Below are 142,933 nucleotides of genomic sequence, written 5' to 3' on the forward strand. Positions count from 1 at the left end.
ATGATTTTTTCAAAGGCGTTAACAATCGTGGCCTGCAAAGGGCTGACCCACCTGGCCCGAGTGGCAGCTCTTCTTTCTGCTGGGTTGTAGCGGAAATAAAGGAAACCCTCCTGAGGTTGGAAAAGAAGCAAAGGCCAGGGCTCTGTTAACCCAAGGCAATCTCCATTTGGTCAACTATATAGTTTTTAATTTAATGTAAAACTTTACAGCTGGAAGCTACTTGGAGACCATCTAGTTCAGCTCCTTACTCGGGATCATAGGAAAGTTTATCAGTGAGGAAACTGAGGTCATAGAACCAGGTCTCCTTTTTCAAAAGCTAATTGGGGTTGGGACCAGTATTCTCATAATCCCACACAATCTGGCGAGCTCCAGCCATGTGGTGTAATGGCCAGAGGCTACCACTAGAGGTCAGGAGACCCTTTTAGTTGACATGCTAAAGGGTGTGTCTAGCTCCGAAAGCCTGTGGGGTGTGGAGGGGCGGGGCACTCATCACAGAAGGTTTAGTGACAGAGGGAGGAACTGAGCTGGGTCTTGAAGGACTGGGAAGGCTGACAGAGATTGCCAAGATGGAGGGATTCTAGGATGGGGAGCAAACACCCAGAAGGGCACTTCGAGTATGTGGTGCTTTCTCTGTCTCTTTGACTGTCTCGTGTCTGAGCAGTCTGAGAACCCCCTCCTCATGGTTCTTTCCTGGGCTCCCTCCTCTTAATGCAGGTGACTCCCAAAACTGTGACTGCAGCCCCAGAGGTTTGCCCAGGCTCTGGGCATGCACTTCTGGCTACTACTCACACAATGTCTCCCATTGGCTCACCCACCTGTAACCTGAACTCCCATCATTCAGAACCAAATTCATTGTCTCTGCCTCCTGAAAAAGCAGTTGGCTGGTGGCTGGGCCAGGAAGACCCATCTTCCTGAGTTCAAATCTGGCTTCAGTCACTTACTAGCTATGTGACCCCAGGCAAGTCACTTCACCCTGTTTGTCTCAGTTTCCTCATCTGTAAAAGGAAAGAAAGAAATGGCAAACCACTCCAGTATTTTTGCCAAGAAAGCCCCAAATGGGGTCACGAAGTGTCAGACACCCCTGAAAATAAGAACTTCCTGAAAAGTGACCTGGCTCCATTTTTTAAAAACCATATCTCTTAATGATTAACAATTATTGTTCGGATTAGTTCTCTCTAGCTACCTACAGGCTTGGCCTGGCTTCAGGAAGACCCCCTAAGTTCAAATGTAACACTTTACTAAGCTGTGTAACCCTGAACAAGTCACCTCTTTGCTGTCTGTATTTGTTTCCTCAGCTGTAAGATGGGGATCATCATAGCACTTACCTTCCAGGGTTTTGAGGATCAAAGAAGATGTTATTTGTAAAAGGCCTAGCCCAATGTCTGGAACATGGTAGGTTCTTAATTAATGCTGACCCCACCCCCTTCCTTCCTGGTGCACACATCCTTCAGGTATCTACTCCATCTTCCTCCCCCACCATGTATCAGGCCTGCCCTGTACACATGAAGCAAATAACTTACCCACCAGCACACAACTAGTCAGTGTTTATGGCAGGATTCGCACCCAGATGTTCCTGACCCCGAGCTCAGCATTCGCCTCACTGCCTCTCTAAGGTCCACAGTCACTGAAACTGAAATCCTACTGCAGAAAGGAATGACAGGAGTGTCATCATCCAGTCCAAAGTTGAGGCCCCCCCCCCAGCCTGAGGGCGTCACCATCCATCCTTCAGGGTCACCCTGGTCAGTAACCTAACACTTCCACCACACAGTCATCCTCCTCCCCCATACCCAATGAGTGCTCAAGTCCTGGTGATTTCCCTCCAATACTTCTCCCTTCTCACATTTGTCTTCTCAGGGCTACAATCACTCTGGAGATTGCTTCCTAGTTGCTTTTCTCACCTCCAGTCTCCCCTCTCCAATCCACTTTTGGCAGTTGCCAAAAGATTCTGCCCATTTCACTCCTTTGCTCAAAGATTTGCAATGGCTCCGTATTGTCCAAAATCCTTGGCCTAGCCTTTCAAGCCCTCTACTCCCTGGCTCCCACCTGCCCTTCTAGCCTTCTTTCATCATCACAAACCAACTGCATTACTAGGTGTTCCCAACCACTGCTCCAGCATGGCATGTACTCAACCCTCCTCCACCTGGGAGTAGTCTGAATGGTCTTCTCTGAAGCCTCCACCTTGTGGCACCCCTAGATCACAGGCTCTTCTTCTTCCACTTATCCTCTAGCATTTCTGCTCTTGCCTCCCTCACCTGATCACGTTTGTCTGCCCCTCTGTCATTTCCCTTTGGCAGGCTACAAGCTCCTTGAGTGCAGGAATTGTTTTCGGGCATCCTCAGGATCTAACATAGTACCCTCACAAATAGCAGGCCAGGTTAATAAATGGGTTTTGGATTTAAATAGAACCCAGAAAGAAAATAGAAATTTTCCATGAGAATATATGGTCAAAATTATGCTATACCCAGCTCTGGAATTTTAAAGACTGGGTTTACAAATAATCTAGACCACATTAAATCTGTTCTTTCCACACAGACTCACCTATCATTTCTCAAGCAGTCTCTGAACCTGTGTGACTTGTCATAACTAGGGCAGGGCAGCTGGGACTCTGCCCTAGAATGCCCAAATTTAGAGGGCACTGAAGGCACCATCCCAGCATATGCTTCCTCACCAACAGTGGCTGCACGCCAGTTGAATTTCATGTCCCAGGTACAGAAACTACAAGTTAAAACTCTGCATGACTGTATCCTTCATCAAGATAGGCTGCCTATATGGAATACAAAGTTGTCCAGACAACCTAGGATAATTTAAAGTGATCACAGTAAATCATGCTTTACCTGGGCAGGCTTATGTTTTCTAAGTGCAGAAAGACTTAGGAAATTGCCACCTTCCAAACCTTGCCTACTTCCAAGATCAAGGGAAGATACTACTGGACTTCCCTAGCCTTTTAGGCTCATGGAATCAGACCATGGAGGGGTGTGACTAGCAAAACACCAAAAAAGAAAGCTACTACAAACAGGGTCCCCCCTTCTTACCTAGCCTTTGAACTTGCTTATACCTCAAACTCTGGCTTCACTGGATCATATTGGTTTTTTCAGTCCATAACTTGGAATATGCTCTTTTTACCTAGGTCTACCTTGACAAGAGCCTTCAATCACCAGCATGGCTTGGCACCCTCTCCCTGGAAGCAGAACTGTCTTCTGCCCTAAACCCTTCCCAAGGGCCCACTGGTTTCTTCCACCAGCAACTGGTAAATCATGTTTCTCTCCTCCATCCACCACTTGAGAGAGCTGCATCATTCCTTTTTCTCCAAGTTTTTCAACTATACATACACACACACACATACACACACATATATGACTTTAGATCAAAGAGCTGCTTAAAGGGCATCATACAGTGTGCCACAGAGTGAAGGTCTAAAACAATTTTTCAGGGTGCAGCCATCTACATTTCTGGAAAGTTCCATTCTCCCCCCCCCCCCAGGTGTTTTACTTGTGGCTTTATCCTCAAAAATACATTGCATTTTTCTCTCTGGATTTTCTATTGTCCTATACAGCATTGGCCATCAAGTACCTGAGATTCAATCAATTCTATCTTGAGATCTGACCAGGCAAATCTCCCTTCTCAAATTCTCTTTTTTCAGTCCCTGCCGATATTCTTTCCCTTCTCATCCATTTGAATTTTCTTGTGACATTAGTGGATTCTGTGAAAAAATCTAGCAGCATCAAATTAAATCTTGAAAATCATTTGGAAAGTATTGGCAATCGTGTAGACAGTCTCCTTCCATCTACTCAGTACGTAGAAGTTCCTTGAGGGGTAGGGACGGTAGGGACTGTGTTGTTCTCATTGTTTCCCCAGTGGAGGGCACAGAACCTGGCCCACATTAGGCCCATTCAATTAAATTCATTTCATTTCTTAAGTGCCTGCTATTAGGTATCTGAGAAGTTCTCACCTGGCAAATTGAATGGATTTATTCCTTCAGAATTGAAGGCTGACCCAAGCTGTCCATAACAATGTCTTGGGGGCCCAACATCTGACGACTTTTGTGGTCATTGTAGCTGCCATTTCTCTATCACTTCCTCTGACATATAGTGGCATATAGAAATGGAGATGATTCTGTACATTTCGCTTCTATTTTTTCACATACATAAAGCATCTAGTACTTCAGTGACTATTATTGTTCCCGTGCCAGGTTCTCTAGCAATAAAGCCCTATCGTCTGCTACAGAAAGCGCTATTTTCATTTCTTTGTGATCATTTCACAGTTTTCATGTCTCATCAAATAAAAGCACAGAGATGACTTGGAGGTACTGGAGAGTACTGGGTTTGGAGTGGGAAAGACCTTGACTCCATCCGCTACTCTGGAGAGTCACCATCTCGCCGATCCTCAAGCAGCTCCTCAGACTTACCAAATATGTCATAAAAGAGTTAAGATCTGCGGTAGGGGAGGGCATTCTTACACTAACAGGTAGAGGTGGACAGTCTTGAGTGAGGAGCAACAAGTAGGTCAGTTTACCTGGATTACAGGGTACCCAGAGGAGGGTAATACAGGAGAAGACTGGAGAGGGCAGAAAGGTTTTATGCCAAACACGGTGTTCCATCCTACAAGGAACAGAGAGCCACCAGATTTTATTGAGCAAAGGAGTGACCATGGTTAGGCCTGCACTGTAGGAAACCTCACTCTGGCAGCCATGTGGAGTATGACTTAGAGAAGGAAGAGACTAGAGGCAGGAAACTACCTCCCGGAGAGGTGTTGATGGCATGAATCAGGATGGGGAGCAAAGAGGAAGGGAGATTGTGGAGACAGAAATGACGAAACTCAGCAAGTGATTGGCTATGTGGTGAGTGTGCTCACAAAAGAGTGGAGGATAACTCTGCTATGGCAGACACAGGGAACTGGAAGGAGGGTGGTGCCTCCTACAGAAACAAGGAAGTTTGGAAGATGGGCTAGTTTGGGGCGGAGGGGGAGGAAGATAATAAGTTCTGTTTTGGACACATGAAGTTTGAGATTTGAAATGGCATAGGGGATTAGTGATGTGGAACTGAAGCTCAACAGAGCTCAAGAGAGAGATTGCAATTGGATAGATAGATCTGGGATCTCTATAGATACATATACATAGTTAGTGGGTTTGACATAAAGCCCAAGAAAAGAAAGAAACCATCCAGACCCATAGGGAGAAAACCAGGAGACAGCCATGTCATGAAAACCTAGAGAGGAGAGAGTGATCAACAGTGTCCAAGGCTGCTGAGAGGTCAAGAAGGATGAAGACTGAGAAAAGCCCATTCAATTTGGCAATGAAGATATCCTTGGTAACTTTGAAGAGAGCAGTTTTGGTGGAACAATGAGGTTGGAAGTCAGACCGCAGAGTTAAGAAGAGAGAGACGAAAAGAAGTGGAGACATCACTTGTGGATGGTTTTAGCAGAAAGGGGGAGGAGAGATAGGGGATAGCAGGTAGTAGGCATGGCCAGCTCAAGTGAGGGGTTTTTTTTTCAAGATATGGGAGATGTGACCATATTTGTAGGCTGGGACTTGGCAAGGGGTGAGCTGGGGTAACTATCACTAGGAGAGCATTGCATAGATTTAGAACTGCAAGAGCCCTCCGAGGCCATCGATCCAACCTTTGGCTGTCCCTTCTATCCCAGTGAGGAAGAGGAGTAGGTGACACGGAACATTGAAAGTTTGCCCCTGACGCCTGCTAGCTGGAGCACCCCGTTGATTTGGGCCTTTATTTACCACATCCACATTGTTATCCTTGCTATAACTTGAACCCATTTTTAGAACACGCTGATTTTGCTTTGCACTCAGACCTTCTTTAATGAGTTGGTTTTAACTTCCACACTGATAAACACCATTTCCTCAGGCCATCATTGTTTGCCATTCATTTTATCCCACTGAGGTCTGCCCATTCCTGCTTTTGGACATCCATCTTTGTGATGACCCGCAAGTGATCCATGTTTCCATGTGTACTTGAAAAAATGCACCCAATGCAAACTGGTCTCTGTCCTAGCAGGAAAGGTCAAGGGGCTGGAGGAACATGGCCAGCTTCCCAGCTTATCAGGCTGAATTGAGTGTTCCTTGCAATATGAAAAAAAAGACATAGAAGGACATAAGGAGTCAGATGGGCATGCTGACCTGCACCAGGATCCTGGAGGCTGGAACAATGTGACACGCAGGGGAAAGAGGAGAACAAGGAAGCTGGAGCAGCAAATAGAGGAAAGCTGCAAAAGACACTTTAACCCTTGGCACCATGATCAGGAAGGAATTGTCCTTTCTTCTTGGGAATGCTTCCTCCCAAGATCTTCCCCAGTCTGAACTTGTCCGGCCCATTGGAAGGGGCTTACCCTGGGCTGTCCTTCTCCAGCGTTCTCTGATAATGAGCTTCCTTCTCCTGTGTGGCCATATCTGTTGTCGGACTGTTCTGTGATACTTTCCTCAGCTGCCCTCTCCAATTAGATCTGCCTCAGTCTTTTAGCTGTTTCTGCTTCTGGATGTCAGGCCCTCCTCGCTAGGACAATGTCAGCTTCTAGGGGACAGAGACTGCCTTATGTTTATTTACGTCCAGCATCTAGTACTGGTCCTGGCACAGAGGAGGCACTTAAGAAATGCTTGGTGTCTGAGTTGTCTATTGGCAAAGAGGGGCAGCTAGGTGGCACAGTGGATAGAGCAGATAGAGCACTGAGCCTGGGCCTGAAGACTCATCTTCCTGAGTACAAATCTGGCCTCAGACACTTGCTAGCTGTGTGACCCTGGGCAAATCATTTCACCTTGTTTGCCTCAGTTTCCTTATCTGTAAAATGAGCTGGAGAAGGAAATGGTAAACCACTCCAGTATACCTGCCAAGAAAACCCCAAAAGGGATCACCAAGCATCAGATACGACTGAAAAATGACTGAACAGTAACAATTGGCAAAGAGGAGGGGACTCCTCTTGGAGGAGGAGGAGGAGGAAGCAGTGGCAGGTGCTTGTCCTCCCAGAAATGAGGGTGCCAGGACACAGCTGGTATGGTGACATCTATTTATTGACCTGACAACAACAGAAAGATCCACTGTTTTCCTGAGGCCCGTGTCAGGGCCATGAGAGAAAACCTTCCCAGACCTGTCAAACCAGATGATACTACCCACTTCTGGTGATTCCCAAGGGCAACAAGGACACAGCCAGAACAAATCTCAAAAGTGTTGCCGAAGTGGAGTTGTGAACTGATCCAACCATTCTGGAGAACAATTTGGAGCTCTCTCCAAAGGGCAATCCAACTGTCCATACCCTTTGATTCAGCAATACCACTACCAGGTCTATATCCCAAAGAGAGCATCAAAAAGAAGGAAATGACCCATATGTATACAAATATTTCTAGCAGTTTTTTTTGTGGTGGCCAAGAATTGGAAATCGAGAGGATGCCCATCCACTGGGGAATGACTGAACGAGTTGTGGTAGATGAATGTAACAGAACACAATTGTGCTATAAGAAATGGTGAGCAGGTGGACTTCAGAAAAACCTGGAAAGGCATGAATGGATGCAAAGTTAAGTCAGCAGAACCAGAAGAACATGGCACACAATGACAGCGAGGCTGTGTGATGATCAACACAAATGACTTAGCTCTTCTCAGCAGTACAATGATCCCAGACAACTCGGAAGGACTCGTGATAGAATATGCTCTCTGCATCCAGAGAAAGAACTGCTGAGCTGGAATGCAGATCAGAGCACGCTATTTTCACTTTCTTTACCTTTTTCAGGTTTTTCTCTTTTTGTTTTGTTTCTTCTTTCACAACATGAGTGATATGGAAGTATGTTTTACACGATTGCCCATGTACAGCCTATTTAAAATCCTTATCTTTTCAGGAAGGGTAGAGGGAAGGGAAGGAGGGAAAAAATTTGAAACTAAAAAATTTTTTAAATGAATGTTAAAAAATTGTCTTTACATATAATTGGAAAAAACAAAATACTATTTTTAAAAAAGGGGAAAAAAGTGTTGCCAAAGCTTATGAGGCCTTGGACAAGAACATGAAGCCCTCATGAAGCCCACAGATGGGCTTTTCATCATTGATACCCATTCAAGGCAAGGATTTCAGAAATATGAAATTTCCTCCAAAGGGAGGAGCAATGCATGTGGAGTCCAATGAATTGGGTGCAGATCCTAGTCCAACTACTTGCTGTGCCCTTGGGCAAGTTATCATCCCTCTCTGGGCCTCAGTTTCTTCATTTCCAAAATGAAGACTAGCCCCTTATGCCAGTGAAATCACAGGTCTGTACCAAAAAACTTCAAATACTCATGTGAGAAAGTCAGGAACCAAATGGGGGAAGCATGATAAAGGGAATTTGAACAAAGATCATTGGAGGCAGAAATAGAAGTGATATTGTCATGAGAGTATACCATAGACCACCTGGTCAGAAAGATGAAATAGATCCTAAACCTGGCATGATATAGTGATGATGGGGGATATCAATCATCAGGACATTTGCTGGAGTGCTGTCTCTTTCTCTCTCCCTCTCTCCCTCTCTGTCTCTCTCTGTCTCTATTTCTCCCTCTCTCTCAAAATCAGAGCAATTGACAATTTCTTGAGTTGCCTTAATGACAGGTTCATTCTTTAAAGTGTGGAAGAATGAATGGGAGGACTGACTATTCTGGATCTAATTACATCAACAAGAGAGAACTGAGTCCTTGGGGCAGGCTTCATGGCAGCCTTGGAAGGAAGCACCTATAGTGTAGAACTTGTAATAAGGCAGCTCTTAACTGTACATAGTCTGACAAGTAAGCTAGATTACAGGAACAGATTTCAAAGGCTTCCAAGAAAGGAGAAGTGGAATCCCATGGCCTAAAATTCACCAGGGGAAGTCAGCCTAGGAGGAATGGGAAGTTCTCAGGAAGGAAACTCTGAAGAACAAAGGGAAACAATTCCAACCCACAGCTAAAGGGAGTAGGGCGGCCAGCTAGAGACCCAGGTTACTTACTTTGCCTGCTGGCTAGCGGTGGGAGCGCTTCCTGTCTTACCCTGGAATCCCCTTTCCAGGCCCCGTAAAATAGAGGTAGTGCAGGCCCACCCCCCAAGGGACACATCCCCATATGTGTCTCTGCTTTTAATCATCAGTACCCTGGGAAGGCACACTACCATTTGAGCTGGCTTCTGTTTCCCAGACAGTAGGACCCTTGGGTCCTACACTAGCTGAGGGAGCCGTTGGGAGAGGCTCCCGGCAACATTCCATTCCTCGTGGAATGTCAAGGCTGGAGGAGCTCCCCAAGCCCAACTCTAGGCCAACAGTTCAGTTCCTAACACACGCACCTGCTTCACATTTCTTAATTCTCTCCCAAGACCCCCTTTGCACTCAGCAACCTCAGTCCAGGGGGTAGGAAGCTGGGCAGTGAACGCCTGGCAAACTGGTAAGATTTTGCCACAGATCAACAGTTGGGAAGTCCTGGTCTGTGTGTTCCGATCAGCAGGGGAAGGAAGTGAGGGGGTAAAGGCTTTGGTTTCATGTGATGGTGGCACCCCTGGTCCTGCTGGCTTTCCTGTCACTCGTGTGCTCGTTTGGAGAAATGCTCTTAGCCCAGCTGGATGTGCAGTAAGTTTACTCACCGTCGGGAGTTCCAGCCGATCCTTACTTAGCCAGTAGAGTCGGAAGTCCCTTCTTCAGGTCTTTCACCATCTTGATTGCTTTCCCCTGGCCTCTCTCCGGGTAATAATAATAGTAAGTAATAACAATAACTAACCTGTACATAGCCCTTCCTATGTGCCAGGCACTTGCTAAGTGCTTTATCGATATTATCCCATTTGATCTTTACAACAGCCCTAGGAGGTAGGTGCTATCATTATCACCATCTTACAGTTAAGGAAACTGAGGCACGCAGAGGTGAAATGACTTGCCCAGAGTCACACAGCCAGCAAGAATTGGAGGCTGGTTTTGATTCAGGTCTTCCTGACTCCAGGCCCAGCCACCTCTTTGCCTCAATGTCCATGTCAGAGCTGAGTACCGCACCCCACGTGTGATCTGACCGGGGCAGAGGACAGTGGACCTGCTCAGCAACAAGGAAGACCACGCCCCTCCCCTGCATTTGTAACAGTTGTCTTTTTAAAAGACACTTTTACTGAAATCTTTTGCATCTCTTTCCCCCCTCCCATTCTTTAAAACAAACTTTTTTTTTAAATAAAAAGAGGAAGAAGTGAAAAAAATTCAGCACAATTGGACATTAGGTACCTCCTGCCCTGCAAAGGAGGGGGCTGAGGGATTGATTCTGATCTCTACTCTGGGGTCACAGCTGTTCTTTGTAATTTTGTATCATTCACTTTTCATTGTTTGCGGTCAGTGTTTCCAGCGATGTTATTGTAGTCAGTAGCCGTTGTGTAGATTGTTTCACTTTGTATCAGTTCCCAGAAATCTTCGAAGGCTTCTCTGTATTAATCACATTTGTAGTTTTTCATAGCACAGTCAAATTCCATGTCCAGTATTCCTGTACCATCATTTCTTTGGGCACGCCCCCATTTGATGGGGATCCACTTTGTTTCTACTTTGTTATCACAAAAAGTGCAACAGATAAAGCATATGGAACCTTTTTTTTTTTTTTTTTAAATTAATGACCTCCTTAGGGGTGTGCCTAGCAGAAGTCTCTGGCTCCAAAGGTTGGGACATTTTAACCACTTTCTTGGCATAATTTCAAATGGCTTTGCAGAATGATTATACTAATTTATAGTTCCCTCAACAAATGCCTTAGTACAAGCATTCTTGTCTTGGTCAGACTAGAAAAAATGCATATTGGTTCTTTCTTCAATCTTTAATGACTGACAAGAAAAAATCTATAAAATCTGCAGAACTCTTGGCATGCAATCTAACTAGGCTCAGTCACCCAAAGAGCAATTCTAGATGAAACATAAGGAATGTGACAAACAAACACAAAAGAGCAATGGATCTGGCGGCATTTTTGATTTTGATGACGGAGAAACCTTTCTGTTTGGACTATAAAACCAAAATCGCCAACAGGCATAGCAGAGGCTATGGCACTAGGGAAGGTGAAGCCAGAATTGACTATATTATTGTGTGTTACCCACAGAAGAGGACAGTTAGGCGGTGCTGAAGTAAAGTCATCAAGGTGAGTTCAAATGCAGCCTCAGACCCTTACTAGCTGAGTGACCGTGGGCAATTCACATTACCCTGTCTGCCTCAGTTTCCTCATCTGTAAAGTGAGCTGGAGCAGGAAATGGCAAACCCTTCTAGTATCTTCGCAAGAAAACCCCAAATGGGGTCAAACATGACTGAAATGGCTCACTACCACCACCACCAACACACACACACACACACACACACACACACACAGAACAAATCTATGTTAGCAGTGATGCTATTTTGTCTACATGAGAGATGTTTTCAAGATATCTGTAAGGGAGGGAGATATGAAAGGACTGGACAAAAAAAAATCCCAGTATAATTCTCCAAAAGGCACTCCAGACATCATTGACCTTTGCCCCCCTGTACCTGTCATATCTCTGAGATCTAAGAATGTTCTACAGTGACATGGAAGGAATGTTTGGTGCCAGTGTGAGAAGAAAACAGGTAGGTTTGAGAAATGATTTTGTACAGCAGAGGACAGAAGATTTAGCATCAGCTTTTATGGGGGAGGAGGAGGGGCCTTTGACCAGAGTCTGTCCTCTTGACTTTCGGATGACAGTCATCTTTGAGAACAGACCCTAGTGGCTGGGGACCACTCAGAAGTTATTTTGGGGTCATCCTGGTGAGGTAGGTCCATGTCCCTTGGCACAGTGCCTGAGAGTATGACCAGTTTTGTGCAAGAGGCCTCAGTTTGACAAACCTGGGGGTGTCCTGATCACAGCTGCCACATGAGACACATAGAAAGAAACTTGGGCGGAGAACTAAAAAGTGAGAGGTGGTCTGGAGAGGTCTTGTAGGGGGCACCTGAACTGAGCTTTGGAGGGGGCAGAGGTGAGGAGGGAGAGCATCCTTGGCATCATGGGCAGTACATGGGAAATGGCCTGTTCACAGAGGTAAGAGACAAAAGGCTAAGTTCCAGAAAATACTAGACTACTTTGACTGGAACGCAGAGTCTAGGAAGGCGAGCGATGTGGACACAGATGTGTTGAGATGGTATTTTATGCAGAGGCACTAGGGAGCCACCAACTCCGTTTGAGTAGGGCAGAACAGCTCGTTTAGCTGGCTTCTGATTTCCCTATGGAATTCGGTGCTACTGAAGTGGGCATGCCACGCATCCACCCAAGCGGCGGCCAGGAAATTAGCATCCTCGGATTCAACTGGGGCCCAGGGTCAGAGGCTCCCGCCTGCTGCCTCCAGAGGGGAGCGGAGCGGAGGGGAGGGGAGGAGGGTCTTGCCTCAGGAGCTCCTCCTAGCGGCCGCCTAAGTAGGGGAAGCTTAGGCCCCGCCCAGTCCGCCTGCAAAATGGCCGCGGCGGGTGCGCGCGCGCGCGCACACGCCCGGAGCCGCTCGGGCCTCGCGGGGGCGCGCGCGGGGGGGGCGGGAGGCCGCGGTGGCGAGCTCGCCTCCCTGGCAGGCAGCGGCAGCGCCTGTCACATGAGGCGGCGGGCGGGCGGCCGGCGGCCCTGGAGCCCGAGGGAGCCGCGAGCCCCCTCCCCCCTCCCCTCCCCCTTCTCCCCCCGCCCCCTCCCCTCCCCCTCCCCCTCCCTCCTCCTCCGGGGAGGCCCGGGGTGGATGGAGTGCCGCCGCTGCCGGGGCCGCTGCCGGGGCCCGGGGTTGTCGCCACCACGGCTCCGGGTCGGGCGGGCGAGCTGAAGCCGCCGCCGCCGCGCTCAAGGTAACTCCCGGCGGAGTCCGATCGTCCGGCCGCCGGCGTTGTCGGCGTCGCCTCCCTCCGAGAGCAGCAGCTGCAGTGGCCGTCCCCGGGGGCGCCGGGCGGGGGGCGGAGGTGCGGGGCTGCTGTTGTTGCCCGGCCTGGCCGGGGGCGCGGAGGGGGGGGTGAGGCTCCCCACTTTGCTCCGGGCGGGCCCCCCGCTTCTCCTCTCCTTCCCGGCCGGGGGGCGGGCGCCTCCTGTAAATTCCCAGGCCGCTGCCGTTGGATTCGTTCTCCCGGGAAGAGTCCCAGACACCATTCTTGTTAATTTCCTTCCCTGGAAGCTGTGACTAATTAGGGGCAGCCGAGGGGGGCGGGGGGAGATGTTGGGGGGGAAGTGAAAAGCCAGCGCTCCGAGTGGACCGACCGCCTAGTCCTCTTAGCGAGTTTCCATGTTTGAATGATTCCAGAAGCATTACATTGCGTTTCCCCATGGGCAAAGCCTGCTTGACTACGGCCTCATTGGGAAAAACTGAACGACGCAGAGACACAGACACGCAGAGACAGCCAGAAGTTGTCAGAAATCAGCACTCAGCTCTGGGTTTGCTTTTGCTCAACCCGGGGAATGTCTCTCTTGTCTCCTGTCTCTCCGTCTTGCTCTCTCGGTCTCTGTCTCCTGTCTCTCGGTCTGTGTGTCTCTGTCTCGGTCTTTCTTTCTCTTTGTCTCTCTCTGTCTTTCTCCTCTGCTCTTTTTTGTTGGTTTCTGCCTTTCTCTCTGCCTCTCTGTCTCTTTCTCCTTTTTTCTTCTGTCTGTCTTTCTTTTTGTCTCTTTCTCCTTTCTTCTCTCTGTCTCTATCTCTCTTTGTCTCTTCTTTTTTCTTCTCTGTCTCTCCCTCTCTTCCTCTCCACCCCTCCCTTTCTTTTTTCTTTTTAAAAGATAGGTTTCCAAGAGAGCTTCAGCATGGTACTCTGAGGCTTAGCTGTGCCCTTTAGGGGGAGAGATAATGTCTAAGCTCCAGACATGCCAACCCCCAGTTTGGCGCCCAGACTCCAGAGAGTGAGTTTTCCCTTGCTAAAAGCACCACTGGTGCTGGTGGAGGGCAAAACCCAGCTTGTTCCCCTGTTGGCTTGCCCTCAATGCCCCAGAGCCCGGCTGTTAACAACTCAATTCTTAGAATCGTGGAAACCAGACTAACCCAGCCTTCATCGTTTTCTCTAGAGCAGCATCACCCTTGGTGCAGTAGTTAAGAGTAGTTCCAGAAGAAGCAGGGAACTCCCAAGCCAGAGACAGGAATAAGTCAGGACCAGGAGCTGAGATCTGCACCAGCCAAAGGGAGTGCCCACCTCCATAGAAAGTCTCTATAGAGCAGAACGCATTGTCTCAACAAACACTTTGACAGCCTTATTGGACTGGGGGGTTCTTTAGCTCGTATTCAATCACTTGCAATTACTGAACCACACACAACTTGAACAGAAATGAACAAGCCAAAGTCAAAATTGCCAGCCACCCATTTGCAGGCACGCTTTCCCTCCCTCGTTCTTCTTGTTCCTGGAGGGCACACGGGGAGCCCCCCATCACCCTCAAGAACCACTGAAAACGAGACTTGCCTCCCCACTAAAGAGTGAGCAGAGTGACTGGAGATCCTAGCGAAATCCCTGGGACCCCTATTCGCACTCACACACTTCTCACTTGGCTTAAGCAGCAAGGTGAGACTTGGAGTATTTATGAGAAAAGATAGTTAGAGAGATGATTTGCAAGTGTTGAAAATAGCGGATTTACCTTTTTTTGAGTTTCTTACTTGGAAGTTTCAGCAGTTTTTCCACATCTGTCTTCCAGGGAAGAGGGACCAGACAGCTGCTCTCACACCAGCCAGTGCACATATCCAAGCTTTCCCCAAGACTAGAGGTGCATTTTTTTGGAGGGGGAGGGGAGCCAAAGAACTGTAACCCCCAGCCCAGGGAAGGTAGGAGGGAGGATCTAGAGCTGGGGGGAGGGGAGGGGGAGGGAGGGGACCATAAGAGGAGTGACTGCTGACTAGCTCTCCTTCCCCCCCCCCCCCCCCCCCCCCAGCCAGTGACAGGCAGCCAGCTGCTTCTTAAACTTAACCCTTTGACCATCTGGCAAGGACAAAGTATATTCCACGTAGAGAAGCCTCTTCTGGCCTTGATCTTGTGGTGTTTCACAACAGGAACCAAAATTCCACTTGGGGAATGAAATAGGGAAAACGATTTTCTTGATTTTTTCCTTCTCAAAATCTGTGCGTGTGAAAATGTGAGTAATATGCCTTTTTTTCTTTTCCTTTGTTTTGAAGCGTTCATTGAAATTTCTAGCAACATGAGCTGTAAACTCTGAATAGGGTTTTGAATTCATTTCAGCTCCTTTCCATCACTCCCCGCTTCGGTAATTCTGTGTTGCCGAGTCTCCTTGTCCCTCTCTCTCGTCTTCTCCACAGAACTCTGCCCAGAATGCAGAAAGATTTTTCCCATTAACTTTGAGCTCATCAGACTCAGCTTTGCTAATGCTCGAGCTCAACAGAGGAAGGCTGCTCTGTACAACTTCCCGCCCTAGCCTGAGTAGAATGATGCATGTGGTCTGCATTCTGGTTAACCCAGCTACCGGACAACACGGGCGGATGGGGCTTACCTAGCCATTGAGATTGGGATGTGGGGGCTTTTCACCTTTGGCCAGAGTTAGTGCTCACATTCGAACCCTAATTTTGGTGTTTTCAGCTTCATGTGCTTCCCACTCCTGTCATTCCGTAAAGCCTCTGAAAAGGCTGTGCCAGGCATGGGGGTATCAGTGGGTGGCAGGAAACACTTCAGGTACTACCACTTGCACAGAGCCTTTCCCAACCTGCCAGTGGTGAAGCCTGTCAGTATTCCCCTCTCCCTTTTCCAGTGGCTCTGGGGTTACTTTGCTGCGGACACGTCCCATCCCCACGGTGGAACACAGACGAAAGGGCTTTCCTTTTCCTTTTCCTTTTTTTTGCACTCCCTAGCGCCTTGCCCAGAGGAGGCAGTGAATGTTGCTGAAGTTCAGTGATGTCCTTTATCTTACTCTTTTCCAGTGTGGGGATACTTGGGCAGTGAAAGGAGATGAGTTCGGGTTCTTTTGTCGTATGAGCCCGTCTGGCCGAATCCCAAGATGTTGGGTGGTTGAATTAGCAATGTAATTGTAACACTACTGTTATGGTGTGCTTTGACCCATGTAGTGGGAGTTCTTCAGGATGGCTTTCACTAAAATTGCTTGAACTGGAAGGCACAAAGGCACCTGAGATTTTAGTTCTCTGTCTAGAGGGGCTGCTCTTTGCCTTCTCTTGCTCTGTTTACCCAAGCTTCGCATTCATAGCCAGTGAGTTCTGCTTTCAAATTCTCTTCATTTAGAACCAGAAGGGTACTTCCAAGTCATTTCGTCCGTCCCCTTTATCTCACAGGTGAGGCCCCTGAGGCCCAGAGGTTTCCTAGGTCCACCCCATGACCTCTTTCAATTTGTACCTTCTAATCTTCTAGAAACTAGATAACCAAGTAACAGAATCTGGATTAGAACCCAGATCCTGACTTTAAATCCCCAGTTCTTTCCACTGGGTGTAACTTTAGGGCTCGGGTTAGATGAAATGAAGTCCTTTCTTCCTATTTGGAGGGCACTTGGGCAGCAGGAAGAGGAGAGCTCAGGTTCTGTTGTTGAATGAATCCCCGCTATTCCTTTGCATGCCCATTTGGCTGCCGCATGATCATTTGTTGGTGGAGTGGGCCATGAGGGCATCCCCTTTGTCCCTGTCTTCCTACCACCCCCGTCCGGCATCATTGGGAAAGGGGCTGTTCCCAGGAAGAACTTTCCACATAATTGAAGCTTATTCTTTCAAGATACCATGCACCTCCCTCCCTGCCTTCTTAAGCACAGTCGACACTCTTCAGTGACCATCATTGACCCACATTCATGATGATTCCTGGTTGTTGGGGCACACCACCCCCCTCACTGGCTCCTGCTTTTACACTTTATTTTGCAGCATCATCGTCATCAGCCACCTCTTTTGTCCTGTCTGTTCATGTGTGTCCCTGCTGCCCCCCCCCCTTACTCCTCTTTCAAGAGTTAGGAAGGGTGGCCCAGATTATTCTGCTGAGGGTGGGTGGGGGGCTCTACCACATCTGTCTGAAGGCCTCAGGACTTTCTTCTCTCCTCTGGACTGCTCAAGGCCCTTTCCCCTTTCCTCCAGCTTGGTCCAGCGTTCCACAGAGCTGAGCTTTCTGTGTCTGACTTCTAGATAAGGAATGTCACTGGACTTGAGATGATGTTAATCCCTTTTGACTGGACTCACATTCTTTCCCTAGATTTGCTCTTGCTGCCTTCCTGAGAGGTGGCAGGTGCCCTTCTCCTGAAGGCCAAGTGAAACCTTGTTCTGCCTTTCTGCCTGGGCCATCACTTGGTTCTCATGGTCTTTTCTAGATGGACTCTCCCTTTTTTCTTCTCCTCAGGCATGGCATCTGCTCAGAATGATGGGGGTGGACCACTTTCTGTGGATGTCACTCTGTTTGCTAGGGAGGGCCAGGAGCAGGAGTCCTTGGTCTCCCCAGTCATGTTATTATCTCCTGACCATAACCTTTAGCAAACTCCTCATTCTTCCTCCTCAGAGCTGCTGGAGCCACCAGGCAGCCCACTGGAAGGAATAATGAATGGACTGGGGGGGGGGGGGGAGGAGGGGAGGAATCACACACTTCCTTAAAGTGGGAAGTGGAGCTGTGTGTGTGTCTGTCGGGGCCGGGGGGGGGGGGGGGAGATGCAGAAACAAGCCTGTCAGAATTGTAAGGGAGCCAGATGTTAGAGAGAAAAATCACTCCGTTACAAGCGTCCAACGTCTAGGCATTGGGTGTTTAGAATTGGCAGATGTTTTTTCACACATCATGATGCCTGTTGACAAAAGGAATGCTGATCTTGCTGAGCTCGTGGTACTGGAGGAGAGCAGGGACCCCAAGGAAGAGGCACAAAGCAGGCGCTATGCTGGGGTGCTGTCTGTGGGTGGTCAGTGGGTCCCCTTGTGGGCTGCCCTCGAAGAAATCAAGCACTCTGGGAGCTCTGCCTGTTGGCACTCAGGCTGTGTGTGTCTGGCAAAACAAGAATTTAGCTAAGAGTCTGCCCCCCCCCAAAAAGTGTGTGTATGTATGTACATATGTATATACACAGTACATATGTGTATGTATGTGCGCATGTGTATGTGTGTATATTTTTTTTCTCAGTAGGATTAGATTCTGATGGATGAGAAGCCTTTTGGCAAAGAAATCTTTCATGTGGTTGTTCTTTTAGAAGCAAGTACCCTTTCCCAAGTCCATGTGATGGATTGTATTGGGGTTTGTGGCACTAGCAGAGAAAATAAAATCAGGCATGTTGTTAACTGGAGGATGAGATCATAGCACTGGATTTGGAAGCTGGAAGGGGTCCTAGACATCTAGTCTAACCCTGTCATGCTGCAGATAAGGAAACTGAGGCCTGGAAGCTAGGATGCCTCAAGGCAAGGAGCAGGGTTGCCTCTCCACATCTGGAACCTTCCTCCTGTGCCTCACAGCTGCTTCCTTTGGACCCGTGGCCCCTGACAAGGACCGGCTACAGCCTCTCTGTCGGCGCTGTGTTGCTGTACCGTGAGGGAGGCTCTCATTACTCCCAAAGCAAGCTTTAGCTGTTTTTCTAAAGAAAGTCTCCACTGAGGTTTCTAGGTTCTTTTTTTGACTTGTTCCTGAGTATTTTACCATTAAAAAAATAAGCTATGGGATCTCAGGTTTTAACCAGAATTATGATTCAAAACTTCCGGCTTCTATTTTTTCTCCATCAGCAGTGCATGAAAATTTCCCAGTGGGTGGCAGAGCTGTCAGATTTCTCCTTGTTCTTCCTATCGGGTCTAACACACTCCAGAGTGTGTTAGTACTGTGGTCACGGGGCAGTAGTTGTTCATGGAGGTAAGGACAGGAGGTAACTTCCTTGGAAATCTCACGAGTCCCCCAGCCATGAAAACAGCAAAGAGTGTTTCTCTTTTGACTTCCTTAGTATCTCTCTCCTTCCAAAAGGATTTGAGGCCAGTGACCAGCTGAAATGAGCTGAAGTGGGGTAGCTTTACTGAGAGACCTAGATGTTAGCCATCACGGAAGAAATGGAACCTAGCAAAAGCCATGAAAAGGGAACCGGCCCTGAGAGTTCCCAGGCACCTGAGAGGAGCTGATTGGGTACCCAGTCTGGCCTCAGGTTTCCTGGCCACTGCAAGCCAAAAACGGAAAGACACTGGATTATAGAACGTTAGCTTTCTGATCAAAGAAAGCATACATACTTGCTGGCAGACACTAGCTTTTTCCTGGAACTTAGCTCAAGGAGAAATTCATCATATGGCTGGTTCCTTGTATAACTTGGTGGATAATCGCTTCAGCTGAGGTTTTGCAAAAGACTCAGAAATGTTGTTAGACCAGATTCTTGGATCAAGCCCCTCCAACGTCAGAGGGTATAACATTAAATCCTAATTTAGTGAAGACATTTTTGTGGGGTCCTGGGGCCATTTGGTCCAGAGATTTTGCTTTCTGATGTTTTCACTTAGTGCCTAGGTGGAGAAACTAGAAGAATGGGTGATCAACATGTCCATTAGAGGGTCGTGCTTAAATATTAGGTGTCTGAAAGAAGCCAGGGCAAATCCTGGATTGCTCTGGATTATTGACCGAGCTCTAGGAGTACCTGAGCTTTGGGACCTGGGAAAGTCTACTCTGTGTTGTTGATCCAAGTGAAAGTCACAGCTTTAGATGTTAACCACGTTAACTCATGTTAACCATGAGCAGGGCAAGGTCTTGCAAAACCATGAGTGAACCCTGCATTCTCTCCTAGACAAAAAGATGAGCCCTCCTTGACATGGGCCCAAGGGATACCTACAGGTGGCGTCCTGGTGGGATCTTTTCCCCCTGCCAAGAAAACGAACTTTGGATTTTCTCAAGTGTTTATATAAGTATTTGGTTGAGACCTCAGAGTTCTGAGCCATACAGTGTGGAAGAGATGACTTTAGCGTGAAAATGTGTAGCGTAGGTGTTGCTGGCCTCATCTATAGCCAACTGAACCTCAGTCTGGCCCCACAGAAAGTGTCTGGTTTTCCATAGAGTTGCATGCTGATGGTTCCACTGGGGTGAGTTAGTTACAAAAGATCTTCCTGAAGAGCTGATTAGCTTGCCTCATTGGATTGGGTGATTTCGCATGGCGTCTCAAGATACTGGTGATGGAGGCCTAGTATATCCCAGTGGGGTTTGTGGCAGGGATGCTGGGCAGCTCTGGTTAGCACTCGCTGACAGGCTGGGCCTGCTGCTTTTCTGACAACTGTGCAGGTTAAGGGTCAGCAAAAAGACTCTCCTCTCAAGTCACTGACCTGTTGTTCCCGAGGTCTCTCCATGGTACCAGAATGGCAGTCTTATGGCTTGTCAGAAAGAACACTGCCACATACTCTGGAAGGAATATCCAATAAACTAACAGGTTTACCCTCCCCTTTCGTTGACTGATGTTTCCTTTTCCCCCATGAAAATAAAGTGGAGAAAACCAGATCTAAATCTAATGATACTGCTGGAGCATGTGAATATATATGTATATATATTATGTTATGAACTCTTATAAGAACCTATCAAATCGATCATCTTAGGAAGCTGGCTCTAATGGGCGCAATGTGTTCTTATTCGTGGGTATCTCAGAGGCTAACCCTCTAAATGCTGACTAAGTCAGAGTGGCTAGCCCACCCTTGAGTTGACATGGCCACCCAAGCAAAGAAACTTTTTCTGGGCTGCTGGTATGGGGAGGCTTGGGGAGGGGAAGTACGGAAACCTCATATATGAGGGAATTAAATGTCTAATAACCAAGTCTCAGGTATGAATGGAAAAGCATTTAAGTGTATACTCTGTTCCATATATTGTGCTAAGCACTTCAGACAATTCTTGCCTCATGCATCCCTGGCCTGCTGCAGCTCACTTTCTCAATGGGAGGAGACAGTCTTTTTTAACGGGAATCAGCATCAGGGCAGATGGGAAGGCGCAGAGGTGCTTGGGGCTCAGCATCCGGGTGAATGGCAAGACCAAACAAGGTTGGAAGATTGATTCGTTCACCAAACATTCATTCATTAATTCCCAGTCCCCGACACAATGGTTTGCAAAGACAAAACAAAAGGACAGTTTCTGCCCTAAAGGAGCTTATGTTCAATTGGGAAGGGATATGCCATTTAAACAGATAAATAGAACTCACTAAGACCGAAGGTGCTAGGAAAGGCTTCCCATGGAGCTACCATTTTATCTCAGTCTTGGAGGAAGCCAAGGTTTTGGAGAGGCACAGGCAAGGAGAAAGTACATTTCAGGCATGGAAGAGAGTCTGGGCAAAGGCTCTGACAGAGATGGATGATAGAATACTGAATTGGAAGAAGATGTAGGAGACTAGTTTGGTTGGAATGGAGAATGTGTGAAAGGGAAGAATGAGAAATGAGTCTGGAAAGTTAGCTTGGAACGATACCATGAAATATTGTCCATGCCAGTTTGCATTGGCTTCCCCATCGTGTTGCATTATGGGACAGCCTGCTTAGCCATTGTATGATATGATTGAAAGAAGATACATCCAGTTGCCTCGTATACTTGTGATCACATGATTCTCCAGTGAGTGGTTGTGACCAAGGCAGTTGAGCCCAGTTCATGTTGGCCAGAGTGTAGGATGGCAGTGCAACTCCTTGTGGGGGATCTGGGTCAGGGTGAGGGCTGGAGTCATTCCCTCCAAGAAGGAGTCAACCTGAGCCAAAGATTGCTTCTCGCCTTTGGCTAGGGAGACTGAAATGAAAGAAGAACCAACCTGAGGAGCAGAATTACAGACAGGACCAGGATGCCTTGGGTTATTAGATGGCAGAAAGAATATAATTAGCTTATAGGCACAGATAGGGCTAAATTGCCAATGGGTTAGGTGGTCAGGAGGGACTGGTTGGGTAGAAGCTTTGGCAAGACTATGGTGTAAAGAGAACCCAGGTAAGACTTGGGCCTTGTACCGCACCGCGCCTGGGGTTTCCATTAGGCCTCTCACCAGGCTCTTATCTGCACCCCAAAGCCAAGGTTCTTCTCCCTGTTCTCTACCTCATTTTGTTCTTTTTTAGCTCACAAGGATATGCATGAACATGTTTGTATGTGTGTGGGTCCTCCCTCACATGATAGTTTTGAAGAGCCAGTTACTTCTCCTTATTGGATTCCAGACTAAAGGGCCGACAAGTCAATGGAAGTCTCTGGAAAGGGCTACCTTCTTGCCCAAGAAATGTACTTAGTGGTGGTCCCAATGGTAAGGTAAAAGGCTTCTGTGTCCTCAGTCCTTGGAGACCAGCTTCTGTTCGCAGGGTTTGGCACCACCCAGGGTAGTACTGTAGCTTCCAGACGCTTCCTGGGGAGGTGTTGCTCCCCAGGGACCCTCTGCCTCTGAGAGGAGGCTGAGGCCTCTTGACTACAAATACTGGCCTGTTGTAGACTCACACCTTGGGAAGGGGGAGGCTTCCACCTTGCTTCATTCCTCTGCCCTCAGAGGCCAGGCCTCCATCTGGCCCAAGGCTTCTTTACCTTGTCTATACCATGGACCCTTTGGGAATTCTGGGTAAGCTTGGCGATCCCTTCTCAGAATAAAGTAAATGCTTCCTATAGGATACAGATGATTACAAAGGAAGCCAGTTCTATTGAAATACTTATCAAAAAATTAATATCCCAGCCCTCCACACCCCAACTTTATAGAGCCCAAGTTAAGAACCCCTGCTTTAGGGAGTTATCTACTTTGGTGCTTTTTGAGGAATGCGGGGAGGCTGGTCTGACCCATGTTCTCCAGCCCTACCCCCTTCCCCTCTTTGGAGCCTGCAATTCTCATCTTTGGTTGCTCTGTACTTTTTATCTAGAGGCTCATTAATACCAGCCTGAGAGCAGGGTTGGAGAGAGTAGATACATGACAGGTCAGTTTGGCTAGGCAAAGAGGAGAGTGTGAGGCTCTACTGGGGACAAGGGGTGATCCAAGGTACTGGAGAACACTGGGTGATCAGGAGGGGGTGGTATAAGGCCAATGGGAAGCCCTGCAGGGGGCTCCAGAAGGAGGGGTGGTGAAGGCAGGGCAACTGCAGACAGTTGGCAGTGCTATGAAAGGCAGGATTGGTTATGGAGGAGAGAAGCATTTCTTCTGCCTTTGCTTCCAAGATGATGCTGAAGGCTTGTTGGACCACAGCAAAAGCCTGACTTGGGGTACTCACAATTATTAGGGCATAAGGTTTTGTCTAACCTTTACGTTGAACCATTGAGGGACCTGAGGGGAAGTCACATACCTACTAAAGTTCTGTTCCCTTGGTTTTCAAATAGAAGCGAAATAATAACTTAGGGTTGCTACTTGTGTCCTCTAGGAAGCATTTATTAAGTGTCTACTGTGTGCCAGACACTATGCTAAGCATTGGGGCTGCAAAGAAAGGCAAAACTTTCTCACTGGGATGCCAGGAGCCTGTTCCTTAAAAAATACAGGAAGGTGATACAGTATAGCTGCAGCCCTGCTTTTTTCTATATTGATCTTTTTTTAAAATAATTTTTAGTTTTCAGCTTTCACTTTTATAACATTATGAGTTCCAAACCCCTTTTCTGCCCTCCTCCCCAAGATGGCATGCAGTCTGATGTAGGCCATACATGTACAATCAAATTAAACATATTTCCACATTAGTCATGTTGTGAAAGAAGAATCAGAACAAAAGGGGAAAACCAGAAGAAAGAAAAAAAAGGGAGAAAACAGTCTGCTTTGATCTGTGTTCAGACTCCATAGTTCTTTCTCCTGATGTGGACAGCATTTTCCATCATGAGTCTTTTGGGACTGTCTTAGATCTTTGCATTGCTGAGAAGAGCCAAGTCTATCAAAGTTAGTCGTTGAGCAATGTTGCTGTTCCTGTGTACGATGTTCTCCTGGTTCTGCTCACTTCACTCAGCATCAGTTCATGCAAATCTTTCCAGGTTTTTCTGAAATCCACCTGCTCACCATTTCTTATGGCAGGGCTGGATGGGAGCAGAACAGGATTTGAGGCAGAAAACAATGGGGAGCCTGAGGCAGTAGGCAAGGAGCAGGATGAAGGTGCTGGATAGGGAAAGGAAAGAGACAACAGGGATTTGGAAAGAAAAATCAGCAGGGCCCAGTGACCAAGCACGTGCCATGATTTCGCTCATATCTAAAAACCAAAGGAACAAGACCCTTAGAGGCTAACAGAGGAAGCCAGAGCAAGCAAGCTGGGAACTGGAGAGTCCATGGCTTAGCAGAGCTGCGCACTCATCAGAACTACTTGGTACTGGCTAAGAAGTAGTGATGGATCAATGGGATATAGGTTAGATACACAAGACACTATAGTCAGTGACTGTAGCAATGTACTGTTGGATAAACCCAAAGACCACAGCTTCTGGGATAAGAACTCACTATTTGACAAAAACTGCTGGGAAAACTGGAAAATAGTATGGCAGAAATTAGGCATGGACCAGGATCTCACACTTGCACACTGAATGTTCCCTAAGGTCCCTCCCAGCTCCCAATTTGTGATCCAGTTAATGTGATAGGGGCAGCTGGGCCCAAAGTCAGAATAATCCAAGTTCAAATGTGGCCTCAGACACTTACTGGCTGTGTGATCCAGGGCAAGTCCCTTCACCCTGCTTACCTCAGTTTCCTCATCTGTAAAATGAGCTGGAGATGGAAAGGCCAAACTGCTTTAGGATGTCTGCCAAGAAAATCTGAAGTGAGGCCAGGAAGAGCTGGACACAACTGAATGACAACACGACAGGGCTGTTGTGTGCAGGAGCATCCTGAGTGAGAGGTTGAGGAAAGGTCTTTGGATTCACAAGGTTGACAACTTCCTTTTTCACTTTCTTACCACCTCCACTAGGAAACTGCCTAAGTTCCCCTGCCACTGCTCAAGGCTCTGCAGTGGGCACATCCATGGAGCCAGAGGGAGCTTAGTGCAGTGTGTGTGAGGAGGTATGACCAGGGAATTGGTGGCCCTGGTGTTCTGGCCAGTGCCCTGCCACCGACTTCTTGGATGGCCATCAGTCCGATGCTGGCCCTTCTGGCCTTGATTTTCCTCCCCCCACGTAGGTGGTGGGGAGGGTGGGTTGGGCTGTGATCACCCAAAGACTTCCTCCTCTGCTCTCCTTTCAAGGGGTCAAGGGATAAAGCAATGGCTCTTTGGTTGGGTGTGGGCCATTTCATTTGCTAGATCACTGCCCAGGACCCTGTTATCCTCTTCTCATGATACCGAACTTCCAGGATGGGGACAGAGTTGTGACCACTGTAAGTCCTCCTTGGGTTGGGGTTTGGCCTATTTGTCTGTCAACAGGCAAATGTACTTCTGACAAGAGTGGCAAGAGCTCCAGAGGGCTGAGAGCACTGGAAATGGGGTCTGTCCAAGAGCCACTCCCCTGGCGCAGCAGACATACCCAAGGATGCTTTTTCCCTTTTCTTTGAGAAGGAGGCTCTGGGCAAGGGCCCCATGTGAATGGACTTCACTGATGGAAAGCTTTGGCTCACTCACCATCCAGTGGAATTTTCAGCTAATTAAAACAATTTTTTATTATTAGAAACTTAGCCACCAACAAAGACAAGCAATCAAATAAACATACAAAATATGGAATAGTGTCGACCCAAGTGGCCCCACAGACAAACGCCCGCTGTGTGTGCAGCCCGGCCGCTACCTTTTGGCAGCCGTCCCGACTTTGCCGGGCCGGCCGTGCGCGCCTGGGCCCAGGCTCTGCCCCTCCTCCCTGGGCGTCGCTCCCTAGCGCTCTTTCCATATTTCTTGGCTTCTGATTTGTTGTCTTTGCACCACCATAATATTCCATCCCATAATTTATTCAGCCATTCTCCAGTGGTTGCACGTAGAGGTTTTCAGGTTTTTGCTCTGCTGGGAACATTCTTGAACAGAGAGATTCTTTTGCCCTTTTCCTGATTTTTTAGGATGAAGTCCTAGCAGTAGACTTTCTGGGTCACAGTTTGTTTCTGACCCAGGTCAGTCTAGCAACACTGCCGATTGTGTGTAATGTCCCTCTCCCCTCCTCTCCACTCTTCTCATCTCTTTCCCTCCCTCACCTTGTTTCTCCCCAGTCTACAGCACTACCGACAGTGTAGACAGTACAGAATGCTTTATTTGTACGTTTCCCTATATCCCCACCAGTGTTGAAGCACATCTTCTTTTGGGTGCTATTTTTACTTGTCTAGTGGGTGCTAGGTGGTGTTTTTGACATCACTGATTACTAGGAAGCAAATGGAAGCATTGGAGGTTACTAGAGCCTTCTTCCTGGGGGCATGGCCCAGAGGCGGTGAGGAAGTAGACCATAGATGGTCCCCAGGTGGAGCAGCGAGGGGTGCTGGCTCCTGACCCTCTGATTAGCCAATGGGGGAGGCCCTGACTCTCTCCTTTTGTCACTGGACCTCAGGCTGTTTCTTTGATGGTCAGTGTGATTCCATGCTATGTTCAATGAACTCTTAGACCAGCTATCCTTAGGGAATGAATCTGACCCTATAGGAGCATGATGGGGAATGGAGAAGAGACCAATGTTTGCTCTGGAGCAGGCAGGTTTTTATCATGGGGCAATTCCCCTTCCCTCCCCTTTGGTGGTCTGTGGCCCCAGGGCTGCTCCATTACCTTGTGGCCTACATGTATAATAACTTGTTTCTTTTGGGGGGGAGGGATGATCTTCAGCCACATGGGGACCCAAAGAGGTGCCACAGGCCCAGAGACAAGCCAGCGTGCCTGTGCGGATTTTCAAAAAAGCAGGAAGCAACCTCTTCAAGCCAGGTCAGGAAGTTGGTTTACTTAGAGAAAGATATGATCACTGTGAGCCAGCACAGGTTCAGGACGAGGAAGGCATACTGAGCCTTTCTGGGCCAGGGCCAGGCTGGATTTGAGGTGGGTGGGCTTTCCCAGCAGTGACAGCTGGTAACAGAGTGGTGAAGCAGGTGTGAAACCATCTGAGGGATCTGACTCAGAGGGATTTTATGAGTGATGGGGAAGGGGTGATTGCCCAGGACATTGAAATCAGGTGGCACACGGACTAAACCTGAGAGTGACACAGAAGTGCACTGGTGGAAAGGCCATTGTCTCTGGGGTCAGGAGCTGGGTGTTTGAATGCTGACTTGACCATTTTCCTGTATAACTTGGGAAAAGTTGTCCAGTGCCTCTGATCCTCACTTTCCCCTTCTATAAAAGGTCTGAGGATCATGTGGAATGGTGTATGTTGATCACTTTGTAAACCCTAAAGGGCCAGCACCACAGGAAGCTGTTATTGACACATTGGAAAGTTGGGATGACTAATAAGGACAAATGTGCAGCTATTGTTCTAAATTTGGGATCAGACAAATCTGCTGACCAAGTACTGCCCAAGGAGCTGGCCCATCCATCATGGAGGACTGGCTGCAAGCTCGCTCAATCACCAGCAGAGTTCATGCAGTCCTAGTCTCCAGAAACAGCTGTAGTGGATCCAGAATGAGGACACTGACTGGCCTGCTGTCCCCTGTCCTGCTCAAGCCACATCTGGGGTATTAGGTCAAGTTTTAGGCTCCCCATTTTAAGGTGGAATTGGACGGGCTGGAGCGTGTCCAGAGAATAGTAACAAGGAATGTGAGGGGCCTTGAAGCCATGCTTTGTAGGGCAGATGGAAGGCACCAGGGGATGTGGAGTTTGAAGCAAACTGGGAGGGGCTGGGAGGGGAGGGGGTCATGATGATAGTCGTAAAATATTTGAATATTTGAAGGGTTGTCATGTGAAAGAGAGATGAGAATTATGTTGCTTGGCCCCTGGGGCCCATCCATGGATGGAAGTTAGAGGCAGATTTTGGCTCAATATAAGGAAAATGTTCCTAACAATTAGAGCTGTCTAGCGATGGAATGGGCTGCCTGGGGAGGGAGAGTTCCGTCCCTGGAAGTCTTCAAGAGCTGAGATGGCTGGTTGGCGGAGTGCTTGTTGGGGCTTCAGGCATGGCTTGGCAGAGAGCCCTGGGTTAGAGAAAGGGCTCTGTAAGCAGGTGTGGGTGACGCTTTCCTGATCACCAGGCTGATGAATGCAGTAGGGGACAGACCTAATCCAGCCCACTTTGTCCAATTCACACAAGCTTGGGATGGGAACACACCAGATCGTGTGTGTGTGTGTGTGTGTGTGTGTGTGTGTGTGTGTGTGTGTTAGAGAGAGAGAAAGAAGGATAGAGGGAGGGAGAGAAGGAGATACAGAGAGAGAGAGAGTGAGAGAGAGAGGTGGCTGAGATTCTCAGAGAAATACAGTGATCATAAACAGAGGTAGTAACTTGAGGGGAATTTTTAGCCATGTCTCCAAGTTTTTGCTGAGAGAATTAGGGGTGGAGGAGTGAATCTGTTTTAATTTGTTAAATGTTTAAAAAACATCCTTTCTCTTTAACTAATCAGGTTTTCCCCCTCTCCTCAGCTCTTTGCTTCCATCTCAGTTGGCTCAGACTCACTTTGTATTGGGCCTTCTTATGGAAAGTTATATTTGTGTGTTTGAGATGCTCGGGAGGAACAGTAACTAAGTAGGGTGATCCCTGCAGGCGGGAAAGATGTTTCTAGAGAGTGAAACAATTGGACCAACAGAGCTGAATTGCTAGAAATTGGCTTGTGTTTTCCCATCCCTCCTATTTCCTTGGGGACAGTGGGGCTGGGATGTTTGCTTTGGGGTCACGTTCTCCCAAGCTGTGTTCTGCATGACCTTCCTAGAATGCTAGAGCAAAGAGGAAGCTTTCAGTGCTAATCAGAATGCCACAGTTTATATTTGAGGGGAAAATAGGTACTATCAAATCCTTCTTAAGTCCAGCTATGAGAAATGGCTTTTTTCTCTTTCTTTCCACAAGTTGTCTGCCCTTCTCCTCTCCCTGCCTTTATCCTGTGGTACTTCATGTATCCCCTAGACTAGGGTAGGGAACCTGTGGCCCAGAGGCCACATGTGGTCTTCTAGATCCTCGAGTGTGGCCTTTTGACTGAGTCCAAGTTTTACAGAACAAATTTGTTCTGTAAAACTTGGACTCAGTCAGTCACCAGGGCACACTTGAGGACCTAGAGGGCCACCTGTGGCCTCAAGGCTGCAGGTTCCCCACCCCTTGCCTAGAACTTTGCAGGTCAGCCAAGTGATGGTAGTCTCAATACACTGCAAGTCTAAACTAGCTTGGGAACCCTGTTAGCAGCCTGGGACAGGCCTGTGGTCAGGAGATTGAACAGCTGAAGCATTTGCCCTTTTGATACTGACACGTTCCCAAGCTATAGTGTCTAAAATCTTGTCATGTCGGCTGGGAGTCGAACACATTCTCCAAACAAGTGCTTGCTATGGGGAAGCTGGGCTGGCCTCCTGGAAACTTGGTGTACTCAAATGAACTGAGGCTCCAAGGGTGGAAAAACCTGCTGGGAGCCCACTCAGATGTGGACATTTCCAGTCCTTCTTGGCAGCCACATTTTCATTAGGAAAATGAAGCAGGCAATTAATAATGGTGATTCATGGCTTTTACTTGGAAATGGGAAAGAAAAACAGGATTTTGTTTTAATCTTTATTGCATATGTTAAGAAGCAGTCGTTCAGCATAGCTGTCTGTAATCTAGCATTCACCAGTTGGCCTGGCCTGTCTAGGGAGTGGGCCAGAACAAGGGGAAGAAGGCTCAGGCCTCCTCAATTTTCTGATGGTGCCTTTGTCCAAGCACCAGCAAATGGGGGCTGCTCGCATCTGAAGGGAGATGGGATGCTGGTTGGGGAGCCAGGAGCTAGGAAGCTCTGACTTGGAGCCTTACCTCTGATACGTACTGACTGTGTCACCCTGGGCAAGTCACCTAACTTTTCTGTGCCCTCAACAGCTCTCTTAACATTAACAGCTACTGAGATGGTGCTGACCTGCCTTGGTAGAAAGACTTTCTACTCCTGGGAGTTTCCTTTACCAGTGAAATCCCATCTAAACAGAGCCTTTGACTGACGTTGGACATAAGGTTCCCTCCACAGTGAGGAGTAGGTAGAATGGCTTGGGGGGAGGGGGTTGGCAGAAGTCCCAGAGGTCTAATAGGTGGCCCCTCCCATCCTTTGAGGGACAATGGCTTCTAAGGCTTTCTTACTCTCTTTTGTAAGGGGCAGCTAGGTGGTGCAGTGGATAGAGCATCAGTGCAGGAGTCAAGAGGACCTGAGTTCAAATCTCACCTCAGACACTTGACACTCGATAGCTGTGTGACCTTGGGCAAGTCACTTAACCTCCATTGCCTCATCCTGGGTCATCTCCAGTCATCCTGATGAATATCTGGTCACTGGATTCAGATGGCTCAGGAGGAGAAGTGAGGCTGGTGACCTGCCCAGCCCTCCCTCACTCCAAACAAAGTCAAGTGCAAGTCATGTCATCATTTCTCTGATTGCGTGGTCTTCTTTGGCAACGAAGGACGAACACACATATCCCTGGCTGGCATAAACCCCTCTTTTGTATGTAGCATGATCCCCTTTGCCAGTTGGTCTGGTGAGACCTCTGGGTCCCTGCTTAGAATCATAATATATAAATAATTTCAGTTAGAAGTGAGTGAAAATAACAATGTCATTTTCCCCATCCAAGTTCCCAGACAGCCTGAAATGTGTCCACAGGTGACAAACCGCTGCTCAAAATCTTGCTCCCCCCTTAGCTTCAGGCTGCAGTTGCTTTGAGAGTCATGAGACTGAGCATCAGTTCCTTGTCGTCGCTTTGCCCACTCTATAGGCAAAGATGCTCAGGTTCTTGGGTTCCCTTAAGAGTACAGGCATGTGTTCTTGGGCCACCTAAGGTGAGGGACTTGGTGGCTGCATGGTGCCTCTCCGAGACAAGATGATGAGGCAGCAGACCATCATGGTTAGGACCAAGCAGGCCTAGGCCTGAACCTCACCCCACCCCCTGAGTCTCAGTTTCTCTATCTGGAGATAGTAAGACCCATAGCACTTAGAGCTGAAATCAGAGACTGTATGTAAAGTACTGTGCAAGGTCTACAGTTCGGGGCCAACGCCCCTCTCTTATCACTCTTCTCTATCCCCCTCTCCCCAGATGGCTCCCACAGGCCTCAGCCCTGGTCTGACCCTGGTGTACGCTGCCTGTTTCCTGCTGGGCATAAACCGTCTTCCACAGGTCCCCAGCCATGATTCCCTCTTCCCACAGTCACTGTTTCTGCTGAGGCTACCAACATCTTCCAAGTCACCTAGGACTTCCTTCTCTCACACTCGCCTCAGGCTGGTCAGTTGCCAGGGCCAAGGGCTCAATGGGGCTTTTGTCCTAGGGCAGCCTTTCCTGGCCTCTCATCCAGATGATGGCGATAGCTTCCTAACTGGTCTCTTTCCTTCCTTTTATCCTCTTTATCTCCCCTCTTTATCTTCCTCCAAGCTGATAAAATAAGCTAATAGGATAAATAGAGTAGCTGGTGCATAGAATGGATCAGACTTGGAGTCTGGAAGACCTAGATTCAAATTCTTAGACTGATTAGCTTTGGAACCTTGGACAAGTCACTTAACTGTTCTATAAGCCATTTTCCTCCTCTATAAAATGCGGGCCTTCAAGGTTTCTTCCAGCTGAGATTTCTTGTTCTAGGCACAGGCCTGACCACTATCACACATGCACCTTGAGCCTTACTCAGTTCCCTGCGCGCTGGGATCTGTCTAATCTGACTTCCAATTATTTGCCTCCTTCTGCCACTGAAGTCATATCCTCAGGCCTATTTCTGCCAGGGCTGGACCTGAGTTCAAATCTGGCCCCAGATACTTAATAGCTCTGTGACTCTGGGTAAGTCACTAAACCTCTCTTCCTCATCTCTTATCCATCTAGATTCCCTCCTTCCTTCCCTCCCTCCTTCCCTCTCCTTCCTTCCTCCCTCCCTCCCTCCCTCCTTCCCTCTCCTTCCTTCCTTCCTTCCTTCCTTCCTTCCTTCCTTCCTTCCTTCCTTCCTTCCTTCCTTCCTCCCTCCCTCCCTCCCTCCCTTCCTTTCTTCCTTCCTTCCTCCCTCCCTCCCTCCCTCCCTTCCTCCCTCCCTCCCTCCCTCTCTCCTTCCTTCCTTCCTTCCTTCCTTCCTTCCTTCCTTCCTTCCTTCCTTCCTTCCTCCCTCCCTCCCTCCCTCCCTCTCTCCTTCCTTCCTTCCTTCCCCCTCCCAGCTTTATTGTTTTGTTGTGTTTGTTTTCTTTTTCATTAAAGGGGCCAACCCTTAACTCACTTCTTAAAGAGGAGAGGCCTATTCTCTGAATGGACATTACCTCACTTTAAGTGAGTACCTGAAAAGGCCTTAGCCCAACAGGGCCAGGGTCTCCCGTTGCATCCTGGGCCATCTCCAGTCATCCTGATGAATATCTGGGCACTAGACCCAGATGGCTCAGGAGAAGAAGTGAGGCTGGTGACCTGCACAGCCTTCCCTCACTCAAAACAAAGTCAAGGGCAAGTCATATCATCATCTCCCTGATGTCATGGTCCTCTTCAAAAATAAAGGACGAACACCTTGAGGCTCACATGAGATAATCTTGTAAATGTTTTGCAATTTTCGAAAGAAAGAAAGAAATATAAGATCTAATATATGTGTGCATATGTATATATATGTTAGCTACCAGCACCATCATCACCACTGTTATTATGACTGTCGTCCTGTGAGCTGTTTGACTGCTCACATGGTTTGGATGAGGTGGGGTCACCCATTCCATTCCTAAAGCCCACCAGGCATTAGCACTGGCCCCACCTGGCTATACCCTCAGACCCCCTGGGGCTTGCCTTGTATCCTTAGGACTTGCAGGGTTGGCCATTTTTATGTCTTTTCTTCCTCCATTGAATCATGAGCTCCTTGAGAGGAGGAGCAATCTTGGTTTTTCTCTTTCTGTGTCTGATGCTTACTTAGCACAATGCTTGACACATAGGAAGGGTTTCATGAACGCATTTTCATTCGTTATTGAGAAAATGTTGAGGAAAAGGCGCAGGCTGCCCCTGCCTCAGCATCACTTTCTTTTTTGGGCCCCATGAGAGAATGGTGCCTTGGGCCTTAGCAGCACCCCCACCCTGGTGCCCACCTGGCCCATCTGGCCTGGAGTTCATTGGGTGATTCTGTAATCTCCAGTTCACTCTCAGCCTATGGAGGAGCTTCTTGATTTCATGGCCAGTTTGGGCCTGTTCTGTCCACATTCCGAGCTAATCCCTCACCAGCTGCCCCCCCCAACCCCTTGACAAAGGGAAAGACAAGGAGACCCAGTGTTCCCAGTACCCCAGAGCCCACCCTAGCATACCCCCAGCTCAGCCTCTGACTTGACCAGTTAACCCTTTCCTTGCCGTGCCTCTTGGAGTGGGCCCCCAGTCTTTCTCCCTAGGTCTTGCTATAAGCACACACAAAGCTTTGAAAGTCCTTTTTGTCTGCCTTCGAAGGTTTTCCAAGCCTTAGGTCATGTGCCTCTCGAGGCTGCTACTTGTTCTGGGTCCTTGCCATTCTCTTTTTGTATTCCTTGCTGGCTAAGTACTCCCCTTTCCACCTTTTGGGAGTATGTGTCCTATTAGAAGCTCAGCCCCCTGGGCAGCAGCATCCCCTGTCCTGGGTAGTGGAGACTGGGGCTTCTTTTTGTCATGTGGTGATGGGGTGTAGTTGGATTCTTAGAGTTTCCTTGTTAGAAGCTCTTATTTTGCTCGGGCCAACTCTCACTTTCAGAGTCTCAGGCTAAGGGATTGGACCTTGATATTCAGTACTTTCCCTGAGCTCTAACAAACTTCTTTTTCCTAAAGTCTAGAGTTTCTGGTGAAAGTGAGAGAGAGAGCCAAAGTCCTGAATTCAGATCCTGGCTCTGCTCCTTACTGCCCCGTGTGACTGTGAGTTAGTTCCTTAACCTCTTGGGGGCCTTGGCGGAGTTGAATGAAATCAGGGGTTCTTAATCTGGCCTCCATGAACTTTTTTCTCCTATTTTGATTTCTAGTTTAATAGAATATGTTTCCTTTGTAATTCTGTTTTCTGTATTGATGTATTTTATGCCTTTAAAGACTACCTTCCTTATTTTCACTGTCCTTTAACTCAAATTCAGCATTTCTTTACATTGTGAATATAGGTGGCTAACTTTGATTAGAAGAAGGGATATAAAGATTACCCAAAACAAAACAAGCTGAGGGAGCCAAGGCCTAGGAGGCCTCCAAGCCCCCTTCAGTCTCTCAGTCCATGAGCCTTTGAAGCCTGGGATGGTGAGGTCCCTCCCCTATTCCCCAGGCCCCTCTCACTTTAGATTAGAATCAAGGAAGGTCATAAAAAGCTGAGGAGAGAGTGCTGAATGAGGACACCCAGGGCCTTGGTTTGAATTCTGCCTCTGTCACTTGCTACCTATTGGATATTGGGCAAGTCAGTTCACATCTGTAGGCCTCATTTTTCACATGTCTGATATGCATGGGTTAGACTAGGCTTCTAGCATCCCTTTTCCCTCCAGATCTGCGATCCTTTGTGCCTAGGTAAAGAGTGGCAGTTCCCCTTGTTGCTTCCTGTGCTTCTGCCAAGTTGAAATTACTACCAAGAGAAGTCTGGAATTTCTCAGGCGCTCTGGTGCTAGTGCAATGAACCTCTAACACACGTCAGGTTAGAGTTCCCTTATGCTGCTCTCCTTCCCTTCTGCACCAGTGTTGTGCTGTCTTGGGAAAGCAGCATCCCAATCCTTCATCTGGCTGGCCTGTCTGTAGCATATTCTTGTAACTGTGGTTTTGGCTTCTCTTTCCTCCTTAGTGTTAACCCGCCATGACTCCATGTACTACTTCAAGGATTGTGTATGGGCACCTACTTTCTTGACAGTATTATCTCTCTGACCTTTCGAGTTGGGCTTTTTCTTTTGAACAGAGTATGTCCTAGTTTTGTATTCTGGCCATGTGTCCGATCCGACCAAGTCCGGGAGACACTGGTGGAGAAGCTGTCACCATGCTTTATTTGCTTCTGTTCTGTAGGTCATTGTGACATCTGACACCAGAAGGCTTCTTTCTGCTTGAATGACTGACTGGGTGACCCTTCACTTGTTGCACTTTCTATCTACAGTATCTCATTTGACAGATTTTTGCAGACATTCTTCTCTCCTCCAATTTCACCTTCAATCCCTCAATTAGCTCAATCTTCTGTGACCTACCAAATTAAGTCTTTGTAGCCTCAGGCTGCCAGAAGCCCCTTCCTCTTCCCTTCTGTCAGTGAGGGATGGGGGTTTGCTGATCTGTCTCCTAGGCTCTTTTGGCTTCCTGACCTTGAAGAGAATCCCCTTGCTTTCCTCCAGGTGGTGCACACCTGGGTGAGGCACACGACATGGCTCCTCCCCTAGGAGACCTGACATTCTCTACTTGTGTACATATAAATAACCGCACAATAGATGCAGAGAAGGTGGGGATGGGGCAGAACCTGGGATTTCATTGGTCCTGGAAACTCCTGGATGAGAAAACTCTCCCTGCTACTACAGCTCCGCACTCTGGGAACTTGTCAAGGATCACCCAAACCAGCATATGCCAGAGGCAGAATCATAATCCAGGTCCTCTGACTCCAAAGCCAACTCTTTTCACTATTTCACGTTTCCTGTATATAATGTGTGTCCACTCTACCATGCTAGAGTTCCAGAGGGAGGGAGGTGCTAGGAACTGAAGGATTCCGAAACAGCCTTACGCAGGGAGGAGTGGTACTTACTGAGCTGTAAGAAGTCTAGAAAGATAGGTTGGGACCACATTGTGAAAGGCTTGAAATGCTCTTGAATGCTAAAGATTTCCTACTGGAAACCACTGGTCTAGAGTGGACTGAGCAGGGGAGTGACTTGGTCACATGTGTGCCTTACAACCATCTCTTTGGTAGCTACCTGGAGGATAGATTAGGGGCCACTAAAGAGGAAGCTATTGCCTTAGTCCAGGTGAGAGTCGATGTGTGCCTGCACCGACAGGGGTGCAGAAAAGGGAAGTGATGGAAGAAATCCTGCCGAGGTGAATCAGCCAGACTTGGTAATTGGGTCTATGGGGGGTGGGGGTAGGGAGAGGCAGAATGAGGAGTTGTAAACCTGGGTGACTGGGAGGATGATGGCACCCTTGACAGAAAGTAGGGTGAGTCTGGGAGGAAAGGTGAGATTTGTTTTGAGCATGTTGACCTTGATATGTCTATAGGACATCCAGTTGGAAATATGGCAGTTGGTGGTGTAGGCCTTGAGCTCTGGATCTATACATCGAGGAGCATCTGTATAGGGGAGATCACTGAATCCATGGGACCTGAGGAATTCACCAAGAGAAGAAGGAGAAGAGGGCCTAGGCTAGTGTTTTCTATTTCAGTTCAGCCCTGAGGGATTAAAGATGGGGCAATTTCAGAAGCCTGCAGACAGCAGGAGTGATCAGCCTGTGACTAAGGGTATCATTCAAGTGTGGTCCTGGCAGTGAAGGGCTAAGTGCTTGCCCTACTGAGGAAACTGAGTTTTGCAAAAGGCTTTGAAGATAAAGAGGAAGCTGATTTGATGGGTGGGTAGGAGTGAGCCAAATGTTCTAGGGAGTCTGAATGCTCATGGGAAAGAAACCAAGGCAGCATCCTGGGGTGGGAGGAGCAATGACTGGCCAGGGCAGCCTTGTAACTCCTTAGAACTTGTGGCCTATTAAATGTGCCACCTGACTGCCTCCTGTATAGCTTGTAACCTGGCAGCTAGCTCATGTGGGCATACAGCAAGAAGGTGTTCCTTGGGCCTGTCTCTGCCCTTAGGGACATTTAATGAACCAGGGTCATTTCCCTAAAAGAGGGTACTTGCTGACTCCCACTTTGGGGTGGGGCTGTAACTGAGACCATGAAGCTTAACCCCTACATGCTGCACCCTTTCTTATCAGATAGTGACTCATCAGGCCCTCACACCTCACACATCCATGTTGCGCATCTATGTCCAGGATTGGGCTTTTAGTTGGTTTTCCTGTGCTTGGCCATATTTTAGAAGCCAGAACAAGGTGAGATCCCTCTAGGCGATGGGACAATTGGGGTGATCTCATTGCCCCAGCATTTGTAGTCTCTTTTGCTGCTTTTGCCTCCAATTGGCAGCTCTCTTATCTTGGGTAAAATTCATCGAAGCTGATCAACCGGTTAGGTGGCACAGAGCTGGCAGAGATCTTGAATCTGTTTTCTTGCTAGGTCCAGTAGCAGGGACAGGCTTTTCTTTTTCTTTCTTTCTTTTTTTTTTGTCAGCTCTGACTACTCAAATCCTCAAAGCCTGAGGATTCCTAGCTTCCTGTTAAGTAGATGGCAAATTATTCCTTAAACTAAATGAGAATTCTTTTAAGTAGAGCATGCCTGGAGCAAGCAAGAAGCTTCTCTTCAAATCAAATTAACTTTCTTTTTCTTTTAAGGCGGCTGACACTGGAAGCACTATGGGGGAGGCTCACTTCTGACAGTGAAACCTCATTAGTTTCAAATCTGTGCTGGAGGAGGGACCTCTAAGACAGGGGTGGGGAGCCTGTGGCCCTCTAGGTCCTCAAGTGCAGCCTTTTGACTGAATTCAAACTTCCCAGAACAAAGGGCTGCTCTAGGATAGGCTTCCCTCCCTTAGTGTGGAACTTTGCTTAAGCCCCCTCCCCCTCTTGATTGGGAGCAAGGACTGGCTCTTTTTGTATCCCTGAGACTTAGCACATAGTAGGAGCTTAATAAATACTTAGTAACTGACTACTCAGGAAAAGGCTTCCTGAGATTCCGAGAAGTAAAGGTGAGGAGGGAGGACATGCCAGGCTTGGAGGACAGCCAGTGCAAAGACAGGGAGATGGGAAACAGAGTTCGGGGATGTGCTTTTTCTCTGAAGTTCAGCCACACTTAGACCAGAGAGGCTTAGCACCAGAAGATCAGCCACCATGTGACTGATGTGGAGCGTTCTCAGTCCTGTACTTTTATTTCTAAAGCCCTGGTGACCCAGTGCTCTTTGATTGCCTACAGGCGTTCATTTAACTGTTGATGGTTTGACCCATGGCCAGTCTAGGAACATACCACCACAGCATGGATCAGAAGATGGAATGAGGTTGTGACCAGGAAGGAGGTCTGGTTTGCAGGGTCGATGAATAAGCAGGGTAAGGAACAGTTCATTTTCACCCTACAAAGGGCCTGGCAAATTGTAGGTTCTTAACATGCTTGTTGAGTGTTCGGAGCAGAAGGGTCTTTAGGGGTCATTTTACTATCCCTTAATTTTACTGAAGTTGAAACTGAGGCCCAGAGGAAAAGGATTTCCCAAGACTTCATTGGCATTTGAAGTAGGGTCTTCTGCCCCCAAATCTAGGGCCTCTCACTGTCATGTAGAGGAATTCTTTGATGAATTAAGGTATTCCAAACAAAGTTAGCATGTACCTTCATACTTAGAAGCTGATACTTAATGAGCAAGGAGAAGACTGGGGAGACAGTTGAAAGTTATTATTTGGGATCCAAAAATATGAGCCAAGGGCTTAGAGACAGCCTCCTTGGAAAATTCACATCTGCACACATCTGGACACATCCATATATCATAAATACTTTCCTCAAGAAGTCCCTTGGTTGGCCCTCGGAGTAGGCGGGCAGCATTTAGCCCTGGCTGAGAGAAGGTTCCCCCAGTGTATAGACAGATGTTTTGAGGCTGTTTAAGAATCGTTCAGGCATAGTTACAATGGATTTTTCTTGGTCTTAAAGAGTAAACCATTATTGTTAATACTGTTATACTTGGGCTCTTTGTGAGCTTGTGAGTTGATGAAGGCTACAGGAACCTCCCTACTTCTTTCCACATTGTATTTCAGTAACATTAGGGCTTTAAAGAGTCTTTTGTGGGCTAGCCTGGGAACCTCTCCACAACAATATGGTGTTTGAGAGGAAATGCCTCATTCCAATTGAACAAGCAATTGACTCACATATGAACTGCAATACATCTCATTGGGGAATTGGGAATTTCCTGTACATTTGAATTCTAGCTTTCAAATTCCATTTTCATCATGAGAGTTTAAGAATAAATTATCTGGGACATGTATTTGCAACCTTTCTCCCCAAGATGAGCTGATGCTGCATATGGTGAACAGTGAACAACCTCATAAAAACTGAAATTGATTCAATCTTAAGAGGCGGGAGAGGCCGGGTTCTAGACATAGCAATCATTGCCAAACCTGCCCTGGGTGATCATGAGGTTTCCATAAATATCAAAGAGAAAATGGAGAAGACATCGAGTGTGGTAATAGCAGCTTGTTAGGGTTAGGATTAGGGTGAGGACTGGACAAAAGAAAAGATTCTGAAATATGGTGGCTTCCCAGAGAAGTACGCACCAGCCTTCCCAGTAAAGAGGCCCAGAAACTGGCCTGGGATCAGAAAAAGCCTCATTGGCTGTCCCCCACCTCCCCTCTGCCTCTCAGAATCCTAACACCAACCTTGGGTGGGTGGGGGGGAATCTTTCCGAGCCCCTCCCCCCCCCCCCCCAGCTGCTGGGGCTTCCCATCTGTGCTGAATGTATCTTGTGTATATGTGATCTGCCCATTACAAGGGCCCAGGATGCTTTTGCCTCTATCTGTATCCGAAAAAAACTTAGAGCACATGGTGAGATCATTGTTTCTGCCGAGCAGAGGGACTTGCTAGCTTAGGGCAACACCTGTTTGGAAGCCTGTCTTCCATGATGGAATCAGGGACATCTGAGGAGGAAGGCAGCCAGTAGGGAGAGAGCATCAGAGACCCTCAAAGATCCACTTCTTGACACAGCTTGTTTTGTAGCGCCCTCCCCCACCCCTACACCCACTGCCAATACTTTGGTCTTTTAAGGAAACTTTTACTTTTTTCTTTATACCCTGGAGATTAGAGGGCTTCCTCCAGCCCCCTTACCTCCTTAGGGGGAGATTAGGCTATATGTACTTTGTGTGTGTGTGCACACTTGCACGTACATGTCTGCTCGAGTACGTGTGTGTGTGTGTGTACATGTGTATACGTGTGTGAGGGCCCTAAGTCTAGCACACTTTCTCTCTAGGTTTTCTCCTCCATGTTAGCTGGACAGAAGGCCGCCCTTGGTCCTGTGTGCCTGGCTGGGGGCTTTACCATTTTGAGCAGACTCCTTAGCTTTCCCTGAGCTCTGTCTGGGTTCAGTAATGACCAGATTTCCTGCTGGAGCCTTAGTGCAGCAGCGCCTGCCTGACTGGGGAGGGTCTCAGGGGAAATCCACCCCCCAGGCACTGGGTGCCCAATGCAGATCCGCCCTCCCCTCTGGCCCTTAGGCTGGTGGCCCTGCTCCCTTGCCCCTGGAGGGTTATTACAGACCTGCCTAGAATGGGGAAAGATTTCTCCCTGGGGGAGGCAGAGAAAGGTTGGGTTTGGAAGGTTCCCATCAATAGGTAGTGTTATGCTAAATAGCTTTTTAAGTTGGAAATGAATGAAAATGAATGAAATGAATGAATGAAAATGAATGAACGAAAATGAATGAAAAAATGAATGAAAAAACCCCTCATTCTTTAGCTGTGGTAACCTAGGTAACTGTAGTAAACTTCCTCTAGTGGTCGCATGCTACTGTGGGGGAGGAGACCAGCCCCCTCAAAGGGCCATTTGGGTTGGGTTATCTGTGGATCTTTGGGGGAGGGGAGCGGGCAAGCTCCTGATGGAAGGAGGTGAGGAGGGAGGGAAGAGAGGTGAAGCCTTGGATTACTGAAAACCTCTGGCCCAAGGATTCACAGATTTCCTTTAGCTAAATCATAAAGCCTAAACAAATCCCCCAAACCTAGCCCTAAAGGGGTACGGGTTGGCAGTTGGGCTCCAGGTAAAAGGGGCCTCTCGGGCTGGAGAAAGGGAAAGGGCCAAAGCCAAACTAGAGCTTGCCTTGCGTTCTGACGTGGGGCTTGTCTGGGTAGTAGGGGCAGGGACAGGGGGACCAGGGCAGACTCCAGAAGGGGAATGATTCCCCTTCTCCCCTAATCTCCAAGGGCCACTTCTGCTCCCAAAGTCAATTGGCCAAGGGCTCCCTTCTCCCATACCTCTTTAAGAATGTGGAAAAAAGTCAGGCTTATCTTGCTTCCTGACTCCCTGTGCAGCTTGGCCCCAGATCCAGCTAAGCACCTCCTAACTGAGCCTTCCTTTCTTTCCAGGACTTCAGCGCCCTCATGCTACCCACTGATTATTCAGAGACACATCCAGACCTCTGACTCCCAAGGTAAATGAATGGAGATAGTGGCCATTGGGCGGTACTTGGGTCACTATGGGCTGGCGAGGGACAGGCTGGGGGCAACAAAGCCAGTGGGAGCTGTGTGTGTGCACCGAGATCTTGGGAAATGATGTTCACTAAAGTCCGGTGCATGGGGGACCTGATACTGCTCAAGCTTCTGTGTTTTCCACGGGAATTTTGGTGTAAAATGTTGATGAGGATTGGCCTAGGGGACTCCAAGTGAACAAGTTCCCTTCACCAAGGGACCTTGTCATCTTCGTTGGCTGGGGCACTGCCCAGGGTTACACACACACACACACACACACACACACACACACACACACTCAGGTCCTTTACTCTTGCCGTATAATTGAGTTAGATGCCACAGAGTAGGTGGCAACAAAGTGTTGTAAAGGCCACTACGACCTCTTCAACCTTGTCAGGGGTAGTGCTAACTAACCTCTCCTTTCCTACCACAGACCAAGCCCTACTTGGTCACTGTTTGGACCTGATGGACTCAGAATGAATGCAAATAACAGTTGTTTCAGTTTTTGCCAGAAACCCTGAGGGTCTTCCCCTCCCAGATCTATTGTTCTTTTAAAAGAGGCCACTCTTTGCCTCATTTTTATTAAGACTTCGTCGTTGATGGGCTTCCTCAAATCAAACTGAGTCCTGTTAAAGACCTGAGCTTGAAAAAGCCAAGGTCTCCCATTGCATCCCAGGTCAACTTCAGTTGTCCAGATTCATATCTGGCCACTGGCCCCAGATGGCTCCTGAGGAGAAAGTGAGGCTGGGGCCTTTGCTCAGCCCTCCCTCACTTAAATCCAATTCATGAGCATGTCACGACATCACATCCCTGATGTCATGGTCCTCTTTGGGAACGAAGAACAAATAGAGAGAAAGAGAAAGCAATAATTGGCCACAACTCATTGTCCACTCACACATATAGAGGCTGATGTCAGGTCAAGTCAGCGCGCATTTATTAGGTGCTTTCCATGTGCCAGGTGCTGGGGAGCCTTCTGGGAACTCCCACGTCTAAAGGGGGAGACGACAAGCGAACAGCTCAGGACATAGAAACTAGAGACAGGTTGTGTTGGAGGAACCCTCAGAAGGAAACCATCAGAGGAGACCTGGCCAGGCTTCCGGTGGAAGGAGTGGGGTTTGGGCCAAAGCCTGGAGAAGCCTGGGAGTCAGGGGGTGGAGACTAAGAGATCTAGGCAACAGCCACTGAAAAGTTCCTGAGTCACCAGATGAGAAGAATTGACAGGAGGCCGGTGTCCCTCGGTCTCTAAGTATATGGAGGGGAGTAAGGTGTAAGAAACCTGGAAAAGTAGAAAGGGACCAGGCTTTAAAAGCCAGGGGAGTTTGCATTTGAGCCTGGAGGTGCTAGGGAACCATGGGAGTTTATAGAGTAGAGGAGTGAGTGATACTGTCAGCCCAGTGCTTAAAGAAGGCCAATTTGAAAGCTGAGTGGGAGAGCCTGGAGGCAGGAGGATACCCCCTCCTCAGGCCCCTCAGCAGCTATTGCAATAGTCCAGGTGTGGGGTGAGGGGGGTGGGATGGGCTGTACACAGGTGGTGGCAGTTGTCAGAGGAGAGAAAGAGGAAGATTTGAGAAAGGCAATTTATGATGATTGATGGCTTGGGGGATGTCTGATGGGTGTTAGGGGTGGGGAACCTGCAGCCTTGAGACCACAGGTTCCCCATCCCTGAGGCTAGGATCTGATCTGGGAGACTTCATTTTTATGTACTTAGGAACCCGGAAGAAGTCCTTTAAGGAGTGTGAGGGAGATGTTGATTGGATTAGCCCAGGACTTAATACTGGACTCCCAAGTGTGACCTCTTGGTGGTGCCCCCTGACTTTTAGGCTCACCAAGTGTAGATGAGGGCCTTGGGGGTAGAATCCCACCTTTGTGTTTTTCTTCCACCTGTCAAAAATGGAAAAACTTTTGTCTGGGCCTTGGGTTCCTCAGATGGAAAATGTTTGGGTGGGTGGATTGTGCAGAACCGCCATTTTCACCTGGGGGCTGAAGCATTAGATACTCTGCTAACTGTTCCAACAGAGTTTGCTTCCTTTGTAATCTTCTGTATCTTGTTCTGTGTGTTTTGGAAGATGATTCCGGACAGACAGACTGTGACAGGGGGCCATGGTGCTCTCAAAGTGAAGAATCCCTCGCCTTGAGGGTGTTCGAGGCTCCTGCCTTTCAGTTCCGAATCTGTGGTAGCTCATTTCATGGATTCCTCACCCATGAGCCTCTGGGGCAGGTACCATACTGCTGTCCTGTCCTCTTTCCGCCTCCTCGTCTTCACAGAGTAGATGCTTTGTAAAGACGATATGATCGCCCAAATCATCACTCGCTTTCCTCGTTCTTCTAACACTTGGAGGTGTTCGGGCCCTTTGACCACAGCAGAGCTGGACTTCGTTCCCTCTTAGCTTCAGGGGGCTAGATTATTAAAGATGAATTGGAGCCAATGGGCAGAGAATGTGTCTTGTGGTCAGTTTCAAAGCCAACGAGTAGAGTCTTTTAGAAACTCATGCTGAGCTCCGAGTGAAGGGGCAGTGGTTACTCTGGCTACTTTCTGGGCTGAGAACAAGCCAGAGGACAGCTTCCTGCCCCCTGGCCTCCTGGGAGTCCTTCCCTTTGGCTGTTCCTGCCACATCCTGGGTTTCTGGCTCTGTCTCAGTCACCTTGGACACCATCCCCTTCCCTGCTTACCCCGTGTTAGACAATTGCGTCAATTCACCTGGCCCATCCAAGGTCCGCACAGAGTAGTTTTGTCTTGCCCTTCCCAGCCATTGTGTTGTTTGAGGGATGTTAGTGTCAAGCCCAGGTATTCCAGAGCCAGTCTGTAGTCCCAGAGTTAAGAACCTCTTTTGTGCTCTTAGTGGCCGCAGTAGGAGCTGGGAGTCTGAGTCTAGGGAAAAATATGTTAGGTGACATGAACCAAAGATTGAGAAAAGCTTTCTCAAGATTCAAATTTGAGCTGACTACAAAGTATCTGGGCAAGTTCGCTTAACCTCTGAACCTGTGAGAGTTCTAGGCAGTTCTTGAAGACTGGAAATTCCTGAAAAGGGGCCCCCTTTCCTTGGTAAAGAGAACACCTTCTGCCTGGGAAGTCCTAGGTCTTGACACCCCCACCCCAGCTGTCATCATTGGCAAGCAGATTGTTGTTGTTTAAAAGTCAACTGGGCTCCTTTGTGATCGAATGAATTCCTTGGCACTGGTGTCTAAGGTGCCCTCTGAGATGCCCTGTCAGTGTCACACTGTTCACCCGCAGCTTATAAATGGCTTGTGTTCTCAAACTGTGATTTGAAGTGGGTTGTTTGAGAAGCTCTTGTCCTAATGTCCATTGTCATCGTATGTATCATTAGCTTCCCTGTCCACACAGCTCCTCAGAGCATCTTTCACCCCCTCGAACAGCTGTCCTTGAGAATGGGCACAAAGCAGATCCGTCAGTTTTAGAATCCCATTTTCCTTCTGTAAGCAAGTTCGTCAGCAATGTTCCTGAACAAGTTCTCTGCCCTCATTGTGTCCTCCTCCCCCTCTTTTACACCCTGGCTTCTGCGCTGTCCACACCTGATCCCCTGGTGACCCTCAGGACTGTTTCCTTTCTCCACCTTGCAGCATTTTACCAAATGAGCCTTACTTACTTAGTAGTCACATAGTAACTTCCATCACCACTTTTTCACTTCTGTTCCTGAGCCACTAAGAATAGATTTTTCAAGTTTTCCTGAGGCCTTTTGTTTTGATGCCCATATTCTCTCTGTCCCTTATAACTAAAGGCTGCCATGTGCTGAAACCCTCTTCCAAAAGGGCCTTTTTATTATCTCATTGTCCAGGCCTGAAGTTAGTCATGACAGAATTTGCCTTCCTCTTCTGATTATATTTGGGGTCATTATTATAGCTATTTCAATGATCAGTAAACATTTTTTAGGAACATGCTATGTGCCTGGCATTGTGCTAAGCACTGGGGATACAATATGAGGCAAAAGACAAACCCTACCCTCAAGTTTACAATCTAATGGAAGGGACAACGTGCAAACAAATATACATAAAACTAGCTCTAGCCAGGAGGAAAAGGAAATGATTAATAAAGGGAAGGCACCGGAATGAAGAGGGGTTGGGGTAGTCTTCCTGTATGAGGTGAAATTTTAGTTGAGTCTTAAAGAAAACCAGGGAGGTCAGTAGTGGGAGTGCAGGAGGAAGAGCAAAGATGGATGTCTTGTTGGTCAGTGTCATTGGATGTAGGGGAGGAAGGTGTAAGAAGACTAGAAAGGTGGGAGGAGCCTAGGTCACTGCCAACCAGTGAGCATTTTGTATTTGATCCTGGAGGTAACAGAAAGCCACTGAAGTTTGTGATCAGACTTAGGCTTTAGTGAAATCAGTTTGGTGGCAGAATGGAGGATGGATTGGAGTGGAGTGATATTTGAGGCAGTTCTACTCATCTATAGCTATTGCAATAGTCCAGGCATGAAGAGATGAGGACCTGAACCAAGGTGGGGCCAGTGTCAGGGGAGAAAAGGGATTCAAGAGATACTGCAGGTTGCAATCAACAGGCCCTGGCAACAGATTGGATGGATGTGTGTGTGTGTGTGTGTGTGTGTGTGTGTGTGTGTGTGTGTGTGTGTGTGTGAGAGAGAGAGAGAGAGAGAGAGACAGAGAGAGAGACAGAGAGACAGAGAGAGAGAGAGAGAGAGAGAGAGACAGACAGACAGACAGACAGACAGACAGACAAAGAAAGAGTGAGTGAATAAGGAGTTAAGGATAATTTCTAGGTTGCAAGTCTGAGGGACTGGAAGGATGGTGGTACATACCTAGGTAGCCTTTACAATTAAAGTAAGAGAGAGTTTTGTTCTGTGAAACACATATTTCACCTTGAACTCACAGGCAACACCCTTGTGCATTACATAAAATCAGGCTGTGTCTGTCAATATTAAGGTGCCACCATGAACTGCAGTGAACCAGATTCACCTGGGGAATAAAAGTTCTTCCCCTTATAATTATATTTGAATCCATTATTGTAGTCATGGTAGTTGATAAACATTAGATACCTGCTATGTGCCAGGCACAGGTAGGAGATGGGGATGGTACTTTGGTACATTTTCTTGGCTCTGCTTATTTGGCTCTGCATTAGTTAGTATGAGTCTTCTCATGGTTCTCTTAAAGTTCTCAATTGTCATTTCTTATTGCTGTAAGAGTATCCCATTACATTGAGACTCCACAATGCTCCCAAGGTGATGGGCACCCCCATTGTTCCCGGCTTCTTGCTACCACCAAGGTCCTACTTTGAATTTTAGGGCAGCATAAGGTGGGTTTTTTCTGACTTGGATCTCCTCGAGCTAGCTATTTGTCCAATAATAGTGAGATCACTGCATCAAACAAAGCTTATGAACAGTTGGTTTTGTGAATAACTTGACATCATCCTGAATGGTTTCTAAAACAATCAGACCAACTCACTGATTCTGCTGCAGTACAGGAAGATAGCTGTCTGTTATTATCTTTGCCAATTCAAGGTGAAATGTCAGTTGTTAGGGTTTATATTTCTCCTTCTGAGAAGCATTCTTTCCTCTGATTAGTGAGAATTCCTTATTTTTGCCGACTGTTCATCCTTTGATCACTTACCTGTTGGAGAATGATTCTTGATCATATTTGTATCAATTTCCTATCTGTCTTGTATATCAGACTTGTATTAAGGGTATTTCATGTAAAGAATATTTCCTCCCCACTGTGCAATTTCCTTTTTCATCCTAGCCGCATCGATTTTGTTGGGGAAAAATCTTCTTAAAATTTTTTTGCAATCAAAATATCTTCTTTTACCTTTTGATCACCTCTGTCCTTTGGTTAAGAATTTTCCACCTAGCCATAGTTGTAAAAAGGTACCTTCTTTCAATATCTTCTAATTAAAAAAATTTATTTTGGTCATTGGTACTTATTTTATGGTATATTGTATAAAATGCTAGTCTGACCCCATTTTTTGCCAACCTGCTTTGTGACAGGGAGCTCTTCCCCCTAGGAGATTGTGTTCTTGAATTTATCAAACACTGGCATGCTGTTCTGCCTATAGACATTCCTGGTTTTTAGCTAGTACCAGAGAATTTTGATAATTCTCAACTTAAAGGATAATATGACCTCTGGTGAGGCTGTGCTGCCTTCATTCCTGCTTCTCCCTCCATTATTTCCTTTGTAATTTCTAGGGTTATAGATTTAGATTCCCAAGAAACATTAGAGGTCACCTAACCCAGCCTCTTCATTTTGCAAATGGACAAATTGAGTGCCAAAGCAAGTGAAATGCCTTGACCCCAGTCATAGTCCACAGTCATCAGTGGCAGAGTCAGGATTCGAACCAAGGCCCCCTGATTCCAGTGCCACAGGTGCTTCTAGACCTTTTATTTCCCTGGTGAATTTGGCCAACTGCAGTTTGTGGTGGCACAGGCTTTGCCTTGGTACCCTCATACTGGTAGACATAGCCTGTTGAGGAAGCCACTCATCCCTCACCTTGTTTTTATGATGCGCCAGGGTGTTGCTGGTGAGCTTAAGGTAGGATATGTGTTTCACAAAACAAAACTCTCTCTTTCATTATTTTAAAGCATACCCAGCACCTCCCTTTAGGGGGCACAATTGGAGGAGTGAGAGTGGTATTGAAGTTCCAGGTTCTGTGGTATAGTGGACAGTACTGGATTTAGGGTCAGGCGATCTGACCTGGTGTCCTGGGTCTGCCATCTGCTAGTTGTCTGACTCTGCCCAAGGCAGCTCTGTTTCCCTGTGTGTACAGTGGGCACGATGGTTGCGTTCCTGTTTCTCACAGGGCGAAACGCCCTGGCATCACAAGCTACTGTTCTGCTTTCGTCTTCTGACACCTCCTCATGGACCATGCCGGTGGGTCCCAAGCTTGATCAGGGGCTTGCCCATCACCAGGGCATCCCAGTGGTATGCTGGGTGGGGTTTTTGGCCACAGTCACTCTGGAAGACTCTTTACCCGGGCCAAAGAAGGGTGAGGATCAGCATCGGTGGAGGGATTGCCAACGCTGATAAAACCCTGGCTCTTTGTTGGGAATCCCTGACTTGGACTGGCTTTTATGGGGTGACCCAGTCCATGTGGTGTTCACTCTGGCAATCGGACACTTGCTTGTAGGTTCCTAGGATTCCAATCTAGAGCTATAAGGGACTTCGGAGGCCATCAAGCCCAACCCCCTCATTTGATGGATGAGGAAACTGAGTGTTTGGTTTCAGGGATGGCTCTTCTCGCAAGGCACGAGTTTGCCAACTGGCTCCCAGCAGTCCCATTTACTCATCCAAACCTGCAAGGCCAGTCCCCATGCTAATTTAAACACATAGGCAGCACGAGCTGGGGCCCTCTTCTTCTAAGTAACCTACTTTTCTTTGAGGCCTGAAGGACGGTGTGTCACTTGCTGGGGAATTTCCTTGACTTTCTTGCCCAACCTCAATAGTAGTTCCTTGACGATAGGCATTTATGGGTGTGTGTACTGTGGAGTGTAAATAATAACCCATTTGCAAAAGAGGTGTTTAGGCGGATGAATTAAGTCTTTGACTTGTCTTGTTTGCTTGAGGGCCCTGCCTCCATCTGCCTGGCAGCAGGGATGCTGAAAACTGTTGAAATCTATAGGGTCTTTCAATTCATTAAAAACCCCCAACACCAACCCAGGTGTTTTTGAGCTGCATTTAGCCTTGGTTAGCAGTCAATTTATGAACCACCTTGATACAGCTTGCTAATTGTGGTGCCAGAGAAGCTGCAAAGGGACCATTTCCCCCTACAGATTTTTTTCTGCCTCCCAGCTTCACCTTGGAAAAATTACAGACATTTTCCCATCTCCTCACTTTTTCTCCTGTTCCTGTTTTCTTTAAACTTTCAGAAGATGAATTCAGACTTAAAAATTTTATACGTGGTCCTGCCCTAGGATTAGGCACAAACCTCATAAAGTGAGGTTGGGAAACATGCCCATTTTTTTTCTTAAAGGCACTGTGTGGTTTGCAAAGCTGGCATTTTTGAATCAGTGCCTACAGTAAGATTCTTAACAGAATCTGCTCTCCAGGTGCGAAGCATTAGGGTAGTGTCTTCAGACCTCGGGGAGATGCCCAACAAAAAAACTCTTCTAGCCTGCATCCCGGTCCTGTCAAGCCATGGGGTGGCAGTGGCTCCATGGCCCCATTAACCCAACTCCAAAGGACCTTGGTTCTTGACTAAGTGCGCCGATTATCGGGGTCTCTGTCAGCGATTCAGATATTGAAAGTGAATCTACCATTTGTAGTCACAGATTTAGCACTAGCAAGGGGGGGACTGAAAGATCGAATGACCTCATTTTATAGGGGGGGAAACTGAGGCCCAGAGAGGTCCTCCCCTGGCTCAGTCTGCAGAACCCTGATTTCTTTCTTTGTCAATTAATCTTTAGCAATTTGATCTCATTTGACCTTCCAGCAGTCCTGGGAGGAGGTGATTACCACACATTATGTTATAGTTCCCATTTTACAGATAGAAAACTGAGGTAAAGAGACGTTAAATGCCTTGTCCAAGATCACATAGCTACTGTCAGTGGAGGCATTTGAACTCTGGTCTTCTAATTCCAAATCCAATGTTCTTTTCAAGAAGTCATAGGCTTAAATGGCCTTGATGAGCAGAAACCTGAGTCATTCAAATCATTTCAGAGCCTCCCAGGATGTTAGAGCTAGAAGGGAGGCCATCATTTGACAAATTTGACATTCATTTTACAAATGAGGAAACTGAGGCCCTTCCAAAGGTTAGGCACAAAATCAGATGGTAATTAAGTGGCACAGCAGAAATCCTCTGACTCTAAATCTAACCCTACAGATGAGGAAACTGAGGCCCATGCCTAGGTCACAAAGGTAGGCAATAACTGAGCTAGGAATCAAACCCTTGTCCCTCTCTCTGACTCCACATCGAATGCTCTTTCCACTGCATCAAAGCTCTTCTGAAGTCTTAAGATGGCAAACAAAATGATTGTTAATTAAATGTTTAATTCATGCTTATTAGCATAGGCTGTTTAGCTTGAGGTTTAATTGCTTACTGGCGTCCTGACTTTCAGACTATATCCCCCACCTAAGTATTAATTCATGGAAGATTTTCCCCATTTCTTTGGATTGTTCGTTTTCTTCATTCCTCATGGCAAAGGAGTATTCCGTTACATTCATATACCATAATTGAGTCAGCTATTCCCCAGACATTGGCCACATGGTTTTCTAGTGTGGGAATATTTTATATACCAACAGGTATTTTTGTCTGTTGATAGTATCCTGGGATCTAGGCCCCACGCAGGGCTCCTTGGGCCAGAGGGGCCAGCCATTTTTAACGTTCTTATTTTCTTGTCGTTTTTATGTAAGTCTTGTCTGTGTGTGTCTTGGCAGGTCAACTAACTCTCAGATTCTTGAATACATTTGGTTATTTCATTTCAAATCTTCTTTTGAAAAGAGGACTATGCTAGTGATGATATACTGATGATTTTTGCGGGTCAATAATTGTATTAGGCGCCAAAAAATGATTTTAGCCTTCACTTTGCCACTGCTTCTTCCCTTCCCTTTTCCTTCTCCTGATTGTAGAAATGCTGGCCCCGGCTGCCTCTCCCAGAATAATGCCGCTAGTTATAGCATCCTGGCTTCACCCCTGTTTTTATTGGAAAAGCTTCTAATGTTTCTCAATTACAAGTAACGTGAGCTCCTGGTTTCAGTTACATTTTTCCTTCACCGTGTGAGAGAGAGTTCTATTTCTCAGCTATAGTGTTTTTTAACATAAATGAGTATTTTGTGTTTTATCAGAGGCTTTTTCTGCAACCATTGATATGAGCATGTGTTTTTAATTGCTTTTGTTACTGATATGATTTAGTATATTGATTGTTTTCCTGTTAAACTACCCTTACATGCCTGGTATAAATTCTGCTTGGCCATAATGAATAAATTTGGCGGGAAGGGGGGAAGGGCTGTGAGGGAGTACGTGGCTGAAGTCTATTTTCCAGCACTTAATAGCTTTTGCATCTATGTTCCTTACTGATACAGGTTTGGAATTTTTTTCTATGCCTTATTCTTCCCAGGCTACGTCTTAGGACCATATTTGTCTTGTAGAATAAATGAGTAGAATGCTTTCTCTGCCTATTTTCCAAAATAGTTTCTATAGTATAGGGATTCTTTGTTCTTTCAATTTTTGATAGAATTCACTTGTGAAACATCTAATCCCGGGGTTGCTTTTTTTTTTTCCAGTGGCAGTTCATTTGTAGCCTGGTGAGTTTCTCTTTCTGAGGTTCCCTATTTCCTGTTGAACTGAGTTGAATATTTTATATTATTGTAGATCTTCATCCATTTCGTGGACATTTTCCGTTTTGCTGGTAACTAAGTGTGCATTATAATTTTGGATCATTTTCGTTTTTTCCTCTCCCTTGTGATAGCTCCCTTCGAATTTTTCATTTTGCTAATATGCTTTGCTCTTTGGTGATCCAGTTAGCGGGCTGAAGGATTAGTAACTTATTCCTTGGTCCTGCCCTTTGTTAATTTGTATTTTGTTGTTTTCAGTTTGGTTTATTTCACCTTTTCAATTTTTATTCTTATTTCTCATCTTTGCTTTGGGTTCATCTGTTTTTAAATTTTCCTTTCCACTCATTAATCTTTGCTTAATTTGGTTACTATTAACATTAATATAGAAATGCCTCCTTAATTGTCGCTTCTGCTGTGTCGTACATTTTGATATGTTATAACATTATTTGTTTTATATACACACGTATATACACATATGCATACATATACACATACATGTTATATAGCATATTATATCATTGTATCATATTATATAAGATTATATAATGTATATATAATGTCCTTTTTTTAAGTGTTTGTTTCTATAATTTTGTTCTTGACCCTCTGCATTATTTAGCAAATCATTTTTGGTCTCTTTATTCAGTATCTTAATCAGCTTTCCCTGATTATTTTCATCACATTGTGATCTAGAAAGCAAATGTTTGTTTGCCATTTCTGCTTCTCTGCATTTATGGGTCTGTTCTTTATGCCCTAAAGCGTGACCAACGTTTGTGATAGTCCCCAGAGTGTTTGAAAAATCAATATGTTCCGAAACACGGCAGGGCCATGTTTCTCCCTGAATTCACCGAATCCGGTTTTGTCTGCATCTCGGTCCCCTTTAGGTCTCTGACTAGTTTATTTATCTTTCTGTTTGACTTGTAAATTTTCTGAGAGTGGAGTATTAGTCTCCTCCTGTTGATTTCTTACTGCTCTGCTTTTTTACCCCTTAGGAAAATTTCCCTTTACATATTTATTCGCTGGGTTGTTTGTTGTATGCATGTATGGTGCTGATTGCATTTCACCAAGGTTGGGATGTGGGCAGGGAAAGCAGGCTCCTGCCTCAGACCCTGCTGTCATTGAGTGACCCAGACATGTCACTTAAGCTCTCCAGTCCTCAGTTTCCCTTTTTAGAAAATACAGATGCTTCTGCTTCCTATAGCAATCAGCCAGTGAATCTGTGGTACATAGCACTGAAGATACAAAGGCAAAAATGAAATGAGCCCTTTCTTCAAGAAGCTCACGTTTTGTGACAATGTGGACTTGGCCCCTTTTCTGGGTCATGGATCCCTGTTTGGGCAGTCTGTCTGATAAAGAAACCAATGGGTAGGCCTCTGCTCAGAATCAGGTTTAGAAATGAAACAAGAAAGAAAAGAGAGTGTCAGTAAACATTTCTGAAGCACCTACTGTGTGCCAGCACTGTGCTAAACATTGGGAATGAAGAGGAAGGCATAACATATTCGTGCTCTCAAGGAGTTCACAGTCTAACGGGAGGGACAACCTACAAACAACAATGGCTGTCCTAGAGATAGGCAACAGAGGGAAGGAAGAGACTGGAAAAGGCTTCCTGTAAAAGGTGCCATTTTAACCGGGCCTTGAAGACAGCCACAGAGGCCAGGAAATTCTCTAAGATTACAAAGAAAAAGAATCCTGTTGAAATAAAGATGTAATTTTTTCCCCAGACCAGTTCACAGATACCTTCTCCCCCAAAGTCCATCCATAGACCCCAGGTTAAGCTCTCTTGTATTAGGGGAAATAGTGTGTGTTTGTGTGTGTGTGTGTGTGTGTGTGTGTGTGTGTGTGTATTTATAAAATATATATACAAAATATTCCCGTTTGGGGTGTGGAACTGGTGGAGAGGGAGGAAGGAAAGGCCCTACTGGGCAGTGATCTGGAACAGCCTCTCAGAGGACAGACATGGTGCTTAAATTGAGCTTTGAAGGAAGTTAAGGATTCTAGGAGTAGAGAGGAAGAGGTGTGGGAGTGGGGGGAACAGTCAATCAATGCAAAGGCACAGAGATGGGAGATGGATCTTTGTATGTATAGATAGAGTGTATGAAGGGGAGTGATCTGTGATAAGCTGGGTTGTGAAGAGCCTCAATTGTTGCACCGAGGAGTTTGAATTCAACCCTTGAGTCAGGAAGAAGTCACCAGAACTTACTGAACTGGAGAGTGATGTGGTCAGATCTGGGCTTTGGCAGCTGTGTGGAAGATGAAGTAGAGGGAGAGAGAGGGAGGCAGATAGGAGAGCATTGCTGTAGTCCAGACAAGAGGTGACAAGGGGCTGAACTAGGAGAGCAACAGCGTTGTTGTGAGGACATGTTATTCGGGGTGGGGGAGAGAGCTCTTAAGGAAATTTTTACGGACAGAAAAATAAAACTTTAATATTTAGGCCAATTTGGTCCTAAGTTTCTTAGTTTTGCATTCTCAAGTCACTGATTTGGGACTCAGGGTGTGTCACCTTGCTGACTAGGGATCTCGTCATCTCTGTCGTTAATTGGTCTTAATGCCTTAATCAGTTTATCCAGGACTCCCTTGTCCTCAGGGTCAAGCTGTAGGAAGTCAAGACTTAATTCAGTACTTTGGTGAGCTAGATGGCCCATCTTGGGTTTTGTTGGTATTCAGTCATTTCAGACTCTGCATGACCTCATTTGGGGTTTCCTTGGCAAAGAGAATGGAGTGGTTTGCCATTTCCTTCTCTAGCTCATTTTATGAATGAGAAACTGAGGCAGATAGGGTTAAATGACTTGCCTAGGGTCACCCGGCTAGTAAGTGTCTGAGACTGAATTTGAACTCAGGAAGATGAGTCTTCCTGACTCCAAGCCCAGCACTCTAGTCGCTGTACCATCTGACTGCTCCAGCCTGGGTTTGCCTTTAGTGATATTTAAATGAGATGTTATTATTGTTATGGAGTCTATATGCCAACATATAGTTTCCCCATTTTTCTTAATGTTTTCTACTGTGACGTTAGCTTTGGCTTTGGCTAAAGCATGATATATTATATTCCAGCCTCTTGCTCTAAATTTGTTTGTTCGTTTACATTTGGATATGTTTTTTATTGGCTATATATTATTGAGGCTTGGTTGTTGTTTTTTTTAATATGTACTGAAACTATTTTCCTTTTTTTATGGGGAAAATTTAATCCAGTTAAATTCATAATTAAGCCTAGCTTTTCATCAGCCATGTATCTTATTATGTCGTTTTCTCAGCACAAGTTACAATCCAGTTTAAGTCATTCTAAGGACTTTATCCAAGAGTTTGTAGCACACATACACCCTCACCCACATCACTAAAAACAGTTCCTAAAATTTTACTTTTACTTACATAAATTTTCCCTTATTTCCCATCCTTCCTCCAATCCCAGATATTGTTTGAGATTGCCTGCTCTACCCTCTTCAAGATTCCCGGTTTCCTTAAGTTTCCCTTCTCTGGATTTTGCCAATCACATATTAGTCATTATTTCCTGAATGTTTCTTTGATATCTTATTTTGTCTAAATACTTTGAGTCATTATTTATTCACTCTGTCATTTACAGTTGCTTTACCCTACTGTGGTTCTTCCTTCTGGTAGATTTGAATATCAATGGCCCTTGCCGGGCTTATTTCCTTCAGTAAGAATGCCTGGAAGGTCTTTGAGTTAAAAACAAAAACACAAAACTTTTCTTAGAAAAAAGTTTTCTCTGCTTTGCTCAGTAGCTACTTTGGGGATGAATGAAGGTTGACTTTTTATTATTTACTTTTTATTATATTGCATTCTAGTCTTTTCTTATCTTAATGATAAATCTTGTACATTTTGAAATGATGTTTGAGGGACTATGATTTGTGTCTTTCTGACCATTTGTGATATCCTCTCTCTTTTGCCGAAATTTTGGAGTTTGCTAACGTTTCTGGATGACTTGAATTTGGGATTCATTTCCGTCAGTGTCTTGTGAATTCTGTTGATTTGCACTCTGTCTCTTCTTTTCAGTACTTCTGAGATGTATTTCTTTCATGTGTAAAATTCTCCAAAGAGGAAAAAAGGAGGAACATGAGTGAGGTAAGGGGACATATAACTCAGCTGTCCTGTAGACTGTAGAAATATTCTAGAACTGTAATTTGTCAGAAGTAAGGGAGAGAGTGATTGATCCAGAAGTTCTGTCTGCATTGAGATGATAGTTGGACCCAAGGGAAAAGATGAAGTTTCTGAGGAAGAAAGTATATAAAGAGAAGACCCAGTGATCAAGGACTCAGTCTTTAGTACCTCCAGAGTTAAAAGTTGGGGAGTATAGAGAGGAAGAAGAGATACAGACAAGGATACAAAGAAGGAATTAGGGGTAGAGAAGTAAGCAATGTCCAGACTGTGTGGTGGCATGGAAACCAGGACAGGAGAGTGTCACAAAGTAGGAGGTGATCTGTGGGTCAGAAAGGATTGGAATTGTTTTCCCAGGCTCTATGACCTCTAGAGACAGTGCATTGGAGCTGTGCTACAACTCTATCTACCGATGATGTCCGATGTAATACAGTCCAGGTCTGTCTTACAGGAGGAAGCTGTTCATTGGTTCGTACTGCCTCAGTGCAGCAAGGACGGTGGTGGAGGCTCAGGTGTAATTCTCCTTAAGTGTGACTCCGGACAGAACTTACACAAGGTTGTGCTGCTTCATCTTAGTAATAACTTGCTCACCCCAAAGCATTCGGAGGGCTGTGGTTTGGTTTTCTCCCCCTTTTCCACTTCTGTTCCCTTGGGCAGCAACCAAGATGGAAAGATCTTTGTTCATTCACTCTTTATTTGCATAGGCTGTCAAGGACAGGACTAGGAATAGAATCCCACCCATTCCCCTGCTTGCTTTTCTGGTGCTGTGACTCGCCTTGAATTTCCATCCACCATTCCTCCTCCCTTTTGTTTTTACCTCTGCTCTAACAGAAGGCTTTGCTGTTAGGGCCCATTAGCCTGCACCAGAGCTAGTCTTTCAGACCTAACTTCCAGCTACCCCTTGCTTTGATGTAAGTCAGCACACATTCTTGAATTAAGGAAGAAGGTGTAGGTGGTGTTTGTCATGGTTGGTAGTCACCACACCTACGGCAGTTGGTTAGCCATGGCACCAGACTGAAGGACAAGTCTGCCTCGTTCTACACAACACACCCTAAAATGTCTCCCTGAATTATTCAATGGCCCCATTCATGTTTCATTGCCAAGTAAAGGGGGAGGAGACATTTTTAGTGGTTGTTTTTAATGTTTTTATTCCCCTTAAAATGACTTTGCCTTATAAAAAGAGAATGAAAATAGTGTACTTTACTTGCAAGTCTTTATATATTCAGCAAATATTTCTTAGCACCCACTGTGTGCCCCGAAGCAGCTTAGACTAGGGGAGAGAAAAGACAGGGCCACAAATAATTGTAGGATGAGGCAAAGCAGCTCAGTGGTCTGGGCATCCGGAGAAAAGGAATAACTTCTTGGCTGGGGTAATTAGCAGAAATTCAAAATGCAGAGGTTCTGCCTCCATTTGGGTAAAATAATCTGCTCCGATGAGATGAAGATTTGTGCTATTTGTTCTTCTGAAACTTGTTCATTTGAAATTAGTGTCCGGGGTTAGAAGGAACATCACATTTACGTCCCGAGGATTTTTCTATTTCGAGAGGTGGCTTTGGTTCAAGTATTCATTTTCACTTAAACGTTTGGAGCTGAGGAAAAAATCACTCGTGGCCTGGCTCTGGAGCTCTGGCAGCTGGGAAATTCAGGAAGCTATTAGAGTTTCATGTTCGAACACTAAGACAGGAAAGGCCACTTGCCAGTAAAGTCCCCAGGCCTCAGTTTCCTTATTCATAACAGGAGGTCATTGGACCAGATGAATGTTTCCTGCACTGCTCTTGGAGGACCTCAGATGTGATGGGGGGAGGTCAGTGAGAGCTCTGTGAGAGTTTGGGGGCTAACTATATTTTCCTCCTGAAAAATTAAATGTCGAATTATGCAAGTATCCAAAATATTTGTCTGGAAATTTCTTGGTATGGAAATAGGCTTGTTTTCCTCCAACATTTCTCTGAGTGTCTCTCCCTGTTATACTAGAGAGGTATTCTAAAATAACCCCCAGCCTCTCCTGCCTGACTAGCGTTTTTACAGACTCCATCTGTTGCCAGGGCAACTTAGTTTGATGATCGCTTACTTAGATGATCCTGAAGATTTGGTATTTGGCTTGCCTAGGACAGGAAGGGCCCCTGGGGTGGTACCTTGTCACACGGTGGGTAGCACTGGCATTTCAGGGAGAGCAAAAAAAATCAGAAATCTCTGGGGCAAAAAACATAAACCAGGCTGTTTTCATTTTAACATTAACAAACACCAACTAAAACAAGCACTTCTATACACTCAGGAGGGCAGAGAAGGGCAAAATTCTGCATGGCCCTGGGACTCTCTGGGCTCTACTAGGACTGCTCATGGGCCTTTGGAGGTTGACCTGCTTGTCTGGAGTTCTTTCTGGCTTTTTTTTCTCTTTTGTGCATTTAAAAAAAAATGTTTCAACGACCCTTCTTTCCCCTTCCCTTCCCTTCTCTTCCCTTCCCTCCCCTTCCCTTCCTTTCCTCTTTCCTCTTCCTTGTTTTTGCAGTCCTAGCCTTAGACCTTCCCCTCCCCCCCCCCCCCCCCCCCCAAGAAAAACATGGCCCTCTTAACACCAAGTAGACATTTTCAGGCAAACCAGATTCCTGCCCCAGCTGTGTCTGTGAACCTGTAGAGGCCCTCGCCTCTCAGTCAGCTGGCCTGCAGTGACGCTTGGTCACTGCATCCATCAGAGTTCTTATGTTTCAGTGGTGTTAGCGAAATTGTTCTCCCAGTTCTGCTCACCTCACTCATGTCAATTCCTCAAGCTTGCCCAGGCTTCTCAGAACCCAGCCCTTTCATCATCTTATGTTGTAATGAAATTCCATTACATTCATATACGATCATTTGTTCTGCATGCCCCCTTAGTTTTTGGTTCTTTGCCTTGACAAAAAAAGGAGTGCTCTAAGTGCTTCTGTACATCTGGGGCCTTTTTCTCTTTCTTTGATCCCTTGGGGGTCTAGACCTCCCAGTGGTGTGGCTGGACCAAAGAGTATGCACAGCTTAGTAACTTTATGGTGATCAGAACTGGATACCGGGTGTGATCTGGCTGGCAGAGTTCAGGGGGATTAGCATTTTCCTTTTCCTGGACACTACATTCCAATTAATGAAGGTTAAAATACTTGTTAGCTGATTATTGGTGACATTTCAGGATTCACTGGGGGTGCCTTTCACATTCACACCCCCACCCCCTAATTCAGGACCCTTTTACTCACAACTGAATTCACATAACAGCTCCTAAGTGTCTCCCCTCTCTCTCCTCCATCCTCCTTACCATTGCGAGATAATCTTGTTCACTCAGTCTTCCTTTGGTTTCCCATTGTCTTCTAAAATAAAGCCTGACAAAACCTTCTGTCCCAGTTAAATCGGAGTCCTCTCATCCCCTTCTACCTCACTTCCTAGAATGCCCTTCCCCCTCCTCTGCAGGTCTCCTTCAGTTCAGATCCTTCCTCCATGAAGCTTTCCTAACCACTGGGGCTCCCAACCTCCGCAGACTCAGAGCATACTGCCTGGTGGAGTTCCTCGAGTAGATTGTCTTCCCGACTAGATCTGAACAGTTTGGGGGGCAGGCACACACTCAGCTAGGGGGAAAAAAGCAAGTCCCAGAGATCAGGTTGGATTTGTTGACCGCCATGCCTGCTTGGCAGCGTCAGAGTGTCATCTGGCTTACAAATTCTCCCTGTTATTTGATTACTCTTCTTTCCCTCTGGTAGCTCCCACAGATGAGATCATCACATGTAAAATACTTTCTTTGCAAGCCTTAAAGCACTGTACACGCTAGCTATTATTATTTTAAAATATTGATTGTTATTCCTTTCTTTGCAATTACATAGTTCATCTAGCCTCTCATATTTGACTACCCAGTTCCCCACGGTAAGTCTGCTTTCTCAGATGCTCACTGTGCCACCCCCTGCTTTATTTTTTCTCGAGGCTGTTGGGGTCAAGTGACTTGCTCACGGTTACATAACTGCCTCTGCCTTAGTGAAGAGACCAGCTAAGTGCAGTCTTCCTTCCTTCCCCAAATCTCAAAAGTAGAAGAGAGCACGAAGCAGAAACGACTCATAGTGAACAAGAATCTTGGCTTGGGGCTGCCCCTTCAGCTTGTTAGGAAGCTTTGCTGACCACCAGCCCACCACATGCCTCCTTGCCTTTGTCTCCCATTGCTCCTGGGCCTGCCCAGTCCCGCTACCATGTGACAGCCCTTCCTTCCAATACTTGAAGTTGGCCTGAGGCTGAACGAACGTCCTCAGTTCCTTCTTAAGATCCTCTTATGCCACCCTGGTTACCTTCTGCTGGCTGTTCACTATTGGCCTTCCGAAAAATGTGGCACTTGTAACAGAATATGGTTCTCCAGATGTGGTCTGGCTATAAGACAGAAGACAGACTACAGCCTCCCTAATTCTGGATATGCTGCAGCCTTATCTTCTTGGATTGCCACGCTACACTGAACTTACAGGCCACTGAAACCTCCAGACCTTTTTGTGTCAGCTCTTACCGAACCACTCATGCTTGTGAAACTGATGTTTTGAACCCAGTTATAATGGAGTACCTTTATCCCAACTGTATTACCTCCCTTTGTATTTGGCCCAGCGTTCTAGCCTGTCGAGACTTTGGCATCCCAACCCAGTCATCCACTGTGTTAACAAGGCATCCCTTCTAATTTTCTGTCTTCTGCAAATTTTTAAGAATATCATTGATGCCTTTAAACCATTGATTAAAAAAAAAGTTAGAAAAATGTTGTTAGCCCTGGGCAGATCCTGGGCACTCCACTGGAGACCTCTTTCCGAGTTCACATGACTCCATTACTGCTTACTTGTTGGGTCTGCCCATTTGGCCAGTTCTAAAACCACTTAATTATCTTATTATTTCGTCCACATGTCTCTCTATCTTATCTAGAGCAATAGCATGAGAAGTTTTATTAAATATTTTGAAATCTAGGTAAATTGTATGTGTATCATTACTTTAACTTATCAGTCTTAATCACTCTATCAAAAAACAACAAAAAAACCCCAGGGTCACTCTGACATGTCCTTTTCTGAAGGAGGCCATGCTGGCTCTTCATGACCATCCCCTCCTTTTCTGGATGTTCACTAGCTAGGCCTCTAATGACACATTCTAGAACTTTGCCCGAATTTAAAGTTGAACGCACTGTCTAGAGCTTGCAGACTCTCCTTTCTTCCATTAAAACAAAATGAAGACCTCATTTCCCCTCCTTCAATCCTAAGGCAGCCCTCCTGTTCCCTCTAATCACTCTCTGTGACCATTTTGTGATCACAGAGAGTGACTCAGCAGCCAAAGGCTCCAGTATCTCTAGTCCCCAGGGATGGAGCTCCTCTGGGCCTGCTGACTTGAACACATTCACCGATAGCTTATTATCTTAGGCACCTCCTATTAGCCAGTGTGTTCCATCCTTTCCAGTACAAAGTTGATTTTTCCTTAGCAGAGAAAGAAGCAAAACCATTTAGGAGGTTAATTATGATGGTCTAGGCTGGGAAAACTATGGAATACGTTTGTCCTACTGACGGCCTGAGCTAAGAGTGGTTTGTACATTTTTGAATAAAGTTTTATTGTATTTCCAAGTATAGAAAACATTCTTAGCTCATAGGCTGTATAGAAACAGGGAGTAGGCTGTGATTTGCTGACACCTGGTCTAGGCAAGTGATAACATCAACCTGAACTAGAATTGTGACTGTGAGTGAAGCGGAGAAATGACCAACAGACCTTAGTGACTGGTGTGCTATGGGAGGGGAGTGGGACGAAAAGCACCAAGTAGGAGACTGAGGTTGTGAATCTGGGTGGTTAGAGGATTGGGTACAGGAAGAGCAAAGTTCCAAGGAGGGTGAATTTAGGGGGAAATCTGGGTTCTGCTTTGGATGTGATGAGTGTGACATGCCTGTGGTTCAGCCAAGTGGAGAGTGTCCAATAGGTGGCTGGTAATATGGGATTGCAGCACAGGAAAGAGACAGGGGAAGAATTTAGTGAAATGAGGGACAGAGTGAGTCTAGAAATGGACCTTGCTATAGTGAGTGATGGGGACCACTCTTGCTTTAAGCCATCTGTCCTCTAAACAGTTTTCTACTTTGTCCAGTAGCTCTTGCTGAATAAGAAATTTCTCTGTCCCTCCATAGTTTCTTGAACCCTGGGCTGCCATATTCCTTAGCTCTTATCCTAATCTCGCTTCTCTGGTCTTTTCTCTTGATCTCGTCTATCTCGTCTTTCATTTTTCAGTTGGTACCAAACAGTTTGGATGACTTTTGCTTTGTAACATGCTTTGAGAGCTGGTGATGCCAAGCCTCCTTCATTCTATTTTTCAAAAGTGTTCTCTCTTCCTACATGGAGATGTAGATGGCTCCCTCACTGGATCTTGCGAAGCCTTTGGTCAGTGCCAAGCTGCCTTCCCTCTGCCCCCTTAGCAAGCACTAAATGTAGGCTAACTACCTAGAACAGAAATAGAGAGGGCTGTCTTGGTTCCTCACCCCACCCCACCAACCACCTACTGCATCAGAAACTCCTTAGCAATGACTCGGTGCTACCAGATGGGGCAGCCCTTTGGCTGAGTTGTCGGGCCTCCATTTCCTGGTCCTTGTGCATAGGGCTTAGAAGCTGCAATTCCAACATGACATTTTTCAGGAGCAAACCTTAGACCTTGACTGGAAACAAACCTGGCTCAATTTAGTTTCCCAGATTACGTGAACATGTCAGTTTTGTTCAACTAGAGAAAATACAGACCTTTGCATGTGTAGAGCTCGGCAGTTCCTTAGAAACCCCATGTGGACTCGAGGTCCAGAAGGGAGAGCCTGCCGTGCTTCACACGTGGGCCAGATGGAATTTTGTGGTCGATTGCCAGTCACACACTTTCTGCGTTGGAAGGGTCCTCTGTGGCCAGCTAGGAGTGAAAGGCTAATGCCATTTCTTCCTTCCTGGTGGAATCATGGGCAGAGGGCTGACTTCAGACCTGGGTGACTTTGAATAAGTCACTTGTCCTCTCTGGGCCTCATTTTTCTCTCAGATTAACCCCCCAGATTCTATCTATGGGAACAATCTTTGGGGACTAGACAGAACCAAGATATTCTAGGCCCATAGCATTTTAATTCTTCCTACAAGAATTGATAACAGAGGAATGTCCTTGAGAAGCAGGGCAGTGCTTAAAACCCTTCAGCTTTGTGTTGTAGCACTCAAGAAATGTCCTGTGCATTTTACAAATTCAGATACCAGTTTCCTTCCTCAATTTGATCCAGGGAGGCACTAATGAAGTTCTGCTTGTTTCATCTTAAAAGAACTCTCCCCCACCCGGAATATAGAAGCATCAAGCTTTTTGAAATTAAATATTGCTAGAAGGCAGTCAGACCGGTCATCTCATTGCAAGCCAAGGTATATGTTGGTGAGATCTTCTAAATAGAAGCAGAATCCATTTTTAATGAGCTTGAAGGGAAATCACGTGTTGTAGCCAAACCTCATTAAAAAGGGAGCTTCTGTGCTCCACTGTCCAAAGGAAGAGCACTGCAGCACTCAGTAATTTACTGCTTTGCCAATTTTCGAGAATTTGGTGACACTGGATTAGAGAAACATGGGCTCTGAGTTGAAAGAGTTCTCAGAGGATCCCCATGGAGGCCGACATACACGTGACCAAAAGTCCCTCTGCTGCCACTGCTGGGAGGCCAGAGGCTGGCCTGACCATTTTGGAGCCCCCTTAAGGCACAGGGTGCCTGGGACCCAATCAGACTAGATGGCATCCCCTCCCCCAGAGGGGCATTTGGCAGGCCACCCTAGGGCTTAGAGAGCAACAGGAGGTGCTTTTTTTTAAAATTAATTTTATTTATTTTCAGTGTTCTACAATTACTATCATATAACTTTGATTTCCCCCGCTCCCCCCTCCCTTCCCCCTCTCTCCCTGAGATGGCAATACAATTTTATATAGGTTCTATACATACATTCCCATTAAATACACTTTCACTATAGTCATGCTGTGTAGAAGAATTAAAATGAATGGGAGAAATCATATAACAAACTAAAACGTAATACAAAAGAAAATGATCTGCTACATTCTGCAGTTGAATTCCATAGTTCTTTCTCTGGATGTGGAAGGCATTTTGCCTTAAAAGACCATTGGGAATTTTTTAAAGTCCTTGCATTGCAATGAAGTTCCAAGTCTACCAGAAAAACTCTCGCACCCTATGGTCGTTGCTGCGCACAAAGTTCTCCTGGTTCTGTTCCTTTCGCTCAGCCTCAGATCATATAAGTCTTTCCAGGCCTCTCTGAAGTCTTCCTGAGAAGGTGCTTTTTTTACCACTCTTTTTTTCCCTTTCTTTGACATTGAAAAAAATTCATCTGGTTCTTAAATTTGGGGGCTAACTTAGAGATCCAGAGTCACTTGATCAAGTTCTCTGCAAATCACTCAAATGAGGCTGAATACGATGAGTACGATAAGGAGGATACTCGAGTTGTTCTCTAGGGTCCGCCTAGGGAGAGGTCACATCACATCAGCCTAGGAGAAGCCTGGAAGGCCCCGTGGAGGAGGTGGCTCTGGGCCTTGAAAGATGACAGGATTACTGTTATTTTTCTTTCTCTTGGGGGAAGGGGTGGTACAGGGAGTTAGGGTTAGGATTCCTACTGGTCTGGATGGCTCAGGGTGGAGGTTAATATATGCTTCCTGCCATCACAATTTGATTGGAATGATAAGACCTAAATAATTGAAAATGAAATTTGCCAAGTAATATAAATCCCTCTTTGGGGAGGTTTGACTCGGGCCTGGAGAGTTCAGTCTGCAGAGAGGAAGCTGGGTAGCAAACTAGACCTGAAGAATGATGTAAATTAAGGAGTGGAGGAAGGAGACTGCAAGCCAGTTTGAGGAGCCTAGCTGGCTGAGTTCATGGAGCAGTGTGGGACAGAAGGCTGGAAATATGGGCCGGGGATGGATTTGGAGGCCTCTGATGCCAGCTTGAATTTGGTTGAACCTGATTCTCCATGGTGATTTTGGAGTGGGGCAGCGAGGGACGATCTCAATAATGGTTTAAGGAAGGTTATGACAGACTGGGGCTGGGTATTGGGGGAGAGGGAAGAGAATGAAGGTAAGAGAGGCAGTTGCACTGGTCATGAGGTAATTAGGGTCTGCACTAGGGCTGTGCCAAGGAGACTCACATTTGAACTTGGTTGTTTTCCGGTACTGAAACTTTCTAGATATGTGACTTTTTCAGTCTTTATAATTTGACTGTTAACATTGTGGGGGGTTGCAAAGTGCACCGGCAGACAGGGCGCTGCTCGTACAAAGGGCCCTTACACCAACATGAATTGGCCTCTGTTGTCTTAATGATCTGGAGGAGAACATAGGAGCCAAGGGCTCCGCCTGCTTTATTTCGGCCTCCCGAATTAGGTGTACAGTGTGTCCAGTGTCCAGTAGGGGGGACAGAAGGGAGGAGGGCAAAAGTGTGAGTGCAGCAGCGAGCAGAGCTCTCCATAAAGAATATTATGAACCTTCCCGGGTTATCTAGATGGCCCTGTCACAGGAAATCCCCCCCACCCCATTCCCTGTGCCCAAACAATACTCTCTGCATGGTCATCCTTAGGTATCGGATCAGAGAGGCAGGTTTCAGGCTGGGAGAGACCTTAGAGATCACAGGGTCTAACCCTCACATTTGACAGAGGAGGAAACTGAGGCTCTGAGAGCATGTGGAATCCATGTGCGCTCTGAGATTGAAACCAGGACCTCTGGGGAAGGTGTTGAGCTGGAATCCCTCTCAAAAGTGTTCCTTTGAAAGTCTCAGTATATTCTGCTAAATTTCTCCATTGGAGACAAGTAACCTCCACAAAAGCTGTTGTGCCATGTTTTCTGTGACCTTCTCATTGCTATCCTGTGAGCGGCATGGGGAGTTAGCAAGCTAGCTTGGTGAAACTCTTAAGAACAAGAGATGTTCTGGGGACTGCCCCTCCCGCACCCCAGTTCTGGAGGAGGTGTGGCGACTATTTGAGGCTTTGGGGGGTTGATTTGGTGTTTGAGTGGGTGAGTGCCCTCATCCCTGCCCACTCACTGCCCACATAGTTGGGACTGGAAACAGTGTCCACTTTGAAGAATGTTTGCTGAGGCCCTTGCTTTGTTGATAGTTTAGGTTCAGGCAGAAGGTCTTAGCAGATGTGCTGTGGGGCCTCATCTGTGCTAGATCACCTCACCCCCAGTGCACAGCCTTGCTTCCCAGCGCTGCTTGTCTGCTCTGCTTCAGGGGCATTCATCTTTGAATTCAGCCTTGTCAAAGCCACCTTAGGCATTGAGGGAAATGCCAAGAAACAACCTTGCCTTCGTGAAGTTTTTGGTTTTTGTGCCCAGTATGGTCATTTCTTTCTCCAGAACATCTTTTGACTATACCCCCTTGTCTCCTCTGACTCTGGCACCCTCTTGGTATAGGCCCTCGTCTTCTCGTACCTAGACTATTGCAGTGACTTCTGGGGAGGGGGGGTCTCCCTGCCTCCAGTCTTTCCCTACTTCATCCTCTATTCAGTCACCAAAGTGATTTTTATAAAGTCCAATTAGGTCACCCCACCCTACTCAGAAACCTCCACTGACTCCTTACGGCCGCCAGGAACAAATATAAGCTCTTCTGGTTGGCATTTTCAACCCATTTGTGCCTCCCTTTTTTCTGCTTTTCCTGCCTTCACCTGCTCTGTGACTTGACCATACTGGCCTCCATGCTCTTACTGTGGCTGCTTCCCATGTCTAGAATGTTCTTCCTTCTCACCTCTGCCCTTCCAAGCTCAGCCCCTGTCCCACCGTCTGCAGGATCTATTTCTCAGTCCTCTGGAAATGTGCTCCTGCTTTCACCTCTGAGCTTCCCCTGCGTCACCTCTGCGTGGGTCTTGTATGGGCAGAGCCATTTCCAGCTCCCTTGGGTGGGGACTCTCTGATTGCAGGCACAGGGATTTTGCCCTTCTCCCTGTCATGGTCAGACCCTTCATTCCATCCTCTTCTATCTCCTCGAAGCAGCTTGCTCCGTCGATATTCTTTCTCTCTCCCTAATTTTTGGTCTCTCCCTAACTTTCGGTCTCTCCCTAATTTTCAGTCTCTCCCTACCTGTTGGCTCCTTCCTGATTGATGCCTACAAATGCGCCCTGATCACCCCAGCCCCAAACCCAGAGAACTCTTCACTTGACCCTACTGTTCTCTCCCGTTATCATTTTGTTTCTCTCTTCCATTTCACATCCTAATTCCTTGACAAAATTCTCCAGGCTTCTTGCTCCCACTTCTCTGAACACCCACTCACTTCTCAGCCCCCCTCACAATCTGGTTTCTACTTGGTTGTGATTAAAATTACTCTCTCCAAGGTCACCAGTGGGCTCTTTATTGCTAAAGCCAAGCTTTCTCAGCCCTCGTTTTTCTTGGCCTCCAAGAGGCCTTGAACACTACCTCCCTGGGATGCCTGAGGTCCCTTATGAGCTGCTCATTCTTCCCTGCATTTTCCTTGTACTGCTCCTTCCTGGTCCACCTACCTGGTCTTACCTCTTTTTTTCTTCCCTTCTCCCCAATATGGACCTTTGGGAGGTGGGAAACAGTGGTCTGGGCCCTCTCCTGTCCTCTCCTGCCCTCTCCTGTCCTCTCCTCCCCTCCCCTCTCCTCTCCTCCCCTCTCCACTCCTCTCCTCTCCTCTCCTCTCCTCTCCTCTCCTCTCCTCTCCTCTCCTCTCCTCTCCTCTCCTGTCCTCTCCTCTCCTGTCCTCTCCTCTCCTCTTCCTCTCCCTCTCTCTCCTTCCCCCCCACCCCCCACCTTTTCTCTTGGTGAACTTATTAGCTCCCACAGCTAAGCTATTATCTGTGGAGTACAGCCAATTCCAGGAGACATCCCCAGTTTCCTTGCATTAGAACACCTTATGAGTAAGAAGTGACCCATCTGCAAATTTGGTTCACTTATTGCAAAATGGACCACTTGGTCCTGCCCAGACGGGGTGAGGCATGTAAGGCCTTTACAGGCAACGTGGTCAGTAGGCACCTGACTGGAGAGAAGCTATGCCCTTGTTCAGAGACATTCAGCAACTCTCCATTGGCCAGAGGATCATGTTCAAACTCTGTACTGTGGTATTTAAAGCAGGAGGAAAGAAAGAAAGGGGGGGAGGGAGAAAGAGAGATGGAGAGAGAAGAAGGGAATTCTTCTTTTGGCTTTGTGATTTCTATCAATGGGTTTCAGGAAGCGGGTATCTGGCTAAAGTATTTCCTGAGTCCTCGCAAGTCAGGCCTTCGCTGCCCACCTTCATCATTTTGTCTGAGGAGAGTTTCTAGACTAACGCAAAGAGCCACCTGACACATAGCATTAAAGACACATTGCGGGGCCACATAGCCATGGTTTGGGGATTATCAGTTTCGACTTTCCCTTGATTCCCACATAATATGACTCAGGCTGTCCAGAATGACTCCCTGAGGGGAACACGTGGCCAGTGGCTTTCTGGCCTCTTGCACACAACTGTGACTTTGGCCTCTGCATTTGCCCTTGACCAATACCAAATAAGAGCGTTTCCTTACACAAAGAACAAGGAAAAGAGGCTCTACTGCTCCTAACCCAGCCATCTCTTTTCTGTCCAGTTTGGTTTTCTGAAGTTCTCAGCAGACTGAGGCAGCAGCAGGTCCTGGTGCCACACTGCCCATTGGCATCATCTGCTCTCTCCTGTATGCTTGGCCTGCTCTCCTAGCAGGCGGCTGATACTTTGGCAAATCCACACGTACCCAGAGAAGTCAGTACAGAGGATGGGAGTGTTAATAACTGGGGGGGTTCCCCCCTGGTGGAGGTGGTGCGTGGAGAAGAAGCTGAAGTAAAAAAGGGTCCATTTGAGGAATGAAGACCAGCTTACAGAGGAGAGGGAGGGGTGGAGGTTTGGGGTGGGGATGGGGGGATGGGGGAGGTGTGGAGCTGTATTGAGGCAGACCTTTCATGGCAGCTGGAGATGTTTATATTTTATCCTAGAGGCACTAGGGAGTCAGTGGAGATTTTTGAGCTTGGAACGAGAAGGGCAAGACAATGGTTTTAGATGTTTTCTTGATTTCTGTCCAGACAACAGCAAGCATTTGTTGAATCTGCGGGTGTATGTGTGTGTGTGTGGGGGGGGGGCAACCAGTCATAGCCTGCTCAAACCCACCCTCCCCTAGTAACAGAAGGCCTATCCTGCCTGAGCTGGAGCTGGCTGCCATCTTCCAGACCCTCCAGACCCTGGCTGGGCCATTCAGTGCATTTCCCTTCAACGCAGAAGTTTTGCATGTGCTCACTTCCACCCGTAGTCATGATGCATGTGGCCCAGCTTCTGTTTTCGCATTCAGCTCATCTAAGTAATCCTTCCCTGTTTCTCTGAATTTCTCATCTTCCCTGTTCTCTGTTCACTGCATTTATAAACCACAGTTTGTTCCGTCATCCCTCCAAGTGGTTGATCTTGATGTGAGAAGTTCATATGACTTTAATTTTCTTTTTGTCTGGGAGACTTGATTGTTTCTGGAAGATGGTGCGCTTTTTAAGTGCGCCGTTCCTGCCCGATATGCTGAGCGGCTGATTCAGGGCTTCTGGGCCACTCTTCTTTGGGGTGCCTGGGCTCTCTCTTCCAGTTTCCCTGCTTGTCTCTGGTTCTCTTTGGAAAGTGGGCCATGCTCCCAGTGACTGCTCCTTGGTCAGTGGTTTCTGGGTTTTCTTCTGGCAGTGGGCGAAGGGTTTGGTACTTGGCACTGGAACGTTGAGGTTGGATTGGGATGGGCTGAGGTGGGTCCACCGTTTCTCATCACGGCCCTTGGGGGCCTTGCTCTTGGTATTTGGCTGTCTATTTTTGCCAACTCTGGGAAGTTTTCTTTGACCATTTTTAGGACTGTACTAGTCATGCTTTCTTCTTTTCCTAATTTATCTGGGATGTCCAAAGAAATCCAGAGATTTCTGGAGGCAGATCTTTCACTGGCATCTTCTTGTTTTCTGGTTAGAGGTACCACAGTGACCTGAAGTCGGGAGCACAAAAGTCACATCGACTAACTTTGGGACCTTGGGCAAGTCACTTTACTGCTATCTGCCTCAGTTTCCTCAACTGTAAAATGGAAATCGTAATAGCACCAGGTGCTCCCAGGGTTGTTGTGAGGATTAAATGAGGTCATATTTATAAAGTGCTTGGCCTAGTGCCTGGTACGTAGTAGGTGCTTAATCAGTGCTTGTTCCCCTCCCTCCCAATTATTTTGATAATTCTATGATTGGGGCAAGAGACATGTAGTTTTAGTTCTTGCGGCGCACAAATCTACTTTCTGTTCTGGCTGCTTCTTTGGCTTTAGGGGAGGTTTTTCAACTGCCTTTGCTTCCTTATTTTCTATTGATCTTTTTGGTGGCTTCCTGCAGCTGCTCAGATTGTCCACCCCCCCCCCTTCTTCTCCACATCTTCTCTTCCTGTGCCATAGGAGCCCACCCACAGTGTTGGGTGCCTTGCTCTACTCATGTTTTCCATTGTGCAGGTACATTGGGGGTACCCATTGTGGCAATCCGTCATTCTTCATAACATGGCTACATGACCAGTTCATTGGAAAGGGGAGGTTTTGACTATTTGCCTTCCCCAGCACAAGCCCTGATCTGTCTCATCTTGTAGCCAGCTCACCCACCATGTGCCTACCCGTTGCCCACTGGGCAGTCTTCACCTAAAATTCTGTCAAGACTGGTCTAGCCATGCAGCATCTCCAGAAGAATATTGGTATCAAAAAACAAGCCTTTGTTTCCTGGAAAAGCTATGGAACTTTGCCAAGACAGTTTGTCAGCCTCCTCTTCTTCCTCTTGTCCAATTCTGAGCTCAGTTCGTGGTCATTTTGCAGTGTGTTCAAAGTTGCTGTACTGTTGGATCACCTCTTTGAGCTGTCCAGTCAACTGCTTAGCCTAGTCTGGACAGTAGAGCTTCTTCCTCTGCTTGGTCTTTCCTGTGAGCTCTGGAGTGTTTGTGGATGTCATTTAGGAAGCTGCTGGCTGCCCTGGTCCTGGCACCATGCCATCTGTAGCCTGACCTTTAGGAAGGTCTTTTATTCTACTTTTGATTTTCCTCCCCCTCCCCACCACCATGATTTTTTTTACTCCCTTCAGACTCTTCTTTGGTTACCCATGCTCGTTATTGCTCAGTTTCTCCTGGTGTGCCAACCATCTCCCCATTGCCAACTTTTCCAGACGTGTCACTGTTTTGTTTTCTCCCCCTGTTGTTTGTGAGTCTTTTCAGCCTTTCTTTCTTCTCAGCAGTGGTGATCATGGGGTTTCCTGAGGTGGCTGTGAGGAGATCCAGCCCTATCTTCACAACTCATTCCATCTTGGCTGTGCCTCTACCTTTGAGGTCACTCTGTTGCTACCTGGCTTCCTCAACATTTTTTTTTACCAGTCTACAAAGCTTCCTCCCAATCTCTTTCCACATGTTCCTGTATCAGAGAAGTGACTGTTGGTACCTACAAGGAGCAATATGATGTCAGTGTTTGTCTCAGATGAGTGCTTCATTCTGGTGGCATTGTCTTTCAGCCTCTCCGCACTCAATCCCACTGCCAGGACTGTCCAGTGAGGCCAGAGTCCAAGCAGAGGACAGTGGTGTGGGGCAGCAATCAGGCAGTTTTCTCTTGGACTGCCCCCCACCCCCCTGGTTTTCCAGGAGAGTGGAGACATGGGGCTGCCCACTCCTGCTCTTGAGGTCTGCCCATTGACCCTGACTCACTTGTCTTTCTAGATTGACTTATCATTTGGGGCCTTGTCCTCATCGTTGTCGCCATCGTTGTGCTAAGACACTCGGAAAGGACCCACTGAGAAGGGGGAGGGTGGTTTGAGAGGCCCTCCCTTCAGTCACCATCCTATCTCATCTCTGCCACCTTGCAGATTCTGAGAGCGACACTATGGACAACCCAGGCTTTCGGAGAGGGAGCTTTAATAGCTTTCACAGCAGCACCAGTGACGAAGATCTGGTGGAGATCTCGGGCACCACCTTGGACTTCTCCATGACAGATGATGTCCCTCCACTTGACAGAGACCTGGGAGGTATGCTGACTGCTGGGGCCTCAACCCAGTTTCAGATCCCCCTTCTTGCTTGTTTGTGGGTCAGACTGGGGTCTCCTTGGAGAGGGCCTTGTGTTGTTTTTTTCCCCTTTCTTTGTATCTCTGGCACTTAGTACAGTACCTAGCATATAGTAGGAACTTGATGCTCATTGACTAACTACTGAGAACCTCAATAGGCCAGCAGTCACCAAGTGCTTATTGAATCTTTCTGTGTGCCAGTCCCTGTCCTCAAGTTGCTCCTATTCTACTAAGGGCAGAAAGGCAGGGGGCCAAGACCGGGAGAGGCCTCTTACAGGAGCGGCACCATCTTGGAAAGTTTCCTTTTCTTTCCTGCTTCTGATGACAGTTGGGCACTGAGCTCCTTTCCAAGTCTAGCTCCCTCACAGTCTTCACCTCCCATTGCCCAAGTGTACGTGTGTCCCCCAAGGCTCTGACCTGAGTCCTCTTCTCTAGAAGCAGCTAGAAGGCACACAGTGCACAGAACACCGGGGCCTAGAGTCAGAGAGGCCTGAGGTCAAATGTGGCCTCAGACACTTACTGTCTGTGTGACCCTCAGCAAGTCCCTTTGTTTCTATCTGCCTCAGTTTCCTCATCTGTAAAGTGGGGATAAGAACCTACCTCCCAGGGTTGTTGTGAGAATCAAATAAGAGAATTTTTCTAAAGTGCTGAGCACAGTTCCTGGCACATAATAGGTGCTTTACAAACGTTTATTCCCTTGCCCTTCTCCCACCCTTCTCTGAACTTAGTGTGTGACTCCCAAATGCCGGTCGCTAGCCCTTATCCCTCCAGCAAAGTGTGGACCATGGGTTACACCTGCCTGCAAGACCCTTCTGCCTGGCTGTCAGGCTCAACCTGTCCTAAGCAGAGCGCATCGTCTGCCTCTTCCAAGCCTGCTGATCTTTGATGAACTCAGGCCCGAGGGAATCTCAGAATCCTTGACCCCCAGCCCCCATATTTTATCGCTTACCAAAGCCACTGGCTTCTACTTGCCTATCAGCTTGTCTCTAGTTCAGGCCTTTCTGACTTCTCCCAACTCACTTCTCTGCCTTCATTTTCCTTCCTCTTTATGACCCTTTCTCCATCTAGTTGCTAAGGCCCAGGAATGAGATGTTTCCTCTCCTCAACTCAGAAACCTTCTGTGGCTCCCTAGGGAGCCCTGGGAAAAAGCCCAGACTCCTTACCCCCTTAACCTTTGCAGCCTTGCTGCATGCTAGCCCCCTTCACAAACTCTTCAAGCCAGACCTCACATTCCTGACTCCATGCATTTGCAGTTCGTCTTCCTCCTAGTGCTGGCACTCATACCCTCCCTATTCATCTCTGCTTTTCAGTATCCTCATCTCTCAGATGCCACCTCCTACATGAAGTCCTTCCTCCATCTCTTCCCCCCCTCCCCTACTCTGGTTACCAGGGTTCTTTTCCTCCTAAGTGACCTCATCTTTGTATATGTTGTAACCCCCCAGTGAAATGGAAGATCCTTCAGCTCGAGGACAGTTTCCTTCCTGTCCTTGTGTCCCCAGAGCCTTCTGTGTAGTAGATGCTTAATAAATGTTCATTGAGGAGACAGTTTGAAAGATCAGAGAGAGGAGCCTCTTAGGACCTGTGCAGGAGGGCAGCAAACTGCTGTTCTCCTAGCTGTTAGCAGCAGGGTTGGGAGGCAGGATGCTCAGTGCTTGGATAATGCCTCATGCAGATATGGCAGAGGTAAATGATTCATTCTTGACAGAGACAATAATGTCAACAGTGTTCTATTAGAAGTGACCAGGCCCCAGGGACCTCCAGATCCATCTGAGAACCATTTGACTGGATCATTGCCAGAAAGATGATGTTAGGGGCCAGCAGGATGGATTAGGGGACAGACCTTCTAAGTAGCAGCAGTCTTGGAGTCTCACAGCTGAGGGGACCTTGGGAGTCAGGGACAAAGAACAAGGGAAAGGCGGGGTTAAGGTGGGGGTGGGAGACTTTGGAGGAAGCCAGGCCCAGATGAGATGGTGAAAACAAGAAGGCAGAGTTTGGCCTTTGATGCTCTTGTGTCCTTTTCTTTGCCTAGGAAAGGAAGATTTATGACAGTGTCATATTAATATATGGCTTAATAGCTCGAGCGAGTCAGTCATAACTGTTCACTTTTCCTTGTCAAAGGCATTTATTGAAGCCCCACACCAGTAAGCCTGGAGCCTCTCCTAGAGGCTTCTGGCCCAAGGCCACAGGAATTTGGCCACTGCACCTTGACTGCTCATTTCCACCTCCAGAAATCCTTTGGAGAGAGATTGGGACAGGTAGGAATTGTCCACCTTTTTGTGCTGGGGGGAAGGACCATATGCACCTGGAGATTGTGGTGTTGGTGGACTTCTAGCTTCCTGCTTGTAGCTCTGATTTCCTCCTGCTAACAGAGCTCCTGGGCTTTGGAGCTATGTGAACCTTCAGTGCTGCCGGACCAGGTAGCAGAGCATATACAGACAATATGGCTCCACATCAGTCAGGGCCAGAGGACCAATAAACCGTCCTTGTTTGCTAGCTGGCCCGGCCAGGTTGGCTTATGAAGAAGGAATAAATCCGTCACTCAGAGCCTGATTGGAAATGCGTCGACAGGGTGGGATCTGAGTCTCCAGACTGGAAAAAGTGTAAGCAAAAAGACCTGGGAGGAGGGGAAAAGTCAGGCAAGCAGCCATGGAAGCAAGAAGGTGTTTTTCAAAGCAGCTCAATATTTGATGTCAAAGCCAGTGTGTTTTGGTTCCCATTCTCAATCTATCACTTATTAGGTGATAGGTATGGAACACCATTGCTGTAAAAAGATTGCTGGATCCTCTCACCCTCCAAAACAAGCTGGCTTATTCTTAAGAGAGGGAGGAAGAGGGGAGACCTGCCTGGTTCTGCCTGGTTCACTCTAGTTAGGAACTAATGAGAGAGAAAATGGAAACTCTGCTGGGCGGTCTCTGACAGACACCTTGGGATGATGGAGAAGAGATGCCAGCCCCTCTTCATCCCTGCTCCTCCCTGAGCTGAGCACTAGAGGGTGCTGCTGCCCCTGGCTACTGTTCCAGCTAGACAGCTCTGTTGACCCAGAGACCACTAAAGTTCTAAGGACTGACAGCTTTCAGGGTTTCCCATGGGCCAAAAGCCCAACGACAGGAGATCGGAATAGGTCACTGTCCAGTGTGCCGTCTACAACAGCCATCCTGCCACTCATTTTCCAGGGCATAGTGCCGTCTTTCATCTCTGTGTCCCTACCTAGTGCAAGGTCTCAGTGCCTAATAAGTATTTGTTAGGCCTCCCAATGGTATGAGCCCACATGAGCTTCTAAAGAGCCATTGTGAAGCCTTTGGACTTGAATGGAACCTCCAGTATTGGTTTTTCCTGGCCCCCTCACCACCGTATATTTTTCCTGGACTCAGCGAATGCAAATGAGCCTTTTCTGGTTTTGATTCCATCCATCAGACTGAGATCCAAAGATTCTTAAATGAAAGCATCTTTCTCTTAAGAACTTCAAGTCATTTTACATGCAAGCCCATGAAAGCTTTGCAGGCCCCCTGTACCCTCCCCCCAGGTTCCTTCCCTCTCTCCTGCCACAAACACTTTTCCCCTTTTAATGGAGACCCAGCAAGGAGGTCCTCCAAGCTCTCCCTGGGAGGCATTGGGCTAGGGGCCTCATCAGCCTGTGCCCTCCTGGGCTCCACTGTACAGACCGCCCACTCCCTGTGGAGAGGCCCTCAGCACTTTCCCACAGCAGAGCTGCTTCAGAGGTGGTAGGTGGATAGACCACGTCCATACTGGGGTCCTTAGCTGGGCTTCAAAATGCTGAAAGCCCAGAGGAGGAGAGGGGGATTGGGTCTTGCTCTGTATCTTGTCCCCTTGAGAGCGCAGTCTAGGGAGGGGCCCTGTCTCAGCTTTTCAGTGGATTCCTGCCCCAGGAGAAGCCCCGCCCCCAAGGCCTGTCAGGGAGAGAGGGGGTTGCCCTGCATGCTCCTGGGCGGCCTCTGGGACCATAATGGCAAGTGCTTGTGCCTGAACTGTACATGCTGTGCTCCCCCACATGGTACAAGGCCAGTAAATGTCTATTAACTGATGAAAAGAAAACAAGAATTCTTGGTTTATTCTTGGCAGAGGAGGTTGGGTTTGAGACATACGTCTTCAAGCACTCACCACATAGCATGGGCTGTGAGCCGGCCCATTTGGGATTTTTTCCTTCATGAAAATTCTGGCTCTAACCTATATTCCCTGTATAGGTTGTCCTCAGCAGCTGCTAATGGGTGGAGATCACCCCAGCTCCTAGGACTGCTTGTCTGCCTCCCTGTAGCTACTTGGAGCCAAGGCCAATTCTGTGCACCACAGTTGATGGTAGCATCCTGTTTTAATGAGCTCCAGGGGCCCTGGTTGAGCTGGAAGCAGTAACAAATTAGAGGGGGAGCAGAAGGAGGAGTTATTGTGCTGAAGGTATGGGGATCCCACTTGCTAGAAGCATATCTTAATATGATAGAAAATATTCTTGAAATTGGATATGCCTGGTGCTGGGAAGGGGGAGGGGCAAGATGGCTTTTGGGTTTGGGTTTGTGAGTCTTTTTGGTAATGCGCCCTCTCTATGGTACCTAGAGAGGTGGTTGGGACTGCTATCCCTGGGCCTGATCCTGGTTCAGTTAGGGAGCTAACCCTGATGCTGGGGGCTGTGCATTAGAGCATTAGAGCAGCTGGCTGTGTCAACAGCCGTTTTGTGAGAGGAGGGTCTAAAAGAGGGCACAAAAGCACTCTGGGTTTTAGAGATGAACAACTGTTTGGAAAGAGAGAGTGGTCTGGCTCAGCAGCTGTTACATGGCCTTCCTTGGGGACTCCTCCCTGGGCCCACTCCTCCAAATGCCTCCTGAACAGCCCAGAGATCTGGTTTCTCCCCCTTGAGTGATTGCCTTTTCTCATCCATCTCTGGTCTCATTTCCTCCTCCCTCCTTACACCCTATGTCCTCCCAGACCCCAGGATTCTCTCTGAAACCAAACAGCTGCCTCCATCCCCAGCACCCAGCATGTTGCCTGGCACACAGTAGGTGCTTGAGAAATGTTTTGGAAAGGGTCTCCTCTGCCAGATGACCTTTTTAAAGCATATCGATTTGATTAAGAACATTTACCTTTGCCCAAGGGTTCACATCAAGTTACTCTTCTTAAGTGCCAGAGCCCAGTGAGAGCAGTTTCATTCAGCCCATGAGGGCGTCTGTGAAGTACAGAGCGCCACTGTCAGGGTGGGACACGTTCATTATCTCCACGTGGCTCATGAAGCCACCTGGGATATGGGAAGAACAGTTCTAAGGGAGGCTTACCTTATCGGTGCCATGTCCTAGGTGCCATGTCCTAAGTACTCATCCTGTCCCAGCAAGCCCACTTGGGTCCGGAAGGGCTCCCGCTCTATCCAGGATTGAAGCCCAGTGACACCAAAGATGAAGTAGCCCCTAACGCCATGAGCCAGCCCATTAGTGACCGAGATCATTTGACTGACGGGGCCAGAATTAGGTTAATGCTCACGTGCCAACATCTCTGCCACATGTAGCTGGCAGGTGATCAGACTGGGACGGTTTTGGTAAGCTGACCTTGATGGTTCTCAGTCCACAGAGTAGCTGGGTGACCTTAATCAAGTCACTTCCCTTTTCAGAGCCTCACTTTCCCCACCTGTAAAATGAAAGGATTGAACTAAGATTATCTCAGAGGGCTCTTTTCAGCCCCAAAGTTCCCTGAATCTGTAATAATAATAAATACATCCCCTGTTGTGCTCCCTCATCCCAGGCCCCAACCCTCCAAATGCTTCAGTGGGCTGTTTTGGGCCAATGAGGGACAAGTCTCTGCTCTCCTCCTTCCCCACTGCGAGGCAACGAGCCTAATCATTAGATCAAGCTATGGACAGGTTAATATGTGACAGTGGCCCTTGCTGATGCTATCAGAGAAGGGGAAGCAGTCTTTGCAGGCCTGACCTTAAGTCATGCAGAACAAGTTGGGACAGGTGGGTAACTGAGTTTACAGAACTCTGCTCTTGCTGGGGTTGATATAAAGACTAGGCGGACCCAATCAGCCTGAGTTCTGGCACATTTGAAATGAAATGGTTTGACTAGGCCCTTCCTTGCCCCAGTCCATTCCCTCGTGTAGATCAGGCTCTGTCCTTTCGGATCCCAGGACCGGTTCTCAGGAACTTTGCCCTCTGTGGCAGCAAAGCTTCAGAAAGGCCAGTGAGACTCCCAAACCCTGTGTGAACTGAAGGTTGGCATTGAAAGCCAAGACTGGTGAATGAGGGAGGCAGATATATGTTCCTAGGAGGTCACCTGATTTTGCATAAAAAATGAGGTGAACAGTGAAAGCAAGCTGATTGTTTGGGGCTTGGGGCTGAAGAGGCAGACCCCAGAGAGGTCTGAAGGTGTTGGAGCCATAGAGTTCTCATTAAGGGATTCAGAAAACTCTCCTCCCAGCTCTTTTCCAAAGGCATCTTCCAGAGGTGAGCCTGGATATGGCTGCCCAAGTCTGGGGGTCTGCTGCTTCCAAAGCATCTCCTTACTTTGTAGTCAGATCTTGCATTTGCTGAAGCTTTTTCTTTTCAAAAAAATATTTATTTATTTTTAGTTTCTACAAGATTTTGAGTTCCAAATTTTCTCCCCATCTCTTCCCTCCCCCACCCCAAGACATCGTGCATTCTGATTACCTCTTTCCCCAATCTGCCCTTCCTTCTATCACACTTCTCCCTTCCCTTATCCCCATCTCCTCTTTTTTCTTGTAGGGCAAGATAGATTTCTATACCCCATTACCTACATTTCTTATTTCCCAGTTGCATGTAAAAACAATTTTTAACATTCACTTTTAAAACTTTGAGTTCCAGCTTCTCTCCCTTCCTCTTTCCCCACCCATCCCCACTGAGAAGGCAAGCAATTCAATATAGGTTATACATGTGTAGTTATGCAAAATACTTCCATAAAAGTCATGTTGTGAAAGACTAACTATATTTCCCTCCACCCTGTCCTGCCCCCTATTCTATTCTCTCTTTTGACCTTGTCCTTCCTCTAAAGTGTTTACTTCTAATTACTCCCTCCTCCCATTTGCCTTCCCTTCTATCATCTCCCTCATACCCTACTTATCCCCTTCTCCCCTACTTTCCTGTAGTGTAATATAGATTTTCATACCAAATTGAGTGTGCATGTTATTCCCTCCTTAAGCCAAATGTGATGAGAGTAAGCTTCACTTTTCCCCTCTCACCTCCCCCCTTTTCCCCTCCATCAACAAAGCTTTTTCTTGCCTCTTTCATAAGAGATAATTTGCCCCATTCCACTTCTCCCTTTCTCCTCCCGATATATTCCTCTCTCACTCCTTAATTTTATTTTTTTAGATATCATCCCTTCCTATTCAACTCACCCTGTGCCCTCTGTCCATATGTATATAATCCCTCCAACTACTCAGATACTGAGAAAAGTCTCAAGAGTTACAAATATTATCTTTCAATGTAGGAATGTAAACAGTTCAACTTTAGTAAGTGCCTTATGATTTCTCTTTCCTGTTTACCTTTTCATTCTTCTCTTGATTCTCGATTCTTGTGTTTGAAAGTCAAATTTTCTATTCAGGTCTGGTCTTTTCATCACGAATGCTTGAAAGTCCTCTCTTTCATTGAATGACCATTTTCTCCCCTGAAGTATTATTTTCAGTTTTGCTGGGTAGGTGGTTCTTGGTTTTAATCCCAGTTCCCTTGACTTGTGGAATATCATATTCTAAGCCCTTCAATCCCTTAATGTAGAAGCTGCTAGATCTTGTGTTATCCTGATTGTATTTCCACAATACTCAAATTGTTTCTTTCTGGCTGCTTACAATATTTTCTCCTTGGCCTGGAAACTCTGGAATTTGGCTACAATATTCCTAGGAGTTTTCCTTTTCGGATCTCTTTCAAGAGGTGATCAGTGGATTTTTTCAATATTTGTTTTACCCTTTGGTTCTAGAATATCAGGGCAGTTTTCCTTGATAATTTCATGAAAGATTATGTCGAGGCTCTTTTTTTGATCATGGCTTTCAGGTAGTCCCATAATTTATAAATTGTCTCTCCTGGATCTATTTTCCAGGTCACTTGTTTTTACAATGAGATATTTCACGTTTTCTGCTATTTTTCCATTCCTTTGGTTTTGTTTTATAATTTCTTGATTTTTCATAAAGTCATTAGCTTCCATCTGCTTCATTCTAATCTTTCAAGAATTATTTTCTTCAGTGAGCTTTTGGACCTCCTTTTCCATCTGACTAGTTCTGTTTTTTAGGGCATTCTTTTCCTCATTGGCTTTTTGGGTCTCTTTTGCCATTTGGGTTAGTCTATTTTTCAAAGTGTTATTTTCTTCAGCATCTTTTTGGGTCTCCTTTAGCAAGCTCTTGACTTCCCAATTTATCTTCCCAATTTTTGCTCTTTTTCGCTTATTTGATTTTCAAAATCTTTTTTGAGCTCTTCCATGACCTGAGACCAGTTCATATTTTTCTTGTAGGCTTTTGATGGAGGTGCTTTAACTTTGTTTTCTTCTGTTTGTATACTTTGGTCTTCCTTGTCACCAAAGTAAGATTCATAGTCTGATTCCTTTTCCGGTTTTTGCTCATTTCCCCAGCCATTTACTTGACTTTTGATCTCTTTGTCAAAGTAGTTCTCTGCTTGCAGTGGGGATGGGAGGTGTACTGTCAGCCACTTAATCCCTCCACAACCTGTGGGGCCTAGAGCTCCAGAAACAGTTGCTATCTCTGCACCTGCTGCTGCTGTGACTGCCAAGGGTTCCTTCATCCCCTCCCCCCTTGGCTGGTCTGGGACTGGGGCCCAGACCACTCCACTTTCCTGCACTGGTCCCACAGGCTTTTTCCACTGACCTTCCAATTTGACCTCGGCATTTTGGGGTCCTGAAGTCAGGAAACTGCCACAGGTGTGAGAGATTCAGTCTCCCCAAGGCCTGCTCAGGTCCTGTCTGTGCCAGCATAGCCCACGCTGGACTGTGCCCTGCCCCTAGCATGGTGCAATAGACACTTCCTAGTGACCTTCTGGGCTGTCTTGGGCTGGAGATTTGCTTCACTCTGTCATTCTGTGGGTTCTGCAGCTCCAGAATTTGTTTAGAGCCATTTTTTACAGGTATTTGGCTGGGCTTGGGGCAGTGCTCTAGAAAGCCATCTTGGCTCTGCCCCCTACTGAAGCTCTTTTATATAGATGTGAATTTCCTCCTGGGTTTATACAGAAGTTCACACTCTATTTCTGCTCCCCTTTGGGCCTCAGTTTCCTCATCTGAATCTGATGACCTTGAAGACCCCCTGGGACCTTTGAAATACAGGGCTCCATTCTCAGGTGCTTGTATTTTCATTATTGACTTATTATGGTAGGAAGGACAGTCCCTAATGCTCTGAAAAGTCCCTTTTGGGGGCTTGAGTATACATTCCAGCTTAGGCCACTTAGAGGAAAATCTGTTTTGTTGCCTGTCCCTCATTTGCTAAACATGGCCCCTGGTTTCACCAAGGACATTATCATGTCTAACTTTCTCCAGTCTGGGCACCGCTTACTCTGCCCATGTGACATTAACAAACTCTGAGAAGTCCTATATGACCTAGATCCCCAAAGGGGGTCCTTTGGTGATTTACTGAGAAGCGGGCCTTTTGGTCCTAGGGAAGTGCTTCTGTTCAGCAACTCCACTGTGTAGGGATGGATGCTTGCTCAAGAGAACCCACTGACAAGGTCTACTCACCTTGGGGAGGCTTAGGCCTCTCCCCTCCCCCCACCAGGTGACTCTGGGTTCTTTCTGAACTCTGATGGCCATTTTCCCTCTGAAGTGCCCCCAGGATGACTTTCTGCCCATCCCTTCGGAGGTGCTTGCATCTCATCTGAAGGTCTCCAAGAGCTGAGGACTGCTGAACTGTCCTTTCCCTAAAATGACAGGATGTGTGTCCATCCCTGGGACTGAATCTAAGAAAGGTCAATCCACTACAGGCCCTCTCTCTCTGTGGCTTCAGAAAGGGAAGCGTATGTCTTCGAGAATATTACTTGTTCAAATATAGGTACAGCAGAAAAACCTTCTGTATGCAGCATGAACCCATTGAGAATGGTGAAGTAAACAAGTAACAGAAGCCTACATTCTGTAGGATCAGCAGGCAGCTGGCTTCCTACCATTTCAGGCCAACCAAGCACGGGTGGTATCTTGGCAGTCCTGTCTCCATGGACCCTCTGGATTTGGAATGACTTGGATAGAACAGTGAGCTAAGTCTCTCCTTCCTTCTCTCCCCAGCTTTCCATAGAGTGGCCTCCGTAGAGGAGCCTCCCAGTGTGCCAGTGCCCTTCTTCAGCAGCCACCTCCCTCTTCTCCCTGGCTCTGGCCTTGTGACTGGCCACCATCTTGTCTAGGCATTGTGGCCTTGGTTATTTTTATTCTTTCTCCTCCTAAGGTCATGGGTGATATCCATGCTGCCCACTTACACCCACCATATGCCTTTGCTGTTACTTTGGATTGAATAAAATAACAATTTAGATGAAAATGGAGCCATTAGGAATGGCCATCTAAGTGGACACTATGTACCACTGTCATTCACCATATCACCTTCTGGACATTTTTCTAATTGACAAAGCCCTTCTTGCAGAACTCGAGTTAGGGTCGGCTTAGCCGATTGAAGACTGCCTGATTTGGTTGCTGGCTGCTGCTTTCTCCAGCAGCAAACGCTGGCTCTCCTCTTTACGAGCTCATCTATAGCTCATATTACTTCCCTTCCTGGTTTCTTGGGGCCTTCTGTTTCACTGAGGCTCAGCAGCCTGAGGTGACTGAAAGCTGCTGCTCGGGGCCTTGGGCTCCAGGTTCACTGGCATCTAATTGAGACTATATCTTTAAGGTTTCCCTGCTCAGTCACAGGCCTCCTTTTCCCCAGACTGGTCCGAGGGGGTCTGTTCACGTGAGCCAGGCAGTGACATCACTTTGGAGTGCTGGTGGCTGGGGCTCCTGGGAGACAGGGCTGACTGCAAGTGTTGTAAGTGCTCCTCTTCCCCGATCCGCCCTGGGTGGCGGGCAGGCAGGCGGGCGGGCATTCTGCTGTAAGTGCATCACTGCCTGCTGGCCTGCTGGCCTGCCTGCCTGCCTGCCTGCCCGCCCGCCCGCCCAGCAGCAACATGCAGCCTGCAGTGCGGGGCTCCTGCTTGGAGCAGAACCAGTGAAGGTAAGCAGATACTGCCGCCCCCGGCCCCCCGCCTTGGAGCCCAGCATGAGGTGGGGGCCTGCATGGCCAGTGCTCAGCAGGAGCTTGGTTTTTGTTCTGACAAGAGAATGCCAGGAGGGATGAGGTTACTGAATGAAGTCATCCCGTCTTTGGGGTGGGGGGGGCTGTTGCTGCTGCTGGTACAAGTTGGGGCTTTGCTATCAGGAAGTGGGGTGAGGGGGGCCCCTTCATTTTGGCTTGAGTCATTCAGAGCTTGGATGTCTGCTACATCATGGGGATCATAGGAGAGAGTTGGCAGATGCTTTTAAAAAATCCATTTCTCAGGATCCTTTGCGTCAGATGAAACGAGAAATTTGAAAGCTGTGGGGATCTAAGCAGAGCCTTGTTTCTTTTTTCTAGTGGCTTTCTGGGTGTGAGTGGTTTGTGTTGGGCTGCCTGAGAATGCAGAGCCCTTACTCCTGCCCAGGACCCCCGCCCCCCCACCCTGGGCCTTTGTTTTTATCTCTCAGAAGCAAGCTTATCCTGGCCTCCAGTGCCTGACGGGACAGTAAATGGTGCCTGGGCAATTCCCTCCTCCCCAGGCCTCGATCTTTCCAGTCAGGTGCTCTGGAAGACACTGCAAGGACTTTGCTTTGGGGATTTAAGATTAACTTTTCTGCTGGTCCCATGTGATTTGGCCTTTGGCCTTTTTCTCCCAGGGGTGTGCTGACTTTCCTACCGCTGGCTCTTTGGAGACACTGAGCTGTAGTGAGCAGGTACAGCTTCTGTCCTTCCAGAGCTGGGAGTGAACTCAGCTGCCCTTCATCCTTGGATCTGCAGAGTGACCACAGTGCCAGGCCCAGTGCTGCAGCAGGCTAGGCACAAGAAGTGCAGTGTCTGCCAGGCCTGCGCCCTCTTCCTGGGCCCCAACTGCCCACCCTCGACTTGACGGTTACTCTGCTGCAACTTATTGCCACCATCACCAAACGGAGACAAGGGAAAGCTTCGGTGTTTGTACTGGGCCCAGCCTAGGACCAGGTGCCAATATCCACACCCCTTGCCTTCAGGATTTCATCTCCAGGAAGGGCCACTGAAGGCAGGCCCAATCTCCCTTCTGTGAACTGAGGCCACCTTCTGCTGTCACAGGACTTTTGAGGGTGGGAGGCCCAGCCAAAAGGTACTCCATCCCCGTCCTAAGGCTAGCCAACCCTAACCTCTTCCTCTCCTCATTCCAGTGATACAGAGCCAGTCAACACCCCTCCCCCGCTACCCCTTCCCATTCTCTCATTTCCACTCACCTCCAATTGGAGGAGCTCTGACTGGCTCCTTCTCCTTAGCCCTTTTTACTTTCTATTCCCTCTTTCATCTTTTGGCTCCTCCCAGAAGCCAGTGCTGGTTGTACTTTCTTCTGGTGCCCAGCACATCGGACCAGGGAAAGGAGCAAGGTTACTCATTGAGCACCTGGTGCCACCTGCAGGGCCACTTCCTGTCATATTTATTGACCTCTGCCTCTGACACAGCAAACTGCTGGGCCCCTGGTCATGCTCCCTCCTTTCTCTAGGAGTTAGGCCCTGGGCTCCTATGCCTGCAGACAGTGATGGCTGTACCCTTGACCTCACTGTCCCTCAGAAATGTTCCACTTCCACAATCAGGAACTCTGAAATTCCTGATTTACTGTAGCCTCCTATTCTTCCATTTATCCCTGGCTCTCACTCCTCTTAAACCAATTCTTTGCCCTCTTTGTGACCTCCAGATCCTCCATCCTTAAAGATTCTCTGGGGCCATTACCCTGGCCCTGGCAAGTAGTATGGTACACTGGAAAGGTCTATGACTGATATCAGAGGGCCTGGGTTCCAATCCTACTTCTGATTGTGTGAGCTTGGACAAATCACCCCAACTCTCGGAGCCTCAGTTTCCCCATCTGTAAAATGAAGGGATTGGACCAGATGACTCCCGATATTGCTTTGAGCTCTAGGTCTAGGATTCTGTGGTCTTCCCTTCCTAGTCTTGACCAGATACTTAGCCAGTTCAACCATATATAGTCCTTTCATTTCAAATCCTTTGCACCCTTTACCTTTGGCCACCCATGCCTTATCAACTCCTAATTCTGGATCCCGCCCCCCCCCCCAGTATACCTTCTCTGCTCCTTGTGTACTAAATGGTACTATTAGTGCCTGAAGGTTTGCAAAGTGCTTTACAAATCTCATCCCATTTGATCTTTGTAACAACCCTGGATGGTCAGTGCTGTTCTTATTCTCATTTAACAGTTGAGGAGGCTGAGGCAGACAGAAGTTAAGTGACTTGCTCAGGGTCACCCAGCTAGTAAGTGACTGAACTGAGACCTTCCTCCTTTCAGGCCCAGAGCTCTGCACATGATCAAGGCAGCACTAGCTGCCTCAGTTCTTAGGGCCCTTCTTGCATAGTACAGATCCCTGGTGTGCTCCACTAGAGACTATCTCAAACTGACATTTAACCATTCATTCATGATTATTATCATATAACCAGACGATCTGCTAACTCCAAATCCCTCTACCATTGTCGAACTTGCATCTCCATATCTCATTTGGCCTGTGCACTGCTAAAATCTATCTAGAGCAACTGAGGTAATAGCAGAAATATAGCATTGTTTGATCATTGTGCTGTGACCTGTTCTTGATGATGCCACCCCAACAATCAAAGTCAAACCCATTGGCCTAGAGTTTGCAGGTCCCATCTGCTTCCCTTTACCCTTTGTCAGTCCTGAAGTTCCACACTCATTCTGTGTCATTGTTCCAAGGTCACTGGGCCATGATGCAGTAATGAGGCCTGCCAGTTTCGCTGAGGCCCCTGGCCTATAGTTTGTCTAGGCCTGGTGACTTGAACTCCTCCAGGGTGGCTGCTTATCTTGGATTCCCGGAACCCCTCCACCCCTGCCTGAAGCCAGAGGCTAAAAAAGATGAGGACCTTTGATCTGACCCTATCCACCCACCCCAAATCCCAGGCTTGTTGCTTCTTTAAGAAAAGTCTTCTTCTTGTCCTGCACAGAACTGGCCCACCTCAGCTCAGGCCACCTTTAGAACCCTAAGAGGTTCTTGCAGATCTGTGCCATGATTTTGTACTCCTCCTCTGTTATCTGACCTGACTTTCTATCTTTGGTGTCTGATTTGTTAAGAATCAGGTGTGGCTAGACTCATGGGACTGCTGGGTGATGCAGTAGATCAACTGGCCCACACTCCTGGTACCTTCTAAAGCTGCCTTGCCTTCAGTGGGCAGCAGCCCATGTTGCCAAGGTCTTCAATTTCTCACCCAAAGCCTTGTTCCCCTGAATAGACTACACTTTCTTGACTCCTGATGGCAATGGAATCACCATTTGAATCACTGGTAATGGGTGGATAGTAAGCATCAGACTTGCCAAGGTTTGGAAGGCTCTTCATCCCATCTTGGACTTATGTCCCAGAAAGGGGTCAGCCCTCTGTAGTAGTGCTAGTTTCTGGTTCACACTCCCCACCTTGGCCATCTTCTCTCCTTCCTCCAACCTTCACTGGCTGATCCCTTGCTGCCAGCACCCTCCTGTGGCTTCATGTTACCATTCTTTGGGTGACAAGCAGTGGCTTCTCCCTGCAAGGGGCTGTGCTATCTCCTGCCTCTTTGGGAAAAGCCTCATAGCTGTGTGCTGCTTAGCTTCAAGAACTCAGTGCCTTTCTTCTGGGAGAAGGACTAACATCCCAACGGTAGGTCAGACCATGCCTGGAATATTGGATTTAGTTCTTGGAGACACATCTGAGAAAATGAGGGAGGATTCATGGAAGGACGGGGCATGTAAGTTGGGCTTTAAAGGATGATCAGGAATTTGGTGGGTAAAGGGAAGTGAGGGCATTCCAGGTATGGGAAACACTGTCATTAAGTGTCATTAAGGCCGCAGACCTCAAGAACAGGCTATGTCTGGGGGTGGAGGCAGGGCAATGGTCAGAGAATAGTCCAGTTTGGCCAGGTCATAGAATGATGAGTGGAAGATAATAAGGAAAAGGGCTGGAAAGGTGGAGTGGAGCCAGGCTGGAAGAGCTCATTGCCAACAGATAGGCAATAGGGAGCCGCTGAAGATATTTTTACTGGAAAAACACTTGAAAAAGACTTCTTACACATATTAGTGATTCTTTTGGTAGCCTTATGAAGACTGAATTGATAAGACTGGTAGGAGCGGGTGGAGAATGAGAGTCCAGGTAGACAGGTAATAATAACAGTTAATAATGGCTACCATCTATTAAGCCCCTATTCTGCTCCAAGTACTCTGCTAATATCTCATTTGATCCTCACAACAATCCTGAGGAGTGGGTACTATTATGATCCCCAATTTCCAGATGAGGAAACTGAGGCAAACAGGTGAAGTAACTTGCCTAGGGTCTCCCAGCTAGCAAGTGTGTTAGGCCCAGGGCTTTATCCACTGTGCCACCTAGCTGCCCCAGGTGATCAAAGGCCTATATTTAAGGCTGTTGATAATAAGGGATCAAGGGGAGAGGATAGATGTGCCTTCCAGTGGTGTTGCAAAGGGGCAATTGGTGAGGTTGGTCATCAGTTGATACTTGCTTCTCCTTCCTCTCTCATAGCCAAAGAGGACACTAAGGGTACAAGCATGGGAGAGCAGGTGCATCTTGCTACCAGAAGCAAAAATAGGGACGTTAAAAAGAGGAGCAAGCTTAAGGGACAAGGTAATGAGGAAAACAACACTGAATGACTTTACTCAACTGATGGCAGAAAAGTGGTGGGCCACAGGTGGGGAGTGAGGTATGCGCTGGCAGACATGGCCAGTGTGTTGACTGGTTTTACTTTGCTGTGACTCTTTGTTTGTGGAGGGTAGAGGGGTGGGGGAGAGCGAAAAGTCATTGGGAAGTGCCAGCGGTAGACTGAGCTTTCTAAAGCATAAAATACGTTGTTGTTACTGTTGTTGTCTTTTAGCTAATGAACTCCGTGGCTGGCATCTGTTGAGTTTGAGGTGCCAGGTTCAAGTGTCCTATGTGTAGACAGAGAGGCAGACTTGGAGCTGGGGGGCAGGGACAATGTAAAGGGAGCAACAGACATTGCTTTAGCATGTGAAGGTTTGCAAAGAGACCTATTCACGTTCTTATTTGAGCTTTACGACAACCCTGAGAGGGAGGTATTACATGCATTGGAATCTTGATTTTTACAGATGAGGAAACAGAGGCTCAGATAACTGATGTGATTTGCCCAGATCATGCAGCTAAGAAGTGTCAGAAGTGGAATTTAAATGCAGGTCTTCCTGATTCCAGATTCCTGGGACATTTAGGTGGCGCTGCAGTGGATAGAGGCCAGGCCTGGAGTCAGGAAGACTCATCTTCCTGAGTTCAGATCTGGCCTCAGACACTTGCTAGCTTGTGACCATGGGCAAGTCACTTCACCCTGTTTGCCTCAATTTCCTCATCTGTACAATAAGCTGGAGAAGGAAATAGCAAACCAAGCAAACCCTAAATGGGGTTGTGAAGAGTTGCACATGACTGAAACGACTCAACAATTTCCTGATTCACCACCATGTCCCTTCTCCATAAAGAGAATGAGGGGAAATGCCTTCATTAAAGCATCAGGAAAAAGATGGGACATCAAAAGAGACAGAAATTAAAGTGGAAGGAAGGAAAAACAGTTTGATGTCAATGGTTAGCAGGGGCAAACACTTACGAAAGGTCCAGAAAAATGAAAATGGAAAGGAAAATTGTCAGGCTTGCTGACTGAGGAAACTGGTGACTTTGGCAGGATCATTTCACCCGTGGAGTGGAAGGCTGAAGACAAAGGTGGTGGGGAAATGGGGCCTTGGACAGAGGTCACTTTTTGGGGACATTTAGTAGTGAGAAGGCGAGAGGAGAGAGGAGAGAAGGGTCAAGAGGAGGCTTCTTTTTGTAAAGATTGAAGAGATTTGAACATGTTTGTGAGCAGCTGGGAGGGTTGCTGCCTGCTGGACATGGGAGGGGTTGGGAGGGACATTGCTCCTGCTGCTCCTATGCCCAGAGGGGAAATGATGAAAAATTACAGAGCCTTTAGGAGCAGGAGCTGAGATACCTTGGTCAGATGGCCTCGCCTCTCAGTGAAGTCAAACAAAACTGGGCATGTGCTCTGAGCGCTGGGAGCACTGTGGGGGAAGTGGGGTGAAGCAGCAGTTTGGAGCACTTGCTGGCAGTGATGGAAGAGGGCGGACACTAAGAAGGCTTGAGGAGGGGTGTTGATCTAATAACAAGAACCCAACGTGACACAGTTTTAGACCATGAATTCCTAGTGAGTGGATTCCTTTCTGTTTTGTCACTTTTCCCTGGGATGATCTGATTTGGGAACTGCCCCAGGGCTGAGGATTGAGGGTGGTTCATAGGAAAGGTTGAGGGGATGGAGTGAGCCAAGAAGTCTGGAATAGTAGATCCTGACAGGCCACGTGGTACCTTGTTGGGTGGTGAAAGCATAGGAAGCCAGAGTCAAGGAGGCGGAATGGAAAAGTCAGGACGGGGTCATGGATCGGCAACAGTAACAAAAGGCAAGAGTGAAAATGGGAGAGCCTGTGATCAGTGGGAAATTCCCAAGAATCTCTTGCTCTTGGGAGGATGTGATCCTCTTCTGAGATACCACGGTGATGATGAAGGTGTGGCCATGTCCGTGTTAGGGCAGGCTAGGAATTGATTGGAATCCCGGAGCTTGGGGTAAACAATCCGTATTATGCTTTGGAGAGCAAAAGCTCCACTGAAATTGGTGATCCAGTGATGCCACCAAAAGGCCCCTGTGTCTTAACAAAAATATTCAGAACTGCCCTATTTCTAATCATCCCAAATTGGGAACCCTTATGGTTCGCAGTTGGAAACTAGCTGAAGAAATGACTCTTCCAAGGTAATGGAATTAAGAAATGAAGACTCCAAGGTAGTATGGAAAGTCTTCTCTATGCCAGGACCAAGTGGAACCCACAGGGCAAGAGCCAGCAAGACAGTGAGTAGGATGTTATTTTTTATAAAGAAAGATGACAAAGCCAGGGGCAGTGGCAGAACTTCCAGATGCCTTGAAATGGATGAGGTTTGGAACCTTCTTGACTTCCTTGTGTTCCAAGGGTTTGTGTAAAGTGCTACCCCTTATTTTACACATTTGGGTTTTTGATGGTGGTTCCCAGTAAAACAATTAACATTCATGTGCACCCCTCCTGATTTTCCTTCTTCCCTTTATTCCTTGTAACCAGTCAGTTGTTAGGTCTCCTTGAGTCTCCCCATTATGTCTCTTTTTGTAACATGTCACTGATAGCTGAGTTTAAGCTCTTCTCACCCCCTCCCGATGTGGACTGTGGAAGTAATTTCATGGCTTATTTCTCCAGTAGTGTAACTTAGTCTGTGTAGATTTCTTCTCATTTGCTGGATAATGCCAACTTTTGGGTGCAAGCTAGCTTCTCATGAGTTGGATTGGCTTCCCTCTTTGTCTCCCCAGTGCCTAGCAGATAGGAGCCACATAACAAATACGTGTGGACTAACTGAGAAACCAACTGTTGTGGCCATGTATGTTTCCTCCTTTTCTGCAGAGTTCATGTCATACAATGGAGAAGGGCTGAATGTTCCAAATAAGATGATGGACTTCTTAGAGGAGCCTATCCCTGGAGTTGGGACCTATGAAGACTTCAATACCATTGACTGGGTGAGGGAGAAATCCAGAGACCGAGACAGGCACCGAGAGGTAAGGCAAGGGTAGTGAATCATGGCCAAGGATGTCTGATGGGGAATACATGGGAATAAATGAAAGTTTGATCATGCACTTTCCCTCACCTTGGATTTGAGTGTTCTGGCCTCCCTTGGCCTCTTGTAACCTCCAGATGACAGGCCATGAATAGTGTCATGATTCGATTCTTTTTCATGATAGAATGCCTTCTACTGTGATACCTACAAGTTTGGCTCTGGATTCACACATTTCCTTCATCTTGGATGGGGACAGGGTGTGCGTGTAGGTGTGGGGGGTATGGGGGTGATTTTCTCTGAATCATTTATATTTGATAATGCCTCTTTTGTCCTGGAGCAGGCCTGCACAACCAGCAGCCTGCCAAAGGATTTTGGGTGGTCTGTGAAAAATGTAGAGGACATGTAGAGGACGTTCATTTTTTTGCAGACTGCCCAAAATCCTTTGCCATGCCCACCAGCTGAAGGTTGCACAGGCCTGCCCTGAGGCATATATGGTTGACACGGATGCCTGAAAGTCTTTGGAAATGTGAGTGTATGATGGTGGAATGTACCGAGCACAGGAAGCTTTGAAAGCACCTGTCCCTGCTGTCTTTGCGTTACCGCAGCTGTGGCTTCTGGGTACTTTGGATGATGTTCAGTTTCTCAGAAATAATATTGGAATGTTGAGTCTTCCCAGGTGTTGAAAATGTTATGTTTGCAGAGAGCTTCCTAATGAATGGAAAATAGCAGTTTGTCACTATGATACTAGCAATCCATTGTGAAGAGACCAGAAAACATTTTGCTACTAAGAGAATAATGTGATACATTGGAATTAAGTATGTTCTCTGAACATTTTTTGAAATTAGACATTTTTCTAGAGTACGTCACTTATATCAAGTGGATAACTTTCTTTTATAATTTCATTGAGTTGGTAGAAGGGACCTCAGATGTCATCTAATGAAACCCATGTCACCGGCCTGTGGATTGTCTTCCTGGACTCCCATAATGACAATGTTCTTCCCTATTGAACCCTTTTGAAATGGCGCTTGCTAATTATACTCCTTTTGCAGTGGGGATTATAGATGTATGGGGTTGATGAGTTCTCCCAGCTCCTGGTCCTCGAGCATCAGGATAGTGTTTTTTCTAAAATGTACTTGTCCTCCAGCCCTTAGCTCAGCCCTGTGCCCAGTGGAGGTGCTTAGGAAATGTCTGTCATTGTGTATACCTAAACAGGAATGACTTCACCAGTGTCCCTGCTCTGCAGACTTCCATCTTGGGTTTGGAGACCCCTCACCACGTGGCCCATCGAGTGGAACTGTGCCCTAGGGGCAGGCTTCCATATGGCCACCCTAACCCTAAATGCCTTTCCCCACGATGATTTTCCTATTCACTGTTGAATAGCCATTAATGAAAAGCTCCAACACATTTGTCCGGTGCTCAAAGAACAACGGAATGACTTTACAAGCAGAAAAGACCATTCAAGGACCCTTGTCCTTTTTGTGACTGTAGGAGTGTACGCCCAGCCTCCCCATTGGCTTTGTCACTGGCAAATGATATCAACAATTTATCATTCCAAATTATTATGCCAAGCCTGGTTTTGGAAACTGCCGATTGTCCAAATTATTGGAAATAATTGGTGTGTGTTTGTACTGGCCTACAAAGTCTTAAGACTTTAAGTGTCTGGGATCGCAGATCAACTCAAACAAGAGCAAACCTTGAACCAATATGCCAATCGTGTTCTTTTTTAAGTTATTATTTCTTTTTAACATTCTTTCCTTTTAAAATTTTGGGTTCCAAATTCTCTCCCTTTCCCACCCCTCCCCCAACCACTGAGAAGGCAAGCATTATCAGTTATACATGTGAAATCGTGCAAAACAGATTTCCATATTAGCCAGATTTCCAAAAAAGCAAGACAGAAAATGCTACTTGAGTTTTCACTCCGAGTTCATCAGTCCTCTCTCTGGAGGTGGGTGCTATTTTTTCATCGTAAGTCCTTTGGAATTGTCAGATCACTGGATCGATCAGAGTAGCCGAGTCTTTCACAGGTGATCTTCGTTATAGCATTGCTCTTACTGTACACGTTTGATCTCCTCCTTCTTTTCACTTCATATAGTTTATACAGGTCTTGCCATGTTTTTCTGAAACCAGCCACCTCATCAGTGTACTCCATCACAATCATATGCCACAACTTGTTCAGCCATTCCCCAATTGATGAGCCTCTCCTCGATTTCTGATTCTTTACCACCACAAAGGAGCTACTTTTCATATTTTTGTACATATAGGTCTGTTTCCTTTTTCTTTGATCTCTTTGGTATACACATCTAGTAGTGATATTGCTGGGTCATAGGGCATGCACCACTTTATGGCCCTCTGGGCATAGTTCCAAATTGTTCTCCAGAACGGTTGGACCGGTTCACTTCTCCACCAACAGTGCATTATTATATGTATTTTCCCTTATCCTCTCTCACATATATCATTTCTCATAGCTGTGACGTGGTACCTCAAAGTTGTTTTGATTTGCATTTTTCTTGTCAGTAGTGATTTAATGCATTTTTATATGACTATAGATAGCTTTGATTTCTACTTCTGAAAACTGCCCACTTATATCCTTTGACCATTTATCAGTTGGGGAATGGCTCTTATTTTTATAAATTTGACAAAGTTCAATTCAATATATATTTGAGAAATGAAGCCTTTTCAGAGAAACTTGTTTTAAAATTTACCTTTTAGCAAAATCTAAGTTTCCCTTATTATCCCTTTTAATCAGGTCTATTTTTTTAAATCTTTGTCTGAGACCATGATTGCTACCCCGGGCTTTTTTACTTCAGCTGAAGCATAATAGATTCTTCTCTAACTCTTTATTTTAACTCTTGAGTGTTTTTCTGTTTCAAGTGCGTCTCTTGTAAACAATATATTGTTGGATTGTGGTTTCTAATCAGTTCTGCTATCTGATTCTGTTTTATGGGTGAGCTCCTCCCATTCACGTTCACAGTGTGATTACTAACTGAATATTTGCCTTCATCCCATTTTCTTCTGTTTCTTCCTCTCTCTTTTTATCCTGTCCCTCCTCAAAATTTTAATTTTCTTTTTCTTCTTTTGGGATAGGCAAACAGGCCATCTTTTGCTTCATTTCTTAACTAACCTTAAATCACCGACTGAGTGTTACCTCAGACAAACTGAGACCTGGGAAAGACCTTACAAGAAATATAAATTTCTTGAAATAGAGCTCTGGAAACCAGGCATTGATAAAGCCTTGGAATTCAAATGGTGCTACTTGACTATGCCTTAAACCCAAATCATTCTGACTCTCACTGATTGGCCAATAATGGGCTCCACCCAAGCCTCAGTTGGTCTTTGTTGGCTCAGAGTGAGTATAAATAGCAATGGTTTCTGTTCTGACCAGAAGCCCTGAGGGTCTTCCCCTCCCAGATAGGTTGGTTTTTTGTTTGGGGTTTTTTGGGGTTTTTGGTTTTTTTTTTTTGAGTAGGTAAAAGAGGCCTTTTTTTTTGCTTTATTTCTTGCCTAGCCATAATCACTGAATGAATGTTGCCTGAGTCAAACTGAGCTGTGGGAAAGATCTTAGCTTAAAAAGGCCAAGGTCTCCCACTGCATCCAGAGTCATCTCCAGCCATCTTGATCTATGTCTTGTCACTGGACCCAGATAGCTTTGGAGGAGAGAGTGAGACTGGTGACTTTGCATAGCCCTGTCTCACTTAAATCCGGTTCACTTGCAAGTCCTGATGTCATTGATCCTCTTTGAGAACAAAAGACAAACAAGAATTCCATAATTTTATTGCATCACTCATTTCTTTTCCCAATTTTTCTTCTACTACTCATCTCTTTCTTTAACTCTCCCAGGAATTCTTGTTGGACTTGGGGTCAATCAGCATTTTTCTTTTGAGGCTTTGTTTGTAGCTGTTTTTTTATATCATTTTCTTCTGAGTTTATGTCTTGGACTTCCCTGCTACCATAGTAGCTTTTTGTGGTCAAATTGTTTTTTGTTGTTGTTTGCTCATTTTCTCAGCCTATTTCTTGACTTTGAATTTTATGTTGAAGTTGGGCTCTTCTCACCTGAGGGTGGAAAGGCACTGTTTCAAGCTTCAAGCTTTTTTGTGCTGCAATTTTCAGAGCTAATTCTAGGGGTCTACAAGTTATTGATCCTTCCAAGGTGGTGTGATCCTGGGAGAGGTATTCCAAGTTGTGTTCTTAATGATCATTGAAACAGTGTTTTTAATGGTATTGCTTATTTATGTTATAGTGTGTCCAGTCTATTTCTAGCCACTTTAGGACTTGGGTTGACTTTTGTAAAAGAGAGACCAATTAATGCTTAAAGCCACACAGACCTTTATTATGGTTCATTTTTGAACTCTCAAGGGGAGACTTAAGGCTTAACATGAGCCCCCTGGGGGAAGGTATAACAAAGGATGTAACCAGGGAAGACATTTCTTGGTATATGAGATTCCAGAAAAGGGAAGAAGCAGTGGCATCTGGGTAGGAAGAAGGGGCATGTTGAGAGCAGAGAGAGCCTGCTGCCGATTCTAGAGGTTGGTATCTTTAGTTGATAAACCTTCTTTTCCAAGAAAGACAGGTGGGAAGTCAGATAGGGAGAGAAGAGCAGACCAGTAACCAAGCAGATGGAATTCCCGGGCGCTGAGGGACATCACAAAGTAGAAATGGTGATTGGCAGGTGCTTCTGCTAGTGCAGCCTCCAATTTCTGGAGAAAATTGAGGGATTTCAGAGGTGACTTGTGTTTTTGAGTGAATGTGTGACATGTGTGACAGAAAGGCAGATGGATGAGTGTGTCAGAGCCACCCTGTGTGTAATCTGTACTGTGGGATGTTTCTCTCCAGATCACCAATAAAAGCAAAGAGTCCACCTGGGCTCTCATCCACCGTGTGAGCGATGCCTTTTCGGGCTGGCTGCTGATGCTGCTCATTGGGCTCTTAGCAGGTATGGTCAATCTTCCCACTGTGAAAGGGGCTGGTTGTCTTGGATGAAGGCCTGGATGGCATTAAAAGACAACCTCGAGAGAGAGCCAGAATGGCCACTGAGTTCACTGGCTGCCCAGGCAGCACCTCTCCTGGTAGAGAAGTGGTGGGAAACCCTGGCACTGCCCCTCAGTGCCATAGCTGTACAGCAGAGAAGCCTCAGCAGAGCAGACTTGGGAGCGTGTCCCAAGGCAGTGAGACTGGGAAATCCTCACTCTTATCAAAGCCAGGGCAGATTGAGCAATGAGCCCCAGTGTTAATTTCTCCATTCACAAGGGTAGATAAGGATGACATACTCCACGACATCTGAGCTCATATATGCTCAGTATGGGATGGAATTCAAGGGCAGTGGAGGCAGCTCAGGGTGAGGAACTGGAAGGTCACAGTTGGGCATGTTCAAGATGGATGTAGAAGTTAGTGAGGGAGATGTTTTGGAGGGTCATGGAGACCCAGGTACAAAAGGAACCCCAGGCAAGCAGAAGTGATGGGGGGGGGGGGGGAGGTGTGCAGCACCAATTTTCCGGAGGGTAGAAATGGAGAGCACTGAGTCCTCACGTAAAGTTGGTCACCTCTAGCATCAGTTTCATGTATCAGAATAGTCCTGATATGAATAAGAGGATGACAGTGGTGATAATTCATTTTTTCGAAGGCACAAAGGTCAGGAAAGATCAGAATGAGGGTTAGAGGGAAGCACAGACAAGTAGGATGGCTTTGGAATTTAGCATACAGGATGCACTAAGACTTTTGGGACAGCCTGTCTGTTTTAGAGAAATAAGGGCCAAACTGTATTTGGTTAGAGAATTGTGGTGTCGAATATATTTGTCAAGTTCAGAGCATAAGAGAAAATAGAATTTTCAAAAATAAAGTGAGATATATCTATGTTTAGACTTTTGGTCTTCTGTAAATGAAAGTGGTCTGATTACTAAGTAAGACAGCCCAGATATGAGCTTGGCCTTTTCCCTCTCCATCAGGCTCCCTAGCTGGCTTGATAGACATCTCTGCTCACTGGATGACTGACTTGAAGGAAGGAGTCTGCCTGAGGGGTTTCTGGTTTAACCATGAGCATTGCTGCTGGAACTCAGAACAAGTCACCTTTGAAGACAGAGACAAATGCCTTGAGTGGAATACCTGGTCTCAGCTGCTCATCAGCCAGTCCGAGGTAGTCAATGGCCAGCAGAACCCGCTGGCAAAGAACCATCTCTCTTCCTTGCTAGGTCTTTGTCAATAATGCCAAATTGTGTGATTCAGCCTGGGAAGCTGGAGAATCTCTAGCCCCTGTAGGAAAAAAGGGACCCAGCTGAGATTTCACCTGTATTTTAGTACCCAGGAGAGACTTGACTCCCTCTTCTCCCCCAGCTCTTTAACTTTCTTTTCTCAGTTCAGAAGTGATTATATTTATAGAATGCCTAGCACATAGTAGGTGTTTAGGATATGCTTGTTCCCTCCCCCTCCCTGCTCTCACACTTGGATTGCTGTAGCTTCCAGGTCTGAGCCAAAAAAAAAAAAAAAAAAAAAAAGCAAAGAAATCATCCCAGTGGCCATCTGAGTTTCCTGTGATGTAAAACTGCTTCTGTCATGGAATCAGTTCCTTTTCTGCCCCTTTGCGATGGTGGTAGCTGCTGACAAGTGGCGAAGATCAGCCACTCGGAGTGGAGTCACCAAAGTGGGGATGCGCTTCCTCAATAACAGCTGAGCCTCTCTGTGCCCCCAGCCCATACTCTTAAGCAGAAACACCCTAAGAGGCCCTCCAAGGCTCTCGTGTTTGCTGACAGCCCTGCTTGTTTTTACTGTAATAAAACATCTTGTTTTCAGTGGCAGGCTAATGGTTTCACCAAACGTGCTGATGGTGTGTTTCTGCACTCATTTCTCGAACCCTGGAAGGGGTGTCTCCTGAGAGTTCATGTAGATTCTGTCTCCTTCATGACCTTTCCCAAAACCATTTTTCGAAGTCATTTTCATGCCTGATTGGGACAACCTTGTCCGAATCTGAGCCTTTTCTCTCTCGCTCTCTGCCTCTGTTTCTCTGTCCCTCTCTTTCTTGCTCTCTTTCGTTCTCTTACTCTCTGTCTCTTCCTCTCGTTCTCTCGCTCTCTCTCATTCTCTCTCGTGTGTTTGTGTTCCAGGGAGCCTTTGCCTACATCCTCAATTATTTCATGTACGTCCTCTGGGCCCTCTTGTTCGCGCTTTTGGCTGTCTCCCTTGTCAGGGTGTTTGCACCCTATGCCTGTGGCTCTGGAATCCCTGAGGTGAGTTGCTGCTAACACATGTTCAAAATTGTCCATCATCTTTTCCACTGGAAAACAGTCCCCAGCACCTGGAACACACTAGGAGTCCCCAAGCTGGAAACAGCCAAAATCCTTTTCTCAGCAAAGCCATGGCTTGGTTCCCAGGTCGGCTCCTGGGAGCCCATGTAATCCAAAGTACAATGCATAGAATGCAGTGTGTACAGCCCTTCACTGAGATCCTAGAGGGAAAATGTGGAGCTGTCAGAGACATCAGCAGGCCCTTTGTGCAAGCCCCTCATTTGTTAGAGGAGGGAGGGAAAGGATAGAAGCCCAGAGAAGGCAAGGGGAACACACAGCTCAGGCCAGGGGCAGACTCCAGCTCTTTCTGAAACACTGTGCTACTTATGAGATTCTGACAAAGTTCACAATATCCAGAGGGCTAAGAAACTGGAATCGTTCTCCTTGCATAATACATCATCAGCCCTCCAGAACCTCTGTTCGCTAGTGCGCCATCCATAACCTATGGGAAGATTTTCTAGCATTTCTCCCCAGTAGCTCAGCCCTCCAGATTGCGTTTTGCTTAGATTCACGAGGCTACTTTCCCTGACTGAGCCCAAACCAATGGACTTCTTTGGCCCCAAGAAGGCCAAGGGAAACCAGGTTCGGCCTGAGCATTGGCTTTTGGGACGACGCATATAGTTAATCTGAGAGTTGGCTTTTATATACAATTGATGTCATAGAAAACCAGTTCCAATTAATATGTACTCATCAGTCTCCTGTTCAGAAACTCCAGGGGGATTGGGGTAACGATGCATGTTGTTTAAAAACAGCCTCCACCCAACTGCAGAAAAGTCTGGTTGGGCCCCACCTTACAGGCTGATTCTGGCCCCCATGTTGGCTGCCTAGAATGACCACCAAGAAGGGTTTGCTGCAGCAAGGAACTGGCCCTTAACTGTCTGCTCCACTAGTCCCTTGAGGATCTAGAAAAGGTATTGTCACCTTAATAGGTTTCTTGTCCCACTGTGCTGGTTGGCCACTATGCAACAAGACAAATGTGGGAGCCCGGAACTTGTTGGAGGAGCCTTTGAGGAGTGTATATGGGACACTGCTAAGTTGGAGAGGGCTTCAGGGTTGTCAGTGCTTATCCAAAAGTAACCCGGGGAATATGCAATCTTTCTTGTGCTTGGACTTACAGATCAAGACGATTCTGAGTGGTTTCATTATTCGAGGCTATTTGGGAAAATGGACACTGATCATTAAAACCATCACTCTAGTGCTGGCAGTATCATCTGGCCTGAGCCTGGGCAAAGAAGGCCCCCTTGTACATGTTGCATGCTGCTGTGGGAACATCCTGTGCCACTGTTTCACCAAGTACCGGAAAAATGAGGCCAAGCGCCGAGAGGTAACGAGATTACAAAAGTGGCCTTCACGGCGTTCATCCTGATGGCCAAGCCTGTGGGCCTGTCTGCTGTCCTGGGAGCGCCTTGTACAGAAGAGGGAAGGGGCTTCCACAGGGTGGCATGAGGAAGACCCTTTTAAAAGCAGGAGCTGGTAAAGGGGCTGCCTGCGAAGGTTTCCAGCAACACTTGTGGCAATCATCTATTGCATAGCATTCCGACAGGAGACACAGATTTGGGCCAGCGGCCCCTTCCAGCCAAGTCAAAGATGTGATGATGCCTGACCCAGTTTAAGCCAACCCAACTTAGCGTATCTCCATAGCTTTTCTCCAGGGAGGGGGGCGGGTAATAATTGCAGCACAGTATGATCAAATACAGGGGGTTCAAAGCATTGTTTAGTTCCTGCCATTGGGAATGCTAGTGTGCGGTGGTTCTCCGGACCCTAGAAAGGAAATGATCTAAAAGCAAGAAGGACCAGAAGAGGGAAGGGGCATGTTGGATCCTGAGTATGGGGCCACAGGGGAAGGCCAGATTAATGACGAGTTGGGGTGGGCTGGGTAATACTGTGTCGGAGAGGAAAGCTGGGGATGCTTCGACAAGCTATATAAGTGATACCTGTGAAATTAAGGGAAGGGGGGTGGGGGTGGGAGAGGCAGAGACTCCAGTCTTCTAATTCTAACTCTGGGGCCAAGCAGAAAAGTCTAATCAGTGTTGCACCTGACAGCCCTTCTGGAACTCGAAGGCAGCCATCTTCTGTCCCCCCAGCATGCCTCCTGTCTCTGATCCAAGTTCACATCCTTGCCTCATGTGGGATGGTCTGAAGGCCTTTATCTCTGCTTTTTCTTTTTTTCTTTTGTTTATTATGAATTTAAACAACACCAAACATGGACATTTCAGTTTATAAAGGAGAACAGAAACAGAGGATTGCATATGAAACTGAGAACTACTTTTAAAAATTGTTTTTTTAAAAATATGTATTGCATTTAACCTGATGGAAACAAAACTGCCCTGCTTGTCTGCATTTCCATTTGAACTTCCTTCAGCTCTCTTTGGTGCATTTTTTTTTTTTAAACTATTTCCTTGATATTTTGTCTTTCCTTCTGTGTTTTGTTCTCCTTCATGATCACTACCCAGCCACTTCCCTACCTCACCCTCATACTTCTTTCCTGCCTGCAATCAAAGCCTTCCCACCAGTGCACCTTCTAGCCAAGAGAGGATCCTTGTAGCTTTCTCTCTAGACACCCTGGCAATATATTTCACAAAATGGGGTGCCCAGGACCAAATACAGGATTGCTGTAGCTTGACGAGGGAAGAGGACAGAGTCACCTACATTGTTTTTCAACACAGTGTGACATAGTGGGTAGAACACCAGAATTGGGGCTCAGGAAAAGCTAAGCTCAAAGCTCATTAGCTGTGTGACCCTGAGCAAGTCACTACACCTCCTTTGGGATATCATGGATAATAATACTTGTACTTGTACCTTCTCGGTGGAATTGTCCTGAGACTCCAAAGAGGTGACACTATATGTAAAGCACTCTGTCTACTTTCAAGTGTCATTATTATTTCTGTCCTTGTTATTACTACTGTAGCCAAAGTTCCTGTTGGCTTTTGGAGCCACTGTTTAGCACTTTGCTTGCAGAACACAGCTACCCCCAGAGAGAATTTTGATTTTTAAAAATTTATTAGCTCTCCTTCCCACTTGCCTTTGCATTGAACATTTTTTTAATGAAAAAGAAAATTCTCATAAAATTCTGCAGAGTCCAGATGACTAAGTCTCCTTCTACTGGCCACATGTAAAAATGTACATCTCTTCCTTCTACCTTTTCAGCTCTTACCGCTCCAGTAGGAAGCGAGGAGCATGCTTCGTCTTCAGTCCTCTGGACTTGTGATTTCTTGTTGCATTGGTCAGAGTTTTGAAGTCTCTCAAAGTTGTCTTTTTCTATAACGTTATAATTGTGAAAATTGTTATCATTTTGCTCATTTCACTTTGCATCAGTTCATAGAAGTCTTCTCAGTTTTCTCTAAAGTTGTCCATTTAGTTATTTCTTATGATATGATAATATTCTGTTACATTCATATATCACAATTTGTTCAGCCATTTTCTAACAGGTAGAGCCTCCTTTTTTTGTTGTTCAATCATTTTTCAGTTGTTTCGGACTCTTCATGACTTTATTTGGGGTTTTCTTGGTAAAAATACTTGAGTAGTTTGCCATTTCCTTCTCCAATTCATTTAATGATGAGGAAACTGAGGCAAACGAGGTGAAGTGACTTGCCCAGGGTCACACAACTAGTAAATGTCTGAGACCACATTTGAACTCAGGAAGAGAAGTTTTTGTGACTCCAGATCTGGCACTCTTTTCACTAAAGCGCCATCTTACTGCCCCAGGCACTCCTCTAATCTCCAGTTTTTTGCCACTATAAACATTTTTGTACACATGGGTCCTTTTCTTCTTTCTTTTATCTCTTTGGAATATATGCCTAATATTCGCTGAGTCAAAGAGTATGCACAGTGTAATAGCTTTGGGGGCCTCGTTCCAGATTTCTTTTCAGAATGTCTGGATCAATTCACAAATCTACCAACAGTGTATTAAAGTACTTGTTTTCTCATAACCCCTCCAGCATTTGTCATTTTCCTCTTTTGTCATATTAGCCAATCTGAGGGGTGTAAGGTGGAACCTCAGAGTTATTTTAATTTACATCTCTTTCATTATTAATGATTTGGAGAATTTTTTTCATCTGGTTATTGGTAGTTTGAATTTCTTCCTTTGAAAACTGCCTGTTCATAATAACCTTTGGGAAATGCCTCTTAGTCTTTTAAATTCGAATTGGTTCCTTATATATCTTGGAAATGAGAACTTTATTAGAGAAACTTGTTACAAAGGTTATTTTCCCAGTTAACCTGCTTTTCTTCTAATTTTAACTGCATTAGAATTGTCCAAAACCTTTTCGATTTTTTATAATCAAAACAGTCCCTTTTTATCTGATGTGATCATCTCTACCACTTGCTTAGTCATGAACCTTCCCCCTCTTTATAGAACCAAGAGGTAATTTTTTCCTTGGTAGTCTAATTTGTTTATCATGTCATCCCTTGTATCTTAAGTCATGTGTCCCCTTGGACCTCTTCTACCCCAATATTTTTCAAATGAACTGCTCTCTACTTCTCCCTCATCTAGTATTTATGAAATTGATTTTCTGAAACCAAGTACAACACTTTAAAGTGAATAGAAATAAATATAATCTTAGTATGCTTTGAGTGTCAAGATCATTTTGGATCCAGTTGTATCTCTAGAGCGCTAACTCTTCCTCCCTTTTCATGGTATCTGGAAATTTGTTAAGCCCGCCATCCTCTATGCTTTCATTCCAAGTGATAGAAAAAAAATGTGTTCTAGCAGATGGCCAAACTGAGAGTTCTGGGACCCCTAACTGGAGACTTCCTTTCAAGTTAATGTGGAAACCTGGTTCCCCATACCCAGTATAGAAAGAGATGTCTCTGAGTCTCCTTTCATGTTCAGGGTGCTTTCCAAAAAGGATCAAAGGGCTGCAACATCTGTAGGGTGTGTTGAGGCCTTGTACACACATTGTCTCGTTTGCACCTCCTGGCTGCCCTGTGAGGAAGGCTCTGAAGCATTACTGTCTTCTCCCAAGTTTGCAGATCAGGAGAGTAAGCTAAAGTGTGTAGCAGTGTGCCCACGGTCCCATAGCTAACAAGTGTTCAGGATGGGATTCTGTAAACAGACCCTTCAGCATCAAGCTGGGCACTCTGGCCAGAACAACAGCACGCTCTCTCCTATGTTAGTGCCCCCTAAGCATGAATATGAAATGCTTCTGAAATGACTTGGTTCTTTATTTCTATAAAAATTGTTTGTAGGTGTGGTTATTGAAATCCTGTGTATGGCACGGAACATGAATTTCCAGATACTTACCACGTTGCCTCATCTTAAATGGTTTTTCTATCTGTTTTTTCTCTTCTATGTTCCGTCTAGAAGCATCGACTGTCTTGTGGGTCATTTTACATCCTACTGTTCTGTAAAAGTGATATATTCTCTTGCTTGATTTTTTTTTGCAGATTTTCTAAATAAACCATAAGTAGAGATATGTTAGCCTTTGCTGATCCACTGTTTATTCTTTCATTTCTCTTTCCTTCCTTACTGCTATAGCTAGCATCTCTGGAACAATGTTGAATGATTATGGTGAGAGTAGGCATCCTTCTCACCCTGGTGTTAGTGGGAAAGTTTCCTCCAGGCTGAACACCTGTGACATGATCCCAAAATACGGCACCCAGACCTGAATACAAACACTCCTCTAGATGTGGCCTGGCTGGAGCAGAGAACAGAAGCACTGTTGCCTCCTTGGTCTTAGACATAGATTTCTCTTAATGCAACTTAAGATCACATTAACTTTCTTGGCTGCTTTATCACCCTGTTGACTCATAGTGAGCTTGCAGTTTGCTAAGACTCCCAGATCCTTTTCCAATAAACAACTTTCTTACCATGCCTTTGCCATCTTATTTTTATTTCCTCTGTAAGGGGTGGGGGTGGCCTTGGTGACCTCTGAAGCCCCCTTCAGCTCTAAAGCCATTATCCTATGACTTATAATAGGTGCTTGTGGATTGGTTGGATGCCCTGACAGTGTGGTGGGTCCCCATACCTGGTTTCTTCCCCATGTCAATCACCATTTCTGAGCTATTGTATATTCTCAACATTACTATGATATAAAATATGTATTATCCTCAATAGTAAATGAGCATGTAGTATGGTCTATATCATATGTAATAGTTCCTGAAATGTAGTATCACGGGTTAATAGATTGAGGAAGACTCCAAGTTTGGTGCATCCCCTATGGCCACGTTGTTGAATATAACTGATGGTACCAGTGTTAACCATTCAGCTCGGTCACTTCTTTTTTATTAGGGGGAGATCTCACCAGAAATGCTTTGGACCATCCAACGAAATCCGCCATGTAAATGCCTCAGACTCTAATGAAGGAAGGGCCTCCTGCCTCCAAGGGTCCAAGCATCAGATACCCATTCTAACGTGTGCCCTGCGCTCCTTGGTTTGGGCAGTTTGGGAACAATTCCCATGTCTACCTTTCTTACAAAAGAGAGACTCTCTGGGTACTTCAAGCTCTTGTGTTCATAGGTTGTCAGTAGTCCAACAGTTTATAACGTTTAAGATTGTCATAAATCACGGTTGAGCCTCACTTCTAGCCGTGCCTGCACAGATCAAATTGAAGCGAATTGAATTTTGGTCAACAGGAAATGGGAGGTGTATCTGATGCTGGTAATAGTAACCGTATTAATCTTAATTAAACAGTAGCAGACTTTTAAATCTGAGGTCAGAGTAAGGAAGTAGACTAATTGCACAGCTGATGCTGAGTGTTTGCTTTCGCAGGTTTTGTCGGCAGCAGCGGCAGCAGGTGTTTCTGTAGCCTTTGGAGCCCCCATTGGTGGAGTGCTATTCAGCCTGGAAGAGGTAAAGCTGGTCCCTAGGAAGATGTCTGAAGTCCCTATGCTTTCCATGGGATGCTTCTGGTGGTCTCGTGCTTAGAGAGCTCTCTGGAGGGAACCATGTGGCTCCCAAGGTCTCAGGCCTGTGGTGGGCCCTCATCCCCCTGACTGTTTTTGTTCTTTACTGGAACATTTGATGCTTGGGTGTCTGATTTGGCTTTCTCCTCTTCTCTCTTGCAGGTCAGTTATTATTTTCCCCTCAAAACACTGTGGCGATCTTTCTTTGCTGCTTTGGTGGCAGCATTTACTCTGCGTTCCATCAACCCTTTTGGGAACAGTCGGCTGGTTCTGTTTTATGTGGAGTTTCACACTCCATGGCATCTCCTGGAGCTTGTGCCATTTGTGCTCTTGGGGATCTTTGGGGGCCTCTGGGGAGCCTTCTTTATCCGAGGCAACATCGCCTGGTGCCGCAAGCGCAAGAACACCCAGCTGGGCAAGTACCCAGTGCTGGAGGTCCTTGTTGTGACAGCCATCACGGGCATCCTGGCTTTCCCCAATGAGTACACGCGCATGAGTACCAGTGAGCTGATTTCCGAGCTCTTCAATGACTGTGGCCTCCTGGACTCCTCCCAGCTCTGTGACTACGTGAACAACTTCACTACCACCAAAGGGGGCAAGCTGCCCGACAGGGCTGCGGGCGCGGGGGTCTACACAGCCATGTGGCAGCTCTCTCTGGCCCTTGTCATGAAGATTCTCATCACCATCTTCACCTTTGGGATGAAGGTGAGGGATCCTTGTTTGTACAAGCTCTGCCCAGATTCTCTGTTACACGCTCTGGGCGGCTGCTAGGGCACTTGGGAAAGACGGGTCTCCATTGCCCTCCCCCAACCCTTTTTCATGTGTTCCAGAGCTTGCTAGAAAATTTCCTCTCTTCACCATATGTTCCCCAACTTGAGTTCTTATGAAAGGTGAAGCAAGTAATATACTGTCCTTGTCTCTGTGTCCCTCATAAAGGGCAGGAGACAGCACTAGATGGTGGAAGGAATGGGGGATCCTCTGTATTTTTTGTTAGTACATTTTGTAGCTAAGGAGCATGACCATGTTGACCTTTCCAAGGTGACTTGATATCTTCCCTAAGGATTCATGGGCACACTTCAAGTTTGTTTTTATGACTGATGACCAGGATCACTTCTGTGCCTGGACAGATAATGAAACTTTTACCAGCAGAAGTTAGTGTCCTGTGCTTTTATTTTCACTTCCTTTGAAAATAGCCTCATCTTTTTTTTTTTTTGACTCACACTCCAAAAGAAATAAAAAGGGAAAAATTTCAACAATTCTTTCCCCTACTTAAGCCTAGCAAGGGCCTTTTCTACCAAGACACTGAATTATGTCTGCGGCCTGCACCACCCCACCACCACCACCACCCTGGGAAAATGTGAGCCAGGCAAAATAGCAAGACTAGAGAGAATTTCTGTTTGGTCCAGAGCATCGTCTGAGATGACAGAATTCATCTCCACCGTGGATGGTTTTTCCAACGTGGCTTCGTTGTTTAGTTTGAAATGAAGCCCGGCCATAGTCAAATGGAAGGACCAGACACGGACTATTCCATAACTTTCTCTCTGGGCTGGAAGGGGCCTCAGTGGCCATTTCTGTCACACCAGGGATGTTGTGGAGGGGGTAGCTGATCAGGGCTGGCTTGGGCCAGGTGGCCTCAAGGGACCCTTCCAGCTTTGAGAGTTTGAGTGGCCTCATGTGAGTAGCCGTCATAGCTCATATTTGTAATCATAAAGAATTGGGCATGGAAAAATATCTGCATATGAGAGCAATTCCCTGTTTTTCCTTTTCTTTAGACAAGAGCTCTTTGCCATACATGGTTTTGGCCTCTAGCTCTCTGGTCTGGAGAGCTCAGGTTCTTGCCCCACGTGGCTTCCAGTTGAAAGCAAGGTACCTAGCCCTGAGATCCCCGAGATCCAGTGGGATTGAAAGGCATCTTCAAAACTAACTTTGTACTTTGGTGAAAATTCCCTCCAGGGACCACACAGATAAAATAATTGCCATTCTCTCCCTGAATGGACACAGTCTGGGTTTTTTGGAAAGTCGTTCCTTATTAATCACACACTTGTCCTTTTGCAGGTCCCCTCTGGTCTCTTCATTCCAAGCATGGCTGTTGGTGCCATAGCAGGAAGACTCCTAGGTGTGGCAGTGGAACAGCTAGCTTACTATCACCATGACTGGCCCATCTTCAGTGGTTGGTGCAGCCAAGGAGCTGATTGTATCACACCTGGCCTTTATGCAATGGTTGGCGCGGCAGCCTGCTTGGGTAAAGTCTCTGTGTTGGTTTGAGCTAAGGGCTGGTATTTCACATTACCAGCAGATAGCTGTAGGCCGAAACTCAGTGTGGTGTACAGGTGTGAGGGATTTTGAGCAGACATCAACGCCCTTTGTAAGTTTACGGGCTTTCCGAAAGAATGCTTTAGATGTGTAGACGTTGCTTTAGGGAGTCAGTCGGAGGGTCAGAATTCAAAGGGGTCTCAGAGGTCATCTAGTGCCACCCCCTCCCTGCATGTTTGATTGCTCTGTGTGTTATGTATGCCCTGTGTGTTATAGCCTGAGTACGGTAGGTGCTTTTCTCAGGGTCCACCCCACTGGCCTGCAGTGTAGACGACATTCCATAATGTTAGGCTTTCTGGGGCTGAGCTCACACGTTTGGCATTGCATTGGTGTTGCTTGCCCTTTTGGCTAGGCACTGCTCACTAAAGGTATTTTCCTAAAGTACCAAGTCACCCTCGTATTCCAAAAACTCCGGTGGCTCCCTGTTGCCTCCAGGCTCAGGTATCAAATCCTGTGTGTGTAAAGACAGGCTGGCCCCTTCCTACCTTTCCGGTCTCCTTCACTCTGCAATCCTGTCACCATGCCTTTGACCTGGCTATGTCCCCTCGGCCTGGAGTGCTCTCCCTCCTCAGCTCCACCTCTCAGCCTTCCCACTGTCTGTATCTGGTGCGGAGACTGTTGCTTGTATGTTGTCTCTCCCGTTAGAATCTAAGCTCCTTGAGGACAGGATCTTTTTATGCTCCAGTGGTTAGCGCAGTGCCTGGCTCATAGTAGGTTTTACCTTGTTGATTGCTTGTTGATTGCCTAGATTGATCTTTCCTGATGAGGCCCTAATGTCTTTGTACAAATATTGTATTTTTCAGGTGGAGTGACTCGTATGACTGTATCCCTAGTTGTCATCATGTTTGAACTCACGGGTGGCCTGGAGTACATCGTGCCCCTAATGGCTGCAGCTATGACCAGCAAGTGGGTGGCAGATGCCATTGGGCGGGAGGGCATTTATGATGCCCACATTCGCCTCAATGGATACCCATTCTTAGAAGCGAAAGAAGAGTTCACCCATAAGACTCTGGCAATGGATGTGATGAGACCCCGTCGAAGTGACCCAACGCTCATGGTCCTCACACAGGATAGCATGACCGTGGAGGATGTAGAGACACTGATCAGTGAGACCACCTACAGTGGCTACCCAGTTGTTGTGTCTCGAGAGTCTCAGAGGCTGGTGGGGTTTGTCCTCAGGAGAGACCTCATCATCTCAATCGGTAAGGGGCGATAGGGCTGAATGTTCTTGTTGAAAACGTGGTTTCTCATAAGTAGGCCCTTGTTTTGTTCAGTGATAATGTAGGGGACCAAGATGTGATAAATATTTGAGAATAGGCTGTTTGGGGTATATTCTGAATAATGGAGGCTTAACAAACCCTATTCAAGCCTCCAGCAGCATCCTATGATACTGCCTGGAGATACAGAATCAAGACACGGTTAGCCACAGATAACTCAAGGTCTAAAATGACCATGTGACTCTCCCTTGCAAATTAGAACCCAGGACACAGTGGAGACACTATGAACCTGTGACATTGATGCCCTCTGTTACCCTCTTACCCCTACCTTCAGCTTCACTTAATTCCTAAATGATAGTGGGGGCAGTATGATGTGGCCAAGCACCATTCAGATTTGGAGGAGCTGAGTTTGCGTTCTGACTCTGACACTTCCTTGTTGTGTGAACACGGGCCTAGTCATTTTCTCCTCTCTGAGCCTCAGCTTTCTCATTTATAAAATGGGGGCAATTACCCTCATACTATACCTTCCTCAAGGGATGGTTGTGTAACATGAAAGCCCGTGGAAATGTGAGTTCTGATTGTATCTCTTCTCCAAGTCTCAGGAGCTCCCATGGCCTCCTGAAGCATTCGGCCTGACTTTTCCACCCCCGTTGTACTCTCCCTTTTCACGATGTATTCTGGGCACATTTCCTGACAGTTGGTGACGCTCTTTCCCCGCCCCTGCTTTGTTCTTCTGATTCCTGCCCCTTTACCCACGTGACCTTTATGCCACATGCCATCTCTTCTGTGAAGCTACCTAGACTCTCTTTGTCCAGTGAGCCCAGGCAGCCCTGAAGACAGTTAAAGGCCTTAACAGGACCTGGACTTTGTGCCTTGTATCCCTCACATCACAGTTATCTCTGTATGTCACTTCTCTTTCTCCTGCTGGGAGCAGGGGCCATGTCTTAGCACCAGGACACAATAGGTGCCAAAGAAGTGTTGATTTCAGTCTGAATTAGTGGCTCTGCAAGCTTAGGATTTCCATGGCACAGCCCAAAGTAAGGAGGCCAGGATTTGGAGTCCAAAGAACATTGGTTCAAATCCTGGTTCTCCTTCTTTGTACCTATGTGACCTTGGGTTAGTTGCTTGACACCTCTAACCACTGAGAAATCTCTACTCCCAAAGGAATGATGGAATGGTTGGGGAAAAGCTACTTGTGTGAGGCCACATTGATGGAAAAAGCACTCCCAACATTTGTGTTTCAAATAGAAAATGCTCGGAAGAAGCAGGATGGCATTGTGAGCACTTCCATCATCCATTTCACGGATCATTCTCCTCCACTGCCTCCACATGCTCCTCCATCACTCAAACTTCGCAACATCCTGGACCTTAGCCCTTTCACAGTGACGGACCAAACACCCATGGAGATCGTGGTGGACATATTCCGAAAACTGGGACTTCGCCAGTGTCTGGTCACACACAATGGGTGAGAGCGTCTGTGTAAGGTCAGAGATTGGAGTCTGGTAGAAGGGAGTGATGTATCTGGACAAGCATGTTGAGAGATGAGAGGCATCCCAGAAGGGGACCGACATTCATTGACGAAAGAGACAGGCTTCACATAGCCCACCAAAATGGTGGGAGTGGGAGCTTGGTGTCCCTCAGTTCCCTTTAGGTCCTTACTATAGAAATGCTTCCCTGCCACTGAGGCTCACCTTCCTGTTACCCATTCAGTGGTCCTGCCCAAGACTGTGAGAAGTGAATGCACAGAGAGAGAGAAATGGAAAGCAACATTCACTCACTCCCTAAATTATCTTCAGGAGTGCAAGCCATTGTCTTTAAGAATTAGGGGTGGCTGGGGCAGCTAGGTGGTGCAATGGATAGAGCACCAGCCCTGGAGTTAGGAGGGCCTGAGTTCAAATCCAACCTCAGATACTTGACACTTACTGGTTGCGTGACCCTGGGCAAGTGACTTGACCCTGATTGCCGCAAGAAAAAATAGACCCAAGAATTGGGAGTGGGAGCAATGGACATTACTGTCCTGTGAGCTGGTTGTGCCAGGTGGCTTTCTCCTTCCTCTCCAATGCCCAAAGGCATGTTTGGGCCTTTAAAAAAAAAGGATTCTAGCCCATAGTAGCCTTCTTAGGCCTTGCACTAGTAGCCTAGGCCAGTGAATGCTGATGGAGCAGGGGTGGGGTTGGCATTTTTTTCTTGACTTTTTTATTTACATTATAGGCGGCTCCTGGGAATTATTACCAAAAAGGATGTATTGAAGCACATAGCCCAGATGGCCAACCAAGATCCTGATTCCATACTTTTCAACTGAAGTCCCAGAACTGCGCTGGGGATGCGCCATCTAGATGTGAAACATCACTATTGTGTAGAAAACCTGAGTACCCAGTGCAGTGACTGGAACACTTTCCATTTGGGAAGAAGGCTGATAATCACGTGTCGTTTGGGACTTCCCTCTCAGCTCACCTGTTGCACTACACAGTCTTCTCTTTAGGAGAGCATGCTCCTGAGGCTTTGAGGAAGTTACAATGCAAAGATTGCATGAAGGAGGAAAAGAAAATTGCCACAGGAGAATGCGCTTCCTTTCCCTTGTGCTCCTGTCTCCCTCTCTCCCCTCCCCTTTCTCCCCCTTCTCTTTCCCCTCCTTCCTCCCTGCCTCCCTTGCCCTTCCCCTCCCCCATCTCCTCTGTCCTCCCCTCCCCTGCCTATCCCTTCTGTCCCCTTCTCTTCCCTTCCCTCTCCTTCTTTCCTTCTTTTTTTTTTTAATAAGATCTTTATTTTTTTAACTTTGGTAACGAATGATTAGCCAGCTTAGCCATCACTAAAACCTCTGCAAGGAACCTCTTGCCCCACCTGGCCCCCTCCACCGTCTTCTGGCCCTTTTGGAGGTCTAGACTTCCAAACTTGGGCTTTACTTGGTTTACTGACAAACAGGAAAACCTAAAAGTCCCATGGGATTCTCCCCAGATTGGGGGGGGGGGGGTCATCTCATAGCAGGTGGTCTTGTGCCTGGTAAACTATTTAGTGGGATTGCAGATTTTTGTTGTTCTCATATGTAGGGTGTAGATGGGGGAGGGGAAATGCCCCAGCCTCTCTTTGTGTGACATTCCCCAATCCTCCCAGAATGCTGCTTGGTTTGACCTCTCGCTGTGTGCCAGGAGGCCCGCTTCTGTAGCTCGCTTACATACTTGTCGCTCAAGAGCACAAATGTTATACTGCTTTCTATTTGCCTGCAAAAACGTTCGCTATTAATCAGCCAGATTTGTAAACAGTAGCAAAGAACGGTTTCTTACATGTTCATGAAACAAGTGCTATGTGAGAAGTGATTCATTAAAGGACATAGGGAAAGAAAAACCTTAGCAGAGATGTGATAGGCATCTTCAGATGTTTGAAGGTCTTGTCGTGTGGAAAAGGGATGGGTAGAAATCACAGACAGGCAGTTTTAGGCTTGACGTGTTGGGAAAAACCTCTTAATTGTGAGAGCTGGGCCCAAGATGTGGTGACTTCCGCCTTATTAATAAGCCTTAAACAAAAGCTGGGTGCCTACCTGTTGGGTTGTAGATTAGTCTGGTTGGACGAGATGTTCTTGGAAGTCCTGGAGATTCTGTGATTGGGGTCACAGCTCTAAGCTCCATCATAAGAACTGACTAAGCACAGAGGACTCTGCCGCTATCTCTAAAAGTGAGGGTATGTGACACAGTCCCAAGGACTAGGCCACTTGGTCCTCTTGCCTCTGTCCACTGGGCTTTCCAGAACTCCAGATGGGTTCAGGCATGTGGACTAAGCCTGTCATAGACTCCCCAGGGAAACTATGGGTCCCCTAAAGTTCCTGATAATCCAAGTCAGAACCCCCCAGGCAATCCCATAAATCCCCAAAGTTCCCTGGGCTCCATGAGGGTGGCACCCAAAGGTGCTATGGTAAAAATCAATAGTCCTTTAGAATCCTGCGGGGATCTAGTGCCAAGGAGTAGAGTTACAGAGTCCTCAATTGTTTCCTTCCCTTCGTTTTACCCACGTGTAGCTCTCCCTTCTGTTCCCCTTCAAACTCAGGACTGAACCCTATGGGATTCAATACTGTGACTAACAGAAGACACTCCCAAAAATCCCTTCTAGGATTACGCACATGTACCAAAGATGGCACACACTGTACTTTTCCTTAGTACACAGACTGATTCCTCCCACTTTGGGCAGGAACACAATGGCCACCCCACATTCCTTTTCATCAATTGGCCAATATGACTGGAGTTCACCTCATTTCCAAACATGTACCCACCCTTACACACATACACACATACACACACACACACACACACACACACACGCACACACACACACGCACGCACACACACCCTCCACTCAATGATGGACAGACCTGCCATTCCATCTCCTCAGCATACCAAAAGGAAAAGGGGAGATCCACCACTGTAGGTCTTTGTAAAAGACTACCAAACCCTTCTTAGAGCTATTACTCAGGATTTTACACTTCAAATTCTAGCCTTCAGAAGTTCTTTTATTACATATAATTATTTTGTAAATGTCAGACAGTCGCAAGGTAGCATAGACTCTCTTTTAAAATGTCAATCTGATGTTTTCAAGTAGCAGCCCAGAATGCCCTTGCCCAGGTAAAATAGCAGCCAGCTTCAGTAACATTCCATTTGCTGTTTCTTTGACATGGTCAGTTCATATGAAAGGCAGCTGACTGCGCTGAACTAACCATCTGGTACCAGACAGACCCTGTGAAACACAGGGAACGTCAAGGTCTTGGCAGCGTGTCTTCTTTAATAGAGGTTCTGCTCCCACTGACGTTTGCTAAGATGACAAGTTGGGTTTTCTTTCTGTCACTCAGTGTTATCAAAAACTACCAGTTTGCTCTTGTTTCTTATATCTCCCTGAAATCTTTGGCAGGCAAGGCAGCCCCGAGATGCCACTTCCAAGCCTGGTACTGTCAGCATTGTCGGTGCTGGAGGCCATCGTGTGGTTCCCGAGCTTTTCTACACAATGCGAGCATCATCACCTCTGGTTTTTGTTTTTTACACAGTTGTCATTTCTGAATACGCCCCCTCGGAGCACTCGCCCTGGCAACAAGGAAGTCAGATTAAGCCAAGCAAACAGACAGAGTGACACCCGTATCTCAAAAGCACATGAACATGTCTCCTGCCATCTACTGAACGAGAGGAGAGACATGTTTCACCACTGGGCCTCTGGAGGCCAGCTTGGTCACTGCCTTGATCTGAGTTAGGCTCTTGGTTTACTTTGTGTTTTTATTGTCATTGCGGCTTTTCTTTCTTTGCTATGTATCAGTTCAGAGTGGTCTTCCCATATTTCTTTGAGTTGTTTGAAGAGCACAAGGGTATTCCATGACTATCATGAGTCACTATTGCTTTCCACCATTCCCCGCCTGTTTTCTGGTGTTTTGCTGCCTCTGAATCTCTTGGGTCAGGAGGCACTTGCTTCCTGGCGTCAGCCTCTTTGGAGGCTGTGCCCAGGCGTGGGCCTCTCAGTTTGGGAGGACTTTTCCCGATTACCATCCAGATGTAGTTGTGGCCTGGGCTGTGTATCCATCATGACACACTTACAACCCTGAGGAACTGGAATTTGCTCTGATTGTGGCTAAAGCTTCCTGTCAACTTGCTAGTTCAGCACCTTCACAGAGCCTCCTTTCTTGGCCTAAAGGAAAATGTGGACTGTATTTAACCATTAAGCCAAACAGATGCAGGGAGCTCTGACAGCCCAGGCCAGCGGCCACATGGCCCCAACTAGGGAATTCTGTGACCCACAGACTAATGAGCTAAGACTCATCTGTTTAGTGTAAAAGCAGTAAACTTGTTCTGTATGAGAGAGGAGGCTCGTGCTGGAATGCAATTGATTACTTCTGCAGAGTTCTGGCTTTCTAGTGAAGAATAGATCTGGTAGACAGCCAGTCCTGAAAGGGATGAGAGGCCATCAGTTATTCTTTTAAAAGAAGACCTCCTTGTTCATCTGTGTTTGCACATTTTCACAGATTTTAAGTAGGGAAGATAGTTAACTCCCACTTATCTGAAGTAACGGAGGAGGAGTGTGGAGGGTAGAGACGAGGGGCAAATTCCATCAAAGAGTGAATACTTGGGGAAAAAAGTCATTTCTTTGGACTAATCATAGTGAAACATCCCTTTTCTACCTGGCCTCAACTTCCCCCTGGCTTCACTTTACTGTCAGCAGCCTGGGACCCAGCTGCATGGTGGGAAAGAGGCAGCCATCTCATGGCTTCCGTGGATAATGCTCGGGTGAGATCATCTCAAGGCGTTGATCCAAAAGCAAAGCAATTCAATTGTTTTGGCACCAAACAGCTGTATCTGAACAACTCTTGGCAGGAAGAGCTGAGAACAGGATTAAAATCTCCAATGAATCCTCAATTTGGTTAGAATATGAGCATGAGAAAGTAATGGTGAATTAGTACACTTTGAGACACTGAAGAACTTTGAAGCAAAGCCCTGTGAGCTCAGTAAAAGGAAAGAAAAAGGTTTTTAAAAAGTTATTGCTGAAGAGTTCACTATAAGATGTTGCGATTGCCCTTCTGTGCTGTATGGGTCTAAATTGCTTCATCGAGGGGCATCTATGTGCCCCACAATGATCTTTCTGCTATGAAAGGCAGTTTTCAAAACTGAATTATTAGTGAACAGGTACTTAGTTGCCCACAAGTCTAATTTCTGAATGCTTGGGATTGGAAATAGCCAGTGTTTGTGTTTTCTAAAAGTGCTAAGCTCCCAGTCCAGCAATGGAAGAAGGAAGCTGTTTTGTCTCTCCTTACCTCGGACTCCTGTTGTATAAGAGGGTCTTGTGGAGAGAGATTCTGAAAGGACGTGTTCAAGGGAACCTTGATTTTTTTAATAACTAGTGTGTTTCAAACATAGGAAGGAGCCCCAAACCTTCAGTTTGGAGCAACTTGGTGGGTAGTTGGGATCCCTTTGAAATGTGAAATAAGTGAAGTGCCAGTGGGAAAGTGCCACTGGGTACCACTCCCAGCGCTTGGCCTGGAAATGTGGGAAAGAGGCAGTTGGTCTCCTCTACCCCCTTCCCCCCCCAACCCCCGCCCCCAGGCCTGGCATCTTGAAGATGCAATATTCCCATGCCTCCAGGGTAGTGAGGTCAGAACAGAAAAATTCATCAAGAGGACCAAGTACATAAAGCTTTACAAGTGTGAGAGGCAAAAGTGGGGCTCATTGAGGGGCAACATCCTGGGAATGGGAGCTCACATGGGGATGTAACCTGCACCAGTACTGCCAAGCTGTCTTCAGCTGCCATGGCCTTTTTCCTAGTCTACAGTGGCATGTTCCCAGCCAGACCGATTTCACGGGCCCAGTGTGAAGGGGACATTTCTCAACTGTGTCCCAGTTCCAGGCATTATTAAACAAAGGCTTTATGGAGGCTAAGAAGGGTTTACATAAAAATGTTCACTTGGCATTGCACCACATGGATTTGTACCACTCCATATGGTAACATATGGTGCGGACCTCCCCTGGGCTGGTGTGGATGCGGGGGCTCTCTAGCTGACCACATGGCAACATGAAATCGACTCAAAAACCATTGACAGTAAAAAATAATAGTCTTAAGTCTCCCTTTTATATACTTCTTCTTCAGAAGAACTAAGTAGTGTAGACACTCCAGGGTTTCCTGGTGAAATAGAAGGTAGCTGTAATAAAGTTGAGATTGAACCTGTTTACTATTTGTTCTTTGTTTAGAATCTCAACCTAAATGATAAAAAGTTTGTTAAAGATTTGATTGTGTTGCTTGTTACATGGAAAGAATTTCTTGGAATTGTGGGCGTTAGCAACTTGAGAGGGTGCCAAAAACTCTTGCTGGCCACATCCTCATTTCTAGACATCTGGATTCTGGCTTCATTTCATGGGTGATACAGGAAATTAAAATTGCTTTCTTTCCACTGTGCTCTCTAATTTTGTCAAATCACCCCCAAAAAAGAAAACACTGCAAGACTGACCCTTACACGTGTCCTGAATCTTGGGGACTGAATAACTGTTTGAGAAAAAGCAGAATGTAATTCTCTCGAGTTCATAATTTTTAAATGGATCCTCACAATCCCTCTCCCCACTCCCCTCCTCCTCCCTTTCCAATCATCAGTTCTAACAAGTCTTCTCTTTTACTTGAGGGTCTTACTGAATAAAAAGCAATTTATTGCTAATGAGATAGAAGGAGAAAGAGTGAAAGAAATGGCATGGACTCACTTAAAGCGACCAAAATTAAAGGTCCATCAGTAGTGTGAACATTTAATGTGAGGTTCTTGAGAATATTAAGGCAGATAACATGCTAAGCATTCATTACTAAAACCGTAATTTTAGCAATTGGCCATGATCTACGGAGGCCTTGATTTACAGTGGAGAAATTGTTGTTGTGTTCGTCCTTCATTGCCAAAGAAGACCACGTCATCAGAGAAATGATGACATGATTTGCACTTGATGTTGTTTTGAGTGAAGAAGGACCGTGCAAGGTCACCAATCTCACTTCTCCCACTAGAATTAGAGTTACTGTGAATGTGGTTACCTCCCTTTCCCTCTCTGGACCTCAGTTTCCTCCTCTGTAAAATGAGGGGGTTGTAGTAGATATGGAATTAAATTGTTTTTAAAAGGCTATCCTGAGGAAGAGGGCTTGATTTGTTCTTTTAGGCCCACAAGAAAGAGCTGCAAGTGATTGGGGAGATGGGGTTACAAAGAGGGAGATCTAGGTTTAATATCATTAGGAAAACCTTTCTAACAATGTGAGTTGTTGAGAAGTAGAAAGGGCCAATGTGGTTGATTTTCCCTCTTTGGAGTCTTGTCACATATTTCATGGTGGAGATGACTTTTGGGTATGGTTTGGACAAGGTGGCTGCCAAGGTCCCTTCCAACTCACAAATCCTATGATCCTGCCCAGAGAGGAGAGAGCTAGTTTTATTCCTGTGTCTCAGAACATAACTCCTCTCTGTCCCTTTGGCTATTAGTGTACATCTTCAAGAAAATTTGCGACTCTGGGGAGGGGGGTGTTCTCTGGAAAGGGACCTCAAATCCTTTCAACATGATTTTGTGTAGCCTAGATAAGCTCAATGTCTTCAGTGTGCCTTTCTTTGAAGCCATGCCACAAACCATATGTGGACAAGTTTGTTGCTTAATAGGCCAGTTGGCTTCCCCTCTTCTAGTCTTACATCCAAAACCCTGCCCCACATGAGGATGCCCCATGCCCCAATGTCACCTCACGTGAGGATGGTGCTGCCCCTTTGTCATAGGCACCAGGGCCACAACCAAGCTGCTAGCAGACCCCAAGTGGTGAGGCCCAGCCAAAGAAACTGAAGCTACCCAACTGGATCTTGGACTTCCTGAAAGCTGGGACGAGTTCAGCAGAAACCAATATTTTACTAATGTCTGTATGTCAATAGCAAGTCAGCATCCAGAAAGTTAATGGAGTAGAGTTTCCAGAGAAAACACAGCACAGATTTGTGCTGAGCAGTTAATCATATGAGGAAGGGTTGCCAACCCTTGAGACACTTCCTTAGCTTTATTCCATCCTCCAGAGGTATGATCTGAACTCCAGTCTGGCCGACTGTCACATAAAACGGTGTGGTCAAGTGTGGGAACTGCTCTAGGGGCTAGCTATGTGGAATTTGAGCTATCTGGTGCCTCTGTTTCCCTATCTATAAAATGGAGCTGATATTACTAGGGCCCCACCTACCTCACAAGGATACTGGGAGGAGAATGTAGCAATAGATGGGAAACACTTTGGAAAGTCAGTGCCAAATGATATTAGGTGGAATTCTTAATACTTTGGAATATTTGGAGGCAGCTAGGTAGGGCAGTGGATGGAGTACTGGCCCAGAAATCAGGAGTACCTGAGTTCAAATCTGGCCTCTGACACTTAGTAGCTGTGTGGCCCTGGGCAAGTCACCTAACCCCAATTGCCTCTTCCCAAAAAAATGCTTCGAATATTTTCAGGCCCTGAGATTCACACTCAAAGTAGCGTTGCTTTCTTGTTTTGTGAATTAACTTGACATAGTAATTGTCCAGTCTGGTGCTCTGCTGTAGCATCTTTGATACCTCATACTGGCAACATGGAATCTCTACAGCAAGAGTTCTTAACATGGAGTTAAGATCTTAGGGGATCCATGAAATTGAATAGAAAAAAAATCCTGTCTTATTTCCACTTATTTCAAACTAAGATATAGCATTTCCTCTAATTATGAGTTTGTTTTTATTTTTTTTAAATATGACTTTATGAAGGGGTCTTTCTGTAGGCTTTACCAGATAGCCCAAGAGGGTCAGGACACACACCAAAATGATGAGGGACCCCCATTCTATAGCAAGAAGCTTCTACACCTGCAGACAGAGAACTACATTCAAAGGGAAGCCACAGCCTCAACCATTAGAATTGAGACTGGATAGGGAGGGATAGCTTATGTTTCCTGAATTCTACAAAAAGCCTTCCAGTGTCCATTTTCCAGGTGATAAGGTCCCTGTCCTTTGGCCCCAGGCTCTAGGGACCCCATTCTGCCATCTCCTCCCTAACTTGTGCCTACTGATCTATCATATGCCATTGAAATTGTGCTGCTGGGACTTTGTCACTGCCCAATATTCTGGTGTGATCAAGAAGAGCTAAAAAAGGGTCACCCATGTTGAAAAATCTCAGCCACAGGCCTGGCACATGGTACCTGAAATTCTGACACTGCTCTTCCGTGGGAAGGTTGTTTGATGGGGAGATGGTAGTGGTGTTGCTTTTGTGGTAGGTTACTGAAAGCTAGGGGAGAGGGGCAGATGCATGCAAGAAGGCTCTGACTAATCAGAAGATACCACTGAGGAGGAGAGCAGTGGCACTTGGCACCAGTGGGAGTTTTTGTAATTTTGTCAAGAACTAGCCCATTTCTGATGTGAAAGAACCAGAGAAATATAACCCTGTCATGATTATTTTTTTAATTACTGCTATTACTTCTGAGAAGAGAGGAAACTCTCCCCCTCCAGATTGAACCCCGCCTTGTAATGGAAGAGTAAGGAGGAAAACCATTAGCTGTCCATGGCAGCTGACTGTAAATAATATTCTGTGCCAACAGTCCCCCGCCTCCTTTCCCTATCTGTTCTGTGACCACCATTGACTTGTCAATTAGTTGTTTTTAGTGATTCTTTCATTTATACTCGTGTAACCTTTGTATATATCCTCTTGTTTCTGCTTATTTTGTTCTGCATCAGTTCATTGAAATCTTTGCATGTTTTCCTGAATTCTCTGCATATCATTTTGTGTCGCAGTCTCCCCTTCCTTCCATTTATATGCCTCAGTTCTTTGTCTTCAGTTGTTTTACTATCCCAAAGAGTACTGCTATGACTATTTTGGCATTTATTATCCCTTTGTCTCTGTCTTCAGCTTTCTTCCTTAGTGTAAATGCCGCACATCCCCAGTAATGAGCCTGTTGGATCAAGGGGTGTAGACCGTGCAGTCACTTTGTAAAATTTCCATATTCATCACTAAAATGGTGTTAGTTTGCATTTCTTTTACTTTTAGAGTCTTGCTTCATGTCATGTGGTTGTTATAGTTTCTGAGTCTTTTAAAAACTCTTGGATCACTTATTAACATGAAATACTCATGTTAATTCCTTGCATAATATAGTTATCAAACATTTAAGATATTTTTATTATGAACTTGACAGTCTTCTGCAAACAAACATTTCCATGCATGTAGGGTCGTGCACCTGGGACTCGCTTCACACATTTCAGCATTCTTCTTTGAAGCAGTTCCCCATTTCTGGTCTGGCTTCCCTATTAAGCTTCCTTGTGCTGTGGAACCATTTCATTGATGCTCTTTTATTGTGTGTGCGTGTGTGCGCACGCATGTGCGTCCATCGCCTCCCCTCTACTTCCTCCTCCCCAAATAGAAGCTTTAATTTGTAACCAATGAATAGAGTCAAGCAAAATACACTTTGTGTTGCATTGGTCATATCTGCAAATGTATGTCTCACTCTGTATCCATTAGCCTCCCCATCCAGAGTCTGAAAGTACTGGTCGTGGCCTTGCTAAGAGTTCTTAAGACGTTTCAGGCTGTCATCCTCATAGCTCATCTATAAACTAGAAATCTACAAGCTTACATTGTCCTGGTTCTGCTCCCTTCACTACCCCAGGGCATGTAGGTCTTGCCAGGTTTCTCTGAAACCATGCCTTTTATCATGTCTTAGGACACAGTAACATTCTACCACATTCATATACCATGATTTGTTCATCTGTACCTTGATTAATAGAAACCCCCCTAGTTTCTTGTTCTGTGCTACAGTAAAAAGCCTTAAATATTTGATATATATGGGTCCTTTTCCTCTTCTTTGGATCTTTTGATCTCTTTGGGGTATGGACCTAGTGGTGTTGTTGCTGGGTCAAAGGGTACTCCCAGGTTAGTGGCTTTGGAGGTCCTAGTTACTAATGGCTTTCCAGAATGGTTGGACCAATTCATAGGGCCACTAACAGCGAAGGCATCATTAAAATGGCAGCCATCCTCCCTCAACCCTTCCAGGAACTGTTACTTTTTCTATTTTTATCATTTTTGCCAATTCAGCTCCTGTGAGGGGGAACCTCAAAGTCATTTTAATTTGCATTCTCCTATTAGTTATTTGGAGCAAGTTTTCCTATGACTGTTGATAGCGTGTATTTCTTCTTTTGAGAACTGCTTCTTCCTATCCTTTAACCACTTTATCTACTGGGGCTTGGCCTTTCTTCTTATATATTTATGTCAGTCCCTTGTATATTTTGAATATTAGACCTTAATGAGAAAAATTTGCTGCAAAGATTTTCTTCAAGTTCGTTTTTCCCTTCTGATGATCACATTTTTCATCAAAGCTTTTCAATTTCATGTATTTATCCATTATTTGTGGAAAAGTTTTCCCCTAATCCTCATTGTCAAAAAGATTCTCCTTCTCTCCTACCCTAATTTGTTTGGTATGACCTTTTATTTCTAGGTCTTTCATCTATTTGGAGATTATGGTGATTTGGGATGTTGGGGCTAAGCCTAATTTCTACCAATTTTCCCAGCAGCTCTTGTCAAATCGCTAAATCTTTGTCCCTGGTGTCTCTGGGCTTATCGAGTATGCTCTGCTCTTATGTTCAGTTATTGCCTAATTTGTTCTACTGATCGATTTTTTTCCAACAAGTCCCAGATCGTTTTAATGATTACTTGTCCGCAGGATAGGTTGAGATCGGGTATTACTAGGCCCACTCCTTTCCTTCCCGCTTTTTTTTTCATTATTTCCCTTGAGATTTTGGACCTTTTATTTATGTGGATGAATTTTTCAAATGACTTTGTCTTCTTCTATAAAGAAATCCTTTGGTAGTTTGATTGGTATGGCATAGAATCTGTCAATTAATTTAGATAGTATTGTCATTGATATTAGGATGGCCCAGCCATAAGCAATTAATTCTTTTCCAATTCTTTAAGTCTAGATATTAGACTTTTATGGATGTTACCGAATACAAATATTTTCTCCATGTTACCAGTTCTCTTACATTTGATTTTTTGTGTTCTTATTTATTCCTCCAAAAAATGTTTAGATTTTATGGAGCCAAAATGGCCTATTTGGGGGTTTTCTGGTCTCTTCAACCTTGTGTTTCATTAAGAATTGTCTAGCTTGCCAAAGTTGCAAAAGAGATCTGATCCTCTCTTTATTTTTATTTATTTATGATGAGACCTTTTAGATTCAGGTCCTATGTCCATTCTAAAATATGATTACTCTTATGAAACAACCAGGAAATGGCCACCAGGTGTCAGGGCAGACAAGCTCAGTGGGTGCTTTCAGCTGTAGGAAAGGGAGAGATGTTGGTTCATGTCTTTTGAAAGAGGTGAAAAAGAACAAGTCCTCTAATTGTAATTTCTTCTCCTCTCCCCCTCCAACTTCTCCTATAAGGAGAGAGGATGATAAATAAATAAACCTATTACAGTAGAAAGACTCTGTTCTCCTTCCTCTCCCTCTCCATGAAATGAAGGTGATAGGAGTTGAGGGACTGAGATGGAGGTGTTAGGTCAACGATGTAAATACCCAAGTCACTAAGTTACTAATAAATCAACAAACATTTATTAAGCACTGACTATGCTCAACATGCTAAGCACTGGGATTAAAATGAAAAAAAGAAACTGTTATTGAATTCTGGACAAAGGGAAGAAAAGGGGGCAGTGGATCAGAAGCAGATCCCTAGATCAATCACATATTCTTCTCTTTTACTGCCCTATTTGCACAGAGGTAGAGTGAGGGGAGAGGAAAAAAGTATAAAAGGATGGAATAGAGAGAAATATATAATTAACAATGAATAACCATGAATGGAATGAACTCACCCATAAAACAGAAAACAACCAAATGTATTGTTTACAAGAAACACACCTGAAAGAGATTCACACAGAGTTTTAAAATAAAGGGAGGCAGCAGAATGTTATCATGCTTCAGGTGACCTCAAAAAAGCAGAAAAAGCAATTGGTGCTATTTTAGACAAGACAACAGTAAAAAAAGATGATTAGAAGATATAATATGGAAACTATGTTTAACGGTACCATAGATAGCAAATTATACACACACGCACACACACACACACACACACACACACACACATACAGGCATAGCTTCTAAATATAAGGTTTATTTCTTTACAGGGAGAAATAGTAAAACCGTAATAATGGAGACCCCTATTTACCTCTTTTAGACCTAGACCAAAAAATCTTGAATTTAAAAAACATGTATTTTAACAAATGTTTCAATATAATTGGCTTTCTTTGTAACTTTATGTATTTATTTTATGCATTTAAAAACAATATTCTGAGAAGAGGCCAAGAAGCTTCACCAGACTGCCAAAGGAGTCCATCTCTCTCTGTCTCTCTCTCTCTCTCTCTCTCTCTCACACACACACACACACACACACATTTAGGGACCCCTATTCAATCGTTTCAGTTGTGTCTGACTCTTTGTAACCCCATTTGGGGTTTTCTTGACAAAGATACTGGAGTGGTTTGCCACTTTCTTCTCCAGATCATTTTACAGATGAGGAAACTGAGGCAAACAGGGTTAAATGATTTGCCCAGGGTCACACAGCTAGTAATATGTGCAGCCAGATTTGAACTCAGGTCTTCCTGACTCCAGGCCTGACACTCTATCCACTACACCACCCAGCTTCCCGAAGAACCCCAGACCTAAAGACAAATCTAACAAAAAGATAAACAAGTTAATGACCCGAGTAGAATTTTAGAAAATTTTAATATAATAGACCTGGTGATTGTTGAATGGGAGGAGAAAGGAGTATACACATTCTCAGCTATGTATGGTACCTTTACAACAACTTACCATATATTAAGGCATAAAACCTCACAAAGGCAGAAAAAGTAAACACATCTCAATGCCCATGATGCAATAAAATATATATTCGATAAAGGGCCTTTAAAGAAAAGATTAAAAATTAATTGGAGAATAATTTCATCCTAAAGACTTAGTCAAATCATAATAGATAGATTTCATCAAAGAAATGACAATGAGACAATATGCCAAAACTTTTGAAATGCAGCCCAAGGGAAAAATGGATATTTTCTAAATCCTTTTATCAACAAAGGAGAAAAAGAACATCAATAAAGTATGTAACTAAAAAAAATAGAAAAGCAATAATTTTTTTTTAAAAAGCCAACTACATGCCAGAACAGAAAATTCTAAAAAAAAAACCAAAGAAGAGATTAACTAAATTCAAAGCATAAATAATTGACAAAACTAAGAACTACTTTTAAAAAACCTAACAAAATAAATAGCTAATCTGTTTTAAAAAAAACAAAAAGAGAAACACAAATTATCAGATTTTTTTCCAATTATATACCAACAAAATGAAACTTAGATGAAATAGATTCATACTTATAAAAGTATAAAATTCCCTGGGTAAAAAAAAAGCCATAAAGAATTGAAATAATCCAATTTCAGAAAAAGAAATTGAACAAACCACAAACTGAACTCCCAAAGAAAAAAGCCCCAGGACCAGATGGATTTACAAATGAATTCTATCAAACATTCAGAGAATAATTAATTCCAATACCATATAAACTAAAAAACAAAAGGAAAAAAAGGATCTTACCAAATTCCTTCTATGATACAAATATGGTCTTGAAACCTACATCTGGAAGTTACAAAGCAGAAAAACAAAACCATAGACCAACATCTGTATGAATATTGATATAAATATATTAAATAAAATATCAGCACAGCGTCTACAACAACATATTTAATAAACTGTACATTAGGGCTAGATTGGGTTGTACCAGGAGAATAGGGTTGGTTCATTATAAGAAAAATTATAAACACAATAGTCTATATTAATAAAAATAATGAAAAATTATATATCAATAGAGTTTTGTCAACAATTTTGATAAAATACAATGCCATTTCTGTTCAAATTAAAAGTATAGGAATAAGTGCACCATTCCATGAGATGGGAAACAATATCCAGCTAAAACCAAGGGTCAACATTATATGTCAATTACATGGAAAGACTTTGTAATATGAGCAACTACAAAACCAAGATATTTATTATCCCCATTGTTAGTGGATAGAGTTTTTCAGAATGTTAGAGCAATAACACAAGAAAAGGAAACTAAGGGAATAAGCCGATGTAAAGAGTAGCCAAAACCATTGCTCTTTGTAGATATGGTATTCTATTTGGAGGGGTTATGGAAATACGCCATTGCATTGTTGGTGGAACTGTCAGTATAACTATTTTATAAGCAATTTGAGATTATGCAAATGGAGTGGCTAAAGTGTCCATAATTTCAGTGCTAGACATGTATCCCAAGGAGGTCATTTCCAAAAAGAAAGTCCCCAAATACACCAAAATATTTAGAGCAGCACTTTTTTGTGGTAGCAAAGAAATGGAAAGAAAGTAGATGTCCATCAAATGGGGACTAAGCAAATTGTAATACGTGAATTATAATGGAACATTACAGTGCTATGAAAAATGATATGATGAAGACAGAGAAACATGGAAAGACTTACGATAACCGGTCAGAATGAAGTCAGCAGAGCACTCCCCTCAGAACCAGTTTCTTCCTCTGTAAAAAGGGGAAACCGAGTTAAATGCAAATAACAAGGTTGGCCCAGATGACCTCTAAGGTTCCTTTCCATTCTAAATCCTATAATCTTTAAAATGCTACAGTTCTAGGATTCTTATTGACTTGAGAGTTAAGGTCACATAACTAAAATCTATGACTGCCAAGAGAAGGGAAATGTTTGTTTCAATGTGCCCCCACAAAGCTCTGAAAACCTCCAAGTCAGTTCCAGATCTGAATGCTTTTTTGAAGGCTACTCCTGATTGGGGTTTTGATGTGTAGTGGCAACAGGGCTACCTCCAACCTGGCCCTCTCTATATATAAAACAGATTCAGTTTCCTGGAGTTTAACTAGTACATACAATTGAAGAAACTTCTGGTAATTGTTCTGACATCTACAATTAGAGATTTACCTCCACAGAGACTGATTGGTGTCCCTGTTCTGAGGCAGCAGCTTTCCTGGGGCTTTCTCACACCATAACTCAAATTGATATTAGAGTGTCCCCAAAAATGCAGCTGTCAGTGAGAACTGTCTACAAATGGAGAGAGCTGAGAAGGAGCCCAAAGGTCTTCTTGCTGTGTGCTACATATACATATACATATATATATATATAGTCAACCCTTATTGATTGGGACCAATTCAAACTCAACTTTTCTGAAATCACACTTCTATACCCCCTCAACCCAAGCCTTTTCCTGACTGCCCCCATTACTGCCAACAATGTCACTCAGTCTGAGAAAGTAGTCACCCTTGGTACTCCTTCCAAAGGACCCTTGCATCCAGTCACCACCTCCCTCTGCAATCTCTCCCACATCCAGCCACCTCTTCTTTTCCACCCTCATTCCATGGACCCCATTACCTTTTCTCCAGACACTAGAGCAATCAATCAATCCATCATGAATATGCCACCATACAAAACTTCCCAAAACAGAACGTGGATCATCCCCTTTGTCAATCAATAACTTTAGTAGCTCTTCATTGGTTCCTGAAAGAAGTGCAGATTTCTCCATCTGGATCTCAAGAGGTTTGTTTTTATTTGGCAGTGGGGATGGGGAAGGGGAAAGCAACCGGTCTTTCAAGTTTTGCCTCACTCCTGTGATTTTCCCACAAGAAGTCAAGCATTTCAAGGGAAATAATTACAAAAGAGTGGGCACGAAGGAGGCCTGTCTTCATCAGATCTCAGAATATTCTCTAACGTCATAATCATCAGAAGTGTTTGGTCTAAGAGTCAAGAAGGCAGCCGCATTGGGTACAAAATGGATACACCATTTACAGACACGGCATTCAATGCTACTAGCCAAGAGTTTGAGAAATCAAAAGTTTCTCCCCTGTCACTGGGGAGGAGGGCTCTCTCTTAGACTGAGAGCTCCTCATGGGGCCCTCTTTGTGTCTTCAGTGCTTCCAACAGTGCCTAGCGCAAAGGGGCCACTCAAGAAATGCTAATTGACTATGATAAAACTATTTGAAAAAAAAAACCCAGCAATGGGACAGAAAATACCTTCAGATAGGATGGCTGGCAGTCTGACTGGAGAAACATCGGATGCCACAATAAGCTCCCAATGAATGCATGACCTACATCTCAAAGATCACATCCCAAAATAGAAAAGAAAGGAAGGAAATGCTTTTCACATCTGTGGAGAAGGGAAAGGTTCATAACTAAACAAAGATTAGAAAGTCCCACAGAAGTGGACAATTTTCATCATGACAAAAACAGAAGGGAGGCACAAACACACATGGGAATGGACACACGCACAAATGGGAAACACTCAAGGACAGATTGCAGTGTGTACCCAGAAATGGAATACAGGGTACAGAGAAAAACAAGGCTTACCCCCCAAAAAGCAAGGTTATACCCCAAAACGAAAGGGAGACACGGGGATGGAAACAAAGAGAGCACACCCACCAAAACTGGAGATACTCATCTGGATGAGTATGGACATGGAACAGAAACACAGAGACAAAAGGGGAACACACACAGGGAATACACAAATCCAGGAGGGGAAACACACGCATAGATGTGAAGGGACAAACTGATAGCCTGGGACACACACTTACAAACAAAGGGGGCCACAAAAAATGGGGGGAACACACTGAGAGAACAAGAAACAGCATGATTTAGAATCACAACCAAACAGGGCATACACAAATGTAGAGGAGACAGAAACATAGCCTGATACGTGGATATGGAAACGTGAACCAATGAGAAAAGTGACATATGGGAGATAGGGGACACATGGACAGAAGGGAACACACGGACAAGTGGGGACAAATGGACAGAAGGGATATAAAAACAGATAAGAGACACACGGACATGTGGGGACACACAGACAGACAGGGACACACGGACAGACAGATGACACAGAAAGACAGATGGGGACACATGTACAGACAGACGAAGGACACACTGACAGATGGGGACAGACAGACAGATGGGGACATATGGACAGACAGGTGGTAGATACATGGACAGATGGAGACACACAGACAGATGTGGACACATGGAGAGACAGATAGGGACCCATGGAAAGACAGATAGGTGGGAACACACAGACAGACAGTTGAGAACACATGGACAGAGGAGGACACACAGACAGACAGGTGGGGACACACAGACAAGTGGGGACACATGGACAGATGGGGACACATGGACAGATGGGGACAGACAGACAGATTGATGGGGACACACAGATAAGTGGGGACACACGAACAGACAGATGGGGACACACAGACAGACAGATGGGGACACACGGACAGATGGGGACACACAGACAGACGGGGACACACAGACAGGCAGGGACACATGGACAGGCAGATGGGGACACACAGACAGACAGGTAGTGGATACATGGACAGATGAAGACACATGGACAGACATATAGGGACACATGGACAGATAGATGGGGACACACAGACAGATGGGGACACAGACAGACAGATGGGGACATACAGACAGACAGATGGGGACACACAGACAGACAGATAGGGACACACAGACAGACAGGTGGGGACACACAGACAGACAAGTGGAAACACACAGACAGATGAGGACACAGTGACAGATGGGGACACACAGACAGGTGGGGACACGGATAGACAGATGGGGACACACAGATAGACAGATGGGGACACACAGACAGACAGGTAGTGGATACATGGACAGATGGAGACACACAGACAGACAGATGGGGGACACACGGACAGATGGGAACACACAGACAGACAGATGGGGGGACACAGACAGACAGATAGGGACACACGGACAGACAGGTGGGACACACAGACAGATGGGGATACACGGACAGATGGGAACACACAGACAGACAGATGGGGGGCACATGGACAGATGGGGACAGACAGACAGACAGATGGGGGCACATGGACAGATGGGGACAGACAGACAGATGGGGCCACATGGACAGACAGATGGGGACACATGGACAGACAGATGGGGACAGACAGACAGACAGATAGGGACACACAGACAGACAGGTGGGGACACACAGACAGACAAGTGGGAACACATAGACAGGTGGGGACACATGGACAGACAGGTGGGGACACATGGATAGACAGATGGGGACACACATATAGACAGATGGGGACACACGGACAGACAGATGGGGGACACACGGACAGATGGGGGGCATATGGACAGATGGCGATTCACAGACAGACAGATGGGGACACATGGACAGATGGGGACACACAGACAGACAGATGGGGGACACATGGACAGATGGGGATTCACAGACAGACAGATGGGGATACATACAGACAAATGGGGATACACAGACAGATGGGGGACACATGGACAGATGAGGACACACAGATGAGGGACACATGGATAGATGGGACAGACAGACAGATAGGTGGGGACACACATACAGATGGTGACAGACAGATGGGGACACATGGACAGACAGATGGGGTCACACAGACAGGTGGGGACCCGCAGACAGATGGGGACACAGACAGACAGGTGGGGACAGACAGACAGATGGGGACGCAAGGACAGACAGGTGGGGACACGTAGACAGGTGAGGACCCAAAGACAAATGGAGATACACAGACAGATGGGGGCACACAGACAGATGGGGAACACATGGACAGACAGGTGGGGAATACACGGACAGATGGGGACACAGGGACAGAAGGGGATATACAGATAGGAGACCCACGGACATGTGAGGACGCACAGACAGGGGACACACGCTTACTGGAAACTCCCTGCTGTGCTGCTCAGGAACACCAGCTATGACCAGAAGTTGTATGCTGAGTGGGGTCCTCCTAGTGTTCTCCTCAGGGACTTGTTTTGTGGGGCTCACTGTAGCCAGGACTTATCTGTTTGGGAGGGACTCCCTGCTGTGTTGTTGAGGGGCTTATAGGGGTATCAGATGACGTCTGCTGGGGCAGCGCGGGAGGCGGGGGGGGGGGGGGGGGAGGGGAGGGGAACAAGTCCCTGCTATGCTGTTCAGGGATCAACAGAAATTGGTAGGACCCACAGACAGGGGAATAGCACTGTGAGAACACAGAAACCCAAGGGAGAGGACCCACAGAGGTGATGAGATCTATGGGGACCTGCCTGTTGCCCGGCCTACCCCACTCTGATCACAGTGAAGGGACCATAGAAACCACTTGGTCCAACCCTCTTTCTATAGTAGGAGACCCAGGGTTTTACCAACACCAAGACTGAGAAACCCCAGTGTTTGCTCCTGCTTGAATCTTGTGAGCTTTTACAATGTTGTCCTGAGCTAGAAATGGTTGCCTAGAGCACTTGCTAGGCGAGAGAACTTTTAAGAAAAGTATTTAGTATTTGTATTTCTAGGTATGAGTTCTCATTACCAGAATGGCCAACATGAAGGATGTGCAAAGAGTAACGAGAAATGATGCAGAAGCCCAAAAGTAGAACGCAAAGAAACGTTCCCGCTGAACTCACCAGTGCCAAGGAAGAAAACCGGGATGGCTGGAGAGGACAAGTGGGCGCTTCCCGGAATGGCACCGGAAGGTTGCGTTTTGCTGAATTGGATATGGGACTCGGGATGTTAGTTTGGGGGGTGAGGGGAGAGGTGGAGGCTGTGATTAAGCGTTTTAAAGACGGGGCACCCCCACGGGCATTCCCTGGGACAGAGGTTATCGCAGGCCCCGGAGCAGTAGCCCTCTCCTCTAGTCTCATTCACTGTCCTTGGGTGTCCACAAGTGATAGCTTGCTTTCTTCGCCAGGCCCCCCTCTCAAGGGAAGGTATCTGAGGGTACGAACTCTTTTGTAACCCCCTTCCTCCCTAATCCCCACCTCGCCCCGCCTCCCCATCTTTTCTCCCCACCCCCGCTCCCCCACCTTCCCAACTCTCCTCCGAGCTTCCTCAACCCCACCCTGCTTTCGCCACCTCCCCACTCCCTCCTCTACAACTCCCCAATCCCCCTCCCCGCTTCTTTCACTCCCTCCCCCACCCCTGTGCCCCTCTTCTGTGTGAGAAAGGTCCGAGAAAAAGGTCGACACTGAAACAGACACAGACACAGATTCGACACGGCCGCCCATCTACACACCGCTGCAGGGGCAAGTTTTATTTCGAAGCCGCGTCGGCTCAGCCGGCACTCGCCGCAGATGAGGTGGAAGTGGGTGTGGCTGACCGACTAATCTTCGATGAACTCCTCGGCGAGGGTCCGATTGTGTCCATTGAGCAGAATGATGGTGAACAGCACCAGCACTTCGAACAAGATGCCAAGGAAGGGCCAGAACGCGGACAGTCGTCTGCGCACCTTGAGCATGACCACGGCGGCATGGTAGCCCTCGCTGTTGGTGCCAACGCAGATGTATTGGCCCGAGTCCTTGGACGTGTCTACATGACGGAGAAGCAACTCGCTGCGGTGGGCGCTCTCGATGATGAAGACCCGCTGTCCGTTGCTGTTGAGCAGGAGCACGTAGTCCTCCATCGGGTAGTACCGATACCACTTCCAGGAGTCGATGGAAGGATACGAGTAGCTCTCGCACACGAGGATCACCTCTTCGCCCTCCAGGGCGTACTCCGTCCTGGGGTTAGCGAACACTTTGGGCCTCTCCTTCTCGCGCCGCGATGTATTCTGGCCGGTCACCTTACTCGGGAAAACGCGCTGGTCATTTCCGTTCTGGTCCTCCGTAAACCCCTTGAGCTCTCCGCGCCCGGACGTGTGGGTCAGATCTCCCTGGAACTGCGCCTCTTCCTCTGTCTGGTTCAGGGTGCAGGTGGGGTGCAGCTGGGGCTCGGGCTTGGCCACGGTCACGGTTTTCCAAAGGGCAAGCAGCAGGACAGTCAGGAGAGCAGCCTTCTGCAACTTGCCCAGTAGGGCGAAACCCATTGCCCCGGCGACCTTTCCGACAGGCTTTAGTGTGGCTTCCTCCTTCTCCTCGCTCCCACCTGTCTCCCGCGCACCTCCCTGCGGCCGCCTCCCTCAGCCGCCTCCCTCACCCTGATGATCAGGTTGTCCAGGCGTTGCTATGAGGCTGGCTCTGGAGCCCAAATGAATAGTGCGATGACGTCACAATTAGCCCTCAAGTCATCGAGACCCCATACAACTTCCCGCGCCCTGCCAGCTCTTGCATAAGTTAAAGAGCTACTTTCGTGTCCAACTCTTTGTAACTCCATTTAGAGTTTTCTTGGCAAAGATACTGGAGTGGTTTGCGATTTCCTTCTCCAGCTCATTTTACAGAGGAGGAAACTGAGGCAAACAGGGTTTAGTGACTTGCCCAGGGTCACCGACTTGCACCCAGGAAGATGAGCCTTCCTGTCTCCAGAGCTGGGCACAATAAAGAGCTCCATAGTACCTTAAACACAGCCTCCACAGCCAATCCCCATCTCCAGCTGGGTTGCCTTCCTCTGCACTCTCCACCTGGGACCAACATTATTTTTCATTTGGGGTTTCCTCTGGTGACTAGGGCCATTTTACTGGCTTTCAACTGAAACCTGTCTCTTCCTACATTCCCAGCATTGCCAACACCACATTTTCCCCATTGTTTGGGGAAGATTTGGTTGGTCCCAAGGTCCCTTACTTCCTTTTCACTAAAGCAGGCCCAAATGATCTGCTTGGGCCAGTAGCACCTACTAAGGCTAAGTACATTACATCTAATGGCCTGATTTTCTGAAATGATATTTGGGGTTACTGAAATCACTGAAGGTCCAAAAGGGAGGGAGGGCTGAGTCATCTTGGTTTTCTCCTGTTATTAAGAGCCCTGGAAGGGGAGGAGGGCACTTCTGAGTCATTACAGCACCCTTGGGAGATGATTCACTTCACTCACTACCTGAGTGCCTTTAGGAATATCACTCAGTTTCTCTGGGTCTCAGCTTCCCCATCGGTAAAATTGAGTGAAGGTCCTTCAGGCCCTGACTCCTGGTGTACTGGGCACTGAGGGTGGGGAGGGACAAAGGTATAAGAGCTCAGTCTAGTAGAGGGAGGAAAAACTAGATTATAATACAAAAGAGAGCATGGAGGAGGTCAGAGTGCGAAAATTCTAGGCACAAGGAAATAGTGTTCGCTAGGGCCAAAAGGAGAGGATGCAGGATGTGTATAGGGCATGGCAAGTAGCTCACTTCAGGAAATTGGATGAGAGACCTGGTCAAGCCATGGCTAATTTGGGGGCATGCCATCCCCAGCCCCCAGGCCCAGCCCCTGATCTAGTTTGACTTTTTCCTTTGGAGTCTGTGGGGAGAGAAGTAAAGGATGCCAGTGGGCAACAGCAGCTACAAGGCTGGCCTCAGGCCATATCTGTACATCTCCAGGGCCCCTGGGCAGCCTAGAAGGTCGTCCCAAGGTCTTCCCTTGGATACTTTCTCTGATCACACGGTGGGGGTGATGAAGTTCCGATTTCAAAGTCAGGCAAGCACAAAGCTTCTGAATTCCAGCAGTCCAAAGGAAACTAGCAATCAATAGATGTCCCACTCAGATGGTTTTGGGAAACCATCCAGAGTGTGAGCAAGGCATCTTCCCCACAGGGGCCAACACCTCTTGGACAACTTTCCTTTGCCTGAGGCTTCCTAAGTGGCAGAAGGCCTCAAGTCCCCTGCAGTGTTAGGAGGGGTGGGGTGAGGTACTACAGGGACTGTGGCACTGCCCAGGCTGCAACCACTTACCTGCTTAGCTGGGGCTGTGTTTATTCAGTTCAAATGGTGCTGAAATGGCCCAGTGGAGAGAAAGCTGCCTATAGGGCCAAAGGCCCAGGGACCAAATGGTGGCTCCCCAGCAAGCATGGGCTAGTCATGGGCTCTCCTGTGGACCAGAACACTTCCAGCTTGATCCCTTCCAGCTTGACTTCTATGACCATGGTAGTCATCCTGGCATCTACCATAGAATCATGGTAGCTCAAAGCACCTTTCTGACCCTTAGGTTTCCTCTCCTGTGGAATGAGCATATTAGCTCCCTGCTGCTGCAAGGCTCAAATGAGACAAGGGCCCAAAGCATCTCAAAAACCCATAGTGCCAAATGAAAGGAAGGTGTGAAGGGCTATGCATGTGGTCAGGGGTGAGGGATCTGACCAAGAGCATCACCCAGCGGGTGTTGAAAAGAATATGCAGTCTAGATTTATTAACAGACAAATCCAATAGAAATGATGGCCAGCAAGAGGAGGGGAACCAGTCCTTCACCAACCCTTACTCTATCAATCCTCTCCCTACCCCCCACCCTCCCCATACCTTTTGGCAGTTAGTCCTGTAAACAGTCAAAACCCTGTGACTCCCTAGCTAATATGCAGGTCCTCCCTTTCCATACAGATAAGAATGGCTCCCTATCAGGTCAACAACCTGCTCCCAACAGCTCTGCTCCTCACACAGCCTTGTTAGGGACCTGGGATGGAGGAGGCAGTGGGAGCTGGGGGTGGGGACCTGAGATGGAAGGGAGGAGTGGGGGCTGGGAAGGGAGAGGAAGTATTGTCCCTGAAAGGGAAAGAGTGTGTGGGGGGGGGTGGGGGGGTGGGAGGGGCGGGGTATCTGTAGCCAGGCCCAACTGTAGGGCCTAGTTTCATCTGGCAGTGATAAGCTATATGGATCCCTGAATTCCAGCCCCATCCCCACTCCTAGCCAACCCTTTCACTGTGACCTCCTCTGGCCTTTGGTTCAGGTAGCAAAGGGTCCCAAGGTCAGGAGTGATCCTGGTAGAGCTCCCTTGTGTGGCATCAGGGCCACAGACTAGTCTTCCATCCTGAGGTGGGGGTGGGGGGGGGAGGCGTCACATCTCCTAGGGGAAGCAGTAAGCTCTCTTTCCCTTGGGCTAGACCAGGAAGAGAGGGATGCTGTCTGGCCCCAAGGTCCCCTCCAGGGGAGCTGGCCCCCCACTTTTTTCCTAGGGTCAATATTTCCAGGAACCAGAGCTGAAATGCTCTGGGGACCCTTTCTAGATCCCTTGCTTCCTCGAAGATGTCTGAAATTAGTAAAGAGACATCTAAGGGTAAATCCTGGAGTAGGGGGCAAGGAGGGAGCAGGGCAGGGAACTGGCCTTTCTGTACCTGGGCTCCTTCCAATCCACATTCTTAGAGCTGCTCACCTTTGTCCTGTAGAAGGAAGTGTATTTTCTGGCCTGGTATCACTAGCTAGGTCAACTAGAGAGACTCATAGGACTTCGTCCTCCCAACCCCATCACCCCAATGCCTAGAGTCCTTTGTTCAACCTTCTCTTCAGATCACAGAGGTTCTATACTCCTGAGGCTTCCCCCCTGCCCCATCAGTCTGCCTCCTCCCTAGAAAACAATGAGGACACAGTGCTCAGAACACCCCCCCAAGAGCAGCTCCCCTCCCCCCCAACTACCACCTAGGCAGAAAAGGAAAATCCAGTTCTCTGTCCTTTGGGATCTTTCCAAGCCTCCTTGGGGTAATGGATGAACAAGGCTGGAGTTGGTCCTGTGGTCCCCAGGAAGGTCAGCTGGAGCAAATGCATTAGACAGTTCAATCTTATAAGTCAGTTTCAGAGGAAAAGCTGGCCCCTAACACTCATCAAACTGAGGGCAGAGGCTTCTTACATAGCCAACCGGAAGGCCCCAAAGTAACTCGAGGTGCCATCCGTATCGTCCACAGCCAGGGAAGAGACAGATACCAGGAGCTCATCCCCTGCTTTCAGCTCAAAGAGGCCCCCCTGGTAGATGGCATGGAGGCCATACTCAGCCTCTGGAGACCAGCACTTGGTAGCCACGCCTTTCAGGAGCAGGATGGGCTGGCGGTAAGCTGTCTGTCGGCTAATGCACTGGACCAGCTGCTGGCTTGTGGGCCGGCTCCCTTCAGCCTCAGCTGGATATCGGAAGTAGATCTGAGAATAGACATAGTACTTGCCCCCCTGGCTGACTCTCAGTGCACCTGTCTTGAAGGTGATGTTTTGCAGGTGGGAGAGCAGGCCTCGAGACTCCCAGTTGTGCAGAGGGTAGCGGCAGGACTGGGGCAGCTCCCCAAGGTGATCAAGGTTGTCTAGAGGGAGAAGAATAAGATACAGTTAAACTCAATGAGCAATTATTAAGCACCTATTAGATGAGGAACAAATTGAAAAGACCAGAGACTAGAAACAGGGAGATGAGGCAGGGAGGAAGGCCCCAAGCACAGGGTGGGAAGGGAAATGGATCTGTAGCCTCCTGGCCAATCTCACACAGCCAGACCTCACCAAAGGAATCCCTAGTAGCCCACACCATACAGGTGGGCATCCAGCCTTCGCTTGAAGACCCCCAGAGAGAGGAAAGCCACTCATGTTACCACATTACCAAGCTCTGCCTCAACCTCCCTCTCTGCAATTACCAACACCTCCCCCCATCTCCTCCCCCCCAGATAGAGGAAGAGGCACACTCAGAGAAGGGTAAATGTCTTACTCAAGGTCACACAGTTACGAAATTTGCTTTTTCTTCAATCTCCCCCATCAAGCTAGGGCTGGGCCAATCACTGGATACATAGTAAATACTGATTGGCTAAGACCCTCACATCACTTAGATAGAAGGGGAGGAGAGTACAGTGGTATACTCCTAAGCCAGTATGCTGTCCTTCTGTGTTCTTTCAGCAGGGGATAAGTGAAGGCCTGCTGTGGTTCTAGGGCCCATTCTTAGTTTCCTGAGGACCATGGTGGTCCTGAGTGCAAGGATGATAGGTCTCTGGGTGGATCTGGGTCTGCACTTACCTGAACTGGCAGCAGTGTAGGGGATGAGGGTGACATGGGCTGAGGGCTGAGCTCCTATGGAGAAGGGGTGTGTCATTGGTGGCTGCCCCTCCACACCTGGAGAGGTACTCGTCAAACCTACAGAAAAAAGCAAATGAGAAAAAGCTGGAGGAGAAAGGGGGGAGGTTGCTTGTGATACACTCCCATCCCCCACCCCAGACCTCAAGGCCAAGGCCAAGAGGATGGCTTTCCCCTCTCTCACTCCCTTCTTCAGATTGGGCAGGAGGAGTTATGAACAGCCAAAACACAAAGGGGGGGGGGGGGAGAAAGAGGAAGAGAAAGATGAGGAAGAGAGAGAGACAGAGACAGAGCCCTTGCACCAGAATCCAACACCCTTCCCCTTCCTTGTTTGTACTCATAATGCCTGACATGCTTGTCTAGCATTTTACATGACCTTATTTGAATCCTGCACCCACTCTATGAGCTAGGTAACTACTTCCATGCATTATAAGCACCATTTCACAGACATTCCAACTGATGCTCAGAGAAGGTAAGTGACTTGCACAGAGGTCACAGAGCTGTTGAGTATCTAAAGTGGAACTTGGACCTGGCTCTCCCTGACTCCAAGTCCAGTATTCTCTCCCCTGGACTCCCCAAATAGCCTCCTCACCAACAATCTCTCCCCTCTCCAATCCTTCTTTCTTGAGCTGTCTTTGGAAGCCTTCTCTTCCCAGCATTCCTCAGTGCAGGCTCCCTGGCCAACTGTCTAGTTTTCACCCATTTGCCCTTCATTTGCCTAGGCTGTTCCCCATGCTCCCACACAGATATCTTCTCCTCATGTTAGCCACTTGGAATTCTGGGTTTCCTTTAAGACAGCTCAAGCCCCATCTTTCACAAGAATCCCCTCCCCCTCCATTTCCTCCCCCCTACCCTCCCTAACTCCTTGTACCCATTTGGCGGATATTCTGAACATGAATGTCCTGGCAGCCTCAGGCCCCATTAATATGTAAGCTCCCTTATGAGGACTGTTCCATTATCTCTCCTTGTAGCCTCAGCCTCCAGCACAGTGCCTGGCACAAAGTAGGTGCTTAAAAAATGCCTACTGGTTGACTGATTCAAACTCACAAGCTAGTCAGTTTTTATTAAGCACCTACCAGTTCAAAATCACTGTTCTAGACATTTGAAGCAAAGAACTCAGAAGGTCAGAGTTGGTACCACAGTGGATAGAGCGCTGCATCCAGTTAGGGAGACAAGTTCAAATCCAGTCTCAGACACTTTCTAGCTAGGTGACCCTGGTCAAATCACTTAACCTCTGTCTGCCTCAGTTTGCTCCAATGTAAAATGGGGATAAAAATAGCACTTACCTCTCCAGGGTTGTTGTGAGGCTCAAATGAGCAAACATATGTACAGCTGTTTGACAGACTTCCAAGTTCTATGTAAATGCGTGCTGACAATATTATTACTATCTCTCTAAGAGGGCAGGTTCTTAAACAAGCCCTGAGGGAATCAGCTCACCTTTCTGTAAACTCCGGTGGAGAATGTTTTCAGTCACCTGGAAGTAAAAAAGGCAGACGTGAGAAAGGCCTGAGCTGGGAGGTCCAAAGTCAATCAACATTTATTGAGTACCTACTATGTGCCAGGTACATAGGGACAGCTAGGTGGTGCCACAGTGTGCATAGAGCACGAGGCCTGGAGTTGGGAAGACTCATCTCCCTGAGTTCAAATCTGGCCTCAGACACTAGCTGGGTGACCCTGGCAAGTCACTTCACCCTGTCTGCCTCAGTCTCCTCATCTGTAAAATGAGCTGGAGAAGGAAATGGCAAACTACTTTTGTGTCTTTGCCAAGAAAACCCCAAATGGGGTCACAAAGACTCAGATGTGACTGAAAAACAACTCAATAACAACAGTGTTCTGCAACCTGGGGATACCCAGACAAAAACGAAACAGTCCCTGCCTGCTTTCTAAAGGCTTACATTCTAACATTTAAGGGAATACTAGGTAGTTGAGGGAGGGAGGGAGGGAGGGCACAAGCAGCTGTGGGGCTCAAAATAGGCCTCCTGCAGGAAGTGGGCCTTGAGCTGAGTTCTGAAGGAAACCAGGGATTCTAAACGGTTAAAGAGGGAAGGCATTCCAGAGATGAGATGAAGTGTCCTGTGTGAGAAGAGCGGAAAGGCTACTTTGACCAGACCACAGATTGCACAGAGAGTAATACATAGAAAGCCTAGAAAGGTGGCTGAGAGCCAGGTTGTGAAGAGCTGGAAAGGCCGGACAGAGGGTCCTAAAGGTAAGAGGGAGCCAAATGCAGTTTACTGAGGAGAGGTGTGTGTGTGTGTGTGTGTGTGTGTGTGTGTGTGTGACAAAGACAGGCAATCAGACAGTGGGCCAGGTCAGGAGGAAGGCCACTCCCCGAGGCCATGCTCCCCAAAGGCTGCTCACCAAGGTCACATAGGATTTGATGCTACCCATGAGCTTGAGGCACGTCCGGTTGTTGATCAAGTCCTCCAGATTCGGGTTCTCTTGCAGGCTGTTGATCAGCTGGAGGCACTTCAGCTCCTCTGGAATCCCCTGGGCCTGGGTCTTTAACTAAAGAGAGACATACACACCCCAAATTTACTACCTCACTCTCTTGGCAACCAAGATTTCAGCCTAAATTCAAGCCAAGGAGTCCAACCCTGATTTGCCCTTGGCTCGCCACTGTGTGACTTTGGCCAAGTTGTTTAGGGTTAGGGTTCATTCATCTGAAAAACAGGTATATGAATACCTGCCATTGTCAAGGGAAGATGGTTTGGAGAAAGTCTGAAGGAGAAGCCTAAACACCTATTGAATGGAATTGACCCCAACAAGGCTTCAGGCTTCTCAGCAGACCTAAGCTGAGGCAGAATGGTGAAACATCCCTGTCAGCAGCATCCCCCGTCTCCACTCAGTCTGGGGTCCCTACATGGACTGTTTACTAGGACCCGGGCCTTTCCCACCAATCAAAACTCCTCATCCCAAATCCCCCACTCTTAGGGCTGAACTCTCTATGGACCCACTCTCTGCCACTCCCTCCCCCAGGCTACTCTCACACACCCTGACCCCCTACTGCATCGCACGTGGTTCTTCAAGCGTGGTCTGGGGATCCCTGGGACCATTTCAGGGGGTCCAACAAGGTCAAAACTATTTTCATAACATGAAGACATTTTAATTTTCAATACGATAAATATACTGCACATAAAAGTTCTTTGGGGAAGTCTTCGATAAATAAAGGGGTCCTGAGACAAAAAATGTTTGAGAACCGAGGATGATGAGTAGTCTCATGGGTGGGATTCATTTGGAATATTCTAATTTGATTAACTGGGGCACGTTGCCCGGGGCCTCTCTCCCGCCCCTTCCTCTGGGAGCCTGGCTCCAGCTCCTGCCTCCCCTCCATGTGCCTATGACCCCACTTCTCTCCTTGTCCCCCTCATTTGCTTCCTTTCTCCCTCCTCATCTCTGCTGTCCTCCTTCCCTTTCGTTCCCTGGACCAGAGATACAGACTGTCCTCTCCTGGGCTGCTCTCAAGCTTTCTCAGTTCAGGCCATTGTCCCTAATAGGTGCCACCTGCGGGGAGGCCGATCTCAGTTAGCCTTGACTCTTCCCCCAGCAGTGCTATCCTGGTGCCATTAGACCCTGGAGGTAATTGGGGGGAGGCAAGGGGAGGCCTCTCTGAGGCTAAAATAGCTCTCACATGGTCCATGCTTTGGGACCAATTTCCACCCTATCAACAAAGGCATCACAGGATCAGGCCCTGACCTGAGGTAAAAACAAACAAAGAAATAAATAAACAAACGAACAAAAACCCCAAACCATGCATCAAATAAAGCAACAGCTTGGGAGTGCCCAGCACAGACAGCACTGAGCCACGGCAGGACACCGGGCAGGCTTATCCAGGAAGCAGAGACAAGGTCTATGGAACAGCAGCAGTGGCAGCCAGATGGCGGGCAAATCCACCAAGACCTGAAGGTTTGCAAACGGCTTCTCCACTACCTCATTGCAGGCTCACAGTCTCTCAAACAGCCTTTTAATGTTGGGATAAACTGCCCTGGACACCTCAGCACAGGCCCTGCCTGCTCACCCAGCTGGAAGCATCCAATCCGCTGTAGAGAGTTTATGCCCAAAGAAACAGATGTGAGAAAACAGGAACCCCCTGGAGACCAATGAGGAGAACCTAAAAGGTGCAGTTTAGGATTTCAGTCAGAAGGAACTGAAGACATTTCAGCCTGAGAACACTAGAACATTCTTTACTAGCTTCTTTATTTTGGGTTATGTTTAGAGGTAATAAGCCTTAGTGGAAAGGACAGGACCTGGATGCCAATCCTCCCTCTGACTCTGATAAGCTGCAACTGGACCCTGTTCTCCCAGCCTCAATTTCCCCTGTTGCTGTTTTTCAGTTGTGTCTGACTCTTTGGGGTCTTCTTAGCAAGTACGTGTCTGAGGTCACATTTGAACTTAGATCTTCCTGAGGCTAGCAACTCTCTAGCCACTATGCCACCCAGCTACCCTAGGTAAAAAAGAGTTCATTGGCATCTCACAGGGTCTTGTGAGGTCTCAAAGCCCAAAGTGAGCTCTCGATGGCTGGCTTATGGCCCTCCTGCAGCCTCTCTTCATTGTGCTCTCCCTTGGACACCTTCTCTTTGACATCCTTTTATTTTGATGGGTCTCTAATATTCCCCGTCCTGGACTTTCAACTACCAGCTACCTGTGCCTCAGCTCTAGCACTTAAGTGGTGGATGGATGCCTGACTGGCAGGGATGCCTCCAGCAATGGGAAGGAAGACAAAAGGGAAGTAGCTGGAATCCTAATCATGGGCCCAGAGAACATATAATGGCACAAGCTGGCATTGCTCTGGGGTGACTGGGCTGAAATGTTTTTTCTGGTTCCGAGAGGATTCATTCTCAAGGTGGCAGAGGATATATCCAGTGACGACACTGCCAGTAAAACAAGAGGCAACCATCAAACTTATCTTAAAAGACATAAAGTCCTCTGACTTGGATTGGAGTAACATATGAAAACATGTTGAAGAAATGCCATTATTAAGCTGGCAAGAGCCCTTCCCTTGCCCAGAAGCCTAGCCCAGTTCCCAGCTGCAGCCCCAGTTCAGGGCTAGGGGGAAATGAGGACGCAGGGGATCCATATCCTGAGAGCCTCAGAGGGCCACCTCTTCTGTGCCAATTCCAGTCACTGGCTCTTCTACTCCATAACTCAGTGCTCCATAACACTGGCCAAGGTCTGGCCTTCCTCAGCTGAGACCTCCCAGAGACTGAAGAGGCAGTCAGTGGGACATAGTGGGGGAACAGAGATTTTAGAACTGAATTGGCCCTCCAGAGATCATGGGGGTCATTCTTCCAGGCAGATGTTTCCTCCTCCACAAAATGACCACTGATGACACACACAAAGAATTCTGAGACACTCTGGGTTATTACTTCCCCCATTTGACAAATGAAATAACTGCATCCCAGAGTTAGTTTCCTGTCCAGGGTCCTCTGGCTAGTACTAACTAGCTTTCCTGACATACTATATACTTTCCCCTACCCTACAAGGATGCCCTAAACCTCTGGTCAACCTTCAAAAAATGTAACTGTGGAAGACATACACACACCTAGAAAAATTTTACAGGATAATCTTGCCCAACACAATATCCATTCATTTTCCAGATGGGGAAACTGAGCCCCAGAGAGGGGAAGGGCCCTGTAGATTGACAGAGGTGGGATCAGAACCCAGGTTTCCCGAGTCCAAATCAAAGGCACCTTCTGCCACATCACCCCAACTGCCTCCCAAACACTGTACCCAACACCACTCCTGTGCCAACTCCTTGATAGAGCTAGGGGGCTAGAGCTCAGAGCTCTGCTAACAGTTCCTTTGCTCCCAAGGTGCTTTGGGTATATCTGGGCTGTAGTGGACAGAATCCATTGCCTGAGAACAGCCCAAGCCTGCCAGACTATCCCAAGGCAGGACAACAGGATCAGCCTAGTCTTGTGTTCCCAAGTCCCTGATTCTGGAGCCCTTCTGCACCAAGGGACAGCACCCAGAAGTCCAAAGGGATAGGGAGGGAATGCCTCAACTCAGAAATTCAACTGAAGAACCAGAAGCCAGTCAGCTTTTTCCCTCAGGGTAGCTCAGTCTGGAAGACTGTGCTGGGCCTCCTATTGGCTAGGATCAGGGGGTCTTGTACTTCCCTGGCCCCCTCCCTGACCCCTCCCCCACTCTGTGCCCAGTCCAGGTCTTGCAGTCAGGCAGGGTTCCCCAAATGCCAGTGGAATGACTAGTTATGTTCTCCTTCAGCCTGTCTTCTTCTGGAGGGCCAAAGTCTCTCACAGAGCCAGTCAGCTGTATTTGCACATGGCCTAGTAACAAGAAAGATTCCCTGAGGTCAAGAAGACGCCTTCCTTCTTGAACTAGTGAGACAGCCAAAAGACTGGAAGATAGAATGGAGAGAGAGACAGAGACAGAGAGAAAGAGAGAGACAGAGAGAGACAGAGACAAAGACACAGAGACACAGATAGAGACAAACACTCTTTGGTGAGAAGGCAAAAGGCCTGGATTTGGAGTTTGGAAAGGGGCTGGGTTGCAATTCCAGGTCCCCCTTTAAGATGTTCCATCTAGTCTTGGGAGACCCACTTCCAACCTAAAATGGGACAAGTGCTATGAAATTAACAAACCATCCCTTATTGCCAAATATTTACTGATCACCTCCCCACTGAAGAGGTGGCCCAGTAGGTGATGTAGCAGAACTGTACTGGGTTTAAGGACAGAGGGCATGAGGCTGAATCCCAGCTTCCACTCTGTGTGATCTTGGATAAGTTACTTGTTTCTGGGCCTCAAGTTTCCTCATAGACTCAGTGAGCCACAAGGGGCCATTCAACTCTTGATGCTACAACTCTCAGAATCCGGAAGGTCCATTTGGCTTCCAGTGTTTCAGGGACTGAGATGAAGGGAGAAGTGGGCTTTGACTCAAGCTGGACGGATCCGTGCACCCCTCGGTCCCCTGGGCCTAGGCTGTGCCAGTTAGTCATTGGGGAAGCTGACTTAGCAACATTTTGGAAATACCAAATTCTATTGGCCTCTTCGCTATTCAGTCATTTCTGGAAGTACCGCCCCCTCCCCAACTGAACTCTCCCT

General features: G+C 46.7%; 2 protein-coding genes, 1 long non-coding RNA gene and 1 pseudogene across 9 annotated transcripts in view; 1 reads left to right on the forward strand and 3 right to left on the reverse strand.

Moving 5' to 3' along the window:
* Nucleotides 1–12,588: 12,588 nt before the first annotated feature.
* CLCN5 (chloride voltage-gated channel 5) lies at nucleotides 12,589–121,137 on the forward strand. Of its 7 annotated transcripts, none has more exons than XM_072625914.1 (15): nucleotides 12,589–12,767; nucleotides 40,781–40,845; nucleotides 71,040–71,198; nucleotides 86,930–87,031; nucleotides 89,875–90,026; nucleotides 94,856–94,955; nucleotides 95,965–96,152; nucleotides 97,117–97,239; nucleotides 98,414–98,620; nucleotides 104,006–104,086; nucleotides 104,302–104,844; nucleotides 106,195–106,381; nucleotides 107,256–107,654; nucleotides 108,918–109,134; nucleotides 109,881–121,137. In XM_072625914.1, exons 3-15 carry the CDS (start codon nucleotides 71,057–71,059, stop codon nucleotides 109,969–109,971), a joined length of 2,532 nt encoding a protein of 843 aa, XP_072482015.1. In that variant the 5' UTR covers nucleotides 12,589–12,767; nucleotides 40,781–40,845; nucleotides 71,040–71,056; the 3' UTR covers nucleotides 109,972–121,137. The 7 variants fall into 7 exon arrangements, with proteins under 7 accessions (XP_072482015.1, XP_072482013.1, XP_072482016.1 ...); XM_072625911.1 differs by lacking the exon at nucleotides 12,589–12,767 and adding an exon at nucleotides 37,664–37,777; XM_072625912.1 differs by lacking the exon at nucleotides 86,930–87,031 and having other exon boundaries at nucleotides 12,644–12,767.
* On the reverse strand, nucleotides 41,203–41,315 carry LOC140516504 (U6atac minor spliceosomal RNA; annotated as a pseudogene).
* LOC140515291 (uncharacterized) lies at nucleotides 72,945–77,094 on the reverse strand. Its single transcript, XR_011970930.1, has 2 exons — nucleotides 76,514–77,094; nucleotides 72,945–73,259 (listed from the first exon to the last, which is right to left on the reverse strand). It is a non-coding gene; the product is annotated as an uncharacterized lncRNA (long non-coding RNA).
* A 13,121-nt stretch (nucleotides 121,138–134,258) lies between the features above and the next one.
* LOC140515931 (tumor necrosis factor ligand superfamily member 10-like) overlaps nucleotides 134,259–142,933 on the reverse strand; it is an 11,929-nt gene continuing 3,254 nt past the window's right edge. The window contains exons 2-5 of the mRNA XM_072626778.1: nucleotides 138,233–138,379; nucleotides 137,312–137,348; nucleotides 135,818–135,934; nucleotides 134,259–135,123 (exon numbers count right to left, since the gene is read on the reverse strand). Coding sequence (XP_072482879.1) covers nucleotides 134,681–135,123; nucleotides 135,818–135,934; nucleotides 137,312–137,348; nucleotides 138,233–138,379 — 744 coding nt within the window. The 3' untranslated portion in view covers nucleotides 134,259–134,680. The remainder of the gene's footprint in view (nucleotides 135,124–135,817; nucleotides 135,935–137,311; nucleotides 137,349–138,232; nucleotides 138,380–142,933) is intronic.

This window comes from Notamacropus eugenii, chromosome X (assembly GCF_028372415.1).
Source record: "Notamacropus eugenii isolate mMacEug1 chromosome X, mMacEug1.pri_v2, whole genome shotgun sequence".
NCBI classification, from domain to species: domain Eukaryota; kingdom Metazoa; phylum Chordata; class Mammalia; order Diprotodontia; family Macropodidae; genus Notamacropus; species Notamacropus eugenii.

Bases quoted from the DNA above. Each gene is read 5' to 3' on its own strand.
- CLCN5 (XM_072625914.1), top strand. From the start codon at position 71,057: ATGGACAACCCAGGCTTTCGGAGAGGGAGCTTTAATAGCTTTCACAGC. The intron at 97,240-98,413 runs GTGAGTTGCTGC...TTGGACTTACAG, and splicing joins GTGGCTCTGGAATCCCTGAG to ATCAAGACGATTCTGAGTGG. The intron at 104,845-106,194 runs GTGAGGGATCCT...GTCCTTTTGCAG, and splicing joins TCTTCACCTTTGGGATGAAG to GTCCCCTCTGGTCTCTTCAT.